At 55.7% G+C, this 135,804-nt stretch overlaps 10 protein-coding genes across 11 annotated transcripts in view; 4 read left to right on the forward strand and 6 right to left on the reverse strand.

Annotated features, from left to right (window-relative positions):
• Positions 1 to 2,497: 2,497 nt before the first annotated feature.
• On the reverse strand, positions 2,498 to 13,835 carry LOC306800906 (guanylyl cyclase-activating protein 1-like). The gene is made up of 4 exons (XM_079303378.1): positions 12,821 to 13,835; positions 5,374 to 5,523; positions 3,732 to 3,822; positions 2,498 to 2,749 (listed from the first exon to the last, which is right to left on the reverse strand). The coding sequence occupies exons 1-4, from the start codon at positions 13,016 to 13,018 to the stop codon at positions 2,622 to 2,624; spliced, it is 567 nt and encodes a 188-aa protein (XP_079159504.1). The 5' UTR covers positions 13,019 to 13,835; the 3' UTR covers positions 2,498 to 2,621.
• Positions 7,538 to 10,915, forward strand: ACR (acrosin). 2 transcript variants are annotated; one of them, XM_079303376.1, is made up of 5 exons: positions 7,538 to 7,858; positions 8,109 to 8,330; positions 8,512 to 8,771; positions 9,855 to 10,000; positions 10,343 to 10,915. In XM_079303376.1, the coding sequence occupies exons 1-5, from the start codon at positions 7,788 to 7,790 to the stop codon at positions 10,739 to 10,741; spliced, it is 1,098 nt and encodes a 365-aa protein (XP_079159502.1). In that variant the 5' UTR covers positions 7,538 to 7,787; the 3' UTR covers positions 10,742 to 10,915. The 2 variants fall into 2 exon arrangements, with proteins under 2 accessions (XP_079159502.1, XP_079159503.1); XM_079303377.1 differs by having other exon boundaries at positions 9,867 to 10,000.
• Positions 13,836 to 15,375: 1,540 nt separating the features above from the next.
• LOC306801419 (golgin subfamily B member 1-like) lies at positions 15,376 to 72,290 on the forward strand. The gene is given in 44 exon segments (XM_079304487.1): positions 15,376 to 15,598; positions 18,561 to 18,693; positions 20,523 to 20,619; positions 21,137 to 21,289; positions 22,022 to 22,174; positions 25,693 to 25,845; positions 26,778 to 26,900; positions 27,347 to 27,460; positions 29,152 to 29,560; positions 30,189 to 30,280; positions 30,584 to 30,680; positions 33,822 to 33,895; positions 34,782 to 39,706; positions 40,469 to 41,279; positions 41,281 to 42,420; positions 43,803 to 43,981; positions 45,170 to 45,335; positions 46,422 to 46,553; positions 47,544 to 47,654; positions 47,761 to 47,858; positions 48,380 to 48,514; positions 49,956 to 50,061; positions 50,416 to 50,549; positions 53,048 to 53,213; positions 53,718 to 53,771; positions 55,863 to 55,946; positions 58,476 to 58,549; positions 58,945 to 59,074; positions 61,037 to 61,041; positions 61,043 to 61,059; positions 61,062 to 61,144; positions 61,605 to 61,659; positions 63,432 to 63,455; positions 63,458 to 63,541; positions 64,420 to 64,530; positions 66,724 to 66,779; positions 68,696 to 68,765; positions 68,989 to 69,095; positions 69,667 to 69,774; positions 70,204 to 70,438; positions 70,441 to 70,509; positions 71,236 to 71,280; positions 72,015 to 72,068; positions 72,071 to 72,290. Coding segments are annotated over 42 exon segments (11,106 nt in total). The 5' UTR covers positions 15,376 to 15,598; positions 18,561 to 18,693; positions 20,523 to 20,529; the 3' UTR covers positions 72,151 to 72,290.
• Positions 72,291 to 76,966: 4,676 nt separating this feature from the next.
• On the reverse strand, positions 76,967 to 79,460 carry NME6 (NME/NM23 nucleoside diphosphate kinase 6). Its single transcript, XM_079304613.1, has 7 exons — positions 79,421 to 79,460; positions 79,308 to 79,385; positions 79,104 to 79,206; positions 78,988 to 79,027; positions 78,575 to 78,735; positions 78,208 to 78,377; positions 76,967 to 77,186 (listed from the first exon to the last, which is right to left on the reverse strand). The coding sequence occupies exons 1-6, from the start codon at positions 79,427 to 79,429 to the stop codon at positions 78,217 to 78,219; spliced, it is 552 nt and encodes a 183-aa protein (XP_079160739.1). The 5' UTR covers positions 79,430 to 79,460; the 3' UTR covers positions 76,967 to 77,186; positions 78,208 to 78,216.
• Positions 79,461 to 79,768: 308 nt separating this feature from the next.
• Positions 79,769 to 84,058, forward strand: LOC306800875 (rab-like protein 2A). Its single transcript, XM_079303308.1, has 8 exons — positions 79,769 to 79,934; positions 80,023 to 80,052; positions 80,135 to 80,214; positions 81,450 to 81,529; positions 82,221 to 82,332; positions 82,940 to 83,037; positions 83,269 to 83,352; positions 83,618 to 84,058. Exons 1-8 carry the CDS (start codon positions 79,795 to 79,797, stop codon positions 83,696 to 83,698), a joined length of 705 nt encoding a protein of 234 aa, XP_079159434.1. The 5' UTR covers positions 79,769 to 79,794; the 3' UTR covers positions 83,699 to 84,058.
• An 800-nt stretch (positions 84,059 to 84,858) lies between these two features.
• LOC306801420 (acrosin-like) lies at positions 84,859 to 87,689 on the reverse strand (the record flags this gene model as incomplete). The annotated part of the gene is given in 7 exon segments (XM_079304488.1): positions 84,859 to 85,392; positions 85,524 to 85,669; positions 86,602 to 86,662; positions 86,664 to 86,862; positions 87,024 to 87,049; positions 87,051 to 87,267; positions 87,407 to 87,689. Coding segments are annotated over 6 exon segments (1,008 nt in total). The 5' UTR covers positions 87,093 to 87,267; positions 87,407 to 87,689.
• A 2,102-nt stretch (positions 87,690 to 89,791) lies between these two features.
• On the reverse strand, positions 89,792 to 91,732 carry ATP6V1F (ATPase H+ transporting V1 subunit F). Its single transcript, XM_079303306.1, is given in 4 exon segments — positions 89,792 to 89,946; positions 89,948 to 90,062; positions 91,383 to 91,465; positions 91,467 to 91,732. Coding segments are annotated over 4 exon segments (360 nt in total). The 5' UTR covers positions 91,542 to 91,732; the 3' UTR covers positions 89,792 to 89,859.
• Positions 91,733 to 92,522: 790 nt separating this feature from the next.
• Positions 92,523 to 120,193, reverse strand: FLNC (filamin C; the record flags this gene model as incomplete). The annotated part of the gene is given in 102 exon segments (XM_079304489.1): positions 92,523 to 92,603; positions 92,606 to 92,694; positions 92,697 to 92,711; positions 93,141 to 93,194; positions 93,197 to 93,314; positions 93,316 to 93,350; positions 93,781 to 93,861; positions 93,864 to 93,998; positions 94,367 to 94,459; positions 94,462 to 94,542; positions 94,940 to 95,068; positions 95,646 to 95,733; positions 95,735 to 95,763; positions 95,971 to 96,029; positions 96,031 to 96,073; positions 96,076 to 96,105; positions 96,444 to 96,495; positions 96,497 to 96,600; positions 96,603 to 96,713; positions 97,095 to 97,184; positions 97,187 to 97,247; positions 97,249 to 97,289; positions 97,292 to 97,354; positions 98,065 to 98,068; positions 98,070 to 98,101; positions 98,104 to 98,173; positions 98,175 to 98,191; positions 98,281 to 98,395; positions 98,397 to 98,434; positions 98,983 to 99,186; positions 99,503 to 99,565; positions 99,568 to 99,585; positions 99,588 to 99,662; positions 100,201 to 100,278; positions 100,281 to 100,337; positions 100,340 to 100,372; positions 100,502 to 100,591; positions 100,594 to 100,629; positions 100,814 to 100,954; positions 101,037 to 101,124; positions 101,777 to 101,950; positions 101,952 to 102,025; positions 102,123 to 102,146; positions 102,893 to 103,082; positions 103,238 to 103,394; positions 103,481 to 103,604; positions 104,043 to 104,129; positions 104,132 to 104,209; positions 104,942 to 104,947; positions 104,950 to 105,101; positions 105,706 to 105,775; positions 105,778 to 105,867; positions 106,377 to 106,389; positions 106,391 to 106,510; positions 106,512 to 106,552; positions 107,111 to 107,117; positions 107,119 to 107,229; positions 107,231 to 107,367; positions 107,370 to 107,709; positions 108,063 to 108,223; positions 108,226 to 108,324; positions 108,873 to 108,920; positions 108,923 to 108,989; positions 109,484 to 109,567; positions 109,569 to 109,654; positions 109,869 to 109,872; positions 109,874 to 109,960; positions 110,093 to 110,164; positions 110,166 to 110,254; positions 110,656 to 110,779; positions 111,161 to 111,292; positions 111,294 to 111,308; positions 112,142 to 112,186; positions 112,188 to 112,215; positions 112,217 to 112,236; positions 112,354 to 112,395; positions 112,397 to 112,581; positions 113,117 to 113,253; positions 113,620 to 113,680; positions 113,683 to 113,745; positions 114,055 to 114,157; positions 114,159 to 114,200; positions 114,847 to 114,876; positions 114,878 to 114,999; positions 115,002 to 115,022; positions 115,025 to 115,039; positions 115,198 to 115,323; positions 115,326 to 115,359; positions 116,223 to 116,300; positions 116,423 to 116,439; positions 116,442 to 116,526; positions 117,039 to 117,076; positions 117,079 to 117,187; positions 117,546 to 117,565; positions 117,568 to 117,607; positions 117,609 to 117,642; positions 118,016 to 118,021; positions 118,023 to 118,263; positions 119,855 to 119,876; positions 119,878 to 119,951; positions 119,954 to 120,026; positions 120,028 to 120,193. Coding segments are annotated over 102 exon segments (7,980 nt in total). The 5' UTR covers position 120,193.
• A 5,051-nt stretch (positions 120,194 to 125,244) lies between these two features.
• OPN1SW (opsin 1, short wave sensitive) lies at positions 125,245 to 128,320 on the forward strand. Its single transcript, XM_079304611.1, has 5 exons — positions 125,245 to 125,778; positions 126,175 to 126,343; positions 126,560 to 126,725; positions 127,322 to 127,561; positions 128,073 to 128,320. The coding sequence occupies exons 1-5, from the start codon at positions 125,436 to 125,438 to the stop codon at positions 128,193 to 128,195; spliced, it is 1,041 nt and encodes a 346-aa protein (XP_079160737.1). The 5' UTR covers positions 125,245 to 125,435; the 3' UTR covers positions 128,196 to 128,320.
• Positions 128,321 to 130,735: 2,415 nt separating this feature from the next.
• The window catches only part of CALU (calumenin), a gene marked incomplete at its 5' end in the record, with an annotated part of 11,228 nt that continues 6,159 nt past the window's right edge, over positions 130,736 to 135,804 (reverse strand). Inside the window, 4 exons of the mRNA XM_079304612.1 lie at positions 130,736 to 130,915; positions 131,001 to 131,200; positions 131,462 to 131,522; positions 131,590 to 131,756. Coding sequence (XP_079160738.1) covers positions 130,811 to 130,915; positions 131,001 to 131,200; positions 131,462 to 131,522; positions 131,590 to 131,756 — 533 coding nt within the window. The 3' untranslated portion in view covers positions 130,736 to 130,810. The remainder of the gene's footprint in view (positions 130,916 to 131,000; positions 131,201 to 131,461; positions 131,523 to 131,589; positions 131,757 to 135,804) is intronic.

The raw sequence follows: 135,804 nt of genomic DNA on the forward strand, positions 1-135,804 counted from the left end.
TTCCTGGGGCACTGACAGACAAATTCAATACTAAGGGTCGAGGAAATCTTCCCTTTTCATGGGACAGTTCTCCAACCACCAGGTTGTGACTCCTTGTCAAAGCTAGGGCCTTGAGCATGAGCCTGCCTAGCAAACTGTGGGTGGTACTCTAAACATGATCAGTCACTCTCTCACACTCCAGTGACAATACTTACTTAATCTCCCTTACTAAATCCCTTCAGTGAAAGCCCAGACACTGTTCAGAAAACTGCTGTGGTGGATGGACCCTGGCTGGATGGCAGGTGCCCACCAAAGCCTTTCTGTCAATCACTTCTCTCCTCAGCTGCATAAAATACAAGAAAGCTCATAAGCTGAGCTAAGGACAGGGAGACATCACTCACGAATTACCATCACAGGGAAAAAGGGGATAAATTGATTTAATTTATTACCAATCAAAATCAGAGTAGGATAATGAGAAGTAAAACAAATCTTTAAAACATCTTTCCCCCATCCTTCTCTCCTTCCCAGGATTAACTTTATTCCACATTCTCTCCCTCCTCCCCACCAGAAGTGCAAGAAGGTGAGAACGGAGGTGACAGTCAATTCATGCCACTGCATCCCCTCAGGAGTCCTGGTGCTGCTGCAACATGAGATTACTCCTACAGGAGACAGTTCTCCATTAATCTCCCCAATATGAGGCCTTCTCATGGGCTGTGGCTCTTCAGGAGCTGATCCAGTGTGAGGTGCCTTCCCTGGTGTCAGTCCTTCAGGAACTGCTCTACAATGGGTCCCCAGTGGGACCAGTCCTATCAGGAAACCTGCTCTTTTCTCCACAGGCCCTGCTCCAACATGGGGTCTTCCACAGGCTGCAGGTGGATTTCTGCTTCCCTCCTGCAGACCTCGGTGCTCTGGGAGGACAACCTGCTGCACTGTGTTCTGCATCATGGGCTGCAGGGAAATCTCAGCTCGTGCACCTGACACCTTCTCCCCTCCTTCTTAGCTGACTGTGGTGTCTACAGAGCTGTTTCTTCCCCACATTCTCAGTCCTGACTTCTCTAGCTGCACTTGCTTCTGCCCAATAACTTTTCCTTCTTAAGTATGTTATCCCAGATGTGTTAGTGCCATGGCTGAAGGTCTCAGGCTTGGCCAGCAGCATCCTGGAGCCGGCTGGCATTGTCTCTGTCAGACACGGCAGAAACTTCCAGCAGCTTCCCAAAGAAGCCCCTCCTGTAGCCTCCCTGCTACTAAAACCTTGCCATGCAAACCAATGCACATGAACATCACAGAAGCCTAAATATAAGCAAGAATAAGTCCAATCTAAAGTTTTGTTACAGGTCTGCAAGTTCTTTCTCCTTGCACAGCAAAAACATGCCAACTATGGGACAGGCACTCTGTTGAACATTTCCTGCATTCTTCTTTCCTTCTGGTTCTCTTCCTAGATTCAGAAGAGCTTCTGATCATGACCTTATCTAATGAACTGTGAACAAGACACAGTTTGCTGAGTCTATCCATGCTGCATCCCTCTTGCCGTCATATACAAAATTGATCATTTGTGGCAGCACTGATGTGGAGTATCAGCTTCACTCTGTCATTCACATGAACAGCCTGATTCACAAATCACCTTGGTGAGTTATTTCTTTCAATTAGATTGTCTCCTCAAGAACAAGAAGAAAAACCAATAAAGGATGTGTGAGGCAATAATATTAGGATAAAATCTTCAAATACTTATTGTACAGTCATAGAATGGTTTGGGTAGGAAGGGACCTCAAAGATCATCTTGTTTCAGCCCCATGCCATGGGGCTAGATCAGGTTGCTCAAGCCTTGTTCAGTGTGACCTTGAACATTCTCCAGTGACACAGTTGTATGAGAGGAGAATAAGTAGGACCATGAGAGTATAAAATATTTGATCTCCCAAGTAATTCTTCTACTTTGGGAAGAGAAGAATATGAGTAGCATATTTTGTCTGGTTACAGAAGGTGCTCCAAACTGCTGACTTGTTTTCTAGAATTCTTTGGTATAGAAAGCTCAAACAGCTGCAGCTGACAACAGATTTGTTACTATCAGGCTGGTTTTTCTTTCAGTTCTTGTGACCTTATGACTAAAGCTTCTTCTGTAGAGACTACCAAATCCAAGCACACTGGTATGGACAACCATGCTGGTGTTTATGAACGAATACCATGACAAGAACAGTGCAAGTTACATTCTTTTGATAGTTCTCTACACCAATAACAGCTTGAAAGTCATCTTTTGTATGTCAGAATATTTCCTCCACACTCCACCATCCAGTTGTGCTACTGCTCTTCACAAACTTGGCATTACTTTTAGTCCATTTCAAAGTGATAATCTGGGACACAGAACAAAAAGGAAAATTGTGCCCTAAAATTTGTTCTTTACATTTTAGAAAAACAAGTCAAATACTGACACCCAGATTCAGTTTTTCTGAACCTGCCCTGCATTTATGTGGCTAAGCTTCAGTATTTGTACAGGAACATGCACTCAGATACATAAACATAGAAATGTCGTTCTGTTCCTAATTCCATATTCATGTTTATGGAAATTTTGTTTTGAAAAACACTGTCTCTCCTTCCTTGTGTTTCTACACCCTTCTGTCTGTTGGCACAGCATTTTCTCCCAGCTTGATTTATACACTATGCCGACGGTTGTTTATCATGGCCACAATGTGTGACAAGTCCAAACTTTTCATCATAACCTCCATGAACTCCTCATCTTTCCTTGCTCCCTCCACAAATTCATCCAGAGAAAGTTCACCTGTGTCAGACACAAAAAAAAAGCATCAGAATCCACATCTGACAGGAAAAGGAAATTGACTGTAATTGACTGTAGAGACCAATTACTATATAGGCACTGTTCTAAGGCACTGTTCTAAAGTCCTCAGAGAGTCTTCTTAAGCATTTATGAAACATTCCCAGTATTCAGACAACACCTGCTTTCTTTCTTTTCCCCATACAAGGGAAGAGGTACATAAGAAAGAACAGTAGAAGTGAGTAGCTAAGGAGTGGGATCATAGTATCCTTTTTGGCTCAGCCTATGGTAGTATTAACCTGCCCTATACTTGCTGATTTTCAAGGATAAAGGAATTGACAGAAGGAGCCTGTGACAGGCAAAACCAAATTTTTCTGTCCTAGGCCAAAAAACCCTTGTGCAGGGAAGCAGCCCAGCAGAGTCATTCTGGAATAACAAAAGAACCTGTCAGAAAATAATGAGCACCTGATGTAGCAAGGAGAGAGATTCCTCTCAGGGACATACAGGGACCATAGTGACACTTGACCAGCTTTTGACTGAGCACTTCATGTTCTTGCTGTACTGCCTGCAGCAGACCCAGAGAAGAAACTCTGACCTTAAACATTAAATTCCATTTCTTCCTTTCCATGCAGAAGTACGTGGGAGCAGCTGGGGCCATTTGTTAATATTTCCCACTTCTAACTGGCATGAGCTACATAGCAACATACAAAAAGAAAAACAAAACACCACTCCAAAATCCCACTACCTAAGTCATGTAGACAGAACAAAGCTGAGACTCAGTAGAGGGAACAAATCCTGTCACACTGATAATGTATAAAGCCAGGAGAAAAATCCTTTTTGGTCCATGGAGAACGCATTACTGGCTGAGAATGCAAAAAGAAAGAAAATATGAAGTGAAGAGGCCTAAAGTTCAACCAGGGGAAGGGAAAAAGTGGATGTTACTCTGAAGAAAAGAGAGTGATCTGGATGGCAAAGGCAGGAATCTTACCGTCGCCGTTCACGTCAATCCTGTCGAAGACTCGGTTGGTGAACTCTTCTGCACTCGTTTCATGGTCACCACCATTAATAGCTCGAATAGCCTAAAACAGAAGAACAGGAGTAAGAAGCTGCCTGACGACTCCCACACTGATTCCATCTGTCAGCACAGATTCAAAATGAGACTGTCATGCCTGGTACCTTCCCCATACAAACGAACCAGCACAAATCATCAGGCCTTAGGGATGGCACCGAAGGGTGCAAAGGGAGCAAGGCTCTGGAGCATGGAATGAACACCAAAACCCAGAGGGTTGGCCTCATTCTGCTTAGGTGCAGTTTAGGCTGCAGAAATATCAGAATCCACCGACTTGATCCACTTTGTGACCTTGGGTTGGTACACCCAGCCTCAGAAACACTGTCAAATACCCTCTGCACCTGACGTTATGAAATTACTTTGTTATATGCTGTGGTAATTATTTCTCTTCTTAGTTTCACAGTTTCCATTTATATGCTGCTTCCTGTGTGTCTGGCTTCTCCCTAAGCTCACTGGAAATTCACTTTCATCTTGAGAAACTAAGGCTTATCCACTTCTGTTTGCTACAATTCTTCTTATTCATAACTACATAGCGCGGGATTCTCTTTTCTTTCAATGTTAATTATTTCCTTTGTTTAAGGATGTCCATAAAATATTTCAGAGCCTGTATACTGATTCTAAAACTATTAATTTTCTAGTTTTTAGCCTTTGATATTTGGTCATTTTCTTAATTTTTTTTTTTCAAATGCTATTTTATTGAAACTAATATCATCTCAGCAATTTCCTAAGGCTACCAAAAAAGACACTAAACTACACCCACAAAATACAAAGGACAACAAATTTCTTGCCACCTGTTGTTACCCACAGGACTTGTTTCTCAAGAGCTCTGTGTTAACTATTGCTTCACTTTCTATTTCAAGCTACTAGTAGGAAGCTGTATGTTACTACAGGTATTGATTTTGGTCAGGTCTCTTTGATACTCAGCTCTAAAATTCTTATCCAGATAAGAATGCATTATTAGCATCTTATTAGTGCTTTATCAAATCAATTTTCTGACATTTAATATTCAGAAATGTAATTTATTTAGGGTCATTGTATCTTTCCTCCAGTTTGATGATTTCCCATTATCTGCAAAATAATCTGATTTTGCAGTATAATTAATTCTGAGATATTCATAGTGATCTTTTTGCCTATAATTCCAACCCCATCCACAACAGCTATTTGCATACAATCCTTTCCATTCTTATTCTTCTTCAGGCTATTCACCAGAGTCAGAAATGTTCTATTGTCCTACATTTAGGAGCTGATTCTAAAAAGTAAATTGAGAGTAGCTCTCCAACTTCTCATGGGGAAACACATGAAGGACACATTGCAGAGGTAGCAACTGACAGTCACAGCATCTGAAACCTTGTAAAGTGCACTTAAGGTCACAGGTAGCTAAAACAATTTTATGGTTAGTCATGCTGTAACATAAGCTGTGGTGATAAAGTGTCTGTCAAGTCTGATTATTGCATTATACAGTGGTGGGGAATTCTGATCATCCATATGGGAAACAGCAAAGGTCTTACTTGTGTGGTTTGTCTTTAAGGAAAGAGGCAAGAACACACCCCTGGAGATTCACCTTAATGATGTTGAGCAGTTCATGTCGGTCAATGCAGCCATTGCCATCTACATCATAGAGCTTGAAATACCACCGCAATTTCTGCTCCATCTTCCCTCGGAGAACGAGACTGAGGGCAGCCACGTATTCCATGAAATCAATATATCCATCCTGTCAGAAAAAAAACCAAATTGAGACAAGAATAAACTGAGGAAGTTACTGCTCTGGAGTTGTTTCATTTTATTGCTCTTTAGACTCACAGCTGAAAGACAGAGGCCAACAAATGGCACAGAGATTTGGACTAAGGAAAAATCTTTAGTGCACTGACACGTTATTTCTCTAGCCACTGAACACCTAGATTGCTAAAGTTATGATCTATTACATCAAAGCTCCCCTCTGCTCACCACCTGCAGTGACGGAACTTGCCACTCCTGGTTGTCAGCATGAGCAAAGTTCCTTCTGTGCACCAAAGATGACTTTGGGCTCCTGAGAGAGAATATTGATCCCAAGCTGCTGGGACGATCTGAACCCCACTATGCGTAAGTCCTCGTTACTATGGTGGTAGGTGTCCCCGGTCGCTATGCTGGAGACCGGGGTTCGATTCCCGCATGAGGGCCTGCTTTCATTTTAGAGGAAACCTACCCTCCAATCAACCCTGTGAAAAAGGTGAAGCAAGAATCAGAAGATTGTTTCAATGAACTGTTCAAAGGCTGGGGACTCAGAGGGTGATGCACTTGCATAGTTAAAACAATTTTGTTGTTCTTTATTATTCTTTTCCTTACAGTTGTAGCATTTGGGATCCTTCGTAGTTTAATTTTCAAAGCTGTTAATGGTCTCATTTCTTCTACCTCAGTAGTCAACCACATCGAGTTGACAAACAAAAAACAGTCTAATTTTCCTGCAAACTGCAAGTGGTGGGCAAATTCATATTCTGAATCAAAATGAACCCGATGTTTTCATTAGCCTTGTTTTAAACAAAAAAAAATGGGGAGATGTTGTATTTCATATACTTGCTCTGTGTAGCAGTGAAAATGGTATCTCCCTGACTTCCCCTATAGCCTGTCCTGTGGTCCAGTCCTTCCCCTCCCCTTTCCCCTCCCCCTGAGCTGATTGGCTGGGCTCTGGTTTTACTCCGCCCCTGGCGGGGGTTTAAAATCCAAGGTCCGGGCATTCCCACTTCCGCTTTCTCCCAGCACAACATCCGGAGTGAAGCTGTGAACACCGCCGGGAGAAGGAGCCTCTTTTGTTCTTTTGCCTCCTTCCTGCAGGGCTCTGGACTTCTTTCTAGTAACCGGAGTTAGCCGGAGGGAAGCTCCAGATCGTCCCAGCACCAACCCATGGGCTGCAAGTTGTCTGTATAAGTCTGCTCGGCCTTTTTGCGAAACTATGCTATTTCACTAAGCCATAGATCTCCATTCTGTGGTAAATAAAGTGGCTGGGGTTATATTTTTAATATGCATAGAGCATCATTTGACCACTGGTAAAATGTTCAGTATTAAGGTTTTTAATAATGCATTTCTTGACTCTAAAGGAAGAAAGAAAGAAACTCCAAAAGCTCTTGTTTCTTCTGCAAGAACAATGCCAGTTAGTAAAGGTTCATTGGCCCTAGATTTAAAGCTGACTAAAATTTGAAGCAGTTAAAAGCAAACCATGAATAAAACATGCATCTAGGTCAAATATTCCGAATAACCACTTCAACAAATTACTGAGCAAAAAAAAATGAAACTTTAAATTTAAATTTAAAAGTATTTAAACAAAGTCATGAAACAGATATTAATAAACATATGTAGAAGGTGCATGTAGGTGAACTAGCAGAGCACTGATGTTTTATAGCAAAGGTCACAATATTCAAAATGTTATTTCAGGGCGTGATAGGTGAGAGAGTTATGGCTGGTCTGCCTGGAGAACAAAAGGTTCCAGAGAGACTTTGGTGCCTCTTCTGACACTTAAAGCGGGCTTAGAGAAAGGCTGGAGGGGTACTTTGCACAAGAGCATGTAGTGACAGGACACAAGAAAAGTGGCCTTAAACTGATGGTGGGCAGATTTAGATTAGGTGCTGGGAAAGAATTTCTGACTGTGAGGGTGGGTAGGCCCTGGCACAGGGTGCCCAGAGCAGCTGTGGCTGCCCCTGGATCCCTTGCAGTGGCCAAGGCCAGGCTGGACACTGGGGCTGGGACAGTGGGACAGTGGGACATGTCCCTGCCATGGCAGGGGTGGCACTGGGTGGTCATTCAAGTCCCTTCCACCCAGAGCATTCCATGTCTCTATGACTCTGTGCTGCCCCTCCCTGCCATGCCCAGCACACAGAACTGGCCCCTCTGTGACAGCAGCCCTGCCCGGGGCACTGTGAGCACCACCAGGGCTGTGGGTGCTGTGCTGGTGGCCGTACTGCAGGTGACACCTGGGTTCTGCCTCTGCCACCTGCGCTGGCACCGATGGCTCTGCTGGGGCTGCTCGTGCTGCTGGGCCTGGCCTGGCCCGTGGGGGCCACCTGGGACACCTGCAGGTCAGTGGCCCCACTTAGGGGGTTCCTTGTAGGGGAACACACGTTGCCCTCATCACAGTGCTTCAGCCTAGTCCCTGCCAGCTACTGGCACCGCCTGTCTGAGGGGCTGCAGCAGTATGGGGGGGACAGATGCACCCTCGGGGGTCTGAGGTGCTCCTGCCACTCAGCACTGGGAAGGAAGGTGGCACGGGGGCCTGCAGATTGAGCAGCAGCAGCCACCATGCAGGGCAGTGACAGCTTTGTGTTACAGAAGGACCTGCGGGCTCCGGCCCCTGGCTTCCGACCACAGCCCCATGGCTTCTGCTGAGGACACGACCCTTGCTGTGGGTGGCACCAGTGCCCAGGCAGGGGCCTGGCCTGGCATCGTCAGCATCCAGGCCACCTGGCAGAATGGCACGTGGCACATGTGCACAGGTGTCCTCCTCAGCTCCCAGTGGGTGCTCACGGTGGCACACTGCTTCGCCAGGGTCAGGTAAGAGCCAGCAGGGACAGAGATGTCCCCAGAGCAGGTCACAGCATCACGTGCCGCTTTGATCCTGGCTCTTTCCGCTCTGCTTCCCTGTCCCCCTTGGGAAGCAGAAGGCTGGAAAATGCTGAGCTGCTGCAGCCCGTGGCTCTGCTCCCTGTCACCCCTCTCTCCATCTGATCCCCAGGGACGTCTCCAAGTGGGAGGTGGTGATGGGGGCCACAGATCTGACTCAGCCGGGTCCTGAGGCTGAGGTGAGACACATCCAGAGGCTCCTGGTGCACCAGCACTATGTGCCTGCCACGGCAAGGAATGACATCATTCTGGTGGAGCTGGACCAGCCCGTGGAGTGCAGCGACTACATCCAGCTGGGCTGTGTGCCCGACGCCTCGCTCAGGGTCTCGGAGCTGAAATCCTGCTACATCGCCGGCTGGAACTTGGCCAAAGGTGAGCTCTGACCAGGGTGTGCCCTGAGGGGAGCTGGGAACCCTGGGGACACGGGCTGGGCACTCTGGGGACATGGGCTGGGAACCCTGGGGACATGGGCTGGGCACCCTGGGGACACAGGCTGGGAACCCTGGGGACATGGGCTGGGAACCCTGGGGACACAGACTGGGAACCCTGGGGACACAGGCTGGGAACCCTGGGGACATGGGAACCCTGGGAACCCTGGGGATGACACGGGCTGGGCACTCTGGGGACATGGACTGGGCACGCTGGGATCATGGGCTGGGAACCCTGGGGACACGGGCTGGGCACTCTGGGGACACGGACTGGGAACCCTGGGGACATGGGCTGGGAACCCTGGGGACATGGGAACCCTGGGAACCCTGGGGATGACACGGGCTGGGCACTCTGGGGACATGGACTGGGAACCCTGGGACATGGGCTGGGAACCCTGGGACACGGACTGGGAACCCTGGCGACACGGGCTGGGAACCCTGGGGACATGGGCTGGGAACCCTGGGGACACGGGCTGGGAACCCTGGGGACATGGGCTGAGCACCCTGGGGACACAGGCTGGGAACCCTGGGGACACGGGCTGGGCACCCTGGGGACACAGGCTGGGCACTATGGGGACATGGGCTGGGCACCCTGGGGACATGGGCTGGGCACCCTGGGGACATGGACTGGGAACCCTGGGACACGGACTGGGAACCCTGGGGACACAGGCTGGGAACCCTGGGGACACGGACTGGGAACCCTGGGGACACGGGCTGGGCACAGAGTCTGGCTCTGGGTGTCAGCGGGGCCCGGCTCGCAGCAGCCCCAGCTGCAGGAAATCCCCCAAGTCTCTACCAAGACAGGGAGTGGAACAGGATGCACTGTAAGGTCCCTTCTCACCCAAACAATTCCTGCTGGCCCTGGGAAGCCTCTGGAAAGATGGATCTGGCCCCTTCCCCAGGCCAACAGGAGGGACACAGCTGGACATCATCACTCCATGGGGAAGGGGCAGAGCAGGACCGGGGAAGGGGAGGGGAAAGAATGGGTACGGAGCTGCTGGGGGCTCATTCCCCTCTGTGCCCACAGCTCAGGGAGCAGTCATGGTGCTGCAGGAGGCCAAGGTCCATCTTATGGACACGGAGCTCTGCAACAGCAGCCGCTGGTACGCGGGGACCATGCACCCCCGCAACCTGTGTGCTGGGTACCCGCACGGAGGCATGGACACCTGCCAGGTAGGAGTGTGGGGTGAGTCCCTCAGCAGGTCCTGTCCTGTGTCCCCAAGGCCTGGTCCTGGCCACAAAGCCCATCCAGTGCCCCCAGCAGACTCAAAGGGTGGATGTGACCCTGGAACATCTGTCCTCTGCACATCTGGGACCCATGTGCAGAAATGGAAGTGCCCCCAAGCAGCTCCCAGCCAAGGGCTGGAGGCTCCTGAGCAGAACCTTCCTGTGCCAGGAATGTGGGACCTGGCAGGGGCTGGGAGAGAGGAGCCAGATCTGGGGCTGGGAGAGAGGAGCCAGCCCTGGGACTGGCAGCAGCCCCCCACAGCCCCTGAACCCTCTCTCCTGGCACAGGGGGACAGTGGGAGTCCCCTCGTCTGCAAGGACAACGGAGCTGACTACTTCTGGCTCGTGGGCTTGTACAGCTGGGGAAGAGGCTGTGACACAGCCAGGCACCCTGGGATCTACACCTCTACTCAACATTTCTACAACTGGGTCCTGCTCCAGACGGGCCTGAGCCCAGCAGAAAGAGCTGGTCCAGCACCAGAGCCCGTCATCACCATGGCCCCTGAGCAGCGCAAGAAACCAGAGGAGCCAGGGGAAGACATCAACTTGAGCCCTGAGTACAGCCAGAGACCAGTGGTGACATCCTCGGGCACGTCACTGCCCAAGGCGTTCCCACACCAGATGGTGGTGCAATTCTGGAATGTGCTGCAGGAGCTCCTGCAGTTTCTGAAGGACAAGAAACCTTGAGCAGCAGGGGAATGAGCAGGATCCAGGGCTACAGTGGACCATGGCATTTCCTGCTGGGCCCAAGGTAGCCCTGGGGCCAGAGGCTCCTCTGTCCTGCCCATGCTGCTCTGCTGCAGCCACCCCGATGCTGCTGTGACTGAGGTGTTGAAGTAAAGTTTGTGTGTTCACCATGAACCATGCTCTCAGCCCTGCTCAGGCTCGCAGAGTCCCTGCTCTGTCTGTCCACCTGCTGTGCTGTTCACATTCATTCTTCAGCCTGGAGAGGGCTCCAGGGAAACCTCGGTGCCCTTCCAGTGCATGAAGCAAGTTAGAATGATGGGGGAGAGCGGCTTTTTGCATGGGCAGGTCCTGACAGGACAAGGAGAAATGATTTAAATACAGAGGGGAGATTTGGATGAGCTGTTGGGAAGGAGTTTTTACTCGGGGTGGTGAGGCCCTGGCCCATGAAGTGTTCAAGGCCAGGTTGGGGCTTGAAGCAACCTGGGATAATGGAAGGTGTCCCTGCCCATGGGAGGAGATGGAAGGTGATGACTTCTAAGTTCCCTTCCAACCCGAACTATTCTATAATTCTACAACTGCAAGTTATAAAGAAAGAATATTGAAAATTTATCCTCTTTGTCATCATCAGAGTTCTCAAAATCTGAAGGTCCAGAGGGCAGATGATTTCCTCCATCATGTCTGTATTATGACAGGGAAGACTTTACTCTGGTGCTCTTGTTCCTTGGCCTTGTTCATAAAAGGATCTTAGATTAAGTGACTGTTAACAGACTAAGATTATGATGTAGGTCCATCACCACTAGTTGCCTCATTCCTCCTGAGATCACTATCACTTTATTTAGATGATAGCTTTTAATCTTTTCTGACCTAATTTAAATTTGAGAATCTCCTTATAACATTGTTTACTGCATAACATAGGGCTCACAGGAGAACTCTGGAATGCACAACATCCTTAAATAAATTTTTAAGTCCTTAAACATCCCAAGAAGGGGGAGAGGTGAAAAGAAACGAAGACTTGTGCCAAAGCTGTAAAGGTTTTACTTTACCTCATGAAATTGCTTCTCATCACCATTATCATCCTAAACACTGAGGACTTTGATGTGACAAAAGATGTTCTTTGAGGTCTACAGTCATTTCCAATCATTACATCCACCACAAGACCTCAACTAGCCTAATGGAGCCTGCCTGCTCCTCGCTTTAAGAATTTTGTAATATTCCAAAGCATTCTTTAACTCCTTACACTGTCTCACACATGTCCAAAATACCATTCTTTGTTGGTCCCTGAGCTTTTCTTCAAGACTAACATTGGGATTTCCCACTTGGTTCTCATGCCTCTGTGATTTGTATCCTCCTTGATTCTGTTTTGGAGCCTTGGAGCGGAGAGTAAAGCTGAATTTTCCCAGCATGCTATAAACTCAGGGGTTTTTTGTCATTAAGAATACAGGCCTGCAAGCATAGGCTGAAATATATATGGATAAGAAGCAGGCAAAATGAGGGCCATTGCATGCTTATAGGAATTATGGGGGCTACTGTTTTCTACCAACAGTCACCTGTCACAGTGAGGAACACTACCCACCCCTCACGCCAGCTTCATGCTGCACCTCCCAGCACCCAGGAGCACCACAGACAGTCTGCCCATGCAGTGTTAATTTCAGCTACCAAATACCTGGAAATTACTCCTCTGTGACTGCTATAATGATTTCTATTGCGTCTGATTCCTGTGGTCTCCACGATCTCATACAGCTACATTTTTGAATAATAAGAACATGTAAGAAGAACAACTAAATGAGCATTTTGCTGGTTAAAGAAGGCCAAGTCAAATAACAGGCAATAAGAAGATGAATTTGCACAAGGTAGTTAGATAATCAGATGTACCTATGTTTATGTCATCTATGGTATTGCCTGTACACATTCATTTGCTCCTCACATTTAGCTGCTTTACATTAGCATCCCTTGGCAGCTTTCCTCATCAACGTTAGCAAGAGAAAATGTTTGCAAGAGAAAGACAAAGACTCTGAAAGTGCAGGAGTTGAATCACTTCTAAGCAGCACAAGACAGTTAATTCCTTGCTGGAGAACTCACCTTGTTCATATCAAATGTGCGGAACATCTGCTCAATGTACTTGTTGGCCTCTGGATCCAGCCCTCGAAGCCCAAAGAACTGCTTAAATTCATGCTCTGTCAGCTGTCCAGAAGGACACTCTGTCATGAATTTCTTGTACCAGTGGTGGATCTCGACAGCCTGTAGATCATCCACTGTGGAGCTGCTGTTGTTTCCCATATGTGTCTATGGTCAGAAGGATAATGCTGCAGGAATGATCCTCTTCCTCCTGTGGCTCTCACAGCACTGCCCATTTGCTCCTGTCCATGCTCAACATTAATGTCAGTTATGTGAGGGATCTAACTTTCCGCGAGCCAATTATAAATGTTAATCTTCTCAGAGGCTGATCCACAAACCAGAAAGTTTCAATGATACAAACAGTCTTCTTAGAATGGAAAGGAGATGTAAGATAATCTAGCAAATCACTGCTATTTTAGGAGCTAAAGCAGAAAGGGTGAGAAGGTTAATCAGACACTGGCATTGGGGCTATACTGTTTTTGTAGACTACCCTATTTTTAACCTTGATATAGTTATACATGAAGATAAGAGGAAATGCCCACAAGACGTGGGCTGTAAGGTTAAGTAAAGATCTGCTCCCCTAAGTGGATTTGAGGGTCTGTTTTGTCAAACAGGCACATTGAATAACAGAATATGTAGGATCAGACAGTGTTGCAGAAGTTGCCCAGTATGAGAATGAGGTTATGTGGGAAAAAGCTCACCTCCATGCACACAAAGGAGCACAGAGGAACATTGGGGAACCCAAATAATCCCCTGGTTTGGCAAACCCGAGAACCACCACAGGAAGTGCTGTCAATCCATGAAAGGCGTAACTGCACAAAGGGGAAGGAGCAAAGAGAGACAAGCGCAGGCTGGGGAACACAAATTACCCAGTAAAAAGAATAAAGGCCCTGTCCCAGATCCTCCTAAATCTGTTGCAGGGGAGCCATAAGGCCTAGAGGTGGCACCCATCATGATGAGTCAGTGGGAGAGGTTGTAGAGCACCCTACAAACTGAGTAGTGCCTAGGAGCATGGAAAACACTGTGGGGTCCAGGGCAAGAACATTTGGGGACAAGGCTCAAACAGGATGTTTAGGGGAGTAACAGAAGGTGAGGAAAGGGATGTGTCTAAGTGAATGAACAAGCATGAGAAAATGGAGGCGAGGGGAATAGAAGGCGTTAGTTTTGTGTGGAGTGCTGCTAATCAGTATGAATGTCTATCCATGCCTGGTCATCATAGTCTTTCCTGTCTTCTAACACTTCTTCCTCCTTTTTTTTTTTTCTTCTTTTTTCCTGGCTGCACACCACTGTGCTCTGTGCATATGTATGCATGGGGATTTAAGTGTCCACAACTGGATTGAGTGAGACCATGTCAGTCTATGATCACTTGTTAATATCAAGCCACACTAGCCAGCAAATAGGCCAAGCAATTTGTGAAACAGATGTGTGTTTGTCCCTGTTAATGAGACCCTGTAGTAGTTGATTATTAGACTGAGGGTGTAGGGTTGAGGGTGACCCAGCTGTCCGTGTTTCTCTGCGTGTCCTGAGCACCTCATCACACTGTGTCCTGGAGGGGCACACAGGGTACGTGTCTGTCTGTATGCTGTTGTGTGCAGTGGAATCTGTGCCAGTGACTGGCGGGGTTGTACACCGCGGAGGGTCTGGCATGTCCATGTTTCCAGTACAGACCAGGAAGTGAATGGATCAAGAGTTTTGAGAAGGAAAACAAAAAAAACCTGGACGGGGGCTGGCAGTGTGCACACCCCCAGCAGCACGGGCAGCAGCTGAGTGGGAGAATTCTGTCCCTCTACGCCACTCAGGTGAGACCTCACTTGCAGAACTTTCTCCAGTCCTGGAACCCTCAGAACAAGAGAGACTTTGAGCTGCCGAAGCAGGTCCAGAGGAGGCCACGGAGCTGCTCCAAGGACTGGGGACCCTCTGCTCCGGAGACAGGCTGGGAGAGCTGGGGGTGTTCAGCCTGGAGAAGGCTCCGGAGAGACCTTATTGCAGCCTATCAGCATCTAGGCGGAGCTTAGAAGAAACACAGAAAAATATTTTTATGCCAAGAGCTGTAGCGCCGGAGAAAGGGACAACAGTCCTGAAGTGCACGAGCGCAGGCTTGGATTGTACATCGCCGGAAGCTCTCAAAGCCGGGTAGGACGGAGCTTGGAGCAACTCAGCCTAGTGGGAGGTGCCTATGGCAGGGACGTGGGATTGGATCATCCTCAAAGGCGCGTCCCGACCCAACCACGGGGCTCCGCTCCGGGCGCTGCCCGGCCGGGAATGAGCGAGAGCCCCGCTCCCCGAGCGGCCCCGCCCCCGAGCGGCCCCGCCCCCGCCCGCCCCGCCCCCCGAGCGGCCCCGCCCCCCGAGCGGCCCCGCCCCCGCCCCGCCCCGTCCCCTCCGTCTCACCAACACCGCCTTGCCGGCTCGAGACGCCGCAACTGATTGGCTGCTGCCTTGTTATTGGGTGGGAGCCCAAAGTGTCCTCGGGATTGGTCACTTTGTGCCATGTTGTAGGACAACCATGGCGCCGAGGCAGCTGCTCCGTCGCGATTGCTTGCCCGTCACGTCTATCTTTCAGCCGCCTCAGCTGATTGGTTCTTCCGCGCCGGGGGCGGGACTCCCGAAGGCGGAAGTGGCGCCGGCGCGTTCCGGTGCTGAGGTGGCGCCGTGGGAGCGGTTCGGCGGCGGCGGGGTCGGCGGCGGCTCCTCGGCGGGTTAGAGCCGCCCCTCGGTGCTGGCCGCCCTGCCGTGCTGCAGGTCAGTGCCTCCCCCCCGACCTCGCTGCTGTCCGCCCTCCCTGTGCGGACCGCGGATCCGCCGCCCGGCTGCCGGCGGCTGTCGCCGGCCGGGCTCCTTTCGCGGCCATGCGGGGCCGGAACGGGTCCGCAGCTCCCTGGGGCCGGGCCGTGAGTGGCAATGGGCGGGGAGGATCTCTCTTCTCGCTCCGAGCTTTGCGGCCCGGCCCAGTCCCCCCGGTACCGGCGGGACGCTGCCGGCGGTGGCCCCCGGTACCGGGGGAGGCTCGCAGTGCCGGGGCCCGCCGGAGCCGTGCGGTCCGGTCCGGTCAGCCTGCGGGGCTGCCCGCCGCCGGAACCCAGCGCAGCTCTCCTGTGCTCCCCGTTCCTCCTGGTTCCTCTTGCAACCCCTCTACAGCAGTAGTGCTTCTAATGCGTGTTTGATTTTAAACGAAGGGAATGCAGGGGATTAACTTCACTTATGTATAGTAAACTTAGAATAGAATAAATGAGGGAAAAATATTGTCAAGTTTTTCTTTGCTGTGGCTGATATCTAGGGATAGAAAAGCCCTGCTGACTGCAGACTGTGCAGACTAGCAGTGGGCTTAGACTGTTTGGGTCAGGGGCGTGTATTTCAGGGGAAAGGAGCCTCCTCCAGAGCACTGCTGGTAGTTCCAGTGTTCAAAGTAAAGTTTCCCCAGCAAAAGTTCATTAGTTGCAGGAATGCTGAGCAAAGGTAGAGGATGAGGAGGATCCTGGCTCGCATCCTGAGCACAGCGAGGCTCCTTATGTTCTGCTTTTCATTACAGAGGTGGGAATCTGTGTGCCAGTGTGAGCCTGGGAGAGCACCAGTCTTGTCTCTGAGAGCACTGTTTGCTTTATTGAGGTGAGGCAGTGGAACACAGAATAACCTCTGGCCTTTTGTGTTTGTGGGGAAACTGGTTGGTATTGTATAACACCAGGATATTCCTGCCACAGGTTCTTGAGGCTAATGCACAGGACAACCACCACCCTCTGTGCAGGCTGTTGGCTTTAGGACAGAATTTAAAGCCATGTTATGCTTGTTCCTGGATTTGTTCTCAGGGAAGGTTCAAAGAAAGCAGAGCCAGGTTCTTTCCAGTGGTGTCTGGTGAAAGGATGAGATGCTGTGAGCATGAACTGAGACACAGGCGATTACCTCAAACATCAGGAAACACTTCTTCCCTCTGTGGCTTACTGAGCACTGCCACAGGTTGTCCAGGGGGGTTGTGAAGCCTCTATCCTTGAAGATATTCAGAAGCTGCCTGCACAGCTTCTGCTTGAGCAGGGAGCTTAGACCAGATAACCTCCTTACTTCAGCCAGTATTTGTTTTTTTGAGAAGATTCTCCACTAGCCTTTTATTTGTTGTCCTTCACTGAATTTTCTCCAACAAGTTCCTACCTCTTGTTCTGGAGAGCCCCGAACTGGATATGTTACTCCAGACATGGCCTCACCAGTGCCCAGCAGAGAGAGGAAAGATCGTGTTCCTCCTGACAACGCTCCTAATTAGCAGCCCAGGATGCTGCTGCTGGCCTTTGTCATGAGAGTGCCTTGATGACTTTAGGTCAGTTGTCCACTGCAGTCCCCAGCCTCTCTCTGAAGTGCTGCTCTCCAGGGATGTGTTCTGAGGGATGCTGTCAAGAGCAGTGGCCCACCTAGGCCCGTGTTTTCCCTGTTTGCTCTACACAGACAGCAAACCTGTTGCTGTTAATAGAATTGTAGAATCATTTTCTGTTCCCCCTTCACATCCCTTGCCATGTGTGGCTGACCTGAGAATATAAATTAAAAGTTAATTCAAAAGACATGGATCTGTAAGACTTGAGTTCAGGTTATTAAAGTGCACATCTGTGCAAATCCCTGCAGATGATTCCTCTGTTTGTGTTTTTAAGGAGACCGAGTGTGAGTCAAACCCAGCAAGGCTTTATTAGCTTGAGTGCAGTATCAGGTTAGTGTGGCCAACCTGGACAGAAGCCAAGGAATATCTTCTCAATCCAGGTATGCATGGTTGAAATTGTAATGCCTGTAGCATGTGCTACAGGCCCATGCAGATACTAGATTCTGCTTCTTTTTTGTATTTCTAATACCCCTTCTAATAATTCATCTGTTGGTTCTCTCGGTGCCAGCCACATGTTTTGCATTTGCGACTTTAAGGAGCTGTGGCCGAATGCTCGGTTGGAAGATGAAATCCATCCTCTTGAAGTATTTGGAGACAATTAGAAAGAGGCATTATTGCATTAGATGGCTGTTTTCTAAGATGCACCACTGCCAAGACAGCGGGTTTGGTTTCTCATTGGGGCATTGTGGGAGTGATGGTTTACAAAACTATAAATGCTTTATTATTTTTTTAATGGATTCTAGACGTTCCAGATCTCTAAATGAGTATCTCATATTACCACCTTGGTGCGCAGTTGATGCTGTCAGGAGAAATCTCCCTAGCAGGAACTGTAAGGCTGTACTGTTCTGGAATTCCATGCCTCAGTCTCACCTAGGGCCAGCTGAGAAGTCAGCAAAGCACCAGGACTTGTTTCACCGACTGTTGTGTTGTTGCAGAATGTGAACAATCCTGGCATTCTGACTGTGCTTCTGGAGGAGTTGCATCCCCTTGAGCTCTTTGCAGGAGCCTGTCTGAGGCCTGGCCTCTTGCTGCATGTCTTTTTGTTGCACTAACTGCTGCTTGAGCATTTTATTCCACCAGCTGAGGAGACAAAGCTCACACTCTGCAGTGTGAGAAACCTGGGCATGTCTGCAAATCCATGTTCCCAAACAGAGCAGACTATAATCACTTTTCATGCTTATTGCAAGTGACTGACTAACAGTCCTGGAGTGTACTGTGTAAGATGAAGGATGGGCTTATTTCTTTATTATTGGGTAATTTTATTATTGGGTAATTCTTCTCTTTTTTTTTTCTTTTTTTTTTTTTTTTTCTGTTGTTGTTGTTCTTTGTCACTTCTCTCTCCATCAAAAGTGTTGGTTCATTAATCCTGTCAGTACTCAAGAGATAAAAAGGAATGACTAGAAAGATCTGTGTGTGACTGCTCTGCCTTGAACACCTTTCTATGGAATCAGCAGACCCATGAGCTCCTTACAGCACAAAGCAGGTTTGTATTCACATGCTCTTTTCTGCTGTTGATGCTCTAATGTGAATTGTCATGTTTTCTACTTCTGCAAAATCAATTGACTTCTGTCAAGAAGTAATGCACTGCTCCTCTCAATATTTTCATACTTTTAAGTGGCAATATAAGACCAAAGATTTGCTTAGTAAGACAAAGGAGGTCAGGAATGAGTGAGTCTGTGTAGCCAGCTTCAGGAGCCTGCTTCTAGTGAGGCAGAGATATCTTATCATATTAAAAGATTCCACTTGATGGAGATAATTTTAACAATGTAAACTTGATCTTATAGGTAATGTAAGTTTGCCTAGTTTCAGCTTGCACTACTGGAGCTTCTGTAATTTTACAAATTATTTTGCCACTTACAGGCATGGACAGTTCTGTGGCCTTTCTGTTCAGAGCTGTCAAATGTCACATGTGGCCTATTTTTATAGAACACTGGAATGATGATTCTGTGATTCTTAAGTGACTTTGGGAGTTCAGTTGGTTCAAAAATCAGATTTGATTGCTCTTAGCCTAATACAGTATTTTAACATCTTCCCTGTGCATTTTTTCTCCGATTGAAATCGCTTATGTTGCAACTTGTGTCCTCTGCCTCATGTCCATCTGATGTGGACCTTGTAAGAGGTGTGTAACTCTGTCTTTATCTCCCTTTTGGGTGGTTGTAGGGAGGACAGCAGTTGTATCAGAGTCCTTGCCTGCTGAGCAAGCCCAGCATTCTTATACTCTCCATGTGCCTTGTAATGCAAACCCCAGTCATCCTGTGGGCTCTCTGCTGCGTTTGATTCACTATTTTGAAAGTGGGCCTTCTACTTCAAATGTAGTCTTATAAGTGTGAATCAAGAGGCCACCAGCAATTTGAGCTTGTCTTTTGCAACACAGTTGTACAGCCAGTTGCTACTCATGCTTTTCCCATTCCAGGCATAGGCTTCTGCCTTTCCTGAAATTCACGATGTTTCTATCCATCTGTTTCTCCATCCTCTTGTTACCCTCCTAATTGGCAACTCTGTAATTTGCTTTATCAAATATTCATTCAGATTTGGTGAATTTAGTGAGGTGAAATGCATCCCATCATTTCAGTTAATAACAGAGAATTTAATTTACTGCTCTCCCTAAAATGACAAGTTATATGTTGCTGGCTGGTACTGCTGCCTGTTTTTTGGTTCTTCACTTCCACTTGCTGGGTTAGTTTGGCTCCTGAATTTGAAGGAAAGAAGGTGTGCTAAGCAGCAGTCAGGGAATATATGTCCTCTCCAGACTATTCCCCTGTGGTGAGGTCCTGTCCTGTATGTGAAATACAGAGGTCTCATCATCTCTCTAATGTGACACACTTGTATCTGTTTAGCAAACATCAAGACTCAGTCCATTATTTCCACTGCTTATTAGCAGAAGGCTGGTTTTATGTTACAGTCCATGTTTGGCCTCTAGAGAAATTACTTCATTTGACAATCACCCTTCTTTTCAGTAAACTGAGCAGGTCATGGTTCTGTAATGTCATTGTTTAGAAAAATCAAGAATGAACTATGAGGATGACTTGGCATCTGGTATAAAAATATATTTTTCAATCATACATGTAGAGCAGTGAAAGAATTTCCATGTGTTTTGACACAAGCACATCCTGGAGGGTCTGCTGCTCTTGTTAATGTGACCATTTCTTTTTCCTGAGGTTTTACTTCGGCTTTTCTGTCTTGGCAAAGGAGAAAAATTACCTACAAGCCTCGTCACCAACAGTTGTAACATTAGAGATCAGCATAAGGGAGCTTATTCTTCATAGCAGTTTTGACTCTGGGACTGTATTCTGACTCTTGGTTTTGTTTTAGGCTCAAGATGCTGAGCCGTTTGTCAGGTTTAGCAAGTACTGTTTTACAAGAGCTGTCTGGGGAGGATGGAGATGCAGTTACTGAACCATCTATTGCTGTAAGTACAGTATTGTCTAAAGACTTTCAGATCTTATTGACAATTAGTTTAGGGAGCGTGGTTCATTAGACTGCTGAGAGAGCTGTCTCCTTCTTCTTCCTTGATGAGTTCTAGACTGGGCTGTCATTCCAGTCTGCTTTTCTTCTACTCCCCACCTCTTAAGTCAGCGTTTCTCTTGGGCAGACCAAGCTCTGCTTGGTTGGGTAACAGTGGGAGGCTTCATCTCTGTGCTGCCCTTTGGTAGTGAGACAGTGGATAGTGTGTGAGGGTGCCTCTCATTTCAGATTTGTTCATGATGTGTTCAGCAAGGTACTCTTTGTTTTTGTGTGTTAACTTGCAAGTTCTCTGAGCTTTTCCTCCTGGCTTCATCTAACTGTGTATTTCCACAGGCTCCATGAAATGCCTGCAGGGATCAGAGTGCAGCATTGAGGACTGGAGCTGAAAATATCACGTGGATGCTCTGTTGCAGGCTGTTAATAGTTTTTTTTCCTTCAAAACACTCATTTTGTTGTTTCAGGTAGAAACTTTGCAGTCAGAAGCAGAAAGCATGGAGGAGGCACCTGAGGAGCTGTTGGAGCGCTTAGCCCAAACAGAAAAGCTGGTTGTTCAGCTGAAGGATTTGATTCGAGAAAAGGATGCCCTACTCCAGGAAAAAGAAACTGTATTCAAGGTATCTTTTCTTTCTCCTGGGACCAAAACTAAAATGCTGCTTCAGTTTTCTGTGCATGCCAGTCTCTGTTTTCTTTTGAACATAAGATACCTGCGTGACGAATGGCATCAGTTCCAGAGAATTATTGGAATTTGAAGAGCAGACCCTAACCCTAGAAATTCAGGATACTCTCTGTTAGTTTGATTGGCTTAATTTAGTCTAGAGTCGATAAGTTACATCCAAGTTACACAGCATTTTGTCTCAGAGCTCTTTAAGGCCCCTCCGGATTCCCAGAGGCTCTAATAAATGCTAAGACCTCGTGTGAGGTTGTTCTTTCCCCAGTTCAGGGTGTTTGACACAGAGTAGCCTGTGCTGCTCTCATCCACTAGCCCAGAGGTTTTATGACATCTTCCCAAAGGTACGTGTTGCCTACCATGGGGTTTGGTGGGAGGGAGGTTACTTGAGATGGTTTGCCTTCCTCTGCTATATGCAGTCCCTCAGAATTGAGTTTGTGTTCACTGCTGGGTGAAGTCCCTGAAAGGAAGTGCTGGGGTAGAAGTTACAATTTTGGTATGTATAGCGTTTCAGAACAGATTTGTTTTGCAGATGTGTTTTCCATAGTGCTGTTACTGGGGAGGCAGGGTTGAACAGAATGTGGCAGACTGACAAGCTGTGTAGCTTTTTCAAAGTGGTGCTTCTTGGGTAACAGCACTGGAGTGTGAGGTGCAGCCAGTTTGTGTCCTTCTCTTCCAGAAGGAGCGAGAGGCCGCGGACGCGAAGCTGATGAAACTTAAACTTCAAGCCAAAGCCAAGCTGGCGTCTCTGAGCAAGCGCATCGAGGAGCTGACCCAGAAAGGATCACCACTGCCCACGCAGGCCTTAGCACATGAGCTGGACTATCCCAAGGTTGGGAGAACGGGGCTGCTTCAAAGATGTAGCTTCTATTGATAATCTGCTACTGCCTGATGTTTCAGGTCACAGTGAGCCAGCAGCGCCTATTTGTCTTGTTAGCAGGATATTCATAGTTCCAGCAAGGATCTCTGCCTGTGCTGTAGGGGGCCTGTCTGTCCAGCTTCCTTGTACTGCAGATGCCCTTGGAGTGCTCAACTCGATCTCATCAAGGCCAGGGGCTAGTTTGATAATCCGTTGTAGCCAAACTCTTTTCTGCAGAAACTGTGTCTATCGGAGCTATGAGTTTCAAAATGTTACCTGTCTTGTCAGTACAGGAGAGGTTGGCTGGAGTACAAGAACAAACAGATGAGGAGATCATTGAAACTGGCAGGCAGTAACTTAAATATAAAAAAAATAAATATATAGATTTTCCAGTCATGTAGCTTCCTGAGCCGTCATAAAGTTTTGTGCTGGATAAAAACTGAGGGAAAAGTGTTTTCTATGAAGATGTTAAAGAGGCTGTTAGCTACCAACTGGAAGCTTCCATTGGTGCTGGTAATTTTTGTCAATTTGACTATATGATCAGCAGAACAATGTTTTCTTTTAAAAGTTGGTAATATGGAAGAGAAGTAGGATAAAAGTCCAGGATAGTGTCCAGACATCAGATGATGTTCATTAAACCAGAGAACATAAAGGTTATTTTAGACACAGAAAAAATATTAAAATATTGCAGGAAACAATAAAAGGTGCCTGTGAGAGCTGTCGGATGAGAGGCAAGTACTAATGAAGTGAAGATCAGTTCTATGACTTGTTTTTGATTGAGAGCATCAGAAAATGGAATTCCCAATTCTGGAATTCCCAACACCAACTTGAGAATCTTTCTCAAAGCAAAGCACCATCTGATTTCATACATGAAGAACTGGATGATCTCAAGGACTGACATAATAGAAAAACAAAGCAAAATTTACCCAGTGCACGATCCAGCATTTCTGGTGTCGTGACACTGTATACTGCAAGGCCATGAACAGCATTCCTTGGCTGCAGGGGCCAGTGGAGACCAGAGGCTGTTCAGCTGTGTCACTTGACGTTGCTGTCCTGGTGCTGAGACTCCTTTTTAGCTTATCTGTATGCAGCATGTGTGTCTAACATCCACGTGCTGTTACATGGCTTTGTGTAGACTCACTGTTCAGGACTGGTGAGTGTTCTTGCTTCAAAATCCAAATTTATCAGTTGAAGAGGGCAAAATGAAAGAAAACTGGTCATCAGTTAATTGGTGCAATATAGATTTTAGAGGCCTTACCTTTTTTACATACTGTTCTTGCTATTGTACTGAAAGTGGCAAGGCCTTGTGTGGAGTGTTGTCATGTTCTGCTCACTTGGAATCAGGAAAGAGAAATTCTGAGAGCAGCGAGAGTCTGTTCCCCCATTGTGTTAGTAGCTGCACTTGGGAGACACTCAGCTTGGTTATTTAGTCAACCAAAGTCAGAGAGCAAATGTCATTTCTTTCTGCAATTGTATGAAGAAGGTGAGCATCAAGAAAGTAGGAAGAAAGTGTTAAAGGATAATGCAGGTGAATGGATGAATGTAAGTTAGCCATTAAGAAAAATAGCCTTCTAATTAGAGGAATGAGGGCTTGAGACAGTCTCAGGTGGACATGATATGGACCACAGCCTTGTTTGGTTTGGGTTAGAGCGTAGAAATTATGTTAGGGCAGTTACCTGCAGTATTATGTATTTGATCCAGAAAGCACTAGCTTCTTTCTTGCAAGGTTAGACCTACTGAGAAGATACAGAGTCCTTTATTTGCACTTATTTCTCCAAGTAGATGCTGTCTTGAATAATGGGGGAATTTTCTAGACAGTTACCCTGCCATTTGGAGGTGAAAATTCTAGGTTAGAATTATGTGTTGTGCTGAAGTATTGAATATTAGCGAAGAGCTGGTTTTTTTCCTCTCTGATGTGGGCCCTGTGTGAAGGCTGAATTTTAGATATCTGATTAGTACTATAACTTCCTGGACTTTTAGCAGATTCTTATATTGAGAAGAATGGAAATACCACCTTGCCTCTTTCTATCAGATAGTATTTGTGTACAGAACAGTTGGGGCTCCTCTCAAACTTTTGAAGTGGGTAAAAATAAATTATGTTCAGATATAAAAGCTTATAAATTTTGGAAAAACATAATATTTACAAGCTTGAGCTCTGTGAGTTTTGTGTCTGCTACTGTTCTCATTGGTGGCACTCTGTGTAATGGTCAGTGTAAGAAGCTTTTCCAAATCCGGCTGTAAATATCAATCCTGAGAGCTAATTACAAGTAAGCAAACTAATCCTCCCACCTTCCCCCCCTTGCAACTCCTCTGCCTCAATCTCACAAGTTATGTATATCCCTGGCTTCTTAGAGCTTCCTGAGTTTCTGTTCTTTATTTTTCTGTCCTGTTCTATTTCTAAATTTAAGTGCAACAGAAGCTTCCTTGTCTGTCTGTTCTGCTTCCTACCAATGACCTTCTCTATACATGAAACATCTTTCGAGGAATGAGTAGCCTCTTATTCTTATTACCGTGATTTATAAGTACTTTTAAAAGCCCTCGTAATATTTTCACAATGTGTTAAAAGATGTAAATACTCTAGAATTTCCTGTGTTACTGGTGGTATTTGATCCAATACCTGCCACAAATAAAATGGAAGAATGGATTTTATATATATTCAGTACAAAATACCCAGCACTGAGTGCTCACAGTATCTGGAAGTGCTGAGATGAGAATGTAGAGTGTATTTATCTGCTCAGAGACAGATAGTGAGGGACCTACCCTCACCCAGGTAGAGAGACAGAGAGCAGAGTGCAGGTGTAGTGTGCTGGGCTGTCTAAGTAGACATAGCCTAAGCATGTTTTATGTGAAATGTTTACATTTCTTGGTCATAAACAAGGATTCAAGTGCTTCAGAGTGGAGTAGAAGTAATAATTGTTTTCCTGTTCCCTTTGCTTGTATCTAATTGATTGCTATTAATCCTGTAGTCTAAAGAGATTTCTATGGACATTTTCTGTAGTCTAGAATGTCTACCCCTTTGTCAATGGAGAATATTCTTCTATAGCTAATTTAAAAATGGTTTTATTTCTGACATTGAAGAAATTTGTGATGCTAAAATGCCTCACAAACCAAGGTAGTCATATAATAAATAATGTATTTAATAATCTAATTTGCCTTACTTCATATAGTGAGCAGTCATCATGGACTGTTAGCCCTTCCAAGTGGTTTGATGATTCCCAATTAAAGGCATATTTTGCATATCTACACAGAAATAGGGAAAATAGTTACTTAACATATATGACAACTTAATTTAAAGAAACAAAAGGAATGTAAAGTTAAGAAATGGAGCAATGTAGTAAAAATAAGCATCTGATTAAGAGTCAAGAGTGAAGTAGCATTTTAGTGTACTTTTTAAAAATTAATTAATTTATTTAATTGATTAACCAGTAATACTGATAAGTTTACTTTCTTCTATTTCTGTTCTTCCCACTTTTTTCCTCTTGCAATGTCAGAAAAATGAAAATACAAGTGAAGGGCACAGAGAGGAAGTGGAAGTACTGAAAGAGCAGCTCAGGGAGCAAGAGGAGACTGTTCAGGACCTGAAGAAACAGCTGGATGTAGCCAAAGTGAATCTGAAAGATGCTGAAATCAAGTATGCAACACAGGTACAGAAGCCTTTTTCTATTCATCATTCTGTGTTTCCCACCTTACTGCTTAGACTAGACTATTCTATCATACTAGTATGATGAAACAGAACAATGCTTACACAGCTGGTCTCCAATTCCCTTACCTTAATTTTTTCAGTTTTTGTTCCTCTTCAAATCACCTAGGTCCATCAGTGTCCCTCCTCCTAACTCTACGTAAGTTTTTCACTATTCCCAAATAATCTTCTCCTGCCCCCCATCCTCTACCCCCAGGCCAGAACCACCCTTGGTGCAAAAGGTGCTCTGCAGGTAAGAGGTGGGTGGGAGTGATGGCTCTCTGAGGAGGGGGGAAACAATCTCTGGAAGGGCCTGGTTAGGGTGTTCCTTCCTCTGAGTCAGAATTTAGGCTCTTCCCTGGCTGCCCTTGCTGTTCTGTGATGGGCTTTGCAGTAGCTGAGGCAGATGTTCTTCCAGCTGTGCCATGGCCTGTCTGTGTTCTGCTGTGGATGTGCAGGGCAGCTGCTTATCCCATAATGTGACAGCTTTAATGTTACATTGTAGTTATTTATGGAAAGATTTTTTTAATATTCTAAACTGCAGATTTTTGCTTTTGAACTGTGAATTAGGCTGCATCCTGTACAATTAAAAGCCCAGAAGTTTTATAAACTGTTAATGGTATGGTAATCATATATTATATTATTCTTGTTATTTGTAGATTAAATTCTATGCTTTTTGCTTTCTGTGATCTGAAATCTTATCAGTTGCTATACACACATTAGTAGGATAAAGATACCAGGTGAAAATACCATGTGATCAAGATGATGTATAGCATTGTCAAGCTGAAGACTCCATCACACACACAATGTGCTGGTGCATGTTGGAAGCAAGCCTGTGTGTCTTGTCAGGTTCATAACCTTGTTGGTTTGTTTTTATTTTGTGGTTTATGTTTTCAGCTGAGTTCCCTGCAGGAAGTGATTCAGGAGAAGGAAGCTCTCCTGGAAGAACATGTGCACCAGCATCAAGCTGAATTGCTCAAGATGGTGGTCCAGTCAGATATGGAAGTAGAGATGCAGCAGGTATATTTGATATAATAATCATATCATGGGAGGAGGAAGAGTCTTTTACCAGAAGACACTCTGAAAGAGCAGTTCTCATTAAAGTAACTCAGAAGAGATAAGAAGAAAGGTGCTTTGGTTGTTTGGAGTTTTTTGGAATGCTAGTTGGGACTTTGAGTTCTAGCTTCAGTCTGCTGGTTTGCTATCAGTTGGAGAGAAAGAACAATTGAAAAAAGTTCAATATTACATGAAAGTTCAGTATTCAATATATTGTTGTGCTCCAGTTTCCTATTCATGAAGCAAAGTAAGTTTACTGCACCAGGGCTCCAGAATAGGTGTCAACAGAAATGAATTAATTCAGTCTGTCAAAGTAACTGTGCTACAAAGATGAGATGTACTGATGAAATGTGGGAATCCAAACTTATGTTGGTCTCCCCAGTGCTGGAATGGCCTTGTCTCTCTCACAGAACCTGCGCACTCTGCAGAGAAAGCTGGAGGAGCAGGAAGCAGCTCTGTTAGGACGAACTCAGGTGGTAGAACTGCTGCAGAAGGAGTTACACGCTGCTGAAAAGCAAAACCAGGTACCTGGTCGTGCCTTTTATTTCTTTGCTCTGTGTGTGTGGTGGATTGGGCCTTTGTCAGTAGCTCAGAAGTTACCAGATTAGGTTTTTTTTGGCACCAGCTTTCCATCATGAAATCAGCTGAGACTGCCCTGCCTGGGTCAGGTGTTAGAGCTGCAGGTCTGTGTGCTCAGCTTACAGCAGGTACAGCCACATAGTGGGGGCTGCAGCTCCCTGCTCTGGTGATCTGGGCAGGTGGACAGGGTCTACATCTGTCCATACCCACACTGCTGACTGCACTTTCAAAGCCAAATGCACAAACCTTTGCCAAAAGCAGAAGTGCCTAACACAGTGCTGCTGAAGCCTCAGTGTTTCTGGACTGCAGTGGTCCAGGCCAGATCAGAGCAGAAACAACTCTACTTTGGTATGTCTTGCTGGCATATGCATATATGGTGACACTTGTGGATTGGGATGGGCTCTCACTTCATCAGTTTGGAGTGTGAAGAGGATGAAATCAAGTCTCTGCATATATGACTATAAAGACATGTGCTCCTTCAGACAGGATTAATTACACAACCTCTTAAAAGGTTGGTTTGCAGATAGAGGATGAGTGTATTTTTCGTTTTTCAAATATCTGAACTTTTGAAAATTCTCCATCCCTTTAGAAGAGACTTACACTGAATCAGTCTCATATTTGTAGGCTGCATGATCTCCAGCCAGTCTAATGCTGAACCTCACTTTGATAGTTTTTACACACTTGTGTCCCACGTATTTTCTTTTGCTCTGTGTCCCAGCCAGGCACAATGATGAGTCCTCTTACTACTGTGGAGAGGTAAAGAGCCTCTGTGAGCTGACGTGTACTCACTATTGACTGCATTGCTCAGCAGGGTCTATCATGGGTGGTGGCATGGATATCTTCCTTACATGGTTGTTGAGCTCCCTTGGCTTCTCCTCAGTGTCTTTGGCTTCCCTCATACATTCTGTGGTCTGAAGGAGACCTGGTATAGGTACAAACTTGAGGCCATGTGGCAGAAGCCTTCCCGTCAAGTAAAATGAGCTCCTTACCAGATTCCTCCTGATATTAGCTATGCTGACCATCCACATCTCCAGGAGGAAGAAGATTTACAATAGGAGTTTGGTCACGTAGAAGGTCTGTTTCTCTCTCTTGGTCACCTTAACTCTTTGTTTGACCAGAGCCTTCTGAGATCTTTCTTAAAGCAGTGGGTACTGTGTGGAGCTCTCTCATCACCAGATTCATATTTCAGCAGTCCTCTTTCACATACATACTTTTGCTTTTTTGTAAATTTTTTTTGTAAATTCTACTCTGTAATTGTTGAGTTCTCTCTCATTTGTTGTAGCATTTCCTCCCCTTTTGGGGAAGTTTGCTTTCTTCTAAAAGCTGCTGGCCACTTCCTAGCCAGTGTTCTATTGTTTTTTTCATCAGAATTCCCCTCTTCTAAATAATGACTTACCACTTCTTTAGCACAACAATGAGAAGTTGTTTCTCTCAGCATTGCTTTCTTGCAATTTCCAAGTAGTGGGACAGTTTCTTTCTCACAAATGGAAATTTCTGACTTGTTTGTTTCCTCCCTTCTGCTACTCAGGTATTTTTAAAGGATTTAATGAAAACCTTAAAATATAATTCAGATACTTTTCTTTGTCAAGCTATTTAACTAGTTGAGAGAGAAATAGATTTCTCTGTCATTTCACAGACACTGGTGGATCGGTGCCAGCAGATGGAGGTGGAACTGAGCTCCACGAGGGACAGGCTAGATGCGGAGAGACGGCGCACCCAGGATCTCAGGGAGGAGATGGAGCTGGAGCTCGCCGAGAGGAAGCTGTCCTCCCATCGCTTGCAGGACGAGGTGCAGTGTCTCTCGGAGGAGCTGGAGAAGGCAAGGAGAGCACGAGCTGAACTAGAGGTGAAGTACAAAGCCCTGGAGCAGGAGCGCAGGCTGGAGGTGGAAGAGGAGCAGCGCCTGCAGGGCAGCATCGCGCTGGCCGAGCAGGAGCTGCCGTGTGGCCGTGCCGTGCTGGGAGCTGAGGAGCAGCAGCTGCAGGACCTTGGCCAGCCCTCGGTGCCCTCTGTGGCATGTGGAGCTGCAGCACTCGGGCCCCTGGGTGAGCGAGCCTGGCGCTCGGGGGAGCGCGTTCTCGGGGGCCTGACTGTCGCTGGGTTGCCTCTTTGGCTTTGATTTATAACAGCTCCTAAGAGTGGCTTGATGCAGCAATTTGTACTTGCACAGGGGCCTGGGAGTGGTGGTGCTGCCCCCACACGTGGGGGTCTGTTCTGCCTTTGGCAGCTGCAAGAGGACCAGAGGTGTGGGGCAGCATGTGTGCTGCTTTGCTTGTGTACTCTCCCAGCCTCTTGTCTTTTGGGGCTTATGGATTTCTTGAACTGGATGTATTTTTTAGTTGATTTTATTGATTTGTTGGATTTTTTCCATCAATTTATGTAAGTCCTTTTTAGATGTGCCATGTTCTTCAATCTGAATTTCTACTGAAATTATTAGTAAAACAACCAAGAAATGCAAACTACCATTTTCTTCATAGACCTATGTTAGAAATAATGACATTGCCTCAAGCTCTTATTTCAAATTGATTCTCTTCCACCTTTTTTATGGCCCAAATCCGATGCAATGACTGAGATAAGAGATTTCATAAACTGTTGTGCATGTGTGTGAAATGGTTGTAGTTTGGCAAAAAAAGACAAGAACAGACCTTGACTCCCCTTTTTCTCCTCTGTCAGATGAACTTCTGCAGAAACCTGAAGAAGTTGTCTGCTGTCAGGATGAGCTGAAATCCCAGCCACAAGTGCAGCATTCTGAACTGGAGCAGCAGGTTTGATGTTTTCAAATGATTCTCATTAATTTTTCTGATATATTTAGGAACTGAAGCCAAATTAAATGTCTAGAATTCTTTTTTTATCATGCATTGCTTGAGAGAGACTTTTGTTAGTTCTCAGCTGATGGATAGGCATATTATTACTACAGAAGCCTGGAAAAAAGTAGAAGTCAATTTGAGTAATTTAAAAGTTGCCAATGGATTTTTTCTTTTTTTAAGTTAACCAAATGATCAAAGACTAATATGTATTTATAAATGGCATTAACGTTTATCTTTCTTCCTTCCATCCTGTTTTAACAGGATGAATCAACTTCACAGGAAAAAATAGTAGATCAGGAAGACCACAATGAGACTTCATTCCTACCCACAGAAAACTTGGAAAGACAGAAGTCCGAAGGTTGTATGATTACCTTACCTATTTTAATATTCTTAATATATTTAAGAATTGTTCTATAATTGCTTTCTACAAAATAAGATATAACTGCAGTGGTAGCTTTCCCCAGTACAAAATGATGACAGTCTTCAGGTGGTACTTCTGGGGTGTATTTTTGATAGCTTTTGCTGAAACAGTAAGGGACCCATACATATGCCACATCTGGGAAAACCCAGACACTTACATTGGTTTTGCATGTCTGGCCACGTAGACTGGTAGCAGCAATATCACAGCTCTATCAGAATTATACAGTGGAGTTCTTCATGTTTTTACTTTAGGGTCTGATGCACTATAACAGTAGGGCTGTCTTGATTTTTGAGAAATAGATTTGTTTTGCTTCCTGTCATTCCAAGATAGAACCTCTTTGAAAGAATCCTGGTGAGGGAATTAAAACCAATAAATGAGATTCCTACAGTCCTAGAACATCATCTTTCTCTTTTTTTGTTCCAAGATCTCAGAGATGTAGGTCTTTTAATGAACTTCAAGGCATTGTTTAGAATCACAGCGTGGTTTTGATTGGAAGGAGCTCATAAAGATCATCTGGTCCTTTCCTCCTGCTCTGAGCAGGGACTCCTTCACCAGATCAGGTTACTCAGGGCCCCATCCAACTTGACCTTGAGCATGTCCAGTGATGGGGCAGCTGACAGCTTCTCCAGGCAATCCAGAGAGAAACAGCCCTCTTCAAGGGCTGCAGTAAGGCCTCTCTGAAACTTTTCTGCTCCAGGCTCAACAACCACAACTCTCTCAGCCTTTCTTCATGGGAGATAGGTTCCAGCCCTCTGAGAATTTTTGTGGTTTCTTGTGGACTCACTCCAGCAGATCCACATCTGTCTTGTACAGGGGAGCCCCAGAACAGGACACAGTGCTCTGAGTGGGGTCTCACAAAAGCAAAGAGGGTGAGAATTTCTCCCTCGACCTGCTGCCCACACTTTTTGGTGCAGCCCAGGATATGACTGGCTTTCTGGGATGCAGGTACACATTGCCAGCTCCTGTCCAGTTTTTAGTTCCCTAGAATCCCAAAGTCCTCCTCTGTAGCCTGTTTTCAACCCACTCACTCCACAGCCTGTGCTGATACTGGGGATTGCCACAGCCCAGGTGCAGGGCCTGCACTTTGCCTTGTTAAGCCTTGCTCTGCACAAGGGCCCTGTGTCTGCCTTGCTCCTTGTCCCCCTGCATGGCATCCCCAGCCAAGTCAGCTGCTCAGTGGTGTCACCCCCCGTGTGCCCTGGGTGCACTCCAGCTGTCAGCAGTGGGACACTGGTGCTGGTCCAGTATGCACTTCTGCAGGACCTGGTTCCCACGTGCATGTTGAGCTATTGACTCAGCTCTTTGCACACAGCCAGCTCCTTGCCCCACCTAACAGCCCTAACCTGCCAAACCCATCTCTTGGCAATTTAGCACCAAGGGTGCTGGGGAGACCAGATCAAAGGCCTTACAGAAATGCAGCTTTCAGTCTGATACCGTGCCCCAAGATGCAAAGGAGTGCATCCAAAATGCACCTGGAAAACTTTAGTCAGCTTTTCAAAAAGCAGCTCTACCCTCTGCTGAAAGGAATTCTACCTGAAGAATGCAGTGACTCAGAGTTTCACTGTCATGTTACTAAAAACGTCTTTCCCCATGCATGTTTAGCTGCATGCTTACTTCAAAACAAGCTTTTGTTGCTGTTGTTGTAATTCTGTTTCCAGTGGCTGTGTTGAACACTTGATTGCTGACCTTTGTTTGGATCTTAAACACTGGGAAATGTAATTTCTTTTTTAAAACTACCAAAATATTAAATGAAACATTAAAAAAATCATCATATTTAAAGTCTGCTGTTTAGGTTCTAAATACTTTGTTACTCCTTTTTGTGCTGTGAATTTGTCAGTCAATTAAAGTGGGATGCCTAAAACTGTCCACGATAATCCATTCCTAACTTGGATGGAATGAAATAAGGATTTATAGTTAACTTGCATTTTGCAATTTCTGATGCTTTTCAAGCATCAGAAACAAATGCCTTCAAATTTCAAGCTGTGGTTGTTTGAAATATAAAGATTCTTGAAATCCTTGCACAGTCTTCATTTCCATGGGTTTAGCAGTGCCTTAGACCAGAATATCTGTAACTCTCTTTGCATCTGTATGGATTCTCTGAGCTTTTCTTGAGGCAGCTCTAAGTGATTGAAGGTCTCTCCTGCCACTTAAGGGAACATTGTATGAGGCTTTCCATAGTTCAGTTGGTGGAAAGACTACAGTATAGTATCAATCAATAAAGGAAGGCCATTTTCACAGAAAACACAGCTCTCCTCCAGTTGTTAGAATTCACAAAACATTCATTTGAGCTTCCTCAGCTTCCATAATTCTTAGCAAAGGCAGTTTTGAATAATCAATTGTATGTAAAAAAGCGTTGAAAGGAGTTCAGAAGAAAATGTTGTACTGGGTGTTGATGGTATGTGTGTCTTCTCTGCATGCTCAGAAGTGGAAGGTACAGAAAATTCGTACCCTTAAAGCAACTGTTTAACTTGGTTCTGAGTTTTGTTTTGCATATATATCAACATATTTTTCATACCCTCATTGCTAGTTAACGTGTTCACAAAAATGGGGCCATTTTAATGCTTCCAAGTTGGTATTTCTGGGGAAGACACAGTATTCATTGCTTTATTGACTCTTTTATTAAAAAGCTGAGGCATCACATAATCAGTCATCACCTTAATTAGAAATGAGATGAATTACAGGTTGTATTTTTCTTGTACTTTTATAACAATTTCTCACTTTATTTTTTCCAAATGAAATTTGAAGCATTTTGCTACAATAGTTCTTTCTTTCCTTCATAAAAATGTTTCTTAAAATTTGAATCTCTATTACTTGTCTTTCAGTATGTCTGTATGACCAACAATTGTTCTTTTCTAAAAGCTGCTTAAAATAGCATTTTGGTCATGTGGTTGCCTCTAAAAAAAAACCCAAACCCATATTATCCCACGACAGTGTTATTAACTGTTCACTCCACTACATAAGTGTTATTAACAGCCACGTGTCCTTTCTTGAATGCTCCTGGAACAATATCCTGTCACTGTTTAAGGCAAAGTCTTAGGTTTCAAAGATTTTTTTTTTTTGTGTGTTTGAATGTTTCAGAAATAGCACGTTTGCAACCTGTTCTCCAGGAATCTCAGCAGGAAGCTGTGATGCTCACAGAAGATGCAGAACAGGTAATGATTAGGCAACTGAAATAAGCTGCTAAAACTAAAATAGGTCAAGGACTGGCCTTGAAACAGCTAAGCTGTCATGGTCTTTTTTACCAATCCTCTTTGGAAGGTTATAATTAACTGGATTAATGGTGAAAGAAATAGATTCCAAATACAGCTTGCACTGTGTGTTTGTAACAGACTATGTTTCCCTTTGCCAGCTGTGTGGATTTCTTGTGTCCTTCATTCACCCAATCCACATTTATGCTATTTTCTGCCTGTTGTGAGTTAGTTTTTCAGGAAAACTATGGGCTAATCTGAGACAGGTCTCTGAAAATAAAATTCCAAAGGCTCAGCTGTCATTATGAAGTGGCCTTTTAAACCAGCCCTGTCCATTCCCACTGCCCTGGGGGACTGGGGGAGCTGTGTGCTCCACGAGTGGGAGACAGTGGGCACTGTCCTTCCTTGTGCTGCTGCACCCTGGCCAGCTGCAGCTGCAAGAGCAGTCAGGCTGTGGTTGGGAAGAAGGCATGAGTGGGAACCTGCTGCTTGGCTTGATGCTCAGCTGGGGAGGGAGATGCAGCCTCTGTGTCTGTACTGAGGATTTGCTGTGCAACTGAATGTTAGCTTAGAGCAAGGTCTGGCTCTTTGCAGCCTGCTCTGCTGGCCCATCCTGTCCACAGGGGAAAGATTAATGCTGTGTTTTATCTAATGCATTCCTTTATATAAGAGAGTTTATATATTACTATTTATTTATTTGCTAGTTTATTTATTTCGTTATGGTTCAGAGTTGTGTCCAAACTTGGGACCTATAGGTTTTACTTAGAGCTAGGCAGAGCAGTAGACAGCTAAGAGAGCTGGCTCTTTCACAAGATTCAAAGGAAAAATAATACCTGCTATTTTCTTCCAGGCAAGAACAGATGACTTTACCAATGGAAGCAAGCAGTTTACTGAGGAAAGTTGTCCATCTGGAATTTTAGAATATATTGCTGCAGAGAAACAGAAAGAGCTGTCACTTTTGCTGCTGGAACTGAAAGAAGCCCAAGAAGAAATAACTTTTCTGAAAAGCCAGCTCAAGGACCCCAGTGGCCAAACTTCTGTGGGCAGTCAAACGGAAGAGAATTCTCAGATACAGTGTCTGAACAGGGAAGAGCAGAAGGCTTCAGATACACAGAGTGCCTCATTACTGAGAGAAGCAGAAATGCAACAAATTGGCTTTCTTCAGGAAAATGGAATCAGTCTCCAAGAAGAGGCTCAGAGAAGTCCTGGCACCTCTCAATCTCTTGAACTAACAAAGTTACAAAACCAAATTACAGAACTGCAAATAATTCTGCAGAAATCAGAAGAATCCTTTAGGAAAGAATTAGGAGAAAAATGTGCAGAAATAAATAGGCTAAACCAGTTGGTTGAAGAATACAGAAAAAAAGGAGAGGATCTTGACAGTACATTTTGTGTTTTGACTGAAGAACAAGATCAGCTCTTGTGTCAGGCGAAAGAACTTTCGACCATAACAGAACTGAAGGAGCAAGTGAAGCAACTGGAGGAAGAGCTAGCTTTTTCAGAAAAGCAGAGACTGTCAGACAGTCAAAGCAGTCTTCTAAGAGAGCAAATCCAGAGCCTTAAAAATGAATTTAAATCCAAGGATATAAAAATTGAAGCTTTGCAAAAGGACTTGGATGAAGCACAACTTCAGCTTTCTGACCAGGATATGCAACTAAAGGATCTGAGAGGCCAGGTTGAGACAAAGGAATGTGAAGTACTTGATCTAGGACAACTTTTGAGGAAGAATACAGCAGAGAAGGAAGAGCTTTCCCACAAGCTAGCCTTAAAGGGACACGAAGCAGCAAACCTAGAACAGCTTGTTGCTGAGCACACCAGGTCTATAGAGAGCCTGCAACAAGCCTTGCTGGAGAAGGACCAGCAGATGGCAGAGATCAGTGTCAGCATGTCTGAGAAAATGGTCCTGCTGAATGAAGAGAAATTTTCTCTAGGAAATGAGCTGAAGAGTCTTAAGGAGCAGACAAGTCTGTTATTAAAAGCCCAGGAAGAAAAAGAACAGAACATAGGAGCAAAAGATACATGTCTGAAATGTGGGGCATCTGAGCAGCAGAATGAGAGCGAAGCAGTGAGTAAAGAAAAGGAAGAAATAGTAAATCAAGTTGAACTTCTGAGAAAAGAAAACGAGCAAGTGAAGCGGAAGCTGCAAGCAGCACTTGTGAACAGGAAGGAGCTTGTGAAGAAGGTGGCCAGATTAGAGAATGAGTTAGAACAACTGAGCAGAGAACAAAAATCAGAGACCTCAGTGGCTCCAGCAGCTGCAGAGGAAGAAAACATGAGAAGCATGATCAGCAAAGAAATGAGTCTTGAAAAGCAGCCCAGTGAGGAATATCTAATTCAGCTGCTTTCTGAAAAGGAATCTGAGTTGCAGAGCATCCGGAAGGATAAAGAAACTACTGAAGCACGACTGCAGGCCGTGATTGAGGAACTGAGGCAAAGCTTGCAAGATAAGGCAAACACTGTCTCAATTAAAGATGAAATCATGGAGCATCCTGACAGAGTAACTGAAACCAATGAAAGCCCAGAAGGTGATGCAGAAAATGAAAAACATTGTTCAGCAGATACAAATCTGGAAGAAAAACAAAAGTCTGCTCTTGAAGAAAGGATTTCAGTTCTTGAACAAGAAAAAGAACAACTTCAAAAAAAACTTCAAGAAGCTCTGGTATCTCGCAAAGACACTATAAAAAAGGCTCAAGAAAAAGATAGGCATCACAGAGAACAACTGAAACAGCAGAAAGATGATTACAATATCCTGCAAGAACAATTTGATCAGCAAAGCAAGGAGAAGGACAGCATCCAGGCTGAGCTCAGACAACTCCAGGAACAGAAAGGATCAGCAGAGAGTGGTTTTGGGAGTCAAGGTGTGTTGGATTCTTCATGCATGGAACCAGAAGATACAACAAACAACAAGCTTGTACAAGTTGCAGATGTTTCTGAGGAGGAGTTGAAAAAAAACCTTGACAAATTGCAGACTGAAAAAGAGAAATTGGAATGTAACATCAGCCATATGCAAAGGGAACTTGCTTACAAATCAGAATTAATCTTTGATTTGCAGCAGCACATAGCACAGTTGTTTGCAGAGATAGAAGGGCTAAAGAGAACCTCTGACCAAGCTGAAGCTAAGGTAGCAAGTCTTCAGACAGAATTGGAGGAGAGTCAGAGAAACATTTCTGGAGTGGCCAGTCTGGAAGACTTGAAAATCCTTGTGCATCAAAAGGATGAAGAAATGGAATTTCTTAGCCAGCAGTTAAAGGAGAAAAACGATGCTCTCAATAATGTGCAGGCACAATTGCTGGAAAAGGAGAACTCAGTCAAAAGGCTGTGTAGTCAGTTGGAAGCTCAGGCTCAGGCACATGAGGAACAAAGCAAGCGACTGCAAACAGAGATGCTTGAAATTCAGGAGAAGCAAGAGGACAATGCAGAAGCAGCTAAACAGAAGAATCAAATGCAGAGAAAGTTGCAAGCTGCACTTATTTCTAGAAAAGAGGCACTGAAGGAGAGCAAATCTCTAAAAGAAGAGCTGGCTAATGCTAAAATTACTATTGACAATCTTTCTGTCAAGCTGACAAATATGGAAAGCCAGATATGTGACCATGTTAAAGAAACAGGCACCTTAACAGAAAAGTTAGCATGCCTCACTGGAGAGCGAGAAGAACTTACTGCAGAAATTAATAAACTACTTAGAGAAAATCAGAATCTTGATGGATGCTCTAAAAACCTTACACTTACTCTGGACAGAGTTGTTCTAGAGAAAGAGAAGCTGGAGAAGGAGGTGGAATCATTGAAGAGCTTTCAAGCCACTGAGAGTTCTGAGTGGCAGGAGAAATACAAGGAGCTTCAGGGAGAATATGAAACTCTGCTGCAGTCCTATGAAAATGTGAGTAATGAGGCTGAGCGAATTCAGCGTGTATTGGAAACTGTTAGGCAGGAAAAGCAGGAAATGTACATTCAGCTAAAAAGGGCAGAAGCAAAAAAAGAGGAAACAGATAAGCAGCTACAGGAAGCTGGACAAGAAATTGATGAAATGAAGGAGAAAATGAGGAAATTTGCAAAATCAAAGCAACAAAAGATCCTGGAACTAGAGGAGGAGAATGAGAAGCTTAGAGCAGACATGCATTTCACCGATGGAGAGCTACATAGGGCTAGAGAGAGCTTTACAAACACTAGCCTGAAAGAAGAGCTGGAGTGCTCTAGGAGGGAGTGCCAGTCTCTTTCTGCTCAGCTGGAGACAGTAATGGCTGAAAAGGAATCTCTTAATCAAGAGATCGTGGACTTGAAGAGCCTTTTGCAGTTAACAGAATCTAAGGTGAAGGAAAGCAGAGAACTTGTAGACAAGTATGTTGCCCAGCAGACAACGGGGGAAGAAACTAATGAGGCAGTTGCTGCACCATCACCAAAAAGGTCTGAAAATCAAGTGGGCATAACTTCTAGAGCTGAGCCTCCTGCTGCAGATCTGCAACAAGGGGCATTTGAAAGTGATAGACCTTGTGAGGATCCTGCTGTCTACAGACAGCAAATAGCTGAGCTCACCAAGCGAATCGTGGAGCTGGAAGATAATAGAAAGGCTTCAGAGGAACAGCTGGGTGACATCCAGAGGTGTGTTGAGACTTTAGCAGATGAGAAAAGGGCTTTAAAGCACCAAATGGAGGAGAAAGTCCATGAATTAAATGATCTGCAGGCTACAGTAGCAAAGATGAAGCAAACGGTCCAAAAAGCTGAAGATGACCTGGTCAGAATGACAGCACTGAAGGATGCTCTAGAAGCTGAAAAGGATGACTTGGAAGAAAGGCTCATGAATCAGCTGGCAGAACTTAATGGAAGTATTGGAAACTATCAGCAAGATGCAACAGACTTCCAAATTAAAAATGATCAACTGAAACATGAGCTTCAGAGTTTGCAGAGAATGATGCATGATCTGGAGGAGGAGAAAAGTCAGATGGCAAAGGAGAAAAGCAAAGCAAGTTCAGAAAAGCAAAAGGAATTTGTAGAAAAGCTAAAACACAATTGGAGAGGAGAAAGCAGCACACATATAAAGGAGCTTCAAGAACTGCTGAAACAGAAACAGCAGGAGATTAAGCAGCTGCAGAAGGACTGTATTAAAAGCCAGGAAAAGAACAGTAGTTTAGAAAGAACTGTTAAAGCTCTGGAATTTCTGCAGAGTGAGACTCAGAAAGAGGTAGAAGCAGCCAAAGAAGCTTCAGCTAAAGCATTTGAAGACATGAAGAAAGCCCAGGCAGAGCTTGCTTTCTGCAGGGTGGTGTTGGATGACACTCAGAGTGAGGCAGCAAGGGTTCTAGCTGAGAGTATCAAAGTGAAAGAAGAGTTGCAAGCAAACAAAGAGAAAATAAAAACCCAAATGAAGAAAAAGGATGAGGACTTTGAGAGAAGACTGGAACAGGAAAAAGACAAGCACTCAAAGGAAATAAGAAACATGGAAGAAAAGCTAGCAACTTTGCAGAGGGAGAAGGACCATATGGAAACAACACTTGGTGATCTGCAAGACTCCTTGAAGACAAAGGATCAAGAAGCCAAGCAACTGGAAGGCAGTCTAAACAAAACACTAGCCCAGCTTGCAGCTTTCTCCAGGAGCATGTCTTCCCTTCAGGATGATAGGGATAGAGTGATAGATGAATCAAAAACATGGGAGAAGAGATTCACTGAAACGATTCAAAAGAAGGAAGAAGAAATACATTCAAAAGAGGAAGCTTGTGTTGTGCTGAAGGCCCAGATTAAACACATGACCATACGTATGGAAGAGCTCCAGACCCACATATCCAGGTAAATAAGCTGTGTCAGGGGAGGTTTACCAGGTAAAGATTACTTTGTTGTTTGCACAAGGACACAGGGTGTTCACTCTAAAATAGTCCTTCTTGTTAGAATACCTGTGTTAAATCTGTTCTCTGTGAGGAGCACTCACTATCTGATTACTATCCAGAGTCTTTCAAATTTCAGATTAATTAGAGTTTCTTTTGCACTGAGTTTTTGCACTGAGAAGTCAAGAGAGAATTGGGATACATAATTCCAGTTTAATCCCAAAATAGATTTTAAGGGGAAGATGAAGCTATGGAAACATATCAAAATGTGTATACATCTGTGCATTTCCAAAATGCAAAATCAAACCATTCTTACATGAGTAAAATTGTTTCATAAAGTTATTAGCTGTATCTTTCTCTGCATGCTGAAGAATGAAATGGACATCAAAGGTATCAGAGCAGCAGTTTCATTGTGGGGCTAGAGAAGTAATGTAATGACAAAAAAGTAATAACATTCAATATTTAAGTGCCTCCATTTTTTTTCAGTATTGACACAAACAACGTTTTAAGAATATATTACCCTGGCACCACCCCTTTCAGGCAGTAGTACAGTCAGAATTTAAAAAGATATTTTGAATTTTAAATTGAGAGATATTTCCAACTTGCTTTATTTAAGTAAAGCAAATTCTGTGGCTTTTCTAAATTAGTATAAGAACAGCATTAGTGTAGGTTTAGATACTGAGATTCTTTGTGGATTTTTGACCAACTTAATTTCTTCTGTTTTCAGACTGGAATGCAACAAGAAAGACTGGGAGGCTGACTGCAGGAAGGAGATTCAGCATCATCAAAAGATATGTGAAATTTTGCAAGAGGAAAAAAAAGAACTTTTAACTCAGCTTGAGAGGTCACAGGAACTGTATAGCAAGTCCCAGAATGAACAGCAGGAACTGCAGTCAGAAATCAGCAGCCTGAGAGACCAGCTTGCTGACTTACAGAATTCCTTTACCAAATGTGAGCTGGCCAGGGAAGAGCTGGGTACTGTGGTCAAGCAACAAGAGACCAGCATCCAGAATTTTAAACTCAACTGTGAACAGCTTGAAGCTGATCTGCGGGCTTCCAAGGACCTGACAAATAAGCTGCATGAAGAAACCAGTGCCAAAGATCAGAAGATCATGAGTTTGCTGTCTGCCAAAGAAGAAGCAGTGATGGCTGCTCTAGCTGAATTACAGCAGCAACATTCTGAAGAGGTGAAAGAGTTGGAGTGTAGGCTGAGTAAGGAGGAAGAAGATAAAAAGGCCTTGGAAAATGAAAAGAACAAATTTATTGACAAACTCAGTCATCTCACTGAAAAGATGAAGGTAAGCAGAGAAGAAAGTAAGCAGCAGAAGGCACAGCTGGAGTCCTTCACCAAGTCCATGTCGTCTCTGCAGGACGACCGGGACCGCATCCTGAGGGAGTACAGGCAGCTCGAGGAACGCCACCTGGGGATCATCCTGGAAAAAGACCAGCTGATTCAAGAGGCTGCTGCTGAAAACAACAAGCTCAAGGAAGAAATGAGAAGTTTCCATAGCCAGATGGATGACCTCAACTCTGAGAATTGCCAAGCTGAACGCGGAGTTGGTGCGGTACAGAGAAGACCTTAACCAAGTGATTTCAATAAAGGACTCCCAGCAGAAGGAACTTCTCAAAATACAGCTTCAGCGGATCCAGACTCTGGAAAAGGAGAAGGCAACCACAGAAACCCAGCTGGAAGAGTCTGAGCGTGCTCAGGATGATCTCAGGACGTGCATGGAAACCTTAAGGGAGGATAAAATCAGTATGTCTCAGGAGATTGAAACTCTTGTGTCCTCTCTGTCCCGGGTGCAGAGTGAGATGGCAGCATTACGTGAGGGGAGTCCCATTGTGCAGTGTCAGGCAGAGCTGAAGGCTCGAGAGAAAGAGGTACAAGAACTGAGTCACGAGCTTTCCCTCTCCCAGAAAAGAGTAGCAGAACTTGAGGGGGAGCTAGAATGTGTTCAAAGGGATGCAGCCAAGAGAGTGGGAGAGGCTGAGGACAGGCTTCGTAAGGAACTGAAGCACCTCCATCACGATGCAGGGATAATGAGGAACGAGACCGAGACAGCAGAGGAGAGGGTTGCAGAGCTGGCACGGGACCTGATGGAAATGGAACAGAAACTGCTTGCAGTCACAGATGAAAACAAAGATCTCAGAGCTCAAATTCAGTCTTTTGGGAGGTCCATGAGCTCTCTTCAGGATAGCCGAGACCAAGCCAATGAAGAGCTTCATGTTTTGAAACAGAAATACTCTGCAGACTTAGAGGAACAAAAGAGCTTAGTGCAGAATCTTCAGGAACAGGTGGCTCAGCTACAAGAGGAGCAACATTCCACTGCCAGGGACCGAGATGCGGTGAGGTCTGAGCTGATACAACTACAGAAGGCTATTGATGAAAGAGGTCTCCTGGCCCAGATTGAGAAACTTAATCTGCAGCTCAGAGCTAAAGATGATGAGCTTCTCCACTTGTCTTTGGAATTGGAAGGCTCTTCCAACCAAGTCAAATCTTTCTCCAAGGCTATGGCAAGCCTACAGGATGACCGAGACCGGCTGCTGAATGAATTGGACAAAACACGTAAGATTGAAGAAGTGAAACAACAAGCAGGAGGGAGCATTTCCACCACTTCTTCAGAAGTACAGAGTCTGAAGAAGGCACTGGCTTCCTTGCAGAGTGACAGAGACAGAGTAGTAAGTCCATGTTCTCTCTTACTTAAAGCACCACAGGAGTTTTGGGTCTCCAAGTCTTAAAATTCAGCACACTTAGATCTGGTAATTGCAATGTGATTCATAAATCATTATCTTCATAAAATCAAAGAATAGTTGAGATCCAAAGTGTCTTCTGGAGATCTTGTAGTCCAGCCCCCCTGCACAAACAAGGTTGGCTGGAATAGGTTGCTCTGTACAATGTCCTGTTGAATTTTTAATATCTCCATTGATAAATATTCCACAGCTTCTCTGGCCAACCTTTTTTTTCACGTATCTGGAAACGGTTTCCAGAATTAGTTGCTCCCTCTCTTTCCAAGGGATAGAGATGAGGCTTACCAGACTGCAGGTTCACAGTTCTTTCTTGCCCTTCTTGTAGGTAGGGATGACATTTGCTTTCTTCCTGTCTTTAGGAACCTCTTGGGTCACCATGACCTTTCAAAGGTAATGGAGTTGCCTCCCACTGACCTTAGCATTTGTGGGCATGTTCCATTCTCTGACATGGAGGCTTTGATTCCATTGTTAACTTCCCAGAGTGGTTTCTCTGTTAGCTTGGTTTAAAAAATGAAATCATGGAAATAAGGTCTCTGTCAACCTGCTTTTCACATCTGTCAGCTCATTTGATTTGCCTTAGGTTTCTAAAAGAGACTAGAACAAAGGCTTGAGTTTCATTGTCCTCCTGGCAGCTGATTTGCAAGGCAGGTACAAGACATTGCAGATTCCTTTTGGCATCCTTGCCTGCACAATGGATGTGTCTGTGTTTGTACAGTCTCTGGCACAGTGCAGCCCAGCAAGTTCCAGAGTTCTCATTGCTGGTCAGAAGACAGACAAGACAGACTTTGACAGCTCTGTCCCACTGCTACTCATTAAGCACTGTCTTGTCTCCAGAGACAGCTGTGTCTTCTTGTCTTCAAAAACAATTGCCGTGGTGCATGTGTAACAACAGTTTATTTCTAATTACAGCCTGCCTGGAATTGGAGAGCCAAAAGGATTTTGCATATCAGTTTTCTGGTTTACAGTAAATACCAACTTCAGGAATTATGCTTAACCAGCTACTGAGTTACTTAGTTTTCCTCTGAATAAGATAATTACTATTGTAGCCTGGAGTCCTTTTGTTAATGTATTTCACATCTTCATGGGAGAGCTCAAAACTCACTGCCCTCATTAACAATAGAATTGCCCGAGGGTTTTTTTCTGAGCAGTTTTTAGTACACTGCTGTATTTAATGATTCAGTTTGTAGTTCCTCTGTCATCTGTGACCTTTTTTAGCTCCAGACACCACAGTAAGAAGTGCTCTTACACAATTCCAAGTAATAAACCTGATGCTTGCTCAGCTGTCACACACTGATGTTTCTCTTTAATTCCAGGTAAGAGAGCTGGAGAATCTGCAGCAGCAATACATCCTGGTTGGGGTGGAAGCTGCTGAGAATTCTCGCTTAAAGGCACAAGTGCAGCAGTGGCAGCAAGAGGCGGACAAACAGCTTCGTCTGCAGGAACAGCTGGAGCAGGAAGGAGCTGTGTACCAGCAGGAGCTCCAGCAGCTCAGGTGAGCTGTCTGTCTGCCCCTGCCTCGGGGGGTTGCAGATGTGTTTGTTTGTCTCAGAGGGCAGCTGGGGCAGAGGTGAGGGAGTGCTGGAGCCGCAGGCTGGGCTGTGCTGGTGGCACTGGGGCACTCGTTCCTCTTGTCCAGCTGCTGCCCCAGAGCTGCAGCCTGAGGTCAATGCCTGTGGAAATAGATCAGTGACCTTTCAGTTCTTATTTCCTTCCTCCAGTGATGGTCAATAGCATCTGCTGGAGAGGAAGCTGAGGCTGTTTCTTGTACTGGAGTTATGTATATGATCACAGTACTCTCTGTTCCAGGCTGCTGCTGAGCACCCTTTATTATCCCACTGATATCATCCTTTAGAACATACTAATATTTAATGGCTATTTAATCCTTTATTTCACTTGCTCTATGTTTTCTAGTTTTTGGGTTTTTTAAACTCTGTAATTCAAGTCTAGTAAAATTGTCTCCTTCAACTGGACTAAAACTAGTCAGACAAATATGCTCTGTTCTGAAAACAGAGGGAAATGCTTTCAGAGATTTCAGAGATCCTTTTAAGAATGCCTGAGGCTTGAATGAAAAGCTTGGGGATTTCTGTGTGGAAGGGTCTGTGGCTTATCTTTGTCCAGAGTGATATAAAAACTTGTAGTTCTCTCCTTTCCCCCTGCCCTCGATCTGACCCTCAAATTAACACTTCAGATCTCGTAAAGTTTGAAGCATCTTACAGATTTTATTTATCCTGACAAAATAACAGGAGGTTTATTTTCTGTGTAGTTTTTTCACTGTACATGGAGTGATGGCCTCAGGTTGGTGTGGTGGGATCAGTAGTGTGGGTCTGGTGCACATAAGACCGTGCAGACAAATTATTTTGGAGACTATGCCAGTGACTTCCTTGATAAAACTGCACAGCGAGATCAAACCAATGTCCAGGAACTCAAAGAGTGTGAAAAAGACACCCTAGGACAGCATGGAACTATCCAAAGTGTTCAACCAAACACAGAAAATTTCCTTAAAGCTGCTTTTAAGGTTCCTGTACTTAACTGGGTTGTTTTGGCTTGGCATGGTTGTAAAACTTTATGTCTAGCGTGAGGTGATAATTGAATGACCCTTGGCTCATTCTTAGCTGGATACCTGGACATCATAAGTGACACTGGTAACTTCATTGTACTTTGCCTGTTTCCTGCTGGGCAGACAGGAGAAGACCACCTGGGAAAATCAGAGCAGCAGCATGAAGGAGCAGTACCTGATGGCCATAGCAGAGAAGGACAGGCAGCTGAGCCATTTGCAAAGGATCACACAGGAAATGAGGCTGCCTTTCAGCAAGTCTCAAACCATAGAGGAGCAGCACCAAAGCAAGGTGAGTGGGAAGATGCAGATTCTTTACTGGAAATGTGGAGCTTGAAGCTGAGCAGAAGAGCGTGTGTTGCCTGTGTCCAGCTCCTGACTCCAGACTGCAGTATTGGATGTGGCTGTGGGGCCTCCAAAGAGAACACCAGCAGTCTAAACTTGCACCACTGAACGTTGTAGAAATTATGGCATACCCTTAAGTGCTCTTCCTTAAGTTCTTGGTTTTTAGTGTTTCAAGAAAGAGGGTAAAGAGACAAGGCTTCCTAGGTACCTTGAGACCTTTGGAGCAGCATGGAACTTCTCAGGTGTGTTTCTGGCTGGTTTAGAATTGCCCTCTTGCACTCTCTTTGAATCTGAGATTTTCTGAGTTCTCATTTTAATGTCACATCTTAATTTTTAAGTTTTCTATTGAATTTTCTTGGCTGTTTTAATGTAACAGGGATCTACAATCCTGTTTCAAGCCCAGAGACGCTGAGGCTTGAGCACTGCAACCTTCTCCTAAGCCCCCTGTATACAGTCCTAAAAGTGGAGTGGAATGTGTTTGGGTTTTTTTTTGTTTTGTCTGGGAGAGGCTGCATGCAAGTGCAATGCATCAGCACCAAGAGAGAGCTCTCCCACCTGTGTCTGCAATGTTCCAGTGGTTTCTGTCAGTGGAGGGGGTAGCAAATCTCCTTCATCCCTTTGATACACGATGCATATATGCAAAAAAAAAAACTTGAACAGTGTTCTTGCGATGCTTTCCAGAAGGATTCTTCAGTGCTGGCCTTGTGTGGACATTGCTTTAGGTTTTTTGTTTTTTTCTTTTCTCATTCATGTGCCTTTTTTTTTCTTCCTGTATTGTAAACAGCTTCAAGAAAACTTTTGAGCAAGACCCATCCTATGTGCAAGTTTGGTCATCTTTCCTAACCATTTGTATTTTCAGATGGCTTTTAGGATATTTCTGTTTATTCCTCATTTGCTCTTTTGCCTGAGCAGATCAAGTTCCAGGTCTAGGAACAATGTTGGGTTTGACCTTGGAATACTGAAAAGAGAGGACTAACACAAGAGTGAGTTGTCAAATGTGGGGTATATTTTTTTATTGTTCTTTCCTTAGCAGATTTCCCCAGAAGTCTTAAAAGGGAACTTTTCAAGCCTAGAAACAGAGATGAAAAACCTCCAGGCCCAGCTAAATGACAGTCTGAAAGAACTGCATCAGAAAGAGCTCAGAATTCAGCAGCTAAACAGCAAGGTACTGTTCCATGTCTTGTACTTGCTTGCAGTCAGGGACAAGGAATGTGGGGAGCATTAGGCTGGAATAGGGCTCAGGAAGCAGGAGTGAATCTGTCCTTGTGGGCATTCAATGAAGTAACAAATACAAAAAATTGTTCAGTAACAAAATCAGAAGTGCATCCCTCATAGAATCACACACTGGATTCACTTGCTGCACAGGGCCTGCCCACACTGCTGTCCCTCAGTGAGCAGCTGGCAAGGGGCAGCCCTGGGAGAGAAGCCACGGGTGGCACAGCTGCCCTGCATGGACACAGGGATATCCAGGCCTCGTGCAGATCCCATCCAGATCTGACCCTGCAGTTTAGTGCCCTTTCTCCCATGTGACAAAAGGGAGAAGGGAGGAAAGAAAGAGGTGAGGGAAGGGGAGAGGGGGGAAGAGAACACAGGTGGAGGGGGCAGGAGAAACAGTTGGATGGGCGGAGGTGAAGAAAGTTGTTTAGAGGTTCCATGTCTAGTTTTGGGAGCACTTTCTAGCCTCCTGCTTTCTGGGCTGCTGAAGGAAGTCCCTCCTTGGGAAGGCAACTTGTCATCTTCACTTTTGCCTGCCAGCTTGAAGCATTTCCTGCATTTCAGTGCAGAATCACAATCAGTCAATTCTCACACTGAAATGGAAGACCAGGATTTATCCATCTTCAGAAAGGGAGTTGTGTTCAAGGAGAAAGTGAGAACATAAAATCATAATTTACTGATTGTATTTATGAAGGGTTCAGGTCAATCTCAGCACTTTAGAAATCTTGTTCTGGACATGTAGTATTCTGTATATTTCTTTGGTGTTTTGAGACTCCAGAAACCTTTGCCACAAGCTGCTCTTGGACATTGTCACTGGTCTTTAGACATTAATGATGGCAATTATGTGCTCTCAAGAGAATTCTTACCCTCAGTTAGACAGAGAACAATTTTGCTTTCACAAAATCAGTTTCTTATCTTGCCAGTTGTGCTCTCTTGTCAGCTGTCCCAGGTCTTTGAGGAGAAGAATGCCCTGTGCCTGCAGCTCCGTGGGAGGCAGCAGCCCTGCAGCGAGGGGCGGCTCCAGCAGCTGCAGCCCCCAGACAGGAGCCTGGTAAGGGCACGGGGCCTGCTGCAGCTCTGCAGGCTGCTCAGCATTCTGCTGCCTCTGCCTCCTCTGCCTTCAATGCAGTCTGCAGGACATTCCTGCCTTCTTTCAGGAGCTGTTTGTGACAGATGCTGCTCCAGGAGCGCCCCAAGAGAAGAATGAACCACAGAGAGGCACTTACACACCTGAACTGCAGGAGCTGCAGCTGAGGTAAAGGAAGTCTGAGAAAACAGGGCTGGGGATGTTGGTGTTGATGGAGGCCTTGAAGCTAGTTTTTTTTTGCTTTTACTCTGTACCAGTATATTGCGAAAACTCAGTCCCTCGCTAGAATCTTGTGGACTTGGAGGAATTGTTGTATGCACTTAGGAGCTGTCATTAGTTATCTCTTTGGAATAGTGCTTCAGAAAAACACATGGACAGCTTGCAGCAGCAGTGATGTAGCACAGGATTCCTTGTAACCTTCTGAAACTAAGATCTCGCACTTGACCCTCAAACCTTTTCAAAATAATTTTAAGAAGGTGTAGTCATGGTGACTGGGTCAAAGAACTCCCTCCTGATATGAAACAAAAACTTCAAGAGATTTATTTTCTCATATTTTCCAAATGGTTTAAATATAGTAAAGATGACCGAGTCTCAGTGTGAGCTGGGAGGTAATTTGAGTGAATACAATAGAAACACAACAGCCCATGAATTAGGCCTTTCTTGGCATGTGCTTTGCTGTTTCCTGGCAGGTTGTCTGAAACAGAGCAGTTGCATAGCAGCACCAGGCAGGATATGAAACGCCTGGAGGAGCAGCTGGAGGAGGAACGGGAGCGTCGCCGTGCGGCAGAGGAGGCGCTTTGGGCAGCGCAGGGTCGGGTCGGCAGGTGAGGCAGCTCGAGCAAACTCTCACCATGGAAGTGTGCTGGTTCCAGCTCTGCTCTTCACTGGCACTTCATCACAGCCTTCTGTCAAATGGCACCGGGGCACAGAGACCACTGCAGTGTCTGTCACAGAATCACAGACAGGCTGAGGCTGGAAGGGGCCTCCAAAGACCCTCTGGCCCAACCCCTGCTCAGCCTAGACCCAGTTGCCCAGGACCGTGTCCAGGTGGCTGTTGAGTATCTCCAAAGAGGAGGATTCACAACCTCCCTGGACAACTGGTGTGCTGCTTAATCACCCTTACTCTAAAGAAGTGTTTCCTGGAGTTCAGGAAATTCAGTTCCTTCAGATGTAGATAGACAGAATGAGACAAATTATTAGACACTTAGACAAGCTCTGTCTAGAAATTAGATGCCAACTTTCTCAATTAGTTACATTAACTACTAGAAAATGTAATTTGGAGACTGAGAATTGGGTGCAGGCTGAAGAGGAGTTCTCATGCTTCCAGGGGATTTGTGTCCTCAGTAAGCACCTGTCTGTCATGCATAAAACAGCTTTGACTTGAAGAATGTCACTAATTTTTAATGTATTGCCAATTAACATAAACTTCATTAATTTGGTTGTTGAGAAATTATTAAACACTTAGGACTTTCATCCATCTTTCCCAGGGTTAGCTTTGGCCTAGACTCCTCTCCTGCCTGTCCCCAGTATCCATCACTGGGGTCTGCACGCACAGGTCTCTGCACAGATGCCCTGGAGTCAGCAGAACAAAGGGCTGGCCTGGACTAGATGTTGGGATTAGGATGCTGTCAGCAGCAGGTTCAAAATGCTTGATTCTCCTCATTGGCTATGGAGGGGTTTCAGCACATTATATGATTGTGGGCACTTGTGCAGTGCATTTCCTGGTAGTTCAAAAAACTGGAGTTACAGACTACTGGAGTCTTGGACATGACAACAATGCCTTTCTTCTGACACACTCACTGATTCAGCAAAAGTAATGGTCTCTATGGAAGAATTCTGGATTAAGTTCCCTAATAATTTCTACATCGTTTGGTCAACTGTGTCTCCTGGCACTGAAGTCTTTAAAAGTCTCCTGTAGTTGATCTCACTAATGAACTGTAGCCCCAGGATGTGACTGCTGCCTCTGTCACTAAAAAATAGGAAGAACCAGCACTATTACAGCCAGAGCTGGCTTCCAAAATAATTTCACAGAACTTAAAACATAGAGGTGTATTCATCTGCCCTGGCTTCTTTCAAGTCATGCTGTAAAATTTCACTTGAAAGGAAGAACTCCTGGTAGTTGGGTCACTCTGTTTTGCTCAATGTGAGTTCAGGAGGCATGACACCTGTACAAATGGAAGGTATTTCTTTCCTAAGCTTGATTACAGTGTTGATTTAGTCCCTCATAATAAGAAGTTGAATTTAATTTCATGTTTGTTGTGGCAGGTTGCAGTCAAGTGAGTGGGCATCTTCCTTAAGTGCCAGCATTGATATGACTCCAGGTCACGAGCAGTCCTTGCTGATCGACTCCACGGATAATAATTCCAGCAGAGTAAGAATTTAACATTCACAGCTCTCGACTATGTGATCCCCAGCTGATTTGAGAAACTGTAAACCTACAGCAGTTAAATTCCTCTGTAGACACACATAAACCACTTGGGATTGTGTAGTTTTTCTCTGCTCTTGTCATGCTGGAACAAAATTGGGGGGCTGGTTCATGGACAACCTACAGAGAACAGGAAAGGGAGTATTTAATGAGGATTGCCCTAGTGTTAGGATCTGACAACGGAATGATTTGGGGAAGGGTTAAGCTCATTGGCTTAAACAGACTTACCTCCATGGTCTGGAGAGTGGCTAAGGCAGCTGGGGACATTCCTGGCAGTGACTGCTCTCCCTTCTGTTCCAGGCTCGCGGTGCTCCGGGGCTGCGGCGGCTGCTGCGCTCCCTCTTCCGCTCCAGGACCCACTTGCCTCTGCTGGCAGCCACCTATCTGTTTGCTGTCCACGTCCTGCTCTTCCTGTGCTTCACAGGCCACCTGTGAACAGCAGTGTCAGCCTTTCCTGGAGTCAGCCCTGTGCCAAGGCCTCGCAGGAGGGCAGCACTTATCCCAGCAGCTGCTCCCAGAGTCAGTGCTGGGGCTGGGCAGCTGCTCCTGGGAGATCTGCCCTTCCCTCAGTGTTTCTACATCAGTGGTTCATTTTCTGAGCCAGGGTTGTGCTGCAGGCCTCAAAGACAGCATCTGTTCCTGTACCTGGAAGTAGTACCACTCATAGATACTGTGCTGCAGTAGGAATAACAAAAACACTCTTGAGTAGCTGCAGTACTTCTGCACTGCTAAAACTGCAGTCTTCTCTCTCTGAGGCTGAATCCATGAGTGGGGTTGGGGGAGCACCCTAGCTGGCTGTAAAAGAATTGTCTTCCCCTTCTTTCACCCCTTAGATTTGCTCCATGGCTCAGAGCTGTCTGAAATGCATATCCTAAGGAAGTTACGGGCACTTTAAGAAATGTGAATCTTAAAATCACATTTCCTGCTCAGTTGCATCTCCTGTTGAAGAGGGGCAAAATTAGTATATCTGGCCTTGATGCGCATTCCATTTAGAATCAATCATATGTCTGCCCTGACAAGCCTGTAAAATAATGCCTGTAATTTAGTTATTTAAAAGGAATAGGGAACATGAAACTTTTTAGCTCTAAAGTTAAAAGCCCTCCTGTTTATAGCATCTGTGCACCTCTCATGATGGAAGGTGCTGCCTTACCTCTAGAAATTAGAGCAGCCTTGTCACGAGACCAAACCTGCTCAGGCTGTGTTGAAGGGATCCATAATGTGCTGTGTGGGCCTAAAGCAAAGGCAGAAAGTCCAGAAATAAACTCTCTCCCCTGTGCTGAGGAAGCAGCACAGTTCTGAAACATGCTATCTCTGCTGTAGAAAGCTGGTGCTGGTGTTGGAGCATGTTTGGACCCAAATCAATTTATGCAAATGGATTGGATCTTTTAAGATACATGGAAATATGTGTATTTCCATATGTTTTCTAAAAGCCTCCTGACTTTGAGACTGCCCTCTTCCAAAAGGAAAATGTCAAATGCAAAGGAGGTTCCAGTTGCTGTCAGATCCTGAGTGGTCATTTCATTCAGAGTGCTGGCCAGGAGAATTCTATCTGCTTCTCACTAGAGCATTAACAGTCACATTTTTCCCATGGGAAAGAGGTAGCTCTTTTGATATTGCTGGTAAATTAAGCTGCTCTAGCCAGTGCAGGAAGCCTGCTTGAGGATGGATTGATTTCACTGGTAGCTGAACCAGCTGGATCTCTGGCAGGTCCAGAGCACTGGCACTATGTATCCTCTTGTGCACTGTCCATGGTTATCAGTGTGAACTTCCTCTATGTCAAATGCAGTGACCAAATGGTTTGTCTATAGCTTCCCAGGGTATGGGCTCCTGTATGTATAATAAAGTTTATTTTCAGATGGAATTTGTGTAATGTTGTCATGTAACTGTCCCAGGGGAGGTGCAGTGCTGCTGCATCACCACACCTTGTGTAGGACTGCAGGTTTCTGTGTGAGCTGCCTTGTGTGATGTTTCTTTATACAGTGTGAATGCCTAGGTGATGACCTTTTTTCTCTATCTCACCTCTTGCTCAGCCTTTTTCAGCTGACAAAATAAGGAAATAGCACTTGAATAGGCAGTGTCTCATGGCAGGGATGTGTGGAACTAATGATTTTAAGGTCCCTTCCAACCCTGCATGCATTGTGAAAACATTCCCGTAAGACAATCTCTGCTTGGGTTTGCTTTTCCGCATTTTCCTGAACACTGCACCCGGTTAGAGTTTTGCAACCCCAGGACATATACAGAAGTTGGCAACAGTGAGCTGGAACATGCTGATAATTCAGATGGACAGTTAAACTGTCCCAAGTTTCTGTAGCCAAAACCAAATACCCTTGTTCATAGTCACTAGTGCAGGTCCCCACCACTGCTGGAAGAAGAGCCAGCACTGGGGTGTTGTAAGGCTGTAGATAATGTTTCCACTGTGTTTAACAGGAGCAAGGATTATAAGCAAAATATGTTTCCTTAAAGTACATACTTTTTTTTTTTCCCCTGAACTGAAGAAAGACACGATTCTGATGCCTCAGATACATTTAAATGTTTTATACCTGCAGGTGGAACTGTTACAGCTTAGATTAAATATAAGAATAAAACCTCAACAGGAACTCTTGCTCTGTGAAGTACCACAGCTTTGTGGTTTGACCTGGGGGAAGATGGGGCCTCTTAGCTGATGTTTCCTGTCTCAAACATTTCAACATTTTGTTTCTTCTCTAATGGACCTATCCTGCCTTGATTTTTGATGTGTTTTCAAGGGAGCCTGAGAAGGAGGTCAGCTGTGCTCTGTCATCCTGGAACCCTGGTGCCAGTTCAGCAGCAGCCCTGGGCTGGGGCAGGGTCTGTCTGTGCCAGGGGGAAGGCACAGCAGGGGTGGGGAGGAGATGCAAGCTACTGCATGGAGCTCCAAGGGGAGCCCTCCTGATGCTCTCAGCTCCCCTTGCAGGACAGGTGTGAGCATCTGGGAATGGCAGACAGAGCACATGGTGGGGTGCAAGAAGCCAGAGCACGAGGGCAGATCAGCCCACTCCTCACAAAGCTGCTTTAAGGCCAGTGCTGAGGAGAAACAGCAGCAGGCTGCAGCCACAGCTGAGCACAGTGAAAGCACCCAGGTGCCAGGCTCTTCCAGAAGTGTTTGCTGCCTCCCAGGAGCCTGAGACTGGGATGGATGTCACCAGACCATTGTTCTGTCATGTGGGTACAGGTAATGTTGCAACAAGAAGTCCAAGTTTCATCAAAGAAGTTTTCAGGCCCTGGGCAGGACAGGAAAAAGTTCAGGAGCACAGTTAGTGTTCTTTTCAATCCTCAAGTAATGGGGAGAGATATTGACAGTAAAAGGTATGCTCAAGACCTGGCTCCAGAATTTGCCTCCACCAGAACTCAGTTTTTTATGCCCATGTGAGAGTCTTCTTTAAAACACAAGGTGTGCAGAGAGCTGATGGGTGTGTGGGTCTGTGCTGGTGTCTGGGCAGGGCAGCCTGCAGGGGAACTGCAGCACTGGGGCAGCTCTGGGACCATCCCTGGGCAGAGAGGGGCTGGGACGCAGGAAGTGAAAAGAGCTGCAGTTAAAACAGGAACTGGAGCAGACACAGCCCCAAAGCTCTCGCTGGCAGCAGGTGCCTGAGCAAAAAGCAGCAAGTTTCTCAGCAGGAACTGGTGAGCCTTTAAAGGTAAGAAAACTTGAGAGGGTTTTGGGAGCGAAAAGTGAGAAATGACTACAAAAAAGCTTAGTGCTGGTGGGCAAAGAAAGCCCCTTCCTGACCAAGCATGTTTAAGTGGACAGGCTCAGGCTGTTGTCCTGTCATCCTGGTGGTTCTTGTCTGAGGCTCTAAAGAGCCACATTTCCAAACCTACCAGCACAACTGTGATGTGTGGTAGCCCTATGTTTGTGCTGTAGTGGATGCTTTCCCAGGGAAAAATGAGACAAAAAAGGGTTGAGATGGTACCCTGGCTGGTATTTCTCATACTGAGTGTCCAGAGCCTTGTGATGCAATCACAGCCTGTGGTTTGCCATGGCTCCCACAGTGCATGGCAGGTGGCTTTGGAGAATGGCTGGTCAGGAAACGTTTACAGCACCACATAAAGTCTTAGACCATCTTATTTGAGCTCAAATCAGCTGCCCTGCTGGTAATAACCAGGTGCTAGCTGGTTATTACTGCTGGTTTATGCTTTACAAAAATGAACTATGAACTTTAAAAATCCTTAGAATGAGAGATGCTAATAAATGAGGGAGGGGAAAAGGAGAAGAAAGGCTGTGTTAGATGGGGCTGTGCTGTCCACATGAGCCTTTCTGCTTCTAATTGCAATTAGCTGTATTCAGTTTGGCACCAGCTTGCCATCAATGGGGAATGTCACAGACTGGCTGTGGTCCTGAGGCACCTGGAGAAGGCCTAAAACCAGATCTTCACTGCATGTCAGCATTAGCTGACTCCCTGGCCTCTGTTTAACAAATGAAAGGATCATCTCTGCTGTGCATTTGGTTTCTGTTCTCTTGGCTCCCTGGTCTTACAGTGCTGGTTCTCTGGAAAAGACAGCTTGAAACTGAGCAGTGCACTGCACTAAACCCAAGGTTATTCCCTTGAGCAGCTTTTGATATGGGGTAGTTAATTATCGAGCATAAACAGAGAATTACTAAATTACTCAGCATAAACATTTTGCTTTCACAGAGGGCAACTGCCCCAAGTGCTCAGGGCTGTCTGAGGCTTCTCTAGAGCTGTGGGAGTGGGGGGTTAGAGGAGCTGAGCAGCAAAAAAAAGCTGCTGCTAGCTGAGGATCCAGCACACAGGGGCTCTTCCTGCCTGCTGGCTTGGCCACAGTTTGCTGTGATGGAGAACAGGGCTCAGGTCAGTCTTTCCTGCACATTCTCTTCCATCTTTCTCTGTACCCCATGAAAAAGCTGCTTTGGGAGACACAGAGAGCTGGCTAAATTTACTGCAGGCAATAAAGGGCTGGGTGTGAAGGGATGGGGCTCTAATGAGGGTGATTGCTCTGGGGTGCAGGGGCAGCCAACTCATCTTTTCCCTCATTTTGTAAAAGCAGTTGTTTGGGGAGGGGGGCTTTTTCATCATGTTTCTTTCATGGTCACCTTGAAAATGAAAAGCAGGGGTTTTAGATTTCACATTACTTTTAGCTTCCTCTTGCTGGGTCCCTCACTTCCTCCAGCCTGCAGGAGCAGCTCCTCAGCCAGCTCAGCCCCACAAACCCAGTGCTCTTGGCTCCGTTTCCCATTTTCTCCATGTGACAGGCACAAGCACCACGCCAGCAGCTCTGTCACGCCACTGCCCAGCCCTGCTCTGACACTTCTCTAGGCTGCTGGGCAGGGATTCAAAGGTTGAAAAGCAAACTAGAGGCTTGAGGAGTCTCCCTGAAGCAGCACAGTGTCATGGTGCTGGAGCATGGCACAGTGGTGTGTGCTAATGGGGGGCTAAACACAGGCACAGCCCCCCACAGCACAGAAAATTAATATGTGTTGGAAAAGCAGAATTTGGTATTTGGATGCCAGCATTCATTTACTTTATAAAGTGTGTGCTCCTACTGCAGAGCCAGGATGCATAAAGGCTGTGGTTGGCACCCACACTCCGTGTGTTCTGCTGTGAGATGTGCTGGGGCTCAGGAGCAGCTATTTTGGGATGCCCCGTGCTGTATCTGGGACAGATGTGTGAGGACAGGCAACCTGCAAGGGCCCTTTCCAGCCCAAGCTCTGCTGTGGCTGAGTGTGAGCCAGCTGTGGCCACATGTGGTGACACAGTGCCCTTATGCAGATGTGGAAAGCAGTCGTGGGACACAACGTGTCAGTCAAAGTGGAGCCTCAGGGAGACGACTGGGACACGGACCCTGATTTTGTGGTGAGTGTCTGGTGTGACAACCATGACACCAGGGCTGTGAAGAGCTCTGGCCCTGGGCACTTGCTCAGATTGGGGCTCAGGGCTAAGGATTGGGGCTCAGGGCTCAGGGATTGGAGCTCAGCGATTTGGGCTCAGGGATTGGGGCTCAGGACTCAGGGTTGGGGCTCAGGGCTCAGGACTCAGGGATTGGGGTTCAGGGATTGGGGCTCAGGGATTGGGGCTCAGGGATTTGGGTTAATGGATTGGGGCTCAGGGAATGGGGCTCAGGACTCAGGATTGGGGCTCAGGGCTCAGGGAATTGGGGCTCAGGACTCAGGGCTCAGGGATTGGGGATTGGGGATTGGGGCTCAGGGATTGGGGATTGGGGATTGGGGCTCAGGGATTGGGGATTGGGGATTGGGGCTCAAGGCTCAGGGATTCGGGCTCAGGATTGGGGCTCAGGGATTGGGGCTCAGGGCTCAAGGATTGGGGCTTAGGGCTCAGGATTGGGGCTTAGGGCTCAGGATTGGGGCTCTGGGCTCAGGGCTCAGGGATTGGGGCTCAGGGATTGGAGCTCAGGACTCAGGGATTGGGGCTCAGGACTCAGGGCTCAGGGATTGGGGATTGGGGATGGGGCTCAGGGATTGGGGATTGGGGATTGGGGCTCAAGGCTCAGGGATTCGGGCTCAGGATTGGGGCTCAGGGATTGGGGCTCAGGGCTCAAGGATTGGGGCTCAGGGCTCAGGGATTGGGGCTCAGGACTCAGGATTGGGGCTCAGGGATTGGGGCTCAGGACTCAGGATTGGGGCTCAGGACCCAGGATTGGGGCTCAGGACTCAGGGCTCAGGGATTGGGGTCAGGGATTGGGGCTCAGGGACTTGGGGCTCAGGCCTCAGGGCTCAGGGATTGGGGATTGGGGATTGGGGCTCAGGGATTGGGGATTGGGCTCAGGACATCACTAGGGATTGGGGATCAGGACTCAGGATTGGGGCTCAGGGCTCAGGGCTCAGGGATTGGGGTTCAGGGATTGGGGCTCAGGGATTGGGGCTCAGGACTCAGGGCTCAGGGATTGGGGATTGGGATTGGGACACAGGGATTGGGGTTTGGGGCTCAGGGCTCAGAGATTGGGGTTCAGGGCTCAGGGATTTGGGCTCAAGGCTCAGGGTTTGGGGCTCAGGATTGGGGCTCAGGGATTGGGGCTCAGGGAACAGGGCTCAGGGATTGGGGCTCAGGGCTCAGGATTGGGGGTCTGGGCTCAGGGATTGGGGCTTAGGGATTGGGGCCCAAGGATTGGGGCTCAGGGCTCAAGATTGGGGCTCAGGGCTCAGGGATTGGGGCTCAGGGATTGGGGCTCAAGGATTGGGGCTCAGGGATTGGGGCTCAGGGCTCAGGGATTGGGGATTGGGGATTGGGGCTCAGGGATTGGGGTTCAGGGATTGGGATTGGGGCTCAAGGATCAGAGATTGGGGCTCAGGATTGGGGCTCAGGATTGGGGCTCAGGGATTGGGGATTGGGGCTCAGGGATTGGGGATTGGGGCTCAGGGATTGGGAATTGGGGCTCAGGGATTTGGCTCAGGGATGGGGCTTTGGGATTGGTGCTCAGGGCTCAGGATTGGGGCTCAGGGATTGGGGCTCAGGGCTCAGGGATTGGGGATTGGGGCTCAGGGATTGGGGATTGAGGCTCAGGGATTGGGGCTCAGGGCTCAGGGATTGGGGATTGGGGCTCAGGGATTGGGGATTGGGGCTCAGGGATTGGGGCTCAGGGCTCAGGATTGGGGCTCAGGGCTCCACATGGCTGCAGCAGTGCTGGCAGGGCAGGATCGACCCGTGCCATCAGCTCTCACAGGTACAGTCAGGTCACCCTCTGACACATCTCCAGGTTTAGTCCAGAACTTCCTGCATCACTGCAGAGCTGACCACAAACACTGGCACTTAAGGAGTACAGAATATGCGGGTTCTTAAACCTGCCCTCTGGTAACTTCCCTTGTCCTCTCCACAACAAATGTTACAAGACATAGGAAACACCTTTTCTTTGTCCCGCACTGTTTGTAACTACAGGATCCGGGAATTCCCTCATTTATCTTTTTTCCAGATGAAAAATCCTACTCTGTTTGCAGTCATCTTATGCAGGCACAGCTCTGTGCCTCTTGCACTCTCGTTTTCTGTCTGGTCTGACTCTGAGTGAGCTGGTGAGAGCAGAAGGGTTCGGCCGGGGGCCCCCTCTGCGCTCATACAGGGTCATGATTTTCATCTTCCATTTGGTTCTCTCCTACTTTCCTAATACGCCTCTCCTGGACAAGTCCTGTGTTTTCGAGGTTCAGTCTTGTCACTTATTTTCAGTAAGAATTCTAGTTTGGGGCAGAAAATCAAATTCCTTCTCATAGTTTCAAGTTATTAATGTTTTAGGAAAACTCTACCCAGTCCATTTTTTGCTTACCAAGTTTCTTCTGTTTGTGGAAGCATTCAAAGTGCCCCGCCCGGTGGGGAGGGGGTGCCGGGACCCCCGGGCCGCGCCCGGTGCGTGGCTGACGGCCGCGGTTTGTCCCACAGAACGACATCTCCGAGCGGGAGCAGCGCTGGGGAGCCAAAACCATCGAGGGCTCGGGCCACGCCGGGCACATCGAGTGAGTGAGTGCGGCGGGACGGACCGGAACCGGGATCGGGATCGGGATCGGGATCGGGACCGGGATCGGGACCGCGACGGGGATCGGGATGGGGACCGCGACGGGGATCGGGATCGGGATCGGGATCGGGGTCGGGATCGGGACCGCGACGGGGATCGGGACCGGGATCGGGATCGGGATCAGGATCGGGACTGGGACTGGAACCGGCACTGGCACTGGCACTGGCACTTGGACCAGGACTGGGACCGGGACCGGGACCAGGACTAGCACTAGGACTGGGACTGGGACAGAGACTGGGATCGGGACCGGGGGGCGCGGGGGACCTGCACAGGGATGCTCCAGAGCTGCACTGCTCTGCAAAATCCCACACTGAGCCACCCTGTCTCTGTCCCCAGCATCCATCAGCTGAGGAACAAGGTATCGGAGGAGCATGAGGTCATCAAGAAGAAGGAGCTGGAGACTGGCCCCAAGGCATCCTATGGCTATGGGGGCAAATTTGGAACAGAGCAAGACCGAATGGATAAGGTAACAGCTATGGAAGGCTTCCTTGAGCCTCAGTGGAAAAGTGCTTTTCTCTAAAAGAAAGGGGCATCCCTGTTTTCTGGCATGACCCTGAAGGGAGAGAATGGAGATTTTGCATGGCTGCACAGATTCACACATGTCCAACTAGCCCAAAATCTGTCTCTAGGATCTGTGAACTCATTTCAGTATAATTCGTCTCTACAACTTCTTTGCAATGTTCCCTTTAGCCGTGAGGGACTTTGTGTGGCTGTTCAAGCCTGCTGCATAACAGTTAAATCTGGTGCCTCCTTATTGCTGCTTGGAGAACTAATATATAGTAACTCGCTCCTCATGTTCTGCATTACAGACCTCATATCTCCCAAGATAAAGCCCTAGACATCAGATCTGGTCTGTGTTTAGTGACAATCATTATCATGCTTCTTCCTGCGCCTTTCCACATTAATGCTTCTTTGTCAGAAGTGAGATGATTAGATTGCAGTAGAGTTCCATAGGTGTGGTCACTGTGGGATTGAACAATACCAGGATGGCAAGGTGAGAAACACTGAACTCAGAAATTCCCTGCTCTCCCTGTCAGAGCTGTTGCAGTCAGGAACTGCACATGCTCCTCAGGAGAAGGAGCAGAAGCTGAACACTTGCAGCATCCTGGTTAAACCAGACAAAGGCCAGATGTTGCTCAACAAAAACACCCTCGCTGTGGTCCAGCAGAGTCTGAGCACAGCTGTTCCATTTTGGCATGGAGTGTCTGTGGTTCCTGGCCACCGCACCTCCAGCAGGGAGAGCCAGGTTTCTGGCCAGGTTTGCTGGCCCTCACTGTCAGGTACAGGAGCAGGGAGTGGGTGCCTGGAGTTCTCAGCTGTGTGTGCCTACCTGCACTTTTATCTTGGCCCCGCTGTGATGATCCACCATGCAACTCCAGCAGCACTTGAGAGCAGCTGGTGTTGGGAGTCCCACGCTGTGCTTGATGAGCTGGCAGGGGGGTTTGTGAGACGGCAGCCCCTGGGGCTCCTCCCGGGGCTCGGAGCAGAGCACAGCTGTCAAATCCACGTGGAGAGCATGGCCCCAGCAGCACAGCTGGCTCAGGGCGTGGCCCCAGGGCATAGCTGGCTCAGAGCATGGCCCCCGCAGCACAGCTGGCTCAGGGCGTGGCCCCAGGGCACAGCCTGGCTCAGGGCGTGGCCCCAGGGCGCAGCTGGCTCAGAGCATGGCCCCCGCAGCACAGCTGGCTCAGGGCGTGGCCCCAGGGCGCAGCTGGCTCAGAGCATGGCACCCAGCAGCACAGCTGGCTCAGGGCGTGGCCCCAGGGCACAGCTGGCTCAGGGCGTGGCCCCGCAGCACAGCTGGCTCAGGGCGTGGCCCCAGCAGCACAGCTGGCTCAGACCATGCCCAGGGCACAGGCTGGCTCAGGGTTGTGGCCCCAGGGCACAGCTGGCTCAGAGCATGGCCCCCCCCGCAGCACAGCTGGCTCAGGGCGTGGCCCCAGGGCACAGCTGGCTCAGAGCATGGGCCCCCCCCGCCAGCACAGCTGGCTCAGGGCGTGGCCCCAGGGCACAGCTGGCTCAGAGCATGGCCCCCGCAGCACAGCTGGCTCAGGGCGTGGCCCCAGGGCACAGCCGGCTCAGAGCATGGCCCCCGCAGCACAGCTGGCTCAGGGCGTGGCCCCAGGGCACAGCTGGCTCAGGGCGTGGCCCCAGGGCGCAGCTGGCTCAGAGCATGGCCCCAGCAGCACAGCTGGCTCAGGGCGTGGCCCCAGGGCACAGCTGGCTCAGGGCGTGGCCCCAGCAGCACAGCTGGCTCAGACCATGGCCCCAGGGCACAGCTGGCTCAGGGCGTGGCCCCAGCAGCACAGCTGGCTCAGACCATGGCCCCCAGGGCACAGCTGGCTCAGGGTGTGGCCCCAGCAGTGCCTGGGGCAGCTGTGGTGGCCCTGCCGCACACACGGGCACTGTGTCACTCTGCTCTCCTTAGTGTGCGGGGACACGAGTACGTGGCTATGTGGAGAAGCACTCCTCCCAGACAGATGCTGCCCGGGGCTTCGGCGGCAGGTTTGGAGTCCAGCAGGACCGAGCTGACAAGGTGTGTTGGACAGGGCAGCTGAAATGCATTCCTGTGGCCTGGGCTGCCCTGAGCTCACCTGGGCACTGCTGCACGCCAGCCTGGCCCAGTGTCCAAAGCTGGGGCGTGCAGGGTGTGAGGGGAGCACAGCCCACCTGAGACAAAATGAGGGGGGCTCAGCTCACCTGTGACACAGTGACGGGAGCACAGCTCACCTGTGACACAGTGAGGGGGCACAGCTCACCTGTTCACCTGTTCACCTGTTCACCTGTTCACCTGCGCATGGTGAGGGTAACTGGAGTGCCTTGCTGTGCTGGGCCTGTCCTGCCCAGGCACAGCACTGCTTGTGCAGGGGCTGTGGTGTTTGCCCCTGCACGCTGCAGCACAAGCCAGGAACCAGGGGCAGCTGGTGCCAGGGGACAGAGGCTGAGACCCATCTTGGCCCTCGGGGTCACTGACAGTCCTTCCCTTCTTGTTCCAGTCAGCACTGGGCTTTGAATACAAGGGTGAGGTGGAGAAACACTCCTCCCAGAAAGGCAAGTCCGTGTGCCCCTTGACCCTCTGCCCAGCTTCTCCTCTGCCCCAGTGCTGCTGGCTGTGGCACTGTGGCACAGTCCCTGTCTCTTCTTTCAGATTCCCTTTCCCAGCCCATCACCCTTGTGGCCCCACTTGCTTCTGTCCTGTCACATCCTCATTCTGCAGTCCTGCTCTTCCCTGTGCTTTGCTTGGTGGGAAAACCATCCTGGCTGAGCAGAGGAGACCCCCCCTGCCATGGATCCCTGCTGCTCCCTCTCCTCTCAAAGCCCTTCGTGGAACTGCTCCAGAGGAAGCCTGAGCACTGGGCACTTGAGAAGGGGTTGCTGGAAAAGCAGCCCTGTAAGGAAAAGGCACAGCAATGGATAGGAAAGCAAAACACTACAAAAAAACCCTTCTGCAGAATTCTGCAGATAATTCAACAACGGTGCAAGAATTGAAACTAAGGGTATTTTAAATATACTGCACCCAAGAGAAGATGAGAGGGCATGTTCTATTGCTGTTTCAGGTAAATGTGAGGAGTACTACATTACCAAGAATGAACAGGTTCATTTAAAAGGAAACTATAAAAAAAGAGGCATTCTTTGGGTTGATCTTAAAATAATGAATGACATGCAGTTGTGCTCCATTAACATATTCTTGTAGACACAGGAATTCATCAGGCTGTGTGAAACCACAGAAATTGCTCAGGAAATAGAAATGTCAGAAATAGAGTGTTTGGATTGCTTTTCACAAAAATGTGCCCATACTGGAAGCTTCAACAGCAAGATAATGGTCATAAAATCTGTGTTTACTGAAAACAAGTCTCTTAAAAAATCCATTTCAAAGCAGCACCTTAGGTAGATAAACGTTTAGTCACAATAAGTTTAAGAATTTTAGGACTCACAGATTAAGTGGATGAGCTTTTATGAAACACAGATGTGTTCTGGAATACAAAATGTTCTTACACAATATTCTCTAGATCATAGCCTCCATGGATTGGTACAGCTGAAGCTGTCAGAGAAGCCTCAACTCAGTCCCGTGAAATGCAGGCCTGTGAGAACAGCATCAGGGAACAGGGAGAGGTGACTGATTTACTCCTGAAGGGCGGATTTAGAGACTGATCAGACAGGTGTCTGAAAGGAGTCTGCACAGCCAGGATGGAGGCTGACATGTCTCAGGAATCAGCCAGTAATAACCAAGTGGTCCTTAGAAAAGAGCTGAACATGGTTGTGGCCATTAATGGGTCGCGTTTTGGAGATGGAAAAAGGAGAGGCACGAGGCAGCTGCTGTGCTCTCGCACCAGGGAGCAGAAAGGGGGGGTCAGCTGCAGTCCCCAGGCCAGGAGGGTCCTTGTGGCAGCTGAGATTCCACTGTAGCACACACAAGCCCTTTGGTCATTCCTGTGCCCCCAGGGCTCGGTGTTTCGCTCACAGCCCTTCCCGAGGCTGGGGAGCCCGTGGGCAGGAATCTGCTCTGGGGTGGCTGAGGGGTTGGGCTGGCAGTGCCCGAGTCCTGCTTGGATTGCCTTCATGGGTGACAGAGATGCCCCTGCCCTTGGCACGTCTGTCCTCTCCCTTTCCTGCTGCCTGTGTCTCCTGGTGCCCCCATTCCCGTGGGCTCTCATCGTGTGCTCCCTGCCATCCATTCTGCCCCCTCCAACCCCCCACTTCCCCTGGTGTTTTCCATAATCTCTGCTGCTGTCCCTTCTCTGGGGGGCCTTCCCAGTGCTTGCTCCCTGTCCCCTCCTCACCGCCCTGTGCTGGGCAGTGTCTGACTCCATCCACCCCCTCAGATTACTCCAAGGGCTTTGGTGGCCGTTAGGGGTGGAAGGGACAAGGTGGACCAAAGCAGCTGTGGGATTTGACTACAAAAGCCAGGCAGAGAAGCATGACTCTCAGAAAGGTGAGCCACAGCCGCTAGGTGAGCTGGGCAAGCTGGCTGAGGTGGGGGGAACTGAGGGAGCTGGGGGGGCTGGGGGGGCTGGGGGAGCTGGGGGTGCTGGAGGGGCTGGGGGAGCTTGGGGGGCTGGGGGAGCTGGGGGGGCTGGGGGTGCTGGAGGGCTGGGGGAGCTGGGAATGGGCTGGGGAAGCTGGGGGGGCTGGGGGGGCTGGGAGAGCTGGGGGTGCTGGAGGGGCTGGGGGAGCTGGGGAGTTGAGGGGGCTGGGAATGGGCTGGGAGAGCTGGGGGGGCTGGGGGGGCTGGGGGGGCTGGGGGAGCTGGGCAGGGCTGGGGGAGCTGGAGGGGCTGGGGGAAGTTGGGGGGTCTGGGGGAGCTGGGGGAGCTGGTGGGGGCTAGGGATGCTGGAGGGGCTGGAGGAGCTGGAGGGGAGCAGGCAGTGTCAGGGCTGGAGCTGGGACTGTGCCCACAGGACTATGGGGCACTGTGCAGGGTGTTTGCATTGCTGCAAGAACAGTGCAAGAGCTGGAATGGGCCAGGGTGAGGAAGCCATTGCACAGTGCATGGCTGCTGAAAAGAGCTCAGGCTAAAAGAAGAGAGCAGAAGTTCTGTGGGCAGAGGATCTCTTGGGCAGCGTATCACCAGAGGAAGGGTGAAGGGGAAGGTCAGGCGGGGGCTAATAGCAGCTGACATTTCCCAGAGAAGGAGGGAGGGCTGTTGCTGCAACACCAGTGGGCAAATCTCACCTTGTTCCATGTCTGTCTTGAAGTCCTGAGCATGGAAAACCTGTGAGAACAGCCTGACCTCACCACTGCTGTTATTTACCTCCTTTCCTTCCTCGTGTGTTCTCTTCCATGCTCTGATCTGCATCCCTGTGGCTGAAGACTATTCTGTGGGCTTTGGTGGGAAGTTTGGGGGCCAGAGGGATCGTCAGGACAAGAGTGCCCTTGGCTGGGACCATCAGGAAGAAGTCCAACCCCACGCGTCCCAAACAGGTCAGGCAGTGCTGCCAGGGGCAGCAGCATCTCCCTGGAGCACACACAGACCGTGTCTGGAGCTCGTGGCTCACGGCAGGGACCCAGCTGCTGAGAACAGTGTGTGCGCACGAACAGAGTGTGTGCGAGCACGAACAGAATGTGTGCAGACAGAATGTGTGCAGCACGAACAGAGTGTGTGCCGAACAGAGTGTGTGCAGCACAGAGTGTGTGCCGAACAGAGTGTGTGCAGCACAGAGTGTGTGCAGCACGAACAGAGTGTGTGCAGCACGAACAGATTGTGTGCAGCACAGAGTGTGTACAGCACAAACAGAGTGTGTGCAGCACGAGCAGAGTGTGTGCCGAACAGAGTGTGTGCAGCACAAACAGAGTGTGTGCAGCACGAACAGAGTGTGTGCAGAACAGATTGTGTGCAGCACGAACAGAGTGTGTGCAGCACAGAGTGTGTGCAGCACGAACAGATTGTGTGCAGCACAGAATGTGTGCAGCACAGAGTGTGTGGCAAACCGAACAGAATGTGTGCAGCACGAACAGAGTGTGTGCAGCACGAGTGTGTGCAGCACGAACAGATTGTGTGCAGCACAGAGTGTGTGCAGCCAGAGTGTGTGCAACACGACAGAATGTTGTGCAGCACGAACAGAGTGTGTGCAGCACAGAGTGTGTGCAGCACGAAACAGAGTGTGTGCAGCACGAAACAGATTGTGTGCAGCACAGAGTGCGGCAGCACGAACCGATTGTGTGCAGCACGAACAGATTATGTGCAGCACAGAATGTGTGCAGCACAGAGTGTGTGCAAACACGAACAGAATGTGTGCAGCACGAACAGAGTGTGTGCAGCACGAACAGAGTGTGTGCAGCACAGAGTGTGTGCAGCACAGAGTGTGTGCAGACAGATTGTGTGCAGCACAAACAGAGTGTGTGCAGCACAGAGTGTGTGCAGCACAAACAGAGTGTGTGCAGAACGAGTGTGTGCAGCACGAACAGAATGGTGTGCAGCACGAGCAGAATGTGGTGCAGCACGACACAGAGTGTGTGCAGCACGAACAGAGTGTGGCAGCACGAACAGAGGTGTGTGCAGAACAGATGTGTGCAGCACGAACAGAGTGTGTGCAGCACAGAGTGTGTGCAGCACGAACAGATTGTGTGCAGCACAGAATGTGTGCAGCACAGAGTGTAGTGCAACACGAAACAGAATGTGTGCAGCACAGAGTGCGTGCAGCACGAACAGAGTGTGTGCAGCACGAACAGATTATGTGCAGCACAGAATGTGTGCAGCACAGAGTGTGTGCAACACGAACAGAATGTGTGCAGCACGAACAGAGTGTGTGCAGCACGAACAGAGTGGTGCAGCACAGAGTGTGGCAGCACAGAGTGTGTGCAGAACAGATTGTGTGCAGCACAAACAGAGTGTGTGCAGCACAGAGTGTGTGCAGCACAAACAGAGTGTGTGCAGAACAGAGTGTGTGCAGCACGAACAGAATGTGTGCAGCACGAGCAGAATGTGTGCAGCACGAACAGAGTGTGTGCAGCAACGAAACAGAGTGTGTGCAGCACGAACAGAGGTTGTGCAGCACGAACAGAGGGTGTGCAGCACGAACAGAGTTGTGTGCAGCACAGAGGTGTTGCAGCACCAACAGAGTGTGTGCAGCACCACAGAATGTGTGCAGCACGTTCAGAGCAGCTGAGACCCAGCAGCCCCAGAGCACAAGGGTAGAGTATGAGGAGCTTGGATCACTGTGGGACATGGAATGTGAGATCCTCATTCAGGACTGCACAGTTCTGCTGGCTTTCTCTGTGAGGGGTGCTCCTGACATATTGAATATTTGCAGTATTTACATATTTTCAATAACCATTGCAGGGGTGAGCCAGAGGAGTGAGGCAGAGCAGATCCCAGGAATGGCTCGTGCACAGCACGTCTGAACAGGGCCAGCTCCACTCAGGTGGGGTGCCTGGCCTCGCCCTGGTGCCTTGGCTCGGGTTGGCAGCTACAGCCCTGCTCACCTGTGCCTTCAGATTAAAGGAGAGACTAGTCCTATAAGCTACTGTCCAGAGCACTTAGCTTTATCTGTATCTCATCACATACAGAATTAACCAGAGATACACATGCAAACTCATTCACTGATCACAGCATACTGAAATCAGAGGGGCACACAAAATAAAAAATAACATAAAATAACGTTTTTTTCCATACAGACTATGCCAAGGGGTTTGGAGGCCGGTATGGGGTCCAGAAGGATAGAGTGGATAAGGTAAGAATCTGCAGCCTGCAATTGCTTCCTCCTAATCTCTGCTTTTTTGCCCAGCTGAAAGAGAAGAGATTCCCCCCAGTGGAGCTGAGATCCCAGTGCACAGCTGTGACAAGAAGAAGCTGGCTGAGGTAAAATACCAGAGGGTGCAGAGAGATGCAGCCTGGGAGACTAATTGCACAAGGGAATTGCTCATGGCACACTCTGCCACTCCTCTGCTGTTTGTACCCTCTGCAGGCTTTTTCCCCCTGTCAAGGAGTGCCTCACCATCTGTTCAGGTGCTAAATTTTCCTGCACACCTTGGCAAGTCCAGCAGGGATGGGATGGGCATAGATCAATCTGCTGTGCATGAGAAGAGTTGTTCAGGTTTTCTGTTGGGTCTGACACCAGGCAAAGCCTCGTGCACAGTCACATCTGGGACTGAGAGGGACTGACTGGGACCAATTCTGTGCTTGGCGCTGCCCGGGGCTTGGTCTGCAGAGGGGCTTCCTGCAGTGGGTGCTGATCTGCATGACAGGCTAAAGGGGCAAATTCTGGGGCTTTGGGGTGTTTGGAGGAGCAGTGAGGTGCCTTCCCTGAAGGCTCCTTCCCCTGCTGTGCCTGGCACAGCACTGACAAGCAGGGCAGGACACAAGCACACTGAAACAACCCACATGGTCCTGTCCACGCTGCCTGTGCAGGCTGGGCAGCCACAGACAGGGAGTGCTGCCTGCCCTCAGAAGGGATCAGCGCTGTCTGTGACCCAGCAGCAGCCGACGGAGGGGCACTGACACAAGGCACGTCCTCTATGTGGTCAAAAACAACATGACAAAGCAGATGAGGTTTGGTAAATGGCTGTGGGTCCTTTGGGAAGCAGGATGCAGAGAGGAGATAAGTAGTTCTTGCTTGGCTCAAAGTGAACCTGAATTTGTGCATTTTGAGATTACTGAAGCATAAACAAACATGATAAAAAATAAGGATTAGTAACTAATGGTAATTAGTTAGTAACTAATGGCAAGTAACTAAGTTTCAGATTGCCTGCTCCCAGGAGTAGAGAAATGCTGAATTCAGGGCCACAGAGCAGAGCATAACAGACCCCCTGAACTCCCCTTTGGTAAAGTTCTGGACACTCGGTATCAGACTAAGGCTCACACAAAACACAAGTGCTGACATATACACAGCTTGTCCAGGCCTCTGCTGTGACTGTGGACTGCTGGCTCTGAGCCTGCAGGTTGGTTTTCCTGCTCAGGTGTGTTTTCTGCAGGGAGGGCAGAGCTGCTGCCACCAGCCCATTGTGACACCTGCAGGCAGCACCTCGTGTAAAGTGCCAGGCTGAAAGTGGGTCCTACCTGCTGGTTCCTTTTGCATTAAGTAGTTTTCTCATGCAAGCAGATAAACCCTTAAGCCTTCTCCATCTCACTCTGGTTTTGCTGCACGCTCCCCACGGAGGCTGTTCCCAGTGCAGCCTCTCTCCAGAGCTCCTGGGTGCTCACACAGGAGGGGTCTGCAGCTCACAGCAGGCAGGGGGGCAGCTGTGCATCCAGCAGGGAGTGCAGGGGTACATCACGCTGTGCTGGGCCTGGGAAGAGGCAGATGGCCAGGCACCCTGCCAGGCATCCCCCCACTCCTTGCCGTGGCACAGGGGGTGCCCAGCCCTGCTGCCCTGTGATCAGCTCTCCCTGGCCTCCACAGCCCCTCCCCAGCTCTCTGTGCCACCTCCTGGGCAGGGACACCTGTGTCCTTGGGCGGGGGGGCCACAGGCACGTGCCCAGGACAGGGAAGGGTCAGAAGCGGGGACTGCAGCCAACAGCCTCTCCCCAGCCAGGGCAGGTCTGCAGGTGAGGACAAACACACCTGGGAGCAAAGCTTGCCATCGCACTGCCCAAAGCCAGCACCGGCATTGCCCAACAGACTGAACAATTCTTCACTTTCTTTTGCAGAGTGCTGCTGGCTTTGATGAGATGGCAGCTCCCACCTCCTCCTATGAGAAAACAAGACCCCTGGAGGCAGGTGAGTACCAGCCCTGGGTAAGGAAGCTGTGGGCCTCACAGCCCCTCTGTGGCAGCAAGCTGGCAGCTGTGTGCTGGGTGGGATGGGGGCTGACCCTGCGCTGCAGGGCAGGAGATGGCTGAGCTGCAAATTTCCCTGGAAGAGGCAGAGCTCTGGACTCTCCTGGATGCTCGGGTGGTGGGAGGAGGGCGTAGGGCTGGGTCAATCAGCTGTGTCCTCACAGGAGCTGGCAGTGGCACGAGCAGCCTGCGGTCACGGTTTGAGCATCTGGCAGAGGAGCAGAGCAGGAGGCAGGAGCAGCAGCAGGAGCGGGCGAGGCGCCGGCAGCAGGTGAGCCAGGGCTGCCTGCCTGCCCTCCCAGCCTCCTGAAACTCCATGTCCTTCTATCTGATCTCTTGGGGGTAACCTCCTGCCTAAACTGCTTCCCTGCATCTGCCAGGAACGGCCACTGAGCTTCACTGCTGGCACTGAACTTTCCTTTTGAGCACACCAAACACTCATATAAGGACATACTGCACCCAACCATGGTGCACATGCTCCAGCTTCAGCTTCTTTTTGCCTCTGGTGCCTGGCAAACAGTGGGGTTACTGCTCCCCAGCCATCCCAGTGCCATGCCAGCAGTCTCTATGTGGGATGCATCCCAGCAAACTGGAGATGGCAGCCAGCCCCTTTCCCTGCCTCCCCACCTGGTGCTGCTCCTGCACTCAGAGGACAGAGGGGTGTTAGCAGTGAAGCTGTCCCCCTCCAATGCTCCTTCTCAGGGCTGCCTGACTTGTCACCAGCCTCTGAGTGCCCAGCCCAGAGCAGGTTTGTAGGTGGAGGAAAGTGCTCTGAATTGTTCTGCTGGGAGTGTGGACAGAATTGTTCAAAGGGTCTGAGCAGTCTGATGGCTTTTGTCCAGCAGGAAATCCCTCTGGGAGAGGAGGAGCAGACTGGAGCAGCCCCTCCAGCCGTGCCAGCAAGGGTGCCCGTGAGCACTGCTGGGGACCAGCCCGTGTCACCTCAACAGGTGCCAAGGGAGCCTGGGGAGCTGGGGAGGGGAGCAGGCAGAGGGGATTGCACCTGAGAGGGGCTGTGCTTGATGTGCAGCCCTGCAGAAGATGTGGAGCACAGGCACAGGGTGTGAGAGGCTCTGGAAGGGAAAGGGAGAGCACTGGGGTGGGACGTGGCTGCACAGCACCTGAGCCCATGGGACAAGCTCTGGAGTGGGTCAGTGGCCCTGCCATGGGCAGAGTTCAAACACGAGTCCTGAGGGTCTCCAGGGCAGTGCCAGCTGCTGGTTCAGCAGGGCCGGGTGGCTTAGCTGTTCCCTGAAGGGACCATTTGTGCTCCACTGGCAGCAGGAAAGGGGCTGCCTTGTGCCAGGTGCTGGCAGCCCAGCAAGAGCTGCCTGTGGGGCTTTGCAGTGACCTTCCTGCCACTTTCCCACCCACGGCAGGAACCCAAAAGGGAGGATGAAGAAGTAGCACCCACTTTGCCACCAAGGCCAGCAGACCTGGATGCAGAGCTGGGCAAGGTCTCCAGCCAGGGTCAGCCCACCTACGGTGCAAGTCTGGATGTTGGTGGAGACTATGAGGAGCTGCCAGAGCCCTCTGACTACTATGACATTGCCAGTGGAGGGGCTGACTATGAGGAGCTGCCAGCCCCGCTGGGAAAGCCAGATGCCACCTGTGACTTGGAGGAGATGGAGGTGAAGACTATGAGGTGATCCTTCCTCAGGAGCCAGGCAGAGCCACCTGGGTGAGTACTGATGGAAGAGCCCATGTCCTGGGAAGCTTGTAGCTGTCCACTAACCTCACTGGATGGATGGGACAAACTGCAGAGGGGATTTTTATCCTCAGGTCTGCTGTGGTCAGGATAGCAGCTTCTGATGATGGAGACTTGGCTCAGTGCTGCTGCCCTGCCCAGCTCTAAGGTGCAGGTCCCTACAGGGGATGCTGGACTGGACAGCAAGAATCTGCTGGGCTGGGCTGGGCTGTGGGCAGGGGGCTGCAGGGGCCTGGGAGAAGCTGGTTGTGCTCCAAAGCTCCTGCTGCAGTTTCCTGGCTGCCAGTGCTGCACTGGGGCCCGGGGTGCCTCTGGCTCAGCCCATTCCTCACAGGCTGGTGCTCCTGAGAGCTGGTCTGGAGTGTCCAGGTGTGAGCCGTGCAGGCAGCCTGTGCCCAGCACTGCTCTCAGTGCCTCCTTGGCAGCTTGACTGGTGCTGGAGATGGCAACTGAAGAGGTTGGAGTTATTCCCAGCCTTTTTCTTGGAGAGGGGCAGGAAAGATCAGGACCCAAGTGTCTCCTGGAAGGGCAGTCACAGCTTGCTCTGGGCTGTGGTGCACCTCTCCTCGCTGGCAGGGTTTGGATGGGGCACTGACAGGGCTGGAGGGTGGCACTGCCCAGGGCTGTGTGGCTGCTGCAGCCTCTGTCTCACCTGTCTGTCCTGTGTGTCTGTCTGTCCTGTGTGTCTGTCTGTGTCCTGCAGGGAGCCCCGGGATCTGTGCAGTGGCTCTCTACGATTACCAAGGAGGTGGGTCTGTCCCCAGGGCTTGGGAGAAGGCATGGCTGTGCTGCAGGCAAAAGATTCTGGTTTAAATTGGTGGTTTAAATTTCTTCCTCCTGGGAAGCAGAATAAGACCTGAGCTTAGGAATTGTCATGGTACAGGAATGGTATTCTTCAGTTTAGCACTCCCAGACATGCATCACTTCTTCAACTGGAGGCACAAAAAGGCAAAGATCAGAGGTTGAGATAAGAACAATTTGCTGGAAACAACAATAAGAAAGTGAACAGTAACAGTGAGAGTGTCAATACAAAAGGTACAAGAAAATAAATTATTCACACGGAAAACCAGCCAGCAATAGACAGTACTGGATGGCTCCCTCCACCACATTTTCTCAACCAGAAGAAACCTGTCTTCCTTGGAATTGAGAGTTTCTTTCCCCCACCCCTGGCAATGACATGACGTGGTACAGAATAACCTCTGTGTCTTGGCCATGGCCCCTCCCAGCTACTATAAAAAAATTAACCTTGTCCTGGCCCAAAGCAGGATAGGAACAGAGAAACTTCATCTTTCATCTGTGAGGTTTTGCTGTTTCTCTGCTTTCTCCGTGTTGTTGGATGGGGTTGGCTGAGATAAACTCTTGGGGTTATCAGAGCACTGGTTCTGGTCTCCTGCCTGGGGGAAGGTGGGAGGAAGAATGTGAACCTGCTGTCTCTGGGGCTCTCTTTGCACTGTGACGGTGTTTTCTTGACACTTTTTGCAGATGGAGATGATGAGATTTCTTTTGATCCCGAGGACACCGTCACGCACATTGAGATGGTGATGCGGGCTGGTGGCGGGGGCAGTGCCGCGGCAGGGTCGGCCTCTTCCCGGCCAATTATGTGAAGCTTCTGCAGTGAAACGAGCCCCCTGCAAGCTGCTTCCTTCCCAGCTTCTGCCTCTGTCATGGTCTGACACTGACCAGATGCCAGGCACCCACAAAAGCCACTCACTCACCCTCCCCTGCCGCAGCTGGGCAGAGGAGAGAAAAATTTAATGGGGCCTCTGTGAGCTGAGATGAGGACTGGAAGAAAACACTCCAAGGGCAAAACAGCCTCAACTTAGAGGTACAAAGTTAATTTATTACTAACAGAGTCAGAGGAGGATAATGAGAAATAAATCCTTAAAACGCTTTTTTCCCCCCAGAGCCCTCCCTCCTTTCCACCAACAGCACAGGGAGACAGTGCATAGGGGTTTTGGTCAGTTCGCCACTGAGAATGGGGGGTCCCTCCCACGGGAGACAGTTCTCTGTGGACTTCTCTGGGTCCACTCTCACGGGCAAGAGTCCTCCCAAAACTGCTGCAAAATGAGTCCCTCCCATGGACACACAGTTCTCCCAAAGCTGCTCAGTGTGGGTCACTGGTCCACGGGGTGCAATTCTCCAAGGACAGGCTGCTGCCCCTGGAATCAGAGCCCCCTCTGTCCACTGGGTCTGCCACTGGATCACAGCCCCTCCAGGCATCCACCCACTCCAGCAGGAGCACCCCACCACGGGCTGGGGGTGGATTTTTGCATCCCTGTGGATCCCACGGGCTGTGTGTGTTGAATCTCTGCATCCCTGTGGATCCCATGGGCTGTGGGGTGGATTTTTTAATCCATGTGAATCCTCATGGGCTGTGGGTGAATCACATACTTAAGAAGAAAATCACAACAGAGAAGAGGAGGAGGTGATAGCCGGTGAGACACCAGGGTCAGTGGGAAGGAGGGGCAGGAGGTGCTGCAGGCACAGAGCTGAGATTCCTCTGCAGGCCATGGTGTGAAGTCTTTTCTCACAGTCCTCATCTCAACTCACAAACCCTTCGTTTAATTTGCTCCCCTCCTCTGCCCAGCTGTGGCAGGGGAGGGTGGTCACTGATTTTTGTGGTGCCTGTCCTTTGGCCAGTGTCAAATCCCAGCAGCCTCTCTCTGCCTCAGCCTCTCCCGTGTCATCAGCTCCCTTTGGCTCAGCTTGGTACACCCACATCCAGAGTAATATCAAGGAGCAAACTGGCAGTGCCAGAGGGGATGTTTTGTCTTATGCCAAGAGGATTTTGATTGCCACCCACGTCCAGGTGGGAAAAGTGGGATGGTTGAAGAGCATATGAGTGCAATTTAAGTGTCTCGCCTGTCGGCCAGCAATCCTGCAGGAGTGTGTCCTGTTCCCTGTGGAGCAAACCCCAGTGCAGAAAGGCTAAATCTGGTCCAGGCAAGGCAGAAGGGACATGAGCTGTGGGACCTCATCCTGGTCAGGGAAAAGTGCAATGGGAAAGCCACAGTTGTGTTATTCCAAGGAAGGGTTTCCATTTTTAGGATAAGCCATGTTTGCAACACAGGCCAGAGGAACATGAACATGGTCTGTGTGCCCCTTTTGGGCACAGGTGTGTCTGTCCCCGGGGCTGTGCCCTCCCTCACAGCTTCTGCTCTGGCCTGGCTCAGGCTGTGACCCATGATTCTGGGACAGCTCATGTCCCCTGTGCCTGCTGGAGGCTCCTGTAAAGCCCCTGACTCTTCACCACAAACGTGGGGGAAAGGCTGGGCAGCTGGGAAGCAGGACAGAGGAAATTTTTATTGCTAGTGTTTAAAACTGTTCTCAGAAATACAAGGCCAAGCCCTCTCTGGAGTCAGGGTGGATGCTCAGCTGTGGGAATTGTTCCTCTCTGGGATGCAGGCACCATTACAGGAATAAACCAGGGACAGCTGAGTAGAACAGCACCTGAGGGGCTGTGGGATCACACCCCAGTCACTGCCACTGCCAGCAGTGTGTGCAGAGGGTCCCACTGTGACACCAAACCTTCAGAGTTCAGTGGTTTGCAGGTGAGTTCTGGACCACCCAGCAGCTGACCCAGCCTGTACTGCTGGGCAGCAGTGTGGCATTCCTGCTCGGTGGTTGATCGTGGAAAACCCAAAGGCTGTGTCTGTGTGTCACAGGAAAGGTGCATTGGGATCCAGGTTAAAATTCTCAATTTTAATGCAACTCTTCCAGAGGTTTCTTGTTTGGGTTTCTGGTGGTTGGCTTTGGGATTTTTGTTTGGAGTGCTTTGAGTTTTTTGCTTCTCTGAGGCAACTTCCCCAGTCTTTTTCCTTGTGAGGTTTGTGCTCTTTCCTGCTGTCCCTTTGCAGGGGCTCTTCAGAAAGGGGTTCATTGGTCAGACTCTGGTGTCTCCAGTGACACTGGACTGAGAGTTTCAAGGACTTTTCAGAATCTGGAGGAGCACATGGCAAGGAGGGTTGAGGGCTCACAGCCTGTCTGGGTGGGAGTAACAGCCCAACCCAAGGTGTGGGTTACAGAAACTTTTCTTTCCCTGAAGAGTAAAATCAGCACGTGTTGTGCACCAAGAAATGCCAGACTGCTCCCAACAAGGCTGCTGTACCTCCTAGTCCCAGTTCTGACTGTCCAGTGGGTTTCTGTGGGAGCAGATTGGATATTGTTGGGTATCTCTCGGTACCTGCAAGAGCTGCAGGTGAGCATGTCTGGGAGCAGCCGACCTGCAGCCGTGGGTTGTGTGAGTGCAGGTGTGACCTGCCTGTGTGCCCCTGCTCCTGGCTCTGCCACAGTGCTGGACACTGCTGTGTCCCTCAGCTCCGGCCACTGCCCCCACACCACTGAGTCATCTGAGCTTGGACCAGCTGCAGACCCCCGGCAGGAGGAGGGAGCCCCCCATCCTCACAGTCCTGAGCCAGCATCACCCAGAGCCACACCACACACAGCAGCTGCTCGGGGAAATTTCCTGGCCGTAAAGCAAAGCTTTCTGGTGAGGAGCTCAGTGCCACCAGCTGTGAGCTCAGTGCTGAGCTCTCCGTGTGTGTCTGCAGCCACGGGTGGCTGTGCAAGCTGCTGAGCCTCCCTGGCAGCCGGGGGAGCCGGCCGCAGAATCAGATTTGGAGCCCAGGCACGAGGGGGCGGTGGTGGTGGGACAGCCCCTCGTGCCCAGGCCAGGCAGAGCTCGTGGCCATGCCCAGGCCAGCACGGGGCCGGCACTGCTTCAATTTGCCCTTCGCAGAGTTCCCTGCAGTACCACAGCTGCAGCAGGTCCCGTGCCGAGCTCAGCACGTGGCATCTGGAAAATAAAGACAGAATCCCGGACCTGCAGCTTGGTCCTGACTTTATTTCGCCATTCTGCTACCAGCGATGCGCTGAGGGTGAGATGAGCGATGGCAGTGTGCCGTGTGCTCGGGTGGGAGCCCCGGGCCCGCGGTGCTGTCAGCGGTGCGCTGCCGGCGGGCTCAGGCGGCTCCGGCAGCTCCGGCAGCCCCGGCAGCGGCTCCGGCAGCGGCTCCGGCCCCGGCTCCGGCAGCCCCCAGGCGTGGCCGGGCCAGCCCCGCGGACCTCGACCCGCAGCACCCTGCGCTGTCCCCGCGCACCCGGCGGCTGCACAGGCTGTAGATGCAGGGTGAGCATGGGGTGGCTGTGCAGGCTGCAGATGCAGGGTGAGCATGGGGTGGCTGCACAGGCTGTAGATGAGGGGTGAGCATGGGGTGGCTGTGCAGGCTGCAGATGCAGGGTGAGCATGGGGTGGCTGCGCAGGCTGTAGATGCAGGGTGAGCATGGGGTGGCTGCACAGGCTGTAGATGCAGGGTGAGCATGGGGTGGCTGCACAGGCTGTAGATGCAGGGTGAGCATGGGTTGGCTGCACAGGCTGTAGATGCAGGGTGAGCATGGGGTGGCTGTGCAGGCTGCAGATGCAGGGTGAGCATGGGTGGGCTGCGCAGGCTGTAGATGCAGGGTGAGCATGGGGTGGCTGTGCAGGCTGTAGATGCAGGGTGAGCATGGGGTGGCTGTGCAGGCTGCAGATGCAGGGTGAGCATGGGGTGGCTGCACAGGCTGTAGATGAGGGGTGAGCATGGGGTGGCTGCGCAGGCTGTAGATGCAGGGTGAGCATGGGGTGGCTCTGCAGGCTGTAGATGCAGGGTGAGCATGGGGTGGCTGCACAGGCTGTAGAGATGCAGGGTGAGCATGGGGCCAGCTGTGCAGAACAGCGTGGACAGCAGCGTGCCGGCTGCTGGCGAGCAGCCCAAGCTGGGCCGGTTGTAGTTCGGGTTGGCCACCACGAAGAACAGGGTGACCACGAGCTCCAGGCTGCTCCAGGCCCATCCAGCTCAGCCCAGGAAACTGCCAGGAATGGGACAAGCACCATTGGTAAAGCAAAAAATCACTTACTGGGTATTACAAGGAAAGGAAAAGAAAATGGAAAAGGAAAAAAACAACAAAACAAACCCACTTTGATAAGAGCCCTCAAAGCAGGGCTGCCTGTGACATTCCATAAGACTTCCTTGGAGACCAAAAATCAGTTTTGACACTGTCTCCTGCATCAAAGATCAAGTGTTTCAACCTCAGATCTCTGATAAAGTTTGCTGGACAGCTCCAGATTTGCACAATAAATTCCCTGTCTGGGGCAACGGGCAGCCCAGCTGGAGCACCTGTGCTCAGGTACAGCCTCAGGGCCAGGGCAAAGTCAGGTGACACCCAGCAGGTGCCTGAACCACGGTGGCTGTGAGGTGGTGGCACTCGGTGACCGTCCTGTGGGTAGAGCTCTCTGACCTGGCAACGTCCAGAACATTCATGTTTCCCAAATGTAACCATTGCAAGTGGGCAGGAAAAACACCAAAACTTCAAAAATGGCAAGTCTGAGCCAGGAATTATCAGCTAAGGACATTCCCAAGGGATGTCCAGAAAGGAAGAGGCAATATAAAAGAAGATGAAAAACAGTAAAGTTTAATAGTTACAAGAAAACACACATAGCTGAGCAAAACCTCCAGGAAGCAATAAACACAGATAAATATCAATGAAATATCACCAGCACTGGGGACAGCACCTCTCAGAGCTGTGTGAAGGCACACAGGATCCTGAGCAGATCCACCTGGACACTGCTGAGGACAAGGACAGCAGTGGATGTCCTGCAGACCCCTGGATCTGTACCTGGAACAGAACAGCGACCATTGGATGCCAGGCAGGAGGAGGGTGAGTGCTGAGTTTAACCACGGCAGCTCTGGGCAGGGCTCTCCAGCACAGAGCACTGCTGCTCACCACCCTCAGCTCAGCACCTCACGGAGCTCTGGAGGCACCTGGGGAGCCCCTGCCTGGGCTTTGGGATGTGCCAGGGCACTGGTGCATCTCAGCTCAGCCTTCCTGCCCAAGCACAGCACAGCACACCTTCCCCAGCGTGAGCATTTGGGGCTGCCCAAAGGAAATTCCCCCAGTACTACAAGGCACTGTAACTAAAATGGCAGCACTGTCAGGAGCTCAGAGGGAGAGAGCAGAAATGAACTGAAACCCACCCAGGAAACACATCTCATATGGCATCACACAGAGAAACGCAATCAGCCTGCCAGGACCTGGCTCTGTACCTCCCAGCTAAGCCCTCCTGCAGCACCCTGTCAGCATCCCATCACATATCTGGGTAATTCAATGGCCTTGTCCATCCCATTTGCCAAGAACTGCCCCGTGTGCCCAGTCAGGCCATGGACACTGAGAGCTCCAAGTGCTCTCACATCAAGAGCTATTGGCAAAGCTCCTCATTTCCCAGCCCAGTTGCAGGTGAGCAAGGACAGGACAGTTCATCTTACCCTGCCTTTCTTCATGCTCTTTTTCCCTCTTTTCCTCCCTAAGGCACTGTGGGAACAGCCAGCAGGGAGAACCTGACGCTGCCCGTCAGAAAAACCCAGGCCAATCCCATCGGGACCAAGCAACCCATGCTCCACTGGCCCTTGACCAACTCACCTGTCCTGCTCACACCCAAACAAACTCAGGGGGCAGTGAGCTGCAGGGCTGGACCGTCAGCATGAGAACTGCTGGGGCCTGTTTGTACAGCAGCCCAGCACCTGCCTGTTACACCAGCAGCCTGACTCCAGGCAGCACAGTGTGCACAGGGCTCTCCCGTCCCTCCCCAAACATGGCTCAGCTGTGTCTGGGCCCAGCAGTGCCAGCAGATGGGCCCTACCCTGAGTGGTCAGTCGGCGTGCCGTGCCCCCGGCACGCGGTGCACGCGCTCCTCGGCGCTGTACAGCAGCTCCCCGCGCCGCCAGCGCGGCTCATCCTGCTCCAGCCAGCGCCGCTCGTCGAACTCGGGGAAGAAAAAGGCGATTTCCCTGCTGGCCGAGGCAGGCGAGTCTGTCAGAGAGAGGGAGAGGCAGTGAGACAGGGATGCCAGTCTGCCACCACAACGCCACCAAAGGCACCTGGCCAGGTGTGCACGGCGCCTGCAGCAGGGAACAAACTGCTCACCCGGAGACCTGGACTAAGGCAAAGGCACACAAAGCACCATTGCTCCTGCCTCCCCAAGAACCACCCAAGAATGCCAGGCCTACCTGAGCCGTGGGTCGTGTTCCTGGTGTCCGTGAGGCCGTAGGCGCCTCGGATGGAGTCTGGGTGGCTGTGTCGGGCTCGGAACACTTTAGTGGGTCCCATCAGGGATCTCCAGAGAGGGACAGCGTCCTCGTGGGCCAGGATGTAAGCCCACATGGGGCCACTGCGGCAGGGGCCCAGGAACAGCAGGAGAAACGATCATGAAGAGCTCGTTACAAACAGGTTATTTACTCGTCCTTACAAAGCCGCACGGCACAGCTGCCACGGGCTGCCGCCGGGCCCCCCGCCTGCCCTGTCAGGCCATGGGGAGGGCCACGGCCCTCCCGAGCGCACGGGGACCCGCTGCAGCCCCCTGGGGGTGCCACGCACCGGTACCGGCGCTGCCGCCCCGCACGCCCCTGCGAGCCACACGCACCTGGCCATGAACTCCACCAGCCGCTGGTAGAAGAATCGCCCTGCGGGCAGACACGGACCGAGTCGGCACGGGCCCGGGGCAGCACCCGCTCCGGAGCCGCCCGGCCCCGCTCATACCTGCGTGCTCCCGGTAGAAGCGGCGGCTCTGCTCCGGGCCGCAGCGCAGCTCCTTGGCGCGGACAATGAGGAACCGGTGACGGAGGATGGCGGCGTGCACGGCCTGCGGGAAGAGCCGGCGCTAGGGGGCGGGCCGTGGCGGGGCCTGCTGTGTCGTGCCGTGCCGTGCCGTGCCGTGCCGTGCCCGGTCCGGCTCGGCCTCACCTCGCGCACCAGCGGATGGGCCACGGCGTCCGGCTTGAGCAGCGCCAGGGTCAGCTGGAGGCGCCGCGGGGCCGCCATGGCCGCGGGGGCGGGGCGGGGCGGGGGCGGGGCGGGGCCGCCATGGCCGCGGGGGCGGGGCGGGGCGGGGGCGGGGCGGGGCCGCCATGGCCGCGGGGGGCGGGGCGGGGCGGGGGCGGGGCGGGGCCGCCATGGCCGCGGGGGCGGGGCGGGGCCGGGGCGGGGCCGCCATGGCCGCGGGGAGAGCAGCGGGGCGGGGCGGGGCGGGGCGGGGCCGCCATGGCCGCGGGGGCGGGGCGGGGCGGGGCGGGGCCGCCATGGCCGCGGGGGCGGGGCGGGGCCGCCATGGCCACGGGGGCGGGGCGGGGCGGGGCGGGGCCGGGATCGGGATGGGAGGAGGCGGGGCCGGGATGATGCGGGGAGGGGTCCGGGCGCGTTCGCGCGGCAGCCGGCACGCGCAGGCGCTGCCATGGCGACGGCGGCGGAGGAGCGCGGCCGGGACGCGGCGCGGGAGCAAGGCCCGGACGGGGCCCGGGATGAGGCCGCGGCCGGCGCGGAGGAGACGGTGAAGATCATCTGCCTGGGCGACAGCGCCGTGGGCAAGTCCAAGTGCGTGGGGCTCGGGGGTCCCGCGGTTCGGGCGGCCCCGCGGTTCGGGCGGCCCCGGGGCTCACGGCGGCCCGTGCTCTCCCCGCAGGCTGCTGGAGCGGTTCCTGCTCGATGGCTTGTATCCTTGGGGGCGGGGGGCGGGAGGCGGCGCGGGGCCGGCGCGGGCCGCGCTCCTCCGTGCGCTCCTTAACGCGCCGCAGCCGCCCGCAGCAGGTGTCCACCTTCGCCCTGACGCTGTACCAGCACCGCGCCCGCGTGGGCCAGCAGGATGTCCGCGTGGGTGAGTGCGGCCGGCCACTCGCGCTGCCGTGGCAGAGGGAGCAGCCAGCAAGTGCAGATCCCCTCGGTCTGGGTCTCGGTTGGGTGTTTCGATAGACGACAAAGCTCGTGCCCTTCTGTGCCGGGGCTGCGGCACTGGTGGGTGCGGCAGAGTGACTGCCGGCATCCTCCTGGGCTTGGCAGAGTGAAGGGCGCTGTCCCCACGATGTCCTGGGCTCTGAGCTGGAGAGACAGGGATTGGATGGATGGGTGGGCAGTCGGAGGATAAAGAATGGTCTGGATGACTGCGTGGAGTCACTGGGCATGGCTCGTTGTTCTTATGGAGACCTGGACAAGTGGAGTCCCTCGGGGTTAGGGCTGGGGCTGACACTTCAACATCTTAGTTGTGACACGGACAGTAGCTGTAATGTGGTCTGATGGGGACTTGTCTGTATTTGGGCAGCTTAAGAAAGTCACTGTCCAGCAGTGAAACACAGTCCAGTCAGACACAGTATCAGTGCAAAGGAATCCCTAAGGAAACTGGCTCATCTGGCTTTTGGTACAGCTGACAACAGGTGTGACTACCCTGAGGTGCTTAACTGAAGCTGTGACAATTTATACCAGACTCAGATCTGAGCCTGCAAACCCAGTGAGAGGTGGGGGATCTCCACCTGAGCTGCACCAGCAGCAAAAGGCACAGTGGTGTCCAGGTTTGCCCTATGGTCTCTGGTGTACACAAAACTTCATGGACTGGGACCTGTATGCCTCTGGCTGCCTTACCTTCAGCACTTCGGAGTGAGTCCTGCCCCTGGGAGAGCGGAGTCAGATGTCTGTCAGAGGAGCTGGAGCATTTCCCATGGCAGGGCCCTGGCTGACCATCACTGGGTCAGAAATCAGCAGTGTCCAGCAGTCTCTGGAGCTGTAGGCAGTTTCCCGTTGTCATCCCTGGTGACAGAGGGCCAGACATTGCTACTGCTGTTTGCACTTTTGCCTGTCTTTGTCCTGCTGTCCCATACAACTGGTGTTACTGGTGGCCTCTCCTTTGCTGATGGCCAGTGCCAGCACAGCCCACAGCTGAGCCCAGTAGGGAAAGGTCCTGGTTTGGCACAATTTCTTAACCCCGGCGTGTTTCAGATTGGTGAGGTGAAATTCATTTTGTGTCCCTGAGCAGGTGGGCTGGCTTTGTCTCCTGGGTGTAAGTTGTGAGAAGACAGAGCTGGGTGAGGTGTGTCATTCTGGGCTGTTTCTGCGTTCCAGACTTCTGGGACACGGCAGGCCAGGAGCGGTTCCGGAGCATGCATGCCTCCTACTACCACCAGGCCCACGCCTGCATCATGGTGAGGGGGCCTCAGCTGGCACCTGGGGGGTTTGGGCTCAGAATGCTCTCACTGACACTTGGCCTTTGTGTTACTTTTATGGTAACACTGCCATGTGTTCCTTGTTTCTTCCAGTGGTTTTAAAAACCTTCCTAGATTGTTTTTTTCTTCTCTCACCAGACAAATCCCCTGTAGATGGACCTGGTTAGCTCTAGTCTGTCTCTCCTGGTGAGACTTTCCTCTATCCCCTGGCCCTGCTGTCTTCTCAGTGTCCTCATGTTTGCTCCTGTTTCCAGTTTGTTGGCTCCTCACCCATTCAGATCTCCTGGTTTGTCCTGTCGCTCTCACTTTCCACTGCTCCTCACCACTTGGGAGCACAGTGCTTCTCATGGTGGTTTAGTTGTCAGAAAGGAGGAGGCCACGTCTGATCCTGTTTGGCACAAACTGTTCCCAGTGCCAGCTCCCCATGTGCGTGGCAGGGACTTGCACAGGACACGGTGACAGTGTAAAGGACTTCAAGGGGCTGTTTCCTGCTGGCTGGGCTTGGGGATTCTTTGTCTTCCTTTGTCTTCCTTTTGTCTTCCACTCTTTCTAATAACACCCGGTTCCCTTTTACTTGTCTTTGTCTTGTGTTGTTGGAGCTGGTTTGGCCCTGCAGCTTGGTCAGAGCTGTGCTGGGCTGGCCCTGGGATGTGTGGTTCTCTCTTGGAAGGTGTTTGATGTGCAGAGGAAGGTCACCTACAAGAACCTGAACAGCTGGTACAAGGAGCTGAGGGAATTCCGCCCAGAGATTCCATGCATTGTAGTGGCCAACAAGATTGATGGTGAGTGACTTTCTGCTCCCAGCTTGCCAGGGTTGTGGTGGGATTCTGTCCTGTCCTGAGAACGAGCATCCCTTGTCTGTTGGGTCATGGGGATTTCCTCAGTCCCTGGGGCTGGGTCCTGTGCTGACCTCAGCTGCTGTCTTACAGGTGCTTGTTCTGTGTCACCAACAATTAAAAGTGCAAATTTGATCCATTTCAGTTTTACTCAAGTGTTGTTCTTCCAATCCTGTCCTTACCAGACTGCCTGTTCTATCCATCAAGAACCCAAAAGTTACTGAAGTAGCACCTGGTCAAAACGGCAGCAAAAGGAGGCAAAAGCTGTTCAGTGGCTTCCCTGGATCAGTCAGGGATGGCCTTGGTGCTGCTCCTTCAGCCTGCACAGACTCTGTGCTGGTGTCTCACTGTAGCTGCTGACAAAGCTGTTCACGGGGCTCTGCGGGAGGCTGGAGCACTCCCTCCCATGGGAATGCCAGCCAGCCCTCAGTGATTGCTGTCCCTGGGCTGTGGCTGGTCTGGGTCAGCAGGGGCTGGCATGTCACACAGAGGTCAGCCACCTGCTGGACCTCCTGCCTTGTCTGACTGACCGTGTCTTCTCTGTCTGCCTCAGCGGATATGAAGGTCACCCAGAAAAGCTTCAATTTTGCTCGGAAGTTCAGTTTGCCCTTTTACTTCGTGTCTGCTGCTGATGGCACCAACGTGGTGAAGGTGAGGTGGGCGTTTGAGTGGTGGCCTTGGTGTCCATGACGCCCTTGGCAGCCCAGTGACAGGGCTGCTGCTGGCACTGGCAGTAGGAATGGTCCGTGTGAGACGCTGGTGGCTGTGGAGAGCTGCAGAGGGTTTTTCCCCTTGGGATGTGGGAGCGGTCTCCACCTGCTACAGAAGCCCAGTGCCCATGTGCCCCGTGCTGTGAGTGACAGGCCTTGTCCTTCCCACCAGCTCTTCAACGATGCCATCAGACTGGCCGTGGCTTACAAGCAGCACTCGGGAGATTTCATGGACGAGGTCCTGCGGGAGCTGCAGGTAGGGAAGGCTCTGTCCCTGCTCTGTGCCAGTCCTGTCAGATGAGCAGTTCTGCCCTTTTTCCCCTGTGGCAAACAGGGGAAAGCTTTGCCCCTGCTGGTGATCCTGGGGGCTTGTGTGCTGCCCACATCTGGGCTGGGAGGGGGGAGGTGGGATCCATCGCAAGAGCTCTCACTGCCCTAGGCAGGGTCTAAAAGAGCCACAGCAGATACAGTTGTTGCAGTCTCTGCCATTTCTCAGCAGTTCTTGTCCTGCTCCTTTCCAGAGCTTTGACCTGCAGAACACAAGCGAGGATTTGTCGGATAAAGGGAAGAGCTGCACTGAAGAGGAGCCCTCATCTGCCTAGGCCTGGACTCATAGCCTGGTTTTCCCTTGGCTCTGGACTTGTGGGGCCTGCACAGAGGAGGGTGATGTTTCTCGTGCCCTAGAGCTGTGGCAGTGGGCAGCTGGGCCTCTTCCCTTCTTGTGGGAACCTACCTGGGCAGGATCTTCACTGGCTCAGCCCTCAGCGCTGCACATTTCGTTCAGGGCAGGGATGGGAGGAGGCACGTGATTCACATGGATTGTCACTCATCCTACTGCTCCTTCAGGACAGAGCTGCCTAGGAGAAGTGATCTCTCTTGGACCTGCAGGAAGGATCCTGCCCAGATGCTGTAGTGTACCTGCTGCAGAAAGCAAACACTAAAGGCTATTTTTTACAAAGCTATGAGATGGCATCCTCTCCACACTGCTGCTGAAAGGAGGCAGGTCCCAGCTGGTTTAAGGCCACCGGTGAGCCCAGCCTGCTGGCTGAGCTGGGGCTGCCTCAGTCCACCCATGGCCTCTGCTGCAACATCCCCAGGCTCCTGTCCCAGAACAGCCACATCCCATGGGCTGCCGAGAACGAGTTTCTCCTTCCAGGTCCGTATAGATGGCACAGGTGGGCTCACACCTATGGGCTGTCTCTGTCCCAGCTTTTGGGATGTGGCCATGGCTCTTGGTGTGTGCACAAGATGCTGCATTCCAGAGAGCTTGATACACACACAGAGCCACGGAATCATGGAATGGATTGGTTTGAAAGGGATCTTAAAGGTCATCTCATTCCACACCCTGCCATAGGCAGGGACACCTTCCACTATCTCAGGGTGCTCCAGCCCCATCCAACTGGCCTTGGACACTTCCAGGGATCCAGAGGCAGCCACAGCTGCTCTGGCACCCTGTGCCAGGCCTGGCCTCAACACCCCTGAGTAAAAACTCCTTCCCAACAGCTCATCCAATCTCCCCTCTGTATTTAAATCATTTCTCCTTGTCCTGTCAGGACCTGCCCATGCAAAAAGCCGCTCTCCCCCCATCATTCTAACTTGCTTCAGGCACTGGAAGGGCACCGAGGTTTCCCTGGAGCCCTCTCCAGCTGAATGAATGTGAACAGCACAGCAGGTGGACAGACAGAGCAGGGACTCTGCGAGCCTGAGCAGGGCTGAGAGCATGGTTCATGGTGAACACACAAACTTTACTTCAACACCTCAGTCACAGCAGCATCGGGGTGGCTGCAGCAGAGCAGCATGGGCAGGACAGAGGAGCCTCTGGCCCCAGGGCTACCTTGGGCCCAGCAGGAAATGCAATGGTCCACTGTAGCCCTGGATCCTGCTCATTCCCCTGCTGCTCAAGGTTTCTTGTCCTCAGAAACTGCAGGAGCTCCTGCAGCACATTCCAGAATTGCACCACCATCTGGTGTGGGAACGCCTTGGGCAGTGACGTGCCCGAGGATGTCACCACTGGTCTCTGGCTGTACTCAGGGCTCAAGTTGATGTCTTCCCCTGGCTCCTCTGGTTTCTTGCGCTGCTCAGGGGCCATGGTGATGACGGGCTCTGGTGCTGGACCAGCTCTTTCTGCTGGGCTCAGGCCCGTCTGGATCAGGACCCAGTTGTAGAAATGTTGAGTAGAGGTGTAGATCCCGGGGTGCCTGGCACTCTCACAGCCTCTTCCCCAGCTGTACATGCCCACGAGCCAGAAGTAGTCAGCTCCGTTGTCCTTGCAGACAAGGGGACTCCCACTGTCCCCCTGTGCCAGGAGAGAGGGTTCAGGGGCTGTGGGGGGCTGCTGCCAGTCCCAGGGCTGGCTCCTCTCTCCCAGCCCCAGACAGGAGGGACACAGGACAGGGACCTGCTGAGGGACTCTCCCCACACTCCTACCTGGCAGGTGTCCATGCCTCCGTGCGGGTACCCAGCACACAGGTTGTCAGTATGAACGGCCCCCGCGTACCAGCGGCTGCTGTTGCAGAGCTCCGTGTCCATAAGATGGACCTTGGCCTCCTGCAGCACCATGCCTGCTCCCTGAGCTGTGGGCACAGAGGGGAATGAGCCCCCAGCAGCTCCGTACCCATCTCCTCTCCTTCCCCAGTCCTGCTTTGCCTCCAGAGTGATGATGTCCAGCAGTGTCCCTGCTGCTGGCCTGAGGGAAAGGGCCAGACCCATCTCTCCAGAGGCTTCGTAGAGTCATGGAATTCTTGGGTGGGAAGGGACCTTAAAAGTTCATCCAGTTCCACCACCACGCTATCCCCTGCCCAGGCATGGACTCCTTCCTGCAGCCGGGGCTGCTCTGAGCTGGGCCTTGCTGTCATCCAGAGCTGGACTCTGCCTGTGCCCAGCCCGTGTCCCCATAGTGCCCAGCCCGTGTCCCCAGGGTGCCCAGCCCGTGTCCCCAGAGTGCCCAGCCTGTGTCCCCAGGGTTCCCAGCCCGTGTCCCCAGGGTGCCAGCCCGTGTCCCCAGGGTGCCCAGCCCGTGTCCCCAGGGTTCCCAGCCTGTGTCCCCATAGTGCCCAGCCTGTGTCCCCAGGGTGCCCAGCCCATGTCCCCAGAGTGCCCAGCCCATGTCCCCAGGGTTCCCAGCCCGTGTCCCCAGGGTTCCCAGCCCATGTCCCCATAGTGCCCAGCCCATGTCCCCAGGGTTCCCAGCCCATGTCCCCATAGTGCCCAGCCCATGTCCCCATAGTGCCCAGCCCATGTCCCCAGCGTTCCCAGCCCGTGTCCCCATAGTGCCCAGCCCGTGTCCCAGGGTTCCCAGCCTGTGTCCCAGGGTTCCCAGCCCGTGTCCCATAGTGCCCAGCCCGTGTCCCAGGGTTCCCAGCCCGTGTCCCCAGGGTGCCCAGTCTGTGTCCCCAAGGTGCCCAGCCCGTGTCCCCAGGGTTCCCAGCCCGTGTCCCCAGGGTGCCCAGCCCGTGTCCCCAGGGTTCCCAAGCTCCCCTCAGGGCACACCCTGGTCAGAGCTCACCTTTGGCCAAGTTCCAGCCGGCGATGTAGCAGGATTTCAGCTCCGAGACCCTGAGCGAGGCGGTCGGGCACACAGCCCAGCTGGATGTAGTCGCTGCACTCCACGGGCTGGTCCAGCTCCAGCAGGGCAATGTCATTTTCGGCTGTTGCAGGCACATAGTGCTGGTGCACCAGGAGCCTCTGGATGTGTCTCACTGCAGCCTCAGGACCCGGCTGAGTCAGATCTGTGGCCCCCATCACCACCTCCCACTTGGAGACGTCCCTGGGGATCAGATGGAGAGAGGGGTGACAGGGAGGAGATGGAGAGAGGGGTGACAGGGAGCAGAGCCACGGGCTGCAGCAGCTCAGCATTTTTCCGGGCAGGGAAGTGGCAGGAGGTGCTGTGACCTGCTCTGGGACATCTCTGTCCCTGCTGGCTCTTACCTGACCCTGGCGAAGCAGTGTGCCACCAGTGAGCACCCACTGGGAGCTGAAGAGGACACCTGTGCACATGTGCCACGTGCCATTCTCATAGGTGGTCTGGATGCTGACGATGCCAGGCCAGGCCCCTGCCTGGGCACCGGGGCCATCCTCAACACTGGACGTGTCCTTAGCAGAAGCCACAGAGTCATATTCGAGAACTGTAGAGCTGTGGTCGGAAGCCAGAGGCCGGAGCCCGCAGGTCCCTCTGGAAGCACAGAGCCATCACTGCCCTGCTTGGGGACAGCAGGGACAAGGAACCCAAGGGGGCATCTGTTCCCCCTGGCTCTGCCAGAGAACCCCTTGAGTGTCCCCCAAGCCCCCTCCCAGAGCCTGGGGCCACTGACCTGCAGGTGTCCCAGGTGGCCCCCCGGGCCAGGCCAGGCCCAGCAGCACGAGCAGCCCCAGCAGAGCCATCGGTGCCAGCGCAGGTGGCAGAGGCAGAACCCAGGTGTCACCTGCAGTACGGCCACCAGCACAGCACCCACAGCCCTGTGGTGCTCACAGTGCCCCGGGCAGGGCTGCTGTCACAGAGGGGCCAGTTCTGTGTGCTGGGCATGGCAGGGAGGGGCAGCACAGAGTCATAGAGACATGGAATGCTCTGGGTGGAAGGGACTTGAATGACCACCCAGTGCCCACCCCTGCCATGGCAGGGACATGTCCCACTGTCCCACTGTCCCAGCCCCAGTGTCCAGCCTGGCCTTGGCCACTGCAAGGGATCCAGGGGCAGCCACAGCTGCTCTGGGCACCCTGTGCCAGGGCCTCAGCATCTCCACCTCCTCTTTAAGATGCTCCATCTGTTCACACCACATGCAGTATTGTTTTCACGGTCCTCCAGTGCTAACAGTAGGCTCAGGACACTCCCTGCAGCCGGAGGCCTGAACAGCTGCGTGTTCCTTGGGGAGCTCTTTCTGGGACTCCAGGCTCCTGCCAGCAATGGTTTTTGTCAGTGTGTAAACTACTGCTGGGTCTAATCAAGTTAGACAAGGGAAGAAATAATCTCCACCTAAGGTGAGCTCCCCTCAAGAGTCAGGAGGGTGGCTGTGCTCTCCTACACACCCTGCTGCTTCACCTGCCACGCCATGTCCTGCTGCTGCTCCACGATTGCTGCCCCAGTCACCACGCTCCAGGTCACCTGCACTGCTGGAGCCATTTCAATCTGCCATGCTGCTCCTGGCAATGCCTCCTCTGTGCTGACTGCTGCCAGAGCTCCCGAGTCCACGTGGAGCTTTGGACTGCTGCTCACATGGCCACACATCTCTCACCTGAGGGGATTGCACCAACCCCTACAAATACCTGAGGGAGGATCCCACCAATGCCCATGATCTCCCCGGGTATGAGGATGGTGCCAGACCCGGCCCAGTGGGGGCAACAGACAAGGGAGTCAGGCCCTGAGCTCCAACACTCTCAGCTCAGCATAAGGCAGAACTTCCCTCCATCATGGAAGCGCTAAGCCCTGGGACAGCTGCCCGGGAGGGGGTGGGCTCTCCCTCCACAGAGACATCCACCCCACGGGGACAAGTGTCACCTGCTTGTCACCAAGTCATCACCAGAGGGCCCTTCCCACTCATACTGTTGTGCGACTGTGTGTGTGATAAATGTGTGCGTGTGGCCTGGGTGTGACACCTGTGTGACAGACACCTCTGTGGCCTGTGTGTGACACTCCTGTGTGACATCTGTGGCCATTGTGTCTGTGTCCACCTATGCCCACCATGCCCACCCACCACTGCCTGTGCTCAACACAGCCACCACCCAGGCCCTCGGTGATGTGGGCTCCCCCAACCCTCCCCAGCCTCAGGGACCCCTCCAGGTGTCACTCCCTGTCTGCAGGGGTACAGCAGGGGCTGCTGAGGGGGTGTGGGAGCACACATGGGGACAGGGCTGGGTTGGGTGGGCCCCCAGGCCCTGGGGTCACTGCGGGGCGCGGGGCTCACCATGCTGTCCCCCTGAGGGTGGGGGTTATGGGGGGTCTCAGGTACTCCTGTGCCCTGAGCCCTCCACGTCGCTGTCCCTCCGTGCCCCATTGCATGTCCCTGTGCCACATTCCTGAGTCCTCCCCATTTCGTCCCCCCCCCATGTTCCCCACCCCCACAGACCCCACAGAGCAGAGCAGACAATGAGTGGTGTCAGCACATGTTGGGGACACTGTTCGGAGACACACAGGGGACACAAGTGACACTTGGGCACTGGGCGAGGACAATAAATAACCTTCTCCCAGGTTCTGCTGAGGCTGAGAAGGAGTGCAGGAATGGTGACAAGGTCACGGTGACAACTCCCAGTGTCCCTTGGAGTGTTCCTTTGCCCCCCCCAGGTGTCCCTCCCTGCCTACAGGCAGGATCTGGCAGGATTCAGCAGGATACGGTGGTGGCACTTCCCATCACGGGACACGGCTGACACACAGTCACAGGTCACCCACAAGGTCCCTGTGGCTGCCCCAGCACGCTCAGAGACACCCTACGTGTCACCCTCAGACCCACGGGGCAACCACAGGCCCCAGCACCCCAAGGACACCCTGGAAACCCCAGGGACCCCCCAACAGCACCCCGGAACGGGCTGGGGGATCCTGGGTGGGTTTCCTTGGAGACTCCCAGGCTATCACAGGTTGTCGAGTGTGAAGAAGTTGGTGCTGGTGGGGGGCTGCCTGGGGGTGCCTGTCACCCATGGCTGGGTGCAAAGAGGCCACAGGAACAGGGCACAGCCTGGGGGTTTGCACACACTGGGGGTAGGGGGGGAGCTTAGAGGGAGGTTTGAGGGGATTTGGGGCAGTGCCGGGAGGGCCTTGGGGTGTCCTGGGGGGGCTCTATCGCAGCTCATCGGGTGCGAAGAGCCCGCGGGCGCGGCGCAGCACCGAGTCCCCGGCCGGGTCGTAGGGGTGGTCCTTGGAGGGGGATCTCGAGCACCGCCGGCAGCGCCCGGGCGTGGGCTGCGACGGCCGGCCGGATCTGCTCCGCCAGGGCCTGCGAGATCAGGATCATGCCCACGTCCTCCCGCGCCAGGAAACCCCTGCGGCAGGGAAACGAGGAGTCAGGCGGCACACGGGGCCGGGGGCGGTACACGGGGCCGGGGGCGGTACACGGGGCCGGGGGCGGTACACGGGCCGGGGGCGGCACACGGGGCCGGGGGCGGCACACGGGGCCGGGGGCGGTACACGGGGGCCGGGGGCGGTACACGGGCCGGGGGCGCCCCAGCGGGGGGGACGCGCTCCTTGGGACCCCCTTGGAGCCCCTGAACCTCCAAACACTCCTGGACCCTGACCCGAGACTCCTGCGAGACCTCTCCTCCGCCTCCACGAACTGTGACACTCCCAGACCCCAAAACCTGCCGGGATCCTCCTCAGAAACCCCACTCGGGACCCACAGGACCGCCACAGGGACCCCTCAGACACTCTCAAACCCTGCTGAGCCCTGGCCCCTCTGAGGCACCCCCGGACCCCTCCTCACACCGCCCGTGCCCCTCACACCATCCAGTGCCCCTCACACCCTCCCCTGCCCCTCACAACCCTCCCCTGCCCCTCACACCATCCCCTGCCCCTCAACACCGCCCCCTCCCCTGCACACCGCCCCCTGCCCTCACACCATCCCCTGCCCCTCACACCGCGCCCCGTGCCCCTCACACCGCCCCCTGCCCCTCACAACCATCCCCTGCCCCTCACACCGCCCCGTGCCCCTCACACCCTCCCCTGCCCCTCACACCGCCCCCTTGCCCCTCACACCGCCCGTGCCCCTCACACCATCCCCTGCCCCTCACACGCCCCCTGCCCTCACAACCGCCCCGTGCCCCTCACACCATCACCCTGCCCCTCACACCGCCCCCTGCCCCTCACACCGCCCCCTGCCCCTCACACCGCCCCCTGCCCCTCACACCGCCCCCCCTGCCCCTCACACCATCCCCTGCCCCTCACACCGCCCCGTGCCCCTCACACCCTCCCCTGCCCCTCACACCGCCCCCCTGCCCCTCACACACCATCCCCTGCCCCTCAAACCGCCCCCTGCCCCTCACACCATCCCCTGCCCTCACAGCCGCCCCGTGCCCCTCACACCGCCCCCTGCCCCTCACATCAACCATCCCCTGCCCCTCACACCGCCCCCTGCCCCTCCACCGCCCCCTGCCCCTCACAAACCGCCCCCTGCCCCTCACCACCATCCCCTGCCCCTCACACCGCCCCGTGCCCCTCACACCCTCCCCTGCCCCTCACACCCTCCCCTGCCCCTCACACACCATCCCCTGCCCCTCACACCCTCCCCTGCCCCTCACACCATCCCCTGCCCCTCACACCATCCTGTGGCCCCCCGGGCCGCTCCGCGCCCCCTCACACACAAACACCGGAACGTCTCCTCGATCTCGGCCAGGCTCGTTTCCTTCTCCACCACCAGGAAGTTGGGCCGCCGGTGCTTGTCCAGCTCACCCGATGCCGCCCAGCAGAAACCCCGTCACCGTGTCCTCGTCGCCCATCACCGCGATCAGCTTCCCGCGGCCAGCCATGCCCGGGGCCCCGCTGCGTACGGAATCCGCACGGGATCGGGACGCGGGGAAAGGCGCAGCCGGGACCCGGCGGATCAGGGTGCGCCGCCGGGAGCGGCTTGTGGGGCCAGAACCGATCGGGAACCGCCGGCCGCTTCCGGCTCCCGCCGCCGCTTCCGGCTCTCGCCGCTCTCCCAAACCGCCCCGCCCACCGCTGCCCCGGCAACGCAACCGGGGCCCCCGCCCACCGCGGAGGGGGGAGCCCGCCCCGCTCCGGCCCCTCCCTCTCTGGTCCCGCCCCCTCTAGCCCCGCCCCTCGAGACCCAACCCCCCCGAGCCCGCGCATGCGCAGAGCGCCGTGTCCTTGAGGGGGACGCGGGGCGCTTCTCCGCACAGCGCCCTCTGCCTGTCTGCGCGGGCCCCTCAGGGCTCCCCGGACCGGGATCCCCCGGGACACCTTGAACGGCACCGGGACCCCCTGAACCCCCCGGGACACCCTGAACGGCACCGGGACCCCCTGAACCCCCCGGGACACCTTGAACGGCACCGGGACCCCCTGAACCCCCCGGGACACCTTGAACGGCACCGGGACCCCCTGAACCTCCCGGGAACCCCGGCGGCCGCTGTTCTGCCACGGAATCCGCCTCGCACCCGCTCAGGACTCCGGCATTCTGCTCCACACCCTCCCGGGCCGCTCCAATGTCCTCTTCCACATCCCACCATCTCAGTAGGGGCCTCACAGTCCCGTCCTGCAGCCCTCAGAATCGCCCCAAAACACCCCCCAGGACCAGGATGTCCTGCTCTGAACCTCCCCCAGCCCCATTATCCGGGCCGGACCCCCGGACCGCCCCCACACCCTCCTGTGCTGCTCGGACACCCCGGTGTCCTGCTCAGGACACCCCGAGATGCGCTGTCCGCCCCCAGCCCCGTTGCCCCGCCATCACTCGGACACGTTCCTCTCCCGGTGCTTTATTGGCAGCCCGGGCCCGGCTCGGAGGGTTCTCAGGCGGCGGTGACGCGGAACGGGCTCCCCGGCACGTCGCGGTCGCCCCAGCGCAGCAGCAGCACGTACTCGCCGCGCTCCCCCGCACGCTGTAGGTCACCGTGTACACGCGGTTCCCCTCGTGCTTCACGTGCACCTCCTCGCACGGCGCCTTGGGGCCGTGCACCCCACCAGCAGCATGTTTGTGCCTGGGGGCATGGGCAGGGTCAGCCCCAGCCTCACCCCAGTTACCACCCCGTCCCCTCACAGGACCCCCAGGCCTCCCTTAACCTACCCCTTCCTTTCTCGAGAGCCCCAGGATTCCCTGAACACCCCACGCACCCACCACCTCTCCTCCAGGTCCTTAGGAGGACTGGGGGCTGAGCCCCCACCTGCCCTTCCAACCCCCTACCCCATCCCAGCCACCCCAACCCCCCCAGGACCCTCTTTAACATACCCCTTCCTTTCTCGAGAGCCCCAGGATTCCCTGAACGCGCCACGCACCACACACCTCTCCTCCAGGCCCTCGCGGGACTCCCCCAGGAGCCGCTGGACGGCCTGCTGAGCCCCCACCTGCCCTTCCACCCCCAAACTCCATGCCAGCTGCCCCAACCCCCCAGGACCCCCCGGCCCCTCACCGGCCTTGCTGCAGTCCACGGTGAAGTGGTTCTTGTGGCCCAGGCGGGCGCTGTCAGCCCTGGCCCCCGGGCCACCACCTGCCCAGCGTCCGACGGGGCCTTGGTGACCCCCCCAAAGGCGGGGGGCCCCCGTGACCCTGCCCTCACCACCGGCTCCACCATCACTGTCGAAGTCCTCGTGCAGACTGTGCCCGCCCGACAGCCGTGGGCCTGGGGAGTGCAGGGGGACGCGGTCAGCCCCCACCATGGGCACACCCCCATCACCATGCTGGGGGGATGTAAGGACATCTTTCGGGGACAACCACTCCTCCCCCGGGCCCCCCACCATGTCACCCTAGGGCTCCTACACTACGTCACCACCCAGGACCCCTTGTCACCACCCTAGGAACCCCCCACTCATTCCTTCCCCCTGGAGTCCTCTGGGGGGCCCTCCTGCAACCTTCCTTCATGTCCCTCATTGACCCCTTCTCACCCCACACACTGAGGACCCCATATACTCCCCCAATCTGCACCAGTGACCTCGGCCTTGAAGGGGCTCCCCAGTACCCCCCAACACCCCCTCAGTTCCTCAGTCCCCGCGGGGTGCCGTGTTCCTCTCTGTCCCCATGTCCCTCCCCATCCCATGTCCCCCCGTTCATACCAGTGACCTTGGCCTTGAAAGGGCTCCCCACAATGTGGTGGGGGCCCCCATACTTGATGGAGATGAGGTAGTTGCCAGGGGCATCGGGGTGTAGGTGACGCGGTGGCCCTCGGGGACCTCAGTACAGTCCAGCTCCACTTTGGAGGGGCCGTCGATGGTGACAGCCAGTGCTCCTGCTCCTGCATTGGCTGTCTGCACCAGGAACTCAGAGGGCACCCCTGGGACACGGACATGGGATGGCATCACCGGGGGGGACACTGCTGTGGTCACCACGCATGGCCACGTTCCCATCATGGCAACTCCCATGGCCACATCCCCAGTGCCACCACCATGACCACATGTCCACCCCGGCTCTGTCCCCATCACCATTCCATGGCCACATCCCCAGTGCCACCATCATGGCCACATTTCCACCCCGGCTCTGTCCCCATCACCATTCCATGGCCATGTCTCTCCTGCCATCACCATGGTCACATCACCCCGGCTCTGTCCCCATCACCATTCCATGGCCATGTCTGTCCTGTCCCACCGCAAGCCGTGTCTCCGTCCCACCCCCCAGCCTGTGCCTGTGTCCCAGCAGTGTCACCTGTGCGGCCGCCCTCGAGGCCGGGCCCGAAGGCGGTGACGAGCCCCGGGTCCCCGGCCTGGCTCTGCTCGCCCACGCGGATGTTGAAGGGGCTCCCGGCACGTGGCGCCCGTTGAAGCGCAGGTCGATGGAGTGGACTCCGTTCTCACGGGGCAGGAACCCCAGAGCGTACCGGTCTGGGGGCACAGACATGTCACCGTGTCCCCTTGTCCCTGTGTCCCGTGTCTCCACACCCCTGTGTCCCCACAACCCCTGTTCTTGTGCAGCAGATCCCCAGTGCGCACCGGGGGACACACACAGGTCCCCCTATCCCTGTGTCCTGGGTCCCCTATCCCTGTGTCCCCACACCCCATGCAAGAACCCCAGTGTGAACTAGTCTGGGGGATGCCATCATGTCACCGTGTCCTGTGTCCCCACATCCCTGTGTTCCCCATGTCCCACACATCACATGCCCCTGTGCCCTGGGCCCACAACTCCACAGCCACAGACCCAGTGTCCCAGTGTCCCCACAGTGTCCTCATGGTGTCCCCTCAGTGTCCCCACGGTGTCCCCAGTGTCCCCCTGTCCCCTCACCGCTGTCCAGCTCGGACACGTAGCACTCTTCCACCACCCCTGCAGGTGTGTGCACTTTGGCATCGATGACGCCCCGCGCCCCGTTCAGCTGCACGGCGAAGGACGCTGGCTGGTTCACTGCCACTGTCTCCTGTGGGGACACCACGGTGCCATCAGGGACATGGGGGCAGGGGGACATCGTGAATGACGCCAGCTGGTTCACCCCAGGCGAATGGGGGACATGAGGGGGGATGGAGGGCACTGGGTGGGGGCAGTGGGGCAGGGGGAACACCATGGGACCCAAGGGTGACACAGGGGTGCAAGGTGGCCCAGGATTAACACAAGGGACACATGGGGTGGCACCAGGGAGGGTGCCAGTGGTGACATGTGGACAGAGAGTGGCTCCAGGGAATCCCAAGGGTACAAGGGAGCAACGTAGTGGTCCAAAGGTGACACAGGGGTGCAGTGTGACACAAGGGATGTAAGACTGGCGCCAGAGGGTCCCCAAGGCTGACACGGAGAGGGGCATAAAAGGTGGCTAGGGATGACATGAGGGAGGGAGAGGTGGCCCCAGAGAGTCCTAGGGTGCTACAGGGGACCCAAAGGTGGCAACAGTGGGCATCCCAAGAATGCAGTAGGGGCCTCAGAGTGGCCCAGCAGTGACCTGGGGACCAGGGGACGTGTGAGCCCAGGGGTGCCCCAGGGTTTCACAGAATGTCCCCGGTACCCTGCAGGCTGGTGACCGTGAGGCGACGGGCGTCATCGGAGTGGGAGGCGACAGGGACGATGAAGGGGCTGTCAGGGATGTGTTCCTCGGTTGAACTTGATGGACACCTCGTAGTCACCTGGGGGACACGGGACAGTCAGGCAGGGAGCCCCACATGGGGACACCTGCCCTTAGGACACTCTCACGTGGGGACACCCTTAACTGTGAACACCTTTGGGTCCCTCTTCACATGAGGGTCCTGCGGCCCCCAGCCCCAGGCTGGCACCCTGGGGACATTAGAGGTGGCTGGGGGGTTGGGAGTGTTTGGGGCACAGCCCCCCCTCACCTGGCTCCTGCACCAGGTAGGAGACGCCACAGGAGCCGTCCTTGCGGTCCTCAAGGAGATCTCGCCTTGCTGGGCCCCTCAACGGCGATGGAGAGTCCCCCGCGCCCGCCTCGCGCGTCCAGATGCTGAACTCAGCTGGGGGGCACCGGGTCCCCTGGCCCTCACCAGCACAGACCTGCACCCGCTTCCCCAGGGCACCCAGACCCCCCACAGCACCCTATCCCACCCAAACACCCGTAACGCCCCCCCGCTCCACACCCAGCCGTACCCAAATCCCCCATCACTCTGCACCCCAGAGCCCCCAGATTTTACCAACACCCCCCCATTGCCATCCACACCCCCAACAGCACCCGACCCCCACACACATCCCCCCACAGCACCCACCCCTCATTGCCCCCACATCCCCATCACACCCCCATACCCTCCCAGAGCCCCCAGGCCCCACCACGCTCACACCTGGCAGACCCCCGTACCTGGCGTGCCAGCCACAGCACGCTGCAGCCCGGTGCCCCCTGCCCGCACCTTTGTGGGCGCCGCCCTCGCCCAGCGGCCCCACCGGGAACTGGAAGGGGCTCCCGGGCACGTGCTGGCCCCGGAACTTGACGCTGACGGTGTGGGCGCCCGTCTCCTGGGCACGAAGCGCACGCTGTACACCCCCGCGCCCCCCGGCACCACCTCGGCCTCGCGCCGCTGCCCCGACGGGCTCAGCACCTGCGCCGAAAGCTCCTGCGCCGACGCCTCGCCTGCAGGGACCCCGGTCACTGCGAGCACCCAACGGCCATGGGCCCCCAGTGCCACCCCAACATCCATGGGCCCCCAATGCCACCCCACGGCCATGGGCCCCCAGTGCCACCCCAGCGGACCATGGGCACCACAGTGCCACTGTACCGCTATGGCATCCCAGCTCCAGCACCATCACATCACCTGCAGGCACACCCAGCCCTTCTGCAATACGCTTTACTGCACCCCCAGCCCTGTGCGACCCCCTTTGCCCCACCCCCAGCCCTGTGTGACCCCCCTTGCTGCACCCCCAGCCCTGTGGGACCCCCCTTGCTGCACCCCCAGCCCTGTGCGACCCCCTTTGCCCCACGCCCCCGCACCCCCTACCCCCAGTGCAGACGCACCCTCGTGTGTGCGCGCAGGGGCTGCGAAGGCGCCGATGCCCTCGCGGGCCCCGAAGGCCCCGAAGGCCCCGAAGGGCTCCGGGGGGGCCCGGGGAAGGCGCCCCCCACGCGGGTCGACTCCTCCACGTGCACCTCGCGCGTGGTCTCGCCGCCCGCGCGTCTTGCTGATCTCGGTGCGCTCCGTGCGCGTGTACTGTGGCTGCTGCGCGTGAACGTGCGCGTCAGCCGCTCCTGCGCCGACACCATCTGGAACCAGTTCCCTGGGGACACCCGCGGGGACACGGGGCACACGGGGGGACAGAGAGGTGATGGGGACACACGAGGACACGAACGGACGTAGGATGAGTGGACACGGGGATGGATGTGGTGACGGGAGGAGATGTGGGTGGGTGGAGACACGGAGGGATGCAGACAAGGATGGACACAGGGATGATGGAATTGTGATGGTGGAGACGTGGGTGGTCACAGGGTTGGAAGTAGAGGACGGTGCAAGGAGGGGTGGACACAGGGATGGGTGTAGGGATGGTTGTGGGAGTGGATGGAGCCAGAGATGGACATGTGGACAGACGTGTGAATGGACGACGGACATGTGGATGGAGGTATCGGTGGGTGGTGGCACGCACAGAGGGATGTGAGGACACAGGCACAGACACACAGAGGGGCACGGACACGGACACACAGAGGGGAGAGAAAGGAGAAAGAAGGAGAAATCAGAGCTGGAGTGGCTGAGGGGTGTCTCCGTCCCCATGGCCCACAGAGCAGGAGGAGAAAGAGGTTAGGGATGGAAAAAGGGGAAGAGGAGGAGCAAGTGAGGAGATGAAGAGGGGGAAGAGAGGAGGATGAGGAAGGATGAGAGATGGAGAAGAATAGAAGGAAGAGGAAGAGAAGAAGTAGGAGGAGGAAGAGGGAGGTTGGGAGAAGGCGGGGGGAGGAGGAGGAGGAGGAGGAGGAGAAGGAAGGCCATCCCTACCTGGGGATCTTGAGGTTGAGGTCACAGGTGCTGCCCACGTGGCGATGGAGGGCGCCTGCCGCCGGCGCGTGATGCTCTCCTTCATCCGCCCCTCGCCCGTCACCTTCATCAGCCGTGAAGGGGCTCCCTGTGGGACACCGTTACCTCAGGGACCCGCCACCCCGGCGAGTGCAGCACTACAACCCCTCTGCCCCCCGTGTTTCCCCCCAGCCCCACCTGGGACATGTTTGTCAGCAAACTTGATGTTGATGATGTAGTTCCCGGGCTCGGTGGGGCAGTAGGTGACTTTGCAGGTGCCATCCTCCATGTCCTCACAGTTAATGTCCACCTTTGCTGGGGCCCTCAATGGACAGGCCCAGCCCGCCATAACCTGGGTGGCCATGGGGACACGATCAGAGGTGCCCATGGAGGCTGTTTCCTGTCCTGGCCATGGTACACAACCAAGGCCACAAGCCCAAACTGTCCATGGTCACCACTCAATCACAGTCATCACCCCATCCTGGGCCATGGCCATGCCATGGGCACCACAACCATCACCCTCTTGGCTACACCGTGCCACGGCCACTGCTCTACTCCTGACTGTGGCCATACCATGACCATAACCATGGGCCACCACCCCATCCTGTGGGGCCTTGGCCACCTTTCAAACCATCCTGGCTATGGCCACACCACCACCACAGCCACTCTCCAACCCCAGCCACAGGGACCATCCTGCCTTGGCCATGACTATCACCACCATCCCTTCCTGGCCACATATAGCCTTGGCCACATGTGGCCATAGTACACCACAGCAATAACCATAGCCCACCACCTCATCCCTGGGTGGCCACAACCAACACGTGGCCATGGCCATCACCCCATCCTACCCTGAGCCCTGGCTACCACCACCCCCATGGCCATCCCCCACCGTGGCCTCACCAGCGCTGTGTGTGTCCACGATGAACTCGGCCACCTCGAAGGTGTGGCCCTCCAGGAGCCCCTGGCCCCACACCTTGACCCGGCCGGCATCGCCAATCTCTGACTGTCCCACCAGGATCTTGAAGGGGCTGTTGGTGACGTGCTGCCCACTCTTCCTCACGCTCACCACGTGCTCGCCCACCTCCTTGGGTGTAAATGAGATGCCTGGGGAGGACACAGTGGTCACACACCACCACCAGACTTGGCCACCACACATGTACTGTGCCCACCCCCTAGCCACCAGCCCCTGGCCACCTCCGTCAGCCCCTGGTCCCCATCCAAGTCCCCTGACCATGGTCACCAACCCTCTGCTGACCCAGTGCCACAAGGCCACCCATCCCTGTGACCACACAGCCCTACTGTTCCCTGTCGCAGCAAGTCCCAGGTCCCCCATCCTCCTCTCATGTGGCCATGTGCCCATTCTCCTGAGCCCACATCTGCGTGTCCCTGTGTCCCAGGGTGTCCCGTTGTCCCTGCACACCGATGTGGCGGTTGGGCAGCCTCTTGAGCAGGCATGGCTCCTCGTTGCCCGAGGGAGCGCGGATGTGGCCGCCAGCAGGCTCAGTCTGTCTCTGCGATCTTCAGTGACACATCGGTCGAGGTGCCCACGTTGAGCTGGGACGTGCGCATGGAGTCATCCCCTGCAGAGGTGCCAGCAGCAGGGACATCAGCCCAGGTGGACCCATGGGACAGATAGATCCCAACGGTGATGGAATGGTTCCCAAAGCCCCACAAGGTCCCAATTGAGAGCATCCTCAGAATCGGGGTCACCCAAAGATGGGTGAATAGCGTCCTCGAGGTCATGGATAGAGTCCCCCACAAAGGTCTACACAGCCTTGTGACGGGGTCCTCAAAGCTCCATGACATCCCTGTGGCCATGGCCTGGGGTCTCCAAACCTTCACAGTGCCCCCAATGCCACGGGAGGGGGATCCTTGGGGGCCAGGGATGGACAAGAGACACCACAGCTGTCCCAATGGCCATGGGGCAAGTGTGCCCGTTACCCCACAGGTGTCCCCATGACCCACAGGTCATGCAAGTGCCCCCACTGCCTCGCAGGTGCCTCATGGCCATGACTCCTAGATGTCTCCATGGCCGAGTGAGTGCCCCCATGGCCATGTGGAGGCCCCAAGACCCCCCAGAGCTCCCCCAGATGCCGGCGTGCCCCCAGCCTGTCTCACCAGTGATCTTGGCAGTGAAGGGGCTGCCGGGGATGTGTTTGTCATCGAAGCGCACGATGATGCTGTAGTCGCCAGGGCTGTGGGCAGGTAGGACACGGTGCACGTCCCGTCCTTGTTGTCCTGGCAGGTGATCTCCCCTTGGAGGGACCTTCAACCGCTAGTGACAGCCCACCTGCAGGCACAGGCGGTGTCAGAAGGCACCAGACGAGGGTGGTCAGGAAGCACCAGGGGTCTCCAGCCCCTCCTGGTGGCACTGGGGGATCCCCCCATGATCTCTCAGCCCACTTTGGCCGTCACTCACCCTCGCCGGCATCCTTGGTGACAATGGTGAACGTGCACGGCTTGTTAACCATCCCATGGCTCAGCCCAGGCCCGTAGGCACTGACGTGCGTGGGTTGATGGCATCCACGTAGAACTGGAGGGGACTCCCTGGGTACACAAGGGACAAAGGTCAGAGACCCAAGGATGACCAGCCACGGACCCCAGAGAGACATTCCACAGGGACATTCCACACCATGGTGCATGCCTGACCCACAGGAGCCCAGCCAGGGCACAGCTGTATAAACCTTCCTCAGCCACCTCCCAGTGTCTCCCAGTGCCCCCAGGGGCTCACCAGGGATGTGGTTGCCATCATAGCGAATGTCCATCTCGTGCAGCCCCTTCTCAGAGGGGGCATAGTGCACTGTCACCGTCCCATCCTTGTTGTCCGTGATGTTGGGCCGCGCCGTCTTCCCCGAGGGCATCCGCACCTCACCTGGGGTGTTGTGTCAGTGAGGGCACCAGGAAGGGGCTGGTGCCTGAGGGGGTGGTCCTGTCCCCGTTGCCCTGTGCTGTACCTGTGATCTCGCCCTTCTGCACCGTGAAGGGGATGACGAGGTTGAAGGGCCGGAGGTTCTCGGTGGTGGCTGGGGGCTCCTCCGTGGCCTGATCAGAGAGGGAGGGTGAGAACCTCGTGCTGGGCTCCCAGCCCTGTGATGATCCTCAGGACCTCCAGACCCCACGGTGTTCACCGTGATCCAAACCCCAGCACCGTGACTCTGGCCCCACGGTGCCCACTGTGCTCTTGTGGCTCTCTCGGCTCCACGATGGCCACCACCGTCCTGACACTGCCCCACCTTGTCCCCAGTCCCATAACCCCCATCACAGTCACCGACCCTGCAGTGCCCATAGTGCTCCTGCAACTCCTTGCTGACTGACTGAACTCTCTGCTCCTTGGTGTCCGCCACGGCCCCTCCTGTCTCTGGGTGCCTACCACGGTGTTCCAACCCCACCACGGCTCCCCTTCTCTGTGGTGTCACCCTGGTGTTCAAACTCTGTCCCATGGTGTCCATTGTGCCCTCAACTCTCTGCCCCTTGGATCCACCAGTTCCCAACCCCACGGCCCCACCTCTCTGCCCCACAGCACCCACCATGGGTCACCCACCCCATGGTGCCCATCACAGTCCCACCTCTCTGCCCCATGGCACCACCACCATCTCCCAATTCCACGCTGCCCACACCATGGTCTCCCAAAGTCTGACCCATGGTGCTCACCACGACCCCCCTGACCCCCAGTGCCCCCCAGTGCCCCACCCACATGACATGGAAGGGGCTGGTTGGGGACGTGCTCCCCCCCAAAGCGGATGGTGATGACGTATTTGCCGGGCTCGGGGGCGGTGTAGAAGATGTCAAATGTGCCGTCGTGGTTTTCCACCACGTCTACGTCCAGCTCAGCTCCATCAGGCGTTGACACCTTGCAGGTGACCTTGCCCCTGTCCCGCCGCCTTTGCATCCACCGTGATCACCGTCTCCTCCCCGATCTGGATGGTGGGGCCCAGGCAGGCACCTGTGGGAGACGGTGGGGTTCAGGGCCAGGGGGGACTCCAAACCCACCCCCCAACTGCCTCCTCCCAGCCCCCCAACTGGCCCCTGGCACCACTTACCCAGTCCATGGCCCCCAATGGATACTGCAAGAAAGACCAGGAGAGCGTGAGAAGGGGTTGGGGGGCTGGTTGGGGGCCGGGGGTGCCGAGGGGGCCGGGGGCTCCGGGGGGGCCGGCATTTCCTGTCCTGGGGCACCCACTCATCCCCACTGCGCCATGGGGCAGGTCTGGGGGCGCTGGGAGGGTGCTGAGGGGCAGCAGTGGGGCAGTGGCAGTGCTGGGGGCAGCCATGGGGTGGAGGGGGTAAGGCAGGGGTGTCAGGCTGGGTGCTGTGAGACAGCAAGGCGACACTGTGGGTCAGCACATGGATGTTGTGGGCAGGAGGGGATGCCGTGGGGCAGGAGGAGATGCTGTGGGGCAGGAGGGACGCTGTGGGGCAGGAGGGGATGCCGTGGGGCAGGAGGGGATGCCATGGGGCAGGAGGGACGCTGTGGGGCAGGAGGGGATGCCGTGGGGCAGGAGGGACGCTGTGGGGCAGGAGGGATGCTGTGGGGCAGGAGGGGATGCCGTGGGGCAGGAGGGACGCTGTGGGGCAGGAGGGATGCTGTGGGGCAGGAGGGGATGCCGTGGGGCAGGAGGGGATGCTGTGGGGCAGGAGGGACGCTGTGGGCAGGAGGGGATGCCGTGGGGCAGGGAGGGGTGCGGTGGGGCAGCGAGGGGACGTGGTGGGGCGGTGAGGGGATGCCGTGGGTCAGTAAGGGGATGGCACGGGCCAGCAAGGGGATGGCACAGGTCGGCAGAAGGACTCTGGGGGCGGGGGGCAGCCCCACCTGTGACGAGGCACTTGCTGGCATCGCCAGAGGGCACGGCGAGCACGCGGAAGGGCGAGGCGGGGATCTCGTCGCCCCCGTACTTGACGGTGCTGGTGTAGCGCCCCGGCACATCGGGCACGTAGGACACCGTGTAGGTGCCGTCCCCATTGTCCCGGATCGACGCCTTCTTGGGCTGCCCCTCGGGGTCCTGTGGGCACGACCCCATCAGTGCCCTGTGCGGGGGCACCCTGTGGGGCTCAGCACCCCAGGACTCCCCTGGCACTGACCAGGATCTGCACGGTGAGCAGCCCCTCGCCATGCTCAGTGTGTCCCCCACACCCTGTGACTCCCCCCGGCACTGACCAGGATCTGCACGGCCAGCAGCCCCTCGCCGGCGTCCTTGGCGTCGATGGTGAACTCCACGGGCAGACTCGCCGGCACGCCCGTGGTGTTGAGCCCGGGGCCGCTCGCCCGCACCTTGCTGGCGTCGTGAGTGGGCAGAGCCTTCACCTTGAAAGGGCTGGGGAGCCAGTCAGCAGGGTGCCGGATCTCCGGGCAGTGTGGGGATCCCGTGCCCCCCTCTGCCCGCCCCGGGTGGGGTCTCACCTGCGCGGCACCTCCTGCCCCCCGTACTTGACGGACACGGTGTAGGGCCCGTCGGTGGCGGGCGTGTAGGTGACCTTGTGGGTGCCATCACCGTTGTCTCGGATCTCCACCGGCTCCGGCAGCCCTGTGGGCAGTGGGACGTGTGGGGGGGCACACGTGGGACAGGAGCACACAGGGGGTATAGAGCAGCACGTCGGGCACAACCTCCGTGGGCAGGGAGCCTGTGGATCTGAGCACCCACGGGGAGGGCACCCCATAGTGCTACAAAGAAGGGCATTCATGGGGATGGACATCCTATGGGGAAGGACACCCCGTGGAGCAGGACATCCATAGGTAGGACACCTTATACAACAGGGGACACCATGAGGCAGGACACCTGTGGAACAGGGCGTCCATGGTGCTGGAGAGCCCATGGGGCAGGGCATCCCAGGGCAGGACTCCCTGTGGACCGTGGGATCCCAGGGGCAGGACATCTATGGAGCAGGACATTTGTGAGGCAGGACACCGCAGAGGTCAGGACACCCCGTGAGACAGACCCCCCCTGCCCCATGTCCCCACGTACCTGTGGGCCCCAGCAGCGTCACCTCCAGCGCTGCGCGTCCCGCGGCACTGACGTCCACGGTGAAGCTCTGCGGCAGCCGTGCCCGACACTGGGACCCAGCCCTGGCCCTGAGCACGTCACCTTGGAGGCATCCACGGCCTCCCGCACTCGCACCCGGAACGGGCTCCCTGTGGGAGAAGGGTCAGTGCATGAGGGAGGCAGTGTGGGGCAGGGGAGAGTGGGATGGGGCAGTGTGGCCACTGCCAAGATAAGTGTGGGGTCAGCATGGGAATAGGGCCAGTGTGGGAGTGAGGTCAGTGTGGGAATGGGGTCAGCATGAGGACAAGGTCAGCACGGCCATGAGCTCAGCAGGGGCACAGGGACAGCATGGCCATAGAGCTGGCCTGTCCATCATGTGCATGGGCACTTTGTGGGACTGGTGTGCTCATACGCCATGGGGTCAACACATGGGTCATCATGGCTGTGGGTTCAAAATGGCCATGGGGAAACATGGCACGAGGTCAGCATGCCCATCGGTCAGTGTGGGCCCCATGACTGCATGGCCAAGGGGTCGGTGTGGGGAAAGGCTCAATATGGGCATGAGCACAGTGTGGGTCACTATTGCCATGGGGTCAACATGTCCATATAGTCAGCATGGGAACGAGGACAGCACAGTCATGGAAACAGTTTAGGCAAAGGCCCTGGGGTCAGTGTGGCCATGGATCAGTGTGACCATGGGGTCAGTGTGGCCATGGGGTCAGCGTGGCCATGGGGGTACCAAAGCCATGTCCCCAGCACAGGCAAGGGACAGCTTGGCAGTGGGGCCACCATGGGTGGTGAGAAGCCCTGTGACCAACAGATGACACTCAGGACACGTCCCCCACCCCCTAACTCTCCCCACCCGTGAATGTCCCCCGCACCAGGGATGGGTGGCCGCCGAAGGTGATGTTGACGTCGTAGTCGCCCGGTGTGAAGGGGACGTACTCCACGGCGCAGCTCCCGTCCTTGTTGTCCTTGCAGGACATCTTGGCCTCCGAGGGACCCTCGATGGCCAGGCCCAGCCCGCCGGTGCCCGCGCCCCTGGGGACATGCCACCACTCAGAGGGCACACGGAGTGGCGGGCCAGGGGTGGGGGAGATGGAGGTGGCACCTCCACAGCAAGGGGACAGAGGTGCCATCCCGGTGACATGGGATGGAGATGGACATCTCCATTTGATGGCAGGGGGTGGAGATGCCTGTTTGGTGACATGAGATGGAGGCTGCACATCCATGGGCAAGGACACAGGTGGCAGAGGATGCAAGGGGTTGGATGTGGGACCTCCGTGGCAGATGCCAGGGTGGTGGCACAGGATGGAGGTGTCGGGTTGGTGACAGTGGATAGAGGTGGCACGTGCACATGAAGGGCACAGCTGCAAGAGGACAGTGGTGGCAACTCCACGACAGGGGATGGAGACAGTGGGATGGTGTCTTGGGATGGAGGTGGAATCTCTGCAGGGAAATCCATGGGCGTGGGAATGGAGGGACTCGGGCTGGTGCTCACCTGGTCTCTGCACTGAAGCAGGGGCCACGGCCACCCCAAACCCCCAACAAGGCAGCAGGAGGGGCCGGGGTGTGGGACAGGACAGGGGATTTGGGTGGGGGCTCTGGGGAGCAGGGCTGGACTGGGGCTGGGGTCGGTGCCCACCTGGTCTCCACAGTGAAGTGGTTGGCCGTGCCCACCAGGCCGCCCTCCAGGCCGGGGCCGTGTGCCCGACACGCGTGGGGTCACAGCCCTCGCCAACCCCCACGCGGAACGGGCTCTTGGGGACCGCCACCTCATCGTAGGTCACCTCCACCAGGTGCAGCCCTGCGACAGGGACACCGTCACACCCTGCCCAGGGATGGGCCACCAGGGGTCTCAGGGGATTTGGGGGTCCCTGGGTGGGGTTTGGAAGGGTCCTGGGGGTTTTGGGGATCCCTGGATGAGCTTTTGGGGGGAGGCTGGAGTCCCTGGATGGGATTTTGGGGCGTCTCAAGGGTGAGTTCCTGGTTCTGGGGATCCAGGGGGGAATTGAAGGGAATCCCCACTTGGAGGGTGCATGGGAAGGTCCTCCCTCTGAGGGGTCCTTCATAGGAAGGGACTGGGGGTCCCGGGAGGGTGTTGGAGTCCAGTGGTGGGAGCAGAGTCCCTGGGAAGCTCACAGTCTCTGGGGGTCCCTGAGGTGTTGTGGGGTTCCCCGGGAGGCCTGTGGGGTCCCCAGGGGGCTGTGAGGGTCCCTGGGGGGCTGCGGGGTCCCCGGGCTGTGGGGTCCCTGGGGGTCTGCGGGGTCCCTGGGGGGGCTGCGGGGGTCCCCGGGGGGCTGGGGGTCCCCTCACCCTCCTCGAAGGGGCGTGTACTCCACGCGGTAGGTGCCATCGCCCAGGTCGGTGACGAAGGTGTCGATGGGGGTCCCCGCGGGGTTCAGCACCCGCGCCCGCACGTGGGGGCCCCCTGTGGGGGCCAGGGCCCGCAGCATCCACCGTGAACTCAGTGCCCACCTCCCGCAGCACCCCTGTGGGGACAGGGGGTCCAAGGGGGCCCAGAGCTCACCTGGGGCTCCTTGCAGCACCCCCTGAGAGCCCACGGCCCCCTTGGCACACACAGGGGCATCAGGGGAACTGGAACATCCTTGGGGTCCCACCCCACACCCCTGCACCCCAGAACTTCCCCAGGAATGAGAGAAAACCACCTGAGCAGTGGTGGGGGCAGAGGGGACGGATGAGGAGAGATGCCTGTGGGTGTCTAGGGAGCCCCCATTAGAGGGATGCCCATGGGGAGGAGAGGCTGGTGACCACGGGAGTGTCCACAGCCTCGGGGTTGTCCATGCAAGGGGGAGGTGCCCGTGGAGGGACCCAGAGACCCCCCCAGACGGTGCCCATGGGGGAGGAGATGCCCACGGCGGATGGACTGCCTTGAGTGGGGGATGTGCACAGAGGGGGTACCCACGGGGAGATGCCTGTGGTGGTGTCCACAGGGGTACCCACGGGACAGGGTGCCAAGGGGAGAAGGAGACCCCCAGCCAAGGGAAGGAGGCTCCGCGGCGAGCAGCCCCTCGTGCTGTCCCCATCACCTCGCGCCTTCCACGCCTTTGCCATAGACCTTGACGCTGCTGGTGTCCACGGCCGGGTCCACGGTGACGCGCACGGGGCAGTTGGGCACGGGCAGCCCCCCGTAGTTGATGGTGATGGTTGTAGGCGCCGGCGCACGCCGGCGTGTAGGTGATGGCGTAGGTGCCGTCGCGGTTGTTCTGCACCAGCACCTCAGCCTTGATGCCGCTCTCGGAGCGGATCTCAATGGTGAGCTCGGCCTCACCGGCCTGCGAGCAGCCACCGAGAAGGCGGCAGCCTCGCCGGCGCGGCCGCGCTCCAGCCCCGGCCCCGACGCCGTCACCTTGGCGGGGTCGAAGGGCGCGGTGACCGCCGCCGTGAAGGGGCTGCCCGGGATGTGGGTGCCGGCGAACAGGATGTTGATGTTGTAGTCGCCGGGCTCCGTGGGCAGGTAGGACACGGAGCAGGTGCCGTCCCCGTTGTCCTGGCACTCGATTTTGGCCTCGCAGGGCCCCTCCACGGTCAGCCCCAGCCCCCCGCTGCCCGCGCCCTGCGTGGCGATGGAGAAGGGCGCTGGCACCCCGACACGGCCGCCCTTCAGCCCCGGCCCCGAGGCCACCACCTGCAGGCACAGGGTCACAGCGGGTCAGGGGACACGGGGACACAGGGGGTCAGGGGACACAGGGGGTCAGGGGGACACAGGGGGGTCAGGGGGACACAGAGGGGGTCCGGGGGGTCAGGGGGACACAGGGACAGGTGGGGGTCAGGGGGACACAGGGATGGGTGGGGGTTAGTGGACCCCCGCATGACTGCCCTGCAGCCCCAGCCCCGAGGCTGCACCACCTGCTCGCACAGGAACATGTGGGGGTCAGGGGAACGTGCAGGGGTTATGGGGCACAGGCACATGTGGGGGTCAGGAGGGCAGAGTGACACACAGGGACACACAGGGACACACATCCTGTGTGCCACGCTCACCTTGGAGGGGTCAGGGGGCAGCAGAGCCTCCACAGGGAAGGGGCTGCCTGGAACCGGGTGTCCATCGTAGGTGACCTCGACACGGTGGGGCCCCTCCTCGGTGGGCGTGAAGGTGACGGGGTGGGGGCCCCCGGGGGGCGCAGGTCCCACCGTGCAGGGCACGGGCGCCGCGAGGGGCCCGTCACCTTCACCTCCAGCTGCCCCTGGCCTCCTGCACCCTGTGCCTCCACCTGGAACTCCTGTACTTGTCCCACCTCCGCCTCTGCGGGGAAGTGGGGGGATCAGAGGGTGTCCCACAGCCTGGGGTGCCCCCAGACCAATGGAGAACCCCACATCCAGATGTGTCCCCAGATCCAGGGGGGGCAGGTTGTGTGTGTGTCCCAGGGTGCCCACCCAAAGGTGCCCCCCATATCCAGGGTATTGTTTCCCCACAGGGTGTGTTTCCCCATGCCCCCACCCATGTCTGTCCCCCATATCTGGGTTGTTCCCACGATGGTCCCGAACCTCTCCCCCTAGGGTGCCCCCCAACCCACCCTTGGGGCCTAAAGCTGCACCCCATAACCGGGTGTGTATCCCCCACCCAGGTACTACATCTGTGCCCCCATGTGGGGCACATGTGCCCCCATGTACCCTCACCCCATGCTGAACCCCACACCCCAGAGTGCCCTCCCCCAGAGTACCCCCCCATTCCGGTGCCCCCCAGGCTGACCCCTCACCCAGGTGTCCCCCCCAGGTCTCTTCCCCAGGGTGGCCCACACGCAGGGTACCCCCCTCCCTCATGTCCCCCCCACTCCCCAGTGCTGCACTCACTGCTGTTGAGCCCCTGCACCTTGACCTTGCCCAGCTGCAGGGGGGGGCCACAGTGACGGGGAACGGGCTCTTGGGGATGGGGTCCCCCCCATAGGTGACCACCACGGACAGGGGGCCCTGAGGAACAACTCTACTTCAGGGTGCTGCCAGGGGACCCCAGACAGCACCAGTCATGGGGCACAGGGGATGCTAGGGGTTCCAAGGGGTACCATAGGGCCGGGGGGTCACCCACAGCTGCTGGGCAGGGTAAAGTCCCAGGGATGGGGGACCCATGGTCTGGGGGTACCCTGGGTTTGACAGGTACACATGTGGGGCTGCAGCTGCCCCAAGGGGGTGCCCACAGAGGTGGGGTGGTCCATGGCAATGAGGGGATGTTCACAGGGATGGGGATGCCTATGAGGAAAAGGGGTACGCATGGGGAGTGCCCCTATACACTGGGCTGCATGGTGGATGTCCTGGGGGGAGCCCAGGGAATGGGGGTGTCAGTGAGGGGCTGGGGAGCCCCTGTATGCTGGGGATGCCCCACGCATTGACCCTGTGGGTCGGGGTGCCCAGACTGGTTGGGGTGCCTCCATGGGCGCTGCCATGGGTCAGGGTGCCCCAGCACACACCTGCTGCAGTGGGGTGTACTTGACAGTGTAGGAATAGTCGTGGTTGTCGATGACCTCAAAGTCAGCCACGGCCGGGCCCGGGCCCCGTCCCCACGAACCGCACGTCCAGGGGCGCCTTCCCCGCGCCCCGCGTCTGCACGCGGAAATGGGTGGGGGTCCCCACCTCCACCCCTGCACACAGCACAGGGGTCACTGCAGGGGCCACTGCACCCACGGCACCCACAGTCCCTGCCCCATAGCACCCATCAGTGGGTGGGGGGTCCCCACCTCCACCCCTGCACAGCACGGGGTCACTGCAGGGCCACGGCACCCACAGCACCCACAGTCCCTGCCCCACAGCACCCCTCACCCCCAGCCCGCCCCCCATCCCCTCCGGGCCCCTCACCTGTCCCGGCTGAGCCCGGGTCCCTCGGCTTTGACCTTGGTGGCGTCGTGGGATGGATCCACTTGATGCGTAAGGGGCTGGAGGGGGATCTCCTGGGGACCGAGAGCAGGGCACAGTGACACGGGGGCACCACGGGGCCGAAGCCCTGGCCCCAGCTGGCCCTGGGGGTGACCCACAGAGCGGGGATGGACCCTGGGGGGTGCGGGCAGTGCCAGTACCCTGACCTGGTTGGCAAAGAGCACCATGATGGTGTAGAGTCCCGCGCCCGGCGCCGTGTACTTGACCGTGAAGGTGTCCGTTGTCGTTCTTGATGATGTCGAAGTCGATGTCGGCCTCGAGCGGCCCCCACACACCCGGGGCACACTTGATGCCAATGCTGACGTCACCTGTGGGGGTGGCCGGGTCAGTGGTCCCCACTCCCCTGAGGGACACCGAGGAGTAGAACTGGGCATATGGGGCAGGGGGCTGCATCAGGACTGGAGCGATGGACAGGACCAGGGCTGATGGACCAGGAGCAGAGACAATGGACCAGACCAGAGGCAATGGACCAGGAATGCACGTGCAGGAACAGGGCTGCAAGCCCTGGAGTCCTGGACCAGGAGCAGGGACAATGGACCAGGGATGCAGGACCAGGACCAGAACTGATGGGCCCAGGATGAGGGAGCCTTGATCCAGGGATGATGGAGCAGGACTGGTGGTAATGGTCCAGGACCAGGGTGCTGGCCCAGGACACAGGCCTTATGGCCACAGAGGAGTTCCCAGGGTGTCCTCCCACCACAGCACCCACCCTGTCCAGCCTCGCTGCAGTCCACAGTGAAGTAGGTGGGCTCGTTGGCCTTCAGCCCCGTCTTCTCCACACCTGGCCCGTGACCTTCACCCTGCTGGGGGTGGCTGCCCTCACCCACGCTCACCTGTGGGCCACAGTGTCACATGAGGCAGGAGCACGGACCCCTGTTTCCTGGCACCCCAAGGACTGGGACCTCCAACCCCACCACTGGCACCCTGCCTCCATCCACCTCCCCATAGAATCCCAGTCACAGCACCTACTGGGACTCCCTGCCCTACCCCAGCACCCTATAGGTCTGGGGACCTCCATCCCCACATCCACACCCCATGGGACCCCCATCTCCATCTACATCACCCCATGGGCTGCCAGCCGCACCCAGGCCCCCCATCCCACTCCCATGCCCCACATCTGACACCTAACACCCCCCATGACTAGCACCCTATCCCTACACCTCCTGGGACCTCCAAGGGCCACCCCAGTGCCCATAGGCCCCTATGACACGCACACGGAAGGTGCCTGTTGGGGGGGTTGAAACGCCCCCCCAGGCGACGATAACGGTGTGCTTCATGGCCTTGGTGGGGACGTAGACGCAGTGGAAGTTGCCGTCACCATTGTCCTTCACCTTGATGTCAATGGGGCAGTCCCTCGGCGTCCTTGTGAGCAGCAGGGGGAAGTGAGGGAGCCAAACAGCATCTCAGCGTTGGCCAATGGGCAACCCAAGCAGTGCCCAACGGTGCCCAACGGCAATGAGTGTTGGGCATGGCACCCAACAGTGCCCAACGGCAATGAGTGTTGGCCAATGGCAACCCAACAGCACTGAGTATGGGCCAATGGCATAAAACGGCATTGAGTGTTAGACAATGGCACCCAACAGCACTGAGTATGGGCCAATGGCATCCAACGGCATTGAGTGTTAGACAATGGCACCACAGGGCACCCAACGGCAATGAGTATGGGCCAATGGCACCCAACGGCACTGAGTGTGGGCCAATGGCACCCAACGGCAATGAGTGTTGGGTAATAGCACCCAACGGTGCCCAACAGCACTGAGTGAGGGCCAATGGCACCCAACGGCAATGAGTGTTGGGTAATAGCACCCAACCGGTGCCCAACAGCACTGAGTGAAGGCAATGGCACTCCAACGGCAATGAGTGTGGGCCCCATGGCACCGACGGCACTGGAGTGTTGGGCCCATGGCACCCAACGGCATGAGTGTTGGGTACTAGCACCAACGGTGCCCAACAGCACTGAGTGTGGGTCATGGCACCCAATGGCAATGAGGTGTTAGGGTAATGGCCCCACAACAGCACTGAGTGTTAGCCATGGCACTCTCAATGGGGTGCCCAACAGCACCCAATAGCAATCAAGGTACCCAATGGCACCCAACAACACAAATGGAAACCAGCATTGTCAACAGTGCTCCAAGGAGCTCAACACCCCCCAGTGTCACCCAGCAGACCCCCAGCAGCCCCCCATGGCCTCCCACCTGTGCATAGAGCTTGAGGGGCACCTTGCCGGCAGCACGGGCGGGTCAATGGTGACTCGGCCGGGCGATCCACGTGCAGCCGTGGGCTCCAAGCCCTGGCCCGAAGGCCCTTCACCGTGTGGAGAGGGGGCGTTTAGAAGGATGCAGTGGGGTGCTGGCACCCCCCAGGGTGAGGGGGCACAATGGGCACAGCAGGGCACCACAGGGCACACAGGACCCCCGGGGGGTTGCCGTGGGTCGTGCACCTTGTCGGGTCCAGGAGTCGGGGGGCGCGGGGCGGATGTCAGCCATGAAGGGGCTGTCGCGGATGTCCTCGTCGTCACAGACCACGTGCACAGCGTAGAGCCCCGGCTCCGTGGGCCAGTAGCGCACGTCGCACGAGCCGTCACCCTTGTCGTCACACTCGATGCGCGCCTGCGACGGGCCCTCGATGGAGAACCCTGGGCACCGTGGCCACCGTCACCCTGTTGCCCCTCCAGGACCCCACACCTCGTCTTCGTCCCCCCGTGCCCCACTGGGTGACACCTAACATGGCTCTATGTCCCCCCACAGCGGGGACCCCCAGACCACTGTGACCATGTCCCCAGGCTGGCACCACCCACATCCCTCCAACCCACTGGGGCCTGCCCCATGTCTCCACCTCTGTGTCCCTGTGTCCCACAGCAGTGGGGACCCTACTATGGTGGCTCATCCTCCAGCCTGTCCCCATGTCCCCAGTGGGGTTTCACACACTCGGTGCCCTAGTCCCCACCACTGACAGTGCCATGTTGCCCCACGGTGCCCCCCATTCTGTCCCCTGTCCCCAACAGGGTGTCACTCACTCATTCCCTAATCCCCACCATAGTGCTCCTGACCCTGTTCCCATGTCCCCTGGCTCACCACGGGTCACCACAGTGTCCCCCCTTTCCCATGTGCCCCTGGCTCACCCAGGGTCCCCACACAGTGTCCCCCCTTTCCCATGTGCCCCTGGCTCACCCAGGGTCCCCACTTCAGTGCCGACAGCCTCCACCACGAAGTCTGCAGGGCGCCCCACGACCCCGCCCTCGAGCCCTGGCCCCCAGGCTCGGACCTTCTGTGCCCCCGGCTGGGGGGACACCTGCACCTCAAACGGGCTGGGGGTGGGGACAGGCAGGTGTGAGGGGGCTGTAGCACACCTGTACACCTCCACTCCCTCACACACCTGCACCTCAAAAGGGCTGGGGGCAATGTGGGAGGGGGCTACAGTACCCTGCACACACCTGCACCCCCATACATCTCCCACCCCTGGAACTGCACCTTGGATTGGCTGGGGGGCATGAGGGAGGGCTGGTACCCCACACACATCCCCCAAATTCCCAGAACCCCCACCCCAGGGGGACACCTGCATCTGAGATGGCCCGGGGAGGGTGGAGGAGCAGTGAGGAGCGGGTTGTACATCACCCCCCGTCCCCCCCACAAACCCGCCCCCTCCGTCCCCCTCCGCCCGTGCTGGCACTGACCTGCGGGGGATGGCGTAGCCGCCCCAGGTGATGGACACCTGGTAGGTGCCGGGCACCCGCGCACGTACTCGCACTCGTAGACGCCGTCACCGACGGCCCGCACCGTCACCGGCTCCTCCGTGCCCCCTGCGGAGGGTCAGAGGGGCACCCGCCCCCGGGGCACCCCAACCATGGTCACCCCCAACCACGGTCACCCCCACCACGGTAACCCCCCAACCACGGTCACCCCCAGGATGCCCCCCGGCCATCCGCCCTCCGTGGACGTGTCCCCCACCCACACCCCCACCTCCCCATGGCGTCCCCCCCAGTGCCACACGTGTGGTGTCCCCACCTACACCCATCCCTCCATGGGGCACCCCCCACCGTGCACTCACCCTGGGCCCCCGTGGACCCCCCCAGCCCCCGCGGTGCCCCCGCGCCCGCCGTGACACGCACCTGGTCCCCGCAGCGCCACCCGCAGCTCCCCGCTGCCCGCGCCCCGCGTCAGCACCTTGAAGTCGGCCACGTCCTGCACTCGGACCCCGCGCGGCTGCAGCCCCCCGGCCCGTGGCCCGCACCGCCGAGGGCGTGCAGGCTGCAGACTGCCGTTAGCACCGCCAGCACTGGGGGGCCGGTAGCCCCCGGGGACAGGATGGGGGGGTGCCAGGGCTGGTGTGCCTTGGGGAGCCCCCAGGGACAGGACAGGGGGGGGACAGGGCTGGGGTGCCTTGGGGAGCCCCCGGGGATGGGACAGGGGGTGTGCCAGGGCTGGGGTGCCTTGGGGAGCCCCCAGGGGATGGGACAGGGGGGTGTGCCAGGGCTGGGGTGCCAGGGCTGGAGCCCCCAGGGACAGGACGGGGGGTGCCAGGGGACACAGTGGGGTGCCATGGAGTCCTCAGGGGCACAAGGAACCAACCTCTGGGGATGCCCTAGGGACAGGGATGCCAGATGAACACCCTGGGGAGTGTGATGGGACCACGGGGTCACTTGTGGCCACTTATTGGTGTCATGGACCACCCCAGTCACCACTGGGTGCCATGGGGCCACTGTGGTCACAGCTGGGTGCCATGAGGCCACCCCAGTCACAGCTGGGTGGCCATGGGGCCACTGTGGTCACAGCTGGGTGCCATGAGGCCACCCCAGTCACAGCTGGGTGCCATGGGGCCACCAAGAGGTGGGATTAGCTGCCGTGGTCACAGATGCTGTGCAGCCACGTGGGGACCTGAGAGAAAACCTCACCTTCAGGGCCACGTTGACAGTGAAGGGGCTCCTGGGGACCGTGGGTGCCAGCGTAGGTGACACAGATGCTGTGAGGGCCTTCGAGGACAGGCCGGTAGGTGCAGCGGAACACGTTGTCCCCCTTGTCCTCCAGCATCACCTCCACCGTGTCCCGCCGGCCCTGGGGTCCGTGATCACCACCCCCCATCGCCCGGGCCAGCCCCTGTCACCAGCAGGACACGGGCTCAGAGCCACGGCCAGGCCACCGTGAGAACATGGCCCCAGGGCCACCCAGCCGTGCCATGGCCCTGGCGGCCCCCCGCCACGGCCATGGCACGAGGACACAGACGTGCCCCCAGGGACCCCAGCCCCCGTGCCCACCTGCAGTGTAGATGTCGAAGTAGGTGGGCTTGTTGGCCACGTTGCCCACGGGCTCCAGGCCGGGGCCGCGCGCTGTCACCTTGCTGGCGTCACCCAGGGCCATGCCCACGTTGACCCCAAAGGGGCTCCATCGATGTTCTGCCCCGCGAACAGCACCGTCACCTGGAGGGCACTGGGACAGCCTGTCAGGGGACCACGGCCACACCATACCAGGGGACAGCCCCTGCACGGGGGACATTCCACAGACACCCCCTGGGGTGACAACCTGGAGAGGGATCCCCCGCAGTGACCGCCCCCAGGGACTCCCCACTGTCCCCTGCAGGGACCCTAAGGCACAGGACAGCCAGGAATCCCCATAGGACACGCAGGGTCCCCCCAATACAACACCTCCCGCCAGAGACTTCAGTGTGGCACCCCAGGGACCCTACAGAGCGCCCCAAGGACCCTACAGAGCACTACAGGGACCCTACAGAGCACCCCAGGGATCCTACAGAGCACTGCAGGAATCCTACAGAGCACCCCAGGGACCCTACAGAGCACCCCAGGGATCCTACAGAGCACTGCAGGAATCCTACAGAGCACCCCAGGGACCCTACAGAGCACCCCAGGGACCCTACAGAGCACTGCAGGAATCCTACAGAGCACCCCAGGGACCCTACAGAGCACCCCAGGGACCCTACAGAGCACTGCAGGAATCCTACAGAGCACCCCAGGGACCCTACAGAGCACCCCATGGGACCCTACAGAGCACCCCAGGGGCATGCAGTGCCATCCCTGGGGACCACAAGGGGAGCATCCCAGGGACCCCCAAACCTCACTGTGCCAGGTGTCCCCCATTCCCCTGGGAGGGGCAGCCGCCACTCTGAGATGTGGGGGGTGTCACGGTTTGGGGGGTGTCACGGTTTGGAGGTGCACAGGGACGTCACAGGGGCGTGTTGCAGGGGGCACTGAGGGGGTGCTGCAGGGAGGGCAGCAAGGAGATTGTCACAGAAGGGTTGCCTCAGGGGGGTCACCGAGGGGCTCACCTTGTGCAGCCCCCCGACCTTGGGGACGTAGGTGACGCTGTACGTTCGCTTCTTGTCATTGTTGGGGACCACCTTGGCCTGGGTGGGGAAGAGACCCCGAAACTGGGGAAAGGGGGTGACACAGAGCTGGGGCACTGCTGGAGGTCTCCCAGAGAGGGAGACTGGGGGGAGCTCCCGGGGGGGGTCAGAGCCCCCTGTACCTCCTCAGTGTGTCCCTCGGGTCCTCAACATAGACCAGGACCTCGCCCGTGCCCCCTCCAGGGTTCTCCACGGTGAATTGGGCAGGGTGCAGCACCACAGTGCCCTGGGCTCGATACCTGGGGGCAGGGCATTCAGGGGCCAGCAGCACACTGCACCCTGGCACTCCACAGACCCCTGCACTGGGGCCCCAGATGCAGGGGGCGTCCAGAGTGTCTCCTGACACGGGTGGGTGAGCCTGGTAGGACTCTGAGGGGTCCCTGTGCACAGGGGTCTCTTGGGGAGCACTGGGTGGAGTGGAGACCCTCAGGTGTCCCTGGCCACAGGTGACACCCAGGACTGGAGGAGTCCCTGGGCTTGGGGCACGGTTCAGTCTCATGCCCTGACAGTCAGAGCCCCCTGGGACTCCCTTGTGCTGGGCTCCAGAGCCCCCCACTCCCTGCCCACACCCCAATACCCCTCCGTGTGCCCCCAGCGCCCCTCCCCGTGTGCCCCTGAGCTCCCCTGGCGTGTCCCATGGCCCACGTGCCAGGTCCCCAGCACCCTGGTGCCCCCACAAACCCCCACACGCCCTATGCCCCGACCCCAGCTGCCCCCCGAGCCCCCAGCCCCCCGTACCGGCCCGTAGGCACGAGCACGGCCGGGCTGGGGGGGCTGGGGCGCAGGGGGGCCCCGGGCTTGAGCTTGGCCTTGGGGAACTGGGACAGGTAGGTCATGACAGAGTGCTCGTCCACGTTGGGGTCCACAATCTCCTCGGGGGTGATCACCTGGGGGGAACCCGCACCTGTCAGACCCTCCTGCATCTCCGAGCAGGGGGACCCTGCTGGGAACCCCCCACCACGCACCCCGCTACCAGGAGGGGCCCCCTGACCCCCTGCCTGATCCTCCTGAGACCCCCAACACCATCAGACACTCCTCACTGTTGGGGAACCCCCAACACCCACACCCCTACCACAGCCGCCCAGGGTTACCCCAAAATGCCCAAGGACCCCTGTGGACCCCAAGGACACCCCCCAGACACACCCCCTGCACCCCCAGCATCCTCTCTCCCAGTGCCAGTGCCCCCCCACACCCTGTACCCGGGAGCCCCCCAGTGCCCCCCAGGCTCCCCCCGTGCCCCCATACCTGGGGCACTCCCAGCCAGTATCTGCCTGCTGCATGGCCTCCCGAGCGTTCTGCACCGGCTTTGTTGGGGTCCCACTTCTCCCAGTCGGGCACAGACCTGGGCAACAGGCAGGGTCAGGGGCGCACCCCCATCCTGGCCCCCGCCCCGCACCTCCCCCTTCCTGTGCCTGGTGTCCCCCGAGCCCCCCGTACCCCACTGTACCCCTGCAAGCTGCCCCGCTCCCCCCCTGCCCCCAGTGCCCCCCACCCCCTCACCGGGCGCAGTTCCCCCATTTTTTCCCTCCCATGCCTCCCGAGCCCCCCGCCCCGCTCTCACCCGGGGTGCAGTTTCCCCCCCGAGCCCCCCGAGCCCCCGGCCCCTCTCACCCGGGGCGCAGTTTTTGTCCCCCCGAGCCCCCCGAGCCCCCAGCCCCTCTCACCCGGGGCGCAGTTTCCCCCCCGAGCCCCCCGAGCCCCCCGGCCCCTCTCACCCGGGCGCAGTTGTCCACCAGCGCTCCCAGCGCTTTCCCGTCGCGCCAGTCGCGATTGAAGTTGGTGATGGGCAGCTGTGGCAGCCGGTTCTGGATCCAGCCCAGCAGCCGCTGCTTGGGGGTCTGGTGGCGGCCTTCGTCATCCTCCTCCTCCTCCCACATGGGCATCGAGATGGAATAGTGCAGGATGAGGGTCCAGATCAGCCCCAGGATCAGCTTCAGGTTCCCGTCCACGATGGCTTTGCTGTCTGGGGGGCAGAAACGGGGGAACTGAACCCCGAGATCCCTCGGGACCCCCCCGGGGCACCCCGGCATCCTGCGGGACCCGCGGGAGGGATCCCCCCACCCTGACACCCCGGGATCCCTGCACGGTCCCGTCCCGGCTCTCTGCGGGAAGGGCGGGTGACGGGATGAGCCGCCAGGGGAACCCCGAAACCCCACAGCACCCCCAGAGAGACCCTGAAACCCCCACAGCACCCCCCACAGAGAACCCCGAAACCACACGGCACCGCCCGCCTGGAGCACCCCGAAACCCCGCAGCACCCCCACAGGACCCCCGACACCCCGACACCCGCGGCACAACGAGGCGGACCCCGCACCCGTCTCGGGCACCCCCACACCCAACGGCTGTGCCACGGGAACCCCGCACCCCAACACCTGCCTAGAGACATTCCGGGGCACAGAAGGGGGGGCTGAGCCCCACGACACTCGCCCTGTCCGCCCCGAGCACCCGCACCCTGCAGGGGACCCCAGCCGCCCATCCCGTGAGCCCCTTGGGAAGCCACACCCTGACCTTCCCCGGGATTCCTGGAGTGCCAGAACGGGGGAAACTGAGGCAGGGGCGGCCTGGAGGGGAGGGGGGCCCGAGGCATGCCGGTCCCCTCCCCCACGGCCCAGGGAGCGGACCCTCCCTGCTCTGGTCCCGCTGCTTGTCCCCACGAGCGATCGTGTTTCAGGGAGGAAACGGGGGAGCGGGCCGGGACAAACCCCCCGGAGGGCAGCACCTGGGACGCCCCCAAAACTCGGGGTCACATCCAGGGGGTCCCGGGAGGGAGCAAAGACACGCGTGGGGAGGGGCGGTGTCACAGCGGGAGGGGGGTCCCGCAGCCCCCGGGTCCGGGCGCGCACGAACGCGGCGCGGGGGGGCCCCAAACCCTGCCCGGAGCGGGGGGGGTCACCCTGCAGCTGTCGGGGGGGGGTGGGCGCTGGGGCCCTGCGAGGGGCGCGGGACAGCGCGAGGGCCGGCGCCCCCCCGAGCGTGAGCTCAGCGCCCCGGCCCCGAGCCAAGCGTGAGCTTCAGCCCCCCCGGCCCCGCACGGCCGGACCCCCCCGCCCCGCAGGGTCCCGCACGGCTCGGCCCTCGCACACCCCTTCCCAGCCCCGGCACTGCTCCAGCCTTGCACCACTCGCCCCGTTCCCATTCATCCATCGCCCTCCTCTTGCACACTCACCGCAGGGCCCATCCTCGCTTGTCCTTCATGTCCCTGGCAAACCCATCCTCCGCTCCTGCTCCTCATTCCCCCACCCGTGCACTCCCATCCTATTCACACTCGTCCATCACCTCCCTTACACACTCGTCCATCACCTCCCTTACACACTCGTCCATCACCTCCCTTACACACTCGTCCCCATCCTCACTCGCCCACCTCTGCCTCATTCACACTCTCCATTTCCCATCCCACCCTTGCACACTCGTTCCTCGCTCTCGTTTGCCCACTGGCCTCGCACACTCGTGGCCAGCCCAGCCCCGTCCTCTCTGCCCTGTACCCAGCGCTGCCCCTGCCCTTGCACACTCACCCTCCCACCCCCTTTCTCCCCTCACACCCCCTGCACACCCACCGATGGACACCAGCTTGATGTGCCTCCCGCTCCAGGAACTCGAGGGCCACCGAGACGTTCTCCAGCTTCATCTGGCGGAAGTTGGGGCGCGGGTGTGCTTGCGCCCCATCTTCTTCTGGCTGAGCACCTCGAGCAGCGCGATGAGGCGCAGCCCGTCGCTCAGGTCGCGCTGCCAGGTCCACGATGCGCTTCTGCACGCACTTGAGGTGCTCATTGCACCAGCGCGTGAACGTGTTCTGCTGGATCTTCTTCCAGGGCGCGTCCTCGGCAAGGTCCTTCTCGGTGGCCGGCAGCTCCTCGGGGTCCTCGCCCGGCGCTGGCTCGTACGTAGAGTTCATCCTGGAGGGGCTGGGGGGTTCTCGGTGGGCAGGGGGGGCGCTGGGTGCTGTGGGGTCCTCAGAGAGTGGGGGCGGGGGGTCCCTGGGTCACTTCTGGTTGCTGGGTGAGATCCCGGGTCAGTCCCGGTGTCCTGAAGGGATCCTGGTACCGTGGGTGTGGGTCCCGAACCAGCGCCGGTTGTCCTGTGGGGGTCCCGGGGTGGGGTTCTGCGAGCCGGGGAACGGTTTGTCCTGGCTTGCGGACGGTGTCCTGGGTCGGGGACGGTTGTCCTGGGTCAGAGCTGGTGTCCCCGGTGAGGGCCTGGGTGGGTGCTGGTGCCCGCTGTGGGGCTCCCGCTGCTTGGGGATGGCGTCCTAGGTCAGTCCCGGTTCCTGGGTGGTGGGGTCCGGATTGGGGTCTGTGTCCTGGGTGGGGTCCCCAGTTCCCGGCGATAGGGGACGGTGTCCTCGGTCAGTCCGGGCGCTCAGGGAGGGTCCCGGTGCCCGGGGACGGGGTCCCGTCTCAGTCCGGTGTCTCGACAGGAGTTCGCTGCTCGGTGCCGGTGTCCCTGGGGAGGGGGGGTCCCTGTTCCGGAAGTCGGGGCTGGGTCTGTCCCGGCGCAAGTTCACCGGCGGTGGGGCTGGTTCCAGTGGGGTCCCGGAGGGCTGGGGGGTCCGGTGGGTTCCCGGCTCGGTTCCGATCGGTTCGCGGAGCGGCGGTCGCGGGGGTCCCAGGAGCGCTCCTGGGCCGGGGGCGGCGGCGGCGAGTGGCGGGGCCGGGGGCGGCGGCGGCTTTAAGCGCTGCCCCGGCCCGGCCCGCCCCGTCCCGGGGAGGGACCGACCGCGAGGGACGGACAGACCGACCGGGAGGGACGGACAGACCGCCCGAGCGGCCGGGGGTGGGCGGCCCGGCCCTCGCTATTTACAGCCCCGCCTCACGCCGGACCCCCAGACACCGGCACCCCCAAACCCCCGAACCTCGGCACTCCCCAAACCTCGAACCCCCGCACTCCGGCACCTCCCGCAACCCCCGAATCCTGCACCACCCCGGACCCCCCGACTTCTGGATCGAGGGTCCCCCAAACCCTGGCAGTTCTGAAAACGCACGGACATCAGCACCCCCTAAACCTCGATATTCCTAAAACCTCAGTAACCCCAAACACCGACACTCACAAATAAAAACACCCCAAAACGCCGGGGCCCACAAACTCCCGAACGCTGGCACCCCAACACCCCGGAACTCCCCAAATTCCCTAAAGTCCAGTGCCACAAACTCCTAAACTCTGGCACCTCAGAACCCCCTGCCCCCAGACACTGGCACCCCCAACCTTTGCACACCTGAACTTCAGCACCCTCAAACCTCGGCCCCCACATATCCCAGCCTCCCTACACTGAAACACTGGCACACAATGAAACTCTGGCACCCCAAACTCCAGCATCCACCCCCCAATCATCCCAAATACCTGCAACCTCGACACCCCAAAACCTCAGCACCCAATAGCACCCCAACACTGTTATCCTGATGCCCGTACCTTGACACCCCGACACCGCAGCCCCCAGCAGCGCTACGCACCCCAAAACCCCCCACAAAAGCCCCCCCCCAACTTACTCGGAACCCCCTTCACTCATCCCTTCCTACTTGGGGACCCCCGAAAAAACTCGCATAAAAGCTCTCCCCCAGCCCCGAGGGGCACAACTGAGATCCCACAAACACTCTCAGGATCCCTACAAACCCACCGGGACCCCCCCCAGAACCATCCCCGCCGTGGAACCCCCCACCCAGCCCCCCGGCTTTGCCCGCTCCCCCCGGTGACTCCAGCCCTGGGTCCCCCTGGCCGTGCCTCAGTTTCCCCATCTCAGTGGCATACGCCTGGGAAGGGGTTTCGTTTATATTTTGGGGTGACCCCTGAACCCCGCTGCCCCCCGAGTCCCTCTTATGTTGCCCCCCCACTCCAGAAGCCCGAGGCCTCCTCGACACCCTTGGTGGGGGGGGGGACACAGTTGGGTGACCCAGATCTGGGTCCTTGGGGGGGTGATTTGGGGAGTATCGTGTTCCCCTGTTCCGGTGCCTGCCCTGGAAGCTTCCAGCGGGGGGGGGGGGGGCGGCCCGGGGGCACCCCGAGGTGACAACGGGTGACCGGGGGTGACGTGGGGGGTGACGTGGGGGGGGTGACGCGGTGGCGCCTGCGCCAACACCTAAAAATAACCTGCCGAGTCAGAGCCACGCACCGGCACCCAAAATACCCGGGGGGGCACGCGGGGGGGGGCACCCCCAACACATCATCACCCAAAATACCCGGGACAGGGGGCTGGGGGGCACGCAGCGCCACAGGGCCCCCCGAACTCGTGAAGGTGTGGGAACGGGAGCGAGTGGATTGTGGGGGGGGGTCTGGGTGGTCTGTGAGGGGGGGTCAAGTGTTTGCGGAGGTCGAGGTTGGTCCCGGGGGTCTGAGAAGGCAGGGCAGTCCGGGGGGGTCAGGGTAGTCCAGGATGGGGGTTCAGGATGCTGTTGGGGGGGTCGGGGGGCTTCACACGGAGTCCCGGTGCCCGCCGGGTCTGGGCTCTGCCAGGCAGAGGAAGATGATGGTGGGACCTGACCCGGGCGGTGTCTCTTGGGGAGGGGACACGGGGCAGAGCTGCCCCCCCTGTGCTGACACCCCGAGTCTGGTGTCCCCCACCCTGTCCTGCCTCTGGGCTGGAGCACTCGGGGTCCTCAGAATGGGGGGACGTGGGGAGGGGACCATGGGCACAGAGAGGGGGACAATGGGGACGTGGCCATGGGGACAAGGGCTGGGGGACATTAGGGACAAGGGAACGAGGGGCACGGGGACAGTGGGACACAGAGAGCAAGGCCATGGGGACAGCAGGGACACGTGTGGGGCCACAAGAGCAGCGCCTGGCGGCCCTGGGGGTCCCGCGGGGGCTGGGGGGCTGCAGACAGAGCAGGGGGGGCGGGGGGCAGGGGTCGGTGTGGGGCTGGTGCAGTGGCTGGGGGGGCTCGTGGTGCCCGTGCTGGGGGTCCCAGCAGCTCCACACTCAGCACCTCCTGCTGCACCCGGGGGGAGCAGCACCCCCTGAGACCCACACCCGGCCACATCCCAGAGCCACAGACCCACGGAACCACAGAAACACAGACCCACGGAACCACAGAAATACAGAAACACAGAGCCACGGAACACAGAACCACAGACCCACGGAACCACAGAAATACAGAAACACAGACCCACGGAACCACAGAACCACAGAAACACAGAAACACAGAAACACAGAGCCACGGAACCACAGAAACACAGAGCCACGGAACCACAGAAATACAGACCCATGGAACACAGAACCACAGACCCACAGAATCACAGACCCACAGAATCATAGACAGACCCACAGAACCACAGACCCACAGATCCATGGAACACAGAAATACAGAACACAGACCCACAGAAACACAGACCCACAGACCCATGGAACCACAGAAATACAGAACACAGAACCACAGACCCATGGAACCACAGAAATACAGAACACAGAACCACAGACCCATGGAACCACAGAAACCCAGACCCACAGAACCACAGAACCCCGAGGCTGGAAAAGCCCTCTGAGGCCACGGAGTCCCAGCTGTGCCTGACCCCCACCTTGTCCCAAAGCCCTGGTGCCACCTCCAGCCCCTCCTGGGACCCCTCCCGGGATGGGCAGCCCTGCCAAGGCCTGGCTGTGCCCCATGGTGCCCCAGCTCTGCCCCCGCACCCCCTGGGCTGTGTCCCCACTCAGCCCAGCTCCAAAGGGGAGCCCACGGCAGGGACGGACATGGGGAAACTTGGTGGGGTGTGTGGGGTGGGTGGGGTGGGTGGGGTGTGTGGGATGTCTGTCCCCTGGATCACCCACTGGGGGATGCTCGTTTGGGGGGGTGCCGTGGGGATGCCCAGCACAGCTGGCCTGGTCCAGTACAGCCCGGTACAGCCCAGTACAGCCCGGTACAGCCCGGTACATCATGACCAGATCCAGTACAACCCAACAGGACACAGTACAATCCCATCACACAACCCAGTGCAGTACAGCCCAGTGTAGACCAGTACAGGACGGTACAAACCAGTACAGTACAGCCCAGTACAACACAACACAGCCCAGTACAACATGGGCTGGGAGTTCAGCCCACCCAATCCCCCTGTTCTTCCCCTGGCCCCATCCCTGGCCCATCCTTGAGCCCCCTGCCCCATCTCTGCCCCAGAGCTGGACAGACCCCAGGGGTGGCCCAGGGTGGGCACAGCTTCCCCTGGGGGAGTCCCGCCTCTCTCCTCAACTCCCCCTTCCCTGGGGGTCCCCGGGTGCCCCAGCAGGGTCCCTGCCCCAGCCTTTATAGCACCCCCAGCCCGGGGGGGCCCGGGTCTCTAATCCCCCCCCTAAGCAGCTTCTGCTCATCCTTCCGGGGGTGCCCCAGCCTGGGGGGCAAACAGGGGGGAGGGAGGGCAGGAAATGCTGGGAGTCTTCTGGGACTTGAGTCCCAGCAGGGCACCCCAAAATGACCCCTCATCAATGACCCCCCCAGCTCTGCACTCCAAAAATGAGCACCCCCTGTCAGACACCCCACCTCAGGCAGTGCGCCCCAGTTTTCCCCCCCACCCCTTGATACCCCCAGACTCCCCCCACCTCACTGGGGATCTCCCCAGCAAAGGGATCCCCCCAAGCCAGAACTGGGAACAATCGCTTGAGGGGGGAGGCAGCTGGGGGGCACTCAGGGGTGCTGGGGTGGGGGCAGCAGGTGATCTCATGAGGGAAACTCCGAGTTCTTCCCAAGGCATCCAGGGCTGGACTATCCTGGGGGAGCAGGATCAAGGCTGGGGACACCTGGGGACACCTGGCAATGCTGGGGGGACCAGGACAGAGCTGGGGGCCCCCTGGGGCACACTGAGGACCCTGGTGGGACCAGGACTAAGGTTGGGGACCTCTGGCCATCAAGGTGGGACCAAGACTGGGCTTGGCAACACTTGGGGACACCCGAACACCCCAGGAGGAGCAGGATCGAGCTCAGAGACCCCTGGGGACCCTCCCCATACCCTGCTGTTGTGGGGAGACCCTCTGCCCCCCCCCCAAATCCCCCAGAGCACCAGCAATCGGCTCGGGCCGGCTCAGGGCGCCGATTAGGGGCTGAGCCGGGTTTAGCCCAGCCTAATCCCCAAGTTTGGCCGGGCTGAGCCCTGATCCCCCCTAAGGAGCTTTGGGGGCGCAGGCTATATCAGGGGGCAGGCGCCCCCCCCGGCACCGGCGCCATGGACGAGGACGAGTTCTACCTGTTCAAGAACCAGTCGTCGGTGGGGCCCTGGGATGGGCCCCAGTACCACATCGCGCCCATGTGGGCCTTCTACCTGCAGACCATCTTCATGGGGGTGGTGCTGGTGGCGGGCACCCCCCTGAACGCCATCGTCCTCATCGTCACCGTCAAGTACAAGAAGCTGCGGCAGCCGCTCAACTACATCCTGGTGAACATCTCGGTCAGCGGCCTCATGTGCTGCGTCTTCTGCATCTTCACCGTCTTCGTCTCCAGCTCCCAGGGCTACTTTGTCTTCGGGAAGCACATCTGTGCGTTCGAGGGCTTCTCAGGGGCCACCGTAGGTACGCAGGGGCTGCGGGGCACTCGGCTGCTGCCCGGGGACCAGGGACTGACCATGGCGTGCTGGGGTGACCTTCTGGACCCTTAGGAGCTGACCTAGTCTGGTGGGACTATAGGAGTTGGGTGACCACTGGGGTCTGGTGGGGCTGGAATTGTGGTGACCATCATGTTCTTCTGGGGCTGGGGGAGCTGGGGTGATCCTTGAAGGTGGCAGAACAGGTAACCCCATGGGCGGGGTTGAGCCCTGTGATCCGGGGGTGCCCACTGAGGGTAGGGGTGATTACTGCGTTTTAATGGGGTCCTAGGACTTGGGGTGACCCCGTGGCCTGGGGGCTCTGGGAATTGGGGTGACCGGTGGCCCTGGTGGCTGTGTGAGTCCAGCAGCCTCGTCCCCCCAGGGCTGGTGACAGGCTGGTCCTTGGCCTTCCTGGCCTTCGAGCGCTACATCGTCATCTGCAAACCCTTCGGCAACTTCCGCTTCAACTCGCGCCACGCGCTGCTGGTGGTGGCGGCCACCTGGATCATCGGCGTGGGCGTGGCCATCCCGCCCTTCTTTGGCTGGAGCAGGTGGGGACGGGGCGGAACAGCTCCAGGAGGGGCAGGTGGGGGTGGTGGGTGTGCCATGGGCGTGCCAGGTGAGTGCTTGAAGCACCAGAAGTGCCATGGGGCACCATGGGGTACTGCGGGCTGCTGTGTGGTGCCACGGGGTGCTGTGAGATGCTGTGTGGTGCCACGGGGTGCCCTGGGGTGCCCCAGAGCCAGGGCTGAGCGCAGGTGCTGCAGGTACATCCCTGAGGGGCTGCAGTGCTCCTGCGGCCCCGACTGGTACACGGTGGGCACCAAATACAAGAGCGAGTACTACACCTGGTTCCTCTTCATCTTCTGCTTCATCGTCCCCCTGTCCCTCATCATCTTCTCCTACTCCCAGCTGCTCAGCGCCCTGCGGGCTGTGAGTCCCGGGGGCACAGGGGACATGGGGGGCAGCAGGCTCAGGCACACCTGTGGCTGAGAGCGAGGGGTGGAGAGCAGAGAGGGACTGGGGGCAGGAGGGAGGGAGGGAGAACTGACTCGGAGCAGGGAGGGAGGGAGAGGTGGCGGCATGCAGGAAGGGAGGGGAGGTTGGTGGATAGAAGGTTGAGCAGGAGGATGGTCAGGGGGCTGGGCAGGGATTGGGGTGCTGTGCAGGGGCCTGGGCAGGGGCAGCAGCCCAGGCAGGGGTTGGGGGCAGTGGCAGGGTCAGCAGCCCGGGCAGGGGCAGGGGGCAGGGGCAGCAGCCCGGGCAGGGGCAAGGGCAGCAGCCCGGGCAGGGGCAGGGGCAGGGGCAGTGGCAGGGTCAGCAGCCCGGGCAGGGGCAGGGGCAGGAGCAGCAGCCCGGGCAGGGGTTGGGGCAGGGGCAGGGTCAGCAGCCTGGGCAGGGGCAGGGGTTGGGGCAGGGGCAGGGGCAGCAGCCCGGGCAGTGGCAGGGTCAGCAGCCTGGGCAGGGGCAGGGGGTAGGGGTTGGGGCAGCAGCCCGGGCAGCCCCAAGCTGTCCCCGTGGCCGTGCAGGTGGCAGCGCAGCAGCAGGAGTCGGCCACCACGCAGAAGGCAGAGCGGGAGGTGTCGCGCATGGTCGTGGTCATGGTGGGCTCCTTCTGCCTGTGCTATGTCCCCTACGCGGCGCTGGCCATGTACATGGTGAACAACCGCGAGCACGGCATCGACCTGCGCCTCGTCACCATCCCTGCCTTCTTCTCCAAGAGCTCCTGCGTCTACAACCCCATCATCTACTGCTTCATGAACAAACAGGTGACACGGCAGGGGACAACGGGGACACCTGGCCATGGGGGCACCCAGAGCTGCCCAGGGATAGCCGAGGGAGACCCCAGGGACACTCGGGGAGACCCAAGCAGGGGGAACCCCTGGGATACCCAGGACACTGGTGTGAGGGGAATAGATTGGCAAGGGGGACACAGAGGAGGTGGGGACACCCCAGGACATTGGGGCAACGGGGACACGCAGGGGTGCCCAAGGGCATTGGGGGACCAGGGACACCCGGGGATGGCACATGTGGGGTGTAAGGGACACCCAGGGACACCCGGGGATGGCACATGCGGGGTGCAAGGGACACCCAGGGACACCCGGGGATGGCACATGTGGGGTGCAAGGGACACCCAGGGACACCTGCACGGCTGAGGCACCACGACCCTAGGGACAGGAGATGGGGCCAGTGGGGTGTGAGGGTAGAGCACACAGGAGCAGCGGAGCCCAGGCCGAGCCGTGCCTGGCCGGTGACCCCGCGCCCTGTCCCTGTCCCCAGTTCCGCGCCTGCATCATGGAGACGGTGTGCGGCCGCCCCATGACCGACGACTCCGACGTGTCCAGCTCGGCCCAGCGCACCGAGGTCTCCTCCGTGTCCTCCAGCCAGGTCGGCCCCAGCTGAGGGGCTCCGGCACCGCCCCAGCCCCCGGGACCCCCGGCTGCCCCCCGGCCACCCCCCCGTGGGGCCGGCACCGCCCGGGGGCCCCAGCCAGCCTAGGATGTAGCGCGGGTGGGACAATAAACCACGGCCGCGGTCTGAGCGCAACGGGACCCGCACCGGGAGCACCGGGAGCAGGGCACAGGCACAGGGGCAGCTGTGCCCCACTGCAGGGCATGGGGAGCACAGGGGCAGCTGTGCCCCACTGCAGGGCATGGGGAGCACAGGGGCAGCTGTGCCCCACTGCAGGGCACGGGCACCGGGGCAGCTGTGCCCCACTGCAGGGGATGGGGAGCACAGGGGCAGCTGTGCCCCACTGCAGGGGATGGGGAGCACAGGGGCAGCTGTGCCCCACTGCAGGGGATGGGGAGCACAGGGGCAGCTGTGCCCCACTGCAGGGCATGGGGATCCTGGGCAGCTGTGCCCCACTGCAGGGGATGGGGATCCTGGGCAGCTGTGCCCCACTGCAGGGCATGGGGATCCCCCAGGGCAGCTGTGCCCCACTGCAGGGGATGGGGATCCTGGGCAGCTGTGCCCCACTGCAGGGCAGGAATGGGAACTGGAGCTGGCTGTGCTGCATGGTGGGAGGGGATGGGATGTGATGTCTTGGTGGTGGCTGTGCCCCACAGTTGGGTGGGATGGGGATCCCTGGGGCAACTCTGCCCCACAGTTGGGTGGGATGGGGCCCTGGAGGGGGCTGTGCTCCCCCCTGACACCATGGTGGGACTGTGCCCCCTTGTCCCCAGGGAGGTGGGATGCTGCTGCTCATCTCCATCTGTGGGGTGGGACTGAGCCCCCCCATCCAGGGGCTGGATTCCCTCCGTGGGGCTGAGTCCCCCACGCCCCAGGGCTCCCACCGGCCTCGTGTCCCCCCACACCCCCCCAGTGCCTGGACCCTTCTGGCTCAGTGCCAGGGGCTCCCCCCGATCCCGGTTTGGGGCAAACAGGGAATTGGGGTCCGTGCCCCTCGGCCCATCGGGGGCTGAACAGGTTTATTGAGTTCCAACCGATCCGGATCCCTTCAACCAGCCCGAGGAGAAAACCAAGGAACAAACCCGGAGGAGGCGAAAAATCCACAGCTGGAATTGTCCCAGGGCCCCAAATCCTCGTGGATGGAGCAGGGATGTTAGGAGAGGGGCTGTTGTGGGGCTGAGTGGCTGCTCCAGAGGCTTTCCCAGGGTTCCAAAAATCACTTCTGTCCCAAACCATCCCTGGTGTGCAAAACCAACCCCAACACTCCCAGATTCCCAAACCCTGCAAAGGGCCATATTCCCGACCCACTCACCCCTGGATTTAGGGAGGGGAGGAAAAGGAGGAGGAGGAGATGAGAGGATCTGGTCAGCCCTTGGGAAACTTTGGGAAAGGATTTAAGGGAAAACCTGGGAATTTGGAGATGGCTGGACCGACCCCAAACAGCTCGGGCAGCTGCAGGGGGACAAACAACACGGAGGAGAGAAAACCTGGAGATGTGTCCAGAGCGGGGTGGGATGGTGGGATGGGGCCCTCCCCCAGGTTTGGGGGTTCAAGGCACTTGGAGGGGGCTGGGGGGAAGGGTCTTGCCCAGATCCCACAGGGCAGCGACAGGAGAGGGGGGTCCAACCTCCCTGGGGCCACCCCCGGGCCCTGCTGCTGCTCTGACTGTTTTTGGGGTTTTCTTGGGTTTGAATTTTCATTTCAACATTCACGTTTTGTTCCAATTTCACATCAATGTTTCCATTTAATTCAATTTCACTTCTTTCGTTCCAATTCTGTTTCTGTTTCAATTTCCAATTTTGATTTCGACATTTAATTCCAATTCAATTTTTAATCCAAATTTCAGTCCAATTCAAATTCCAATTCCAACTTTAATTCCAATTCCAATTTCTATTCCAACTGCAATTCTCATCCCAATCCCTCTGTGAATTCCCCAATTTCCCTCCAGGCCCCCGGGCAGCCCCGTCGCTGCCCCCGCGCCAAGGGAGCTGTTTCCATACGTGGTAAAACCAAAACATACAAAAATAACCCAAAAGTCATTAAAATCCGGGGAAAACCCACGAGACGAGCCCCAGGTGCCGGGGGAGAGTGGCTTTCCTGAGCCCTGTCCCCAGGAGCCACCATGGGGCTTCTCCCTGGGCGAGGGACAGAGCCCACGAGCCAAGGAGGCCAGAACTAGCCCAGGAGGCCCGAACTAGCCCAGGAGACCAGAACCAGCCAAGGAGGCCAGAACTAGCCAAAGAGGCTAGAACCAGCCCAGGAGGCCAGAATTAGCCAAAGAGGCTAGAACCAGCCCAGGAGGCCAGAACTAGCCAAAGAGGCTAGAACCAGCCCAGGAGGCCAGAACTAGCCAAAGAGGCTAGAACCAGCCCAGGAGGCCAGAACTAGCCAAGGAGGCCAGGGCTAGCCAAGGAGGCTAGGGCTAGCCCAGGAGGCCAGAGCTAGCCAGAAAGGCTAGAACCAGCCTAGGAGGCCAGAACCAGCCCAGGAGGCCAGAACTAGCCAGCAAGGCTAGAACCAGCCCAGGAGGCTAGAACCAGCCCAGGAGGCCAGAACTAGCCAGCAAGGCTAGAACCAGCCCAGGAGTCTAGAACCAGCCCAGGAGTCTAGAACTCGTCGTGCCGCACCAGCGCCTCCCCGAAGTCCGTGGCCTGGCTGCCCACGAACAGGTCTGACTTGTCCACGATCTCCTCCCGCGTCAGCTTCCCGTCCTGCAGGGAACGCCACGTCCCGCTGATTCCCATCCCACCATCTCCCCATCTCCCCCTCCCCGCCCCCCCAGAGCTGCCAGCCCACCTTGTCCTGGTCGGACTCGTAGACGAGGTGCCGGGCCTCGGCCTCGGCGTGGTCGTAGTCCGAGGGCAGGATCCAATCCTTGGTCTCCTCCTTGTCCATCTTCCCGTCCCGGTTCTTGTCCCGGAATTCCACAAACTGCTCCCGCTCTGTCTTCACCCACTCGGGCTCATCGGCGTCACCATCCTGGCTGTACATGTCACCTGGGGGCAGAGCAGCAGCGGGATCAGCCCCACAGCCTCGCCCCAAGGACTGACCCAAAGCCTTGGGTTCCCTAAATCCATCCCCAAAACCCCAGAGCGCCGCGTGGGTCACGGCTGCACCCAGAAATCCTCAATGGCGCGTGGAGGAAACTGAGAGAGAGAAGAACATTCTGAGAGGGGGAGGGCAGGGAGGGACACGGCTGCCACGGGGCAGGGACGCTGAGGGGACACTGAGGGGACACGCAGCAGAGCAGGTCTCACCAATGTACTCCTCCAGGTCGATGTAACCATCGCCGTTCTTGTCAATGTCCTCCATGGTTTCCTGCAAGAAAAGCCCCGTGTGAGCCGGGCCCAGGCAAGCCTGCCCCAGGGCTCCCCACGGGCCCCACCTGCACAACGATGTCCTTCATGTAGTCGTACTCCTCGGGGTGCAGGAAGGCCGTGAACTCCTCCTTGGTGGCTGCCAGGTCCCCGTCCTTGTCAGCCTTCTTGAAGCGCCGCTCGTCCCGCACCATCATCTGCTTGTAGTTGAAGCCATCGTCGGGGTCGGGGTCATCTGGGGAGCAGGGGGAGCCAGGGTCAGCTCAGAGGGCTGGGCAGGGACTGTGGCAGCCACCAGCACACCCTCACGCCAGCCTCAACACGACTCAACCTTCTCAGCTCAACCTCCATTCAAATTCTGCCTCCCCCACTGAACCTCAACTTCCTCCCAACTTCAACCTCAAGATAACCTCCATCTCAACCCATCATCAACCATCACCCAAACCCAACCTCTTGAACAGAACCTTCCCACCCTCAGCTTCCTCAGCACAACCCCAACATCCTCCACCAACCTCCAACTCCACTCCTCGCCCTCAGCACACCCTCCCAAGGCTCTGCCAACAAAAGCGCCACTCCCAGAGGAGGAGCTGCAGGCGCTGGGATCAGGACATTCCCAGGGAGAGGCCCCAGGGACAGGGCTCGGGGCTCAACCTGCACTATTTTGGGAGGGGAATGTGTAAGGGGATCTCACAGGCTGCAGGGCACGAGGCACGGGCCAGGCGGGAGCGCCGGGCACAGCGGCGCAGGAGCAGCTCTGGGACACGGGCCAGCAGTGGCCGGCAGTGACCGGCAGTGGCCGGCAGCGGCCAGCAGTGGCCGGCAGTGACCGGCAGTGGCCGGCAGCGGCCAGCAGTGGCCGGCAGTGGCCGGCAGTGGCCGGCAGTGGTCAGCAGTGGCCAGCAGCGGCCGGCAGCGGCCGGCAGTCAGCAGCGGCCGCAGTGGCCGGCAGTCAGCAGTGGCTGGCAGTGGCCAGCAGTGGTCAGCAGCGGCCGCAGTGGCCGGCAGTGGCCGGCAGTCAGCAGTGGCCGGCAGCGGCCGGCAGTGGCCGCAGTGGTCAGCAGTGGCCGGCAGTGGCCGCAGTGGTCAGCAGTGGCCGGCAGCCCCTGGAGAAAACGGGGATCCCCTGGATCCTGGGGAATGTGCCACGCTCTGGTGAGGTTAAACCAAGAAGGTACACAAGTCCCTGTGACCCTGCTCTGTCACCCGGGACAAAAGGCAGGCACTGGGGAGCCCTGGATTAAGGAGCATCCATTAAATATAATAAATAAAGATTTTGACTTTAAGGCAGTTGTAGGGCAGAATGAACCACACATTCTCCATTCTGTTCCCAAGGTTTTGCCTTAAGAAGCAGCACAGCCCCAAACAAGGAAAACTTCAGGACCAGGGCCATTAACAGACTATTCCTTAAATGCTGTTGGGATAATTAATGGGTTTGATGGGGGAGCAGATGGAGTAAAAAGGGTTAAACCCTCCCAAAGTCACTTCCCTGGGCTGGGAGAGGTTTGGGGGAGCAGAGGGAGGGGAAGGAAACAGACAGGCACTGCTGGTCTAGGATCCCACCACGTGACTGAGGAATTAACAAAAAGAGGAGTGATAATGATGGTGATGATGATGGTAATACCCTGATTTTGCAGGGAGTTTCAGAGGAACTTCCAGTCTCAGATAATGCTCTCGGGCATTTACCACTTAACATTCCTGCTTGCTGAGACTCCCCCCAGCAGAACCCCACACTGCTGGGGGCCACCCAGTGACTCATGCTGGTGTAATCAATTCATTAATTAAACCACTCCCAGCACCTCGTTCTGCTGACTCAACTCCCCCCTCTGGACCCTCCAGAGCAGCAGGGGGGGATGCCTGGCCCCGTGCAGCCCCTGCCAGGGGTCCAGGCTCAGGAGGCACTGCCAGAGGCTTCCCAGCCCCACTCTGGCAGGGAGGGGAGCTGTGGAAAGCTGGCGCGAGGAGCCGGGCCAGAGCGGAGCAGGATGTAAGGACACAAGTATGTGGGAGCAGCAGGGCTCTGCCAAGGGCACGGGCTGCAGGGCTCCTCCTCCCGCCTCCAGCGCTGCTGCAGCTCTGTGCCGGGGGCTGGGCATCCCCACACTCTGCTCCGGGCATCCCAACACCCAGCTCTGGGCATCCCCCCACACCCTGCTCCGGGCATCCCCCCACACCCTGCTCCGGGCATCCCCCCACACCCTGCTCCCCACACCCTGCTCCCCACACCCTGCTCCGGGCATCCCCACACCCTGCTCCGGGCATCCCCCCCACACCCTGCTCTGGGCACCCCCACACCCTGCTCTGGGCACCCCCACACCCTGCTCCCCACACCCTGCTCTGGGCATCCCCCCCACACCCTGCTCTGGGCATCCCCCCCCCACCCTGCTCCGGGCATCCCCCCACACCCTGCTCCCCACACCCTGCTCCGGGCATCCCAACACCCAGCTCTGGGCATCCCCCCACACCCTGCTCCGGGCATCCCCCCACACCCTGCTCTGGGCACCCCCACACCCTGCTCCGGGCATCCCCCCCACACCCTGCTCCCCACACCCTGCTCCCCACACCCTGCTCCGGGCATCCCCCCACACCCTGCTCTGGGCATCCCCACACCCTGCTCTGGGCATCCCCACACCCTGCTCTGGGCATCCCTCCCACACCCAGCTCTGGGCATCCCCCCACACCCTGCTCCCCACACCCTGCTCCCCACACCCTGCTCCGGGCATCCCCACACCCTGCTCTGGGCATCCCCCCACACCCTGCTCTGGGCACCCCCACACCCTGCTCCGGGCATCCCCCCCACACCCTGCTCCCCACACCCTGCTCTGGGCATCCCCACACCCTGCTCCGGGCATCCCCCCCACACCCTGCTCCCCACACCCTGCTCCGGGCATCCCCCCACACCCTGCTCTGGGCACCCCCACACCCAGCTCTGGGCATCCCTCCCACACCCTGCTCCGGGCATCCCCCCACACCCTGCTCCCCACACCCTGCTCCCCACACCCTGCTCCGGGCATCCCCACACCCAGCTCTGGGCATCCCCCCACACCCTGCTCCCCACACCCTGCTCCCCACACCCTGCTCCGGGCATCCCCACACCCTGCTCTGGGCATCCCCCCCACACCCTGCTCCGGGCATCCCCCCCACACCCTGCTCCCCACACCCTGCTCTGGGCATCCCCCCCACACCCTGCTCTGGGCATCCCCCCCACACCCTGCTCTGGGCATCCCCCCACACCCTGCTCCCCACACCCTGCTCCGGGCATCCCCCCCACACCCTGCTCCCCACACCCTGCTCTGGGCATCCCCCCCACACCCTGCTCTGGGCATCCCCCCCACACCCTGCTCCGGGCATCCCCCCACACCCTGCTCTGGGCCTCCCCCCCACACCCTGCTCCGGGCATCCCCCCACACCCTGCTCTGGGCATCCCCCCACACCCTGCTCCCCACACCCTGCTCCCCACACCCTGCTCTGGGCATCCCCACACCCTGCTCTGGGCATCCCCCCCACACCCTGCTCTGGGCATCCCCACACCCTGCTCTGGGCATCCCCACACCCTGCTCTCACTGCTCCTTCAGTGCCTTAGGGGGCTCCTTCACTCAGGGTTTGCTCACCCAGCCTTTCCTTGCCCAGCACCTGCATCCCCTAAACGCCACCCCAGACTCCTCACACCTTTCCCAGACCCCTCTGCCCCCTTCCAGGCTGCGTTTGCACATCAGCAGATGAGCCCAGAAACCCAGGGCAGGGAGGTTTGGGAAGGGGTGTCACGGTGGGACCTTCCCCAGGCACCAGCAAACCCAGATCCTCCCCAGTCCCCAGGGAGATGGATGAGCCTCCTGAGCAGCGGCTCCCCCTGCACATCCCGCGGAGCAGTTTGACTATTTTTGGCAATATTTAGGAAATTAGAGTGGATTCGACACTCCAGAGCTGCAGCTCCTCCACACGGGCCAGTGCTGGAGGCCAGAGCTGGCACGGGGCTCGAGGGTTGGAGGTTTTAACCCCAAAAGAGCTGCTGCTTCCCTCACTCCCAGGGATGTCAGGGATGTCACACTGCTGGCCCTGCACGTGTCCCAAAACCCCCAAATTCTGGGCTCTAACTCTGCTCCCAGGACAAGGGAAAGCGACTGAAATCTCTGCTAATGGTTTCTGTGGGCTTAGGGACACAATGGACACCCCAAGGTGGCTCCACAGCCACGCGTCAGTGGGTTCCACCTGCAGGTCCCAAATTCCTCCACAAGCCTGGAAACCAAAGGGCCAGAAACCCCCATTAATCCCAAAATCACCTGGAT

Source organism: Erithacus rubecula, assembly GCF_903797595.1.
Source record: "Erithacus rubecula genome assembly, chromosome: 4".
NCBI classification, from domain to species: domain Eukaryota; kingdom Metazoa; phylum Chordata; class Aves; order Passeriformes; family Muscicapidae; genus Erithacus; species Erithacus rubecula.

Excerpts from the sequence above, each read along its gene's own strand:
- ACR (XM_079303376.1), top strand. The coding sequence starts at position 7,788 with ATGGCTCTGCTGGGGCTGCTCGTGCTGCTGGGCCTGGCCTGGCCCGTG. Across the intron at positions 8,331-8,511 it reads CACTGCTTCGCCAGGGTCAG|GGACGTCTCCAAGTGGGAGG; the intron begins GTAAGAGCCAGC and ends TCTGATCCCCAG. Across the intron at positions 10,001-10,342 it reads GAGGCATGGACACCTGCCAG|GGGGACAGTGGGAGTCCCCT; the intron begins GTAGGAGTGTGG and ends CTCCTGGCACAG.
- LOC306800906 (XM_079303378.1), bottom strand. The coding sequence starts at position 13,018 with ATGGGAAACAACAGCAGCTCCACAGTGGATGATCTACAGGCTGTCGAG. Across the intron at positions 5,524-12,820 it reads GCACATTTGATATGAACAAG|GATGGATATATTGATTTCAT; the intron begins GTGAGTTCTCCA and ends TTTTTCTGACAG. Across the intron at positions 2,750-3,731 it reads GATTGACGTGAACGGCGACG|GTGAACTTTCTCTGGATGAA; the intron begins GTAAGATTCCTG and ends TGTCTGACACAG.
- NME6 (XM_079304613.1), bottom strand. Across the intron at positions 79,028-79,103 it reads CTTCTACCGGGAGCACGCAG|GGCGATTCTTCTACCAGCGG; the intron begins GTATGAGCGGGG and ends GTCTGCCCGCAG. Across the intron at positions 78,378-78,574 it reads GAACACGACCCACGGCTCAG|ACTCGCCTGCCTCGGCCAGC; the intron begins GTAGGCCTGGCA and ends TCTCTCTGACAG.
- LOC306800875 (XM_079303308.1), top strand. The coding sequence starts at position 79,795 with ATGGCGACGGCGGCGGAGGAGCGCGGCCGGGACGCGGCGCGGGAGCAA. Across the intron at positions 80,053-80,134 it reads CGGTTCCTGCTCGATGGCTT|CCGCCCGCAGCAGGTGTCCA; the intron begins GTATCCTTGGGG and ends AACGCGCCGCAG. Across the intron at positions 81,530-82,220 it reads AGGCCCACGCCTGCATCATG|GTGTTTGATGTGCAGAGGAA; the intron begins GTGAGGGGGCCT and ends CTCTCTTGGAAG.
- OPN1SW (XM_079304611.1), top strand. The coding sequence starts at position 125,436 with ATGGACGAGGACGAGTTCTACCTGTTCAAGAACCAGTCGTCGGTGGGG. Across the intron at positions 125,779-126,174 it reads CTTCTCAGGGGCCACCGTAG|GGCTGGTGACAGGCTGGTCC; the intron begins GTACGCAGGGGC and ends TCGTCCCCCCAG. Across the intron at positions 127,562-128,072 it reads ACTGCTTCATGAACAAACAG|TTCCGCGCCTGCATCATGGA; the intron begins GTGACACGGCAG and ends CCCTGTCCCCAG.